The sequence below is a fragment of the Nansenia antarctica genome (assembly GCF_963989245.1).
Source record: "Nansenia antarctica genome assembly, chromosome: 4".
Lineage (NCBI taxonomy): Eukaryota > Metazoa > Chordata > Actinopteri > Argentiniformes > Microstomatidae > Nansenia > Nansenia antarctica.
Genome location: NC_137689.1, coordinates 14,539,025 through 14,681,170, shown reverse-complemented (window position 1 = coordinate 14,681,170; position 142,146 = coordinate 14,539,025). Strand labels below are relative to the sequence as shown.

Here is a 142,146-nt window from a genome sequence, read left to right as displayed (position 1 = left end):
GGGGGCGCTGTTTCACAAATAACTTAGCTTTCGTGTTTGCTAGCAAAACAGCTGATAGTTGATGTTGACTGCTCAAGGAGAATACATATTTGAAAGTACAGAATGCCTGAGAGCCTTATATTGCATTATATTACATTATATTTTGAATGGCCATCTGGTGCCTGAATATTGTTTTTTCCTTTACATATATAATGAAATTTCCACCATAAATTGATGGCGAAAGGGCACAAATTGGTGCATATCAATTCACCAGAATGCAAGAAATTAAGTGTTTGATGCTCGTTTAAGGACCCCCAGACAGCCCTGCTTCATGGGTCCCCCGATGTCAAACACCACTGGTACCACCTCCGCCTCATTTTGAGCCAGGAAAAACCCTGAGTAGTGACGGGAAGCCTTATGGGACGTGGTGCCAAGAAGGAGAATATAAGTGATAGTGGCTTAATAAGTAATCAGCTTGTTCTTTTAAAGACATGTATATATTTTATTCTGTATTGTTATAGTGATAGTGGCTTAATAAGTGATGCAATCAGTTTGGCCTTTTAAAGACATCTAATTTTTATTTATTTATTATTAAGTATAAAACAGTATTATGAATGAATGAATGAATGGTCTTTATTGTCATTACAGTTTTTCCCAATTGCTAAAACACAAAAGCCAATTCTCTAAACCAAATGACCAGTTCTCTAAACACATTTAATAAAACTAGCTCCCATTTGCCAAAACCATAAACACATTTCACATGAAGACACAATTCACAAAACACAATCCTCCTTTTCTCATAAATCTAAACACATTTTGTCTTGCTAAAACACAAGTTGCAAAAAACTCTGCTCATCGTGCAGCCCCCCAAGTGAGACCACCGTAAGTAACATAGGCCTATACCCAGGGTATCCGCGGTGTCTTGAAAAGTATTAAAAGTTGATAAATCAATGTTGGGAAAATCAAGACCCTTAATAAGTATTAAAAAGTCTTATCACGATTTTATCAGGTCTTGAATTTTGTTGGTATTTTTCTGAATTAGACTCAGTCCAAAGAGTTTGAGTCCTAAAAACTTTTAGTAAAAGTTCGTGAATTTATTAGTTTTATAGAAAACAAAGATGAACCGGAGATTCTGTTGTATGATAGTGGTCTAGTCTATTGCAAACTAAAACTGTTAAGTTAAAAGTGTCACTGATGTAAACGGTTACAGCTTGAACTGGCGGTGAGGTCTGGAAAAATATTGCCAAGGTCTTTAAAAAGTCTTAGAAAGGTATTGAAATTAACCTCAAGATTCCTGCATATACCCTGTATATATACCCTGCATTTTCCCTGAATAAGAATACCAGATAGAAAAGTCTGAGGCCTCGAGCTCATCACCCAGATGATGCACCGATTCGCGGCGTTTGCGTCCGAAGCATAGAGGGAAACCATAATTAATTATCCACGACCGTTGCTTAGCAACAAACGGCCAGTAAAAGAAAGTTGACCAAAACAAAGGTATGAAACGATAATGATGGGTCTTATCTACACAACATTTCGGATGGAGGTATTATTATTAGGCAGTGTAAACTTTCCACCTAGGACATAGCCTATAAGGCCTAACTAACATTAGGTGTCACCAAAGTTTTACATGAAAAATGTAACTGTTTTATTGATAACCAGGATAGCCTTTGATGGATCACATCAAGCTTTTAAAATCACTCATCTCTTTCAAAAGATGAAATCCCCTCTTGCTTTGCAGCCTAACATGGGTAAGAAGCAGAATGGAAAGGGGAAGAAGGAGGAAACGCAGGAGCCACCAGAGGAGTTTGTTGTAGAGAAGGTGATGGACCAACGCATCGTCAATGGGAAGTTTGAATTCTTTCTCAAATGGAAAGGATTTACAGAGTGAGTACAACCTGGATGTGCTTCCCTGGTATGGGGCTATGTTTGTAGAATTAAATGTGAATTATTGGCTTGGTGATCTTTTTTTAAATGTTATATTTCAGTACGGATAACACATGGGAGCCTGAGGAAAACCTTGACTGTCCGGAGCTGATTTCAGCGTTCCTTGAATCTCAGAAGAAGACTCAGCTGTGGTTATCAAGTGTACGACCTGGTACCCCTTTTGATTCAGATGGTGAGGAAAGTCATCAGCCTCCCGCCTCATCCACTGCCAGCTTGCCTGTAAAGATGCCCTCAAAGAAACGCTGCAAAGAGAAACACACAGAGCTTGACATCGAGCTCCAGAAGCTTGCTGCCTTAAAGGAGATGTCGTCAAAAGTCCTGGCTATCGGTGCCAAGCAGCGCGATGATCCAGAGGCTTCATTTGGAAATCAGGTTGCAATTGAACTTAGGCAAATAAATGACCCATCAATCAAAACAAGGGTCAAAAGAAACATCATGAACCTGCTGTATGATGCCCAGGACTCTGAAATTAACATTAGATCACCAACTTCATATAATCCAGCAGCAGCAGCAATGTATGCATCTCACCCACACACCTTGGCACCAACGCAACCCCTACCACACCACCTTCAGTACATGCCACCTCAGGTTCCTCAGCCATCTTTTACTCAGAAGCTATGCGACTCTGACAATTGACATGTAATTCAAGGCGTTTACAAAATCTGCACTACTGTTTACTATATTTGTTGTTTACAATTACTTTACACTATTTGTTAGCGTTGTTTTTTTTCATGCAGTTGCACTGCTTTTGAAGATACTTGTTGAAATGTTGACCTTGTTTTATGCCAGTTTTATGGCTGTGCCATTTTGTATTCAGGTTCACCGTGTTATTGATGAGTGAAACTGCTTTTGAAGATACACAAGAATGTTGACCTTGATTTATGCCAGTTTTGTTACTGTGCCATTTTTTATTCAGGTATGTTTTGAGTTTTGAAAGAAAGATCTGTACAATAAAATGTCAATGAGAAAAAAGCCTTTGCACTTTATTGAAAAAAGTACGGTAAGTATAAATTGTCATCTCACATTCTTTGATTGTTCAGATTCCACATTGTGAGACATTAGGCTATTTATTTACACATGGTTGCCTTCCAATAGGCCTAAAACTAAACAGTGTCCTTGGCTTAAATGTGTTCCTCCTGCCATGGAACCTCACCCGCAGGTGAAGCAAAATAATCCTTAAGCAGGTTGCGTTGTTCTTTTGCACTGATTGTGGGGTTGCGTCCCCTTCCAGGCTCCACTGGCTGCAGATTTCCTGATCCATGTCTCCTCCAGCCTCCCTCGATGACCCTGTGGTCCGCATCCACCCAGTCTGCAAAGGCTGGTGGCATGTATGCCTCAGACCTGCACTCTCGGAGATAGTTGTGTATGCAGAGGGAGGCCATGGTTATCTTTGTAACCTTCTCCGGTTCAAGGCAGATGGTGGACCTAAACACCCTCAACCTGTTAGCCAGGATGCCAAAGGCATTTTCGACCACTCTCCGCGCCCTTGAGAGGCGGTAATTGAAAATGCGTTGGTCGTGGTCCATCTGTCGAAATGGATAGGGCTTCATCAGGTCCGTCCGTAGAGGGTATGCCTCATCCCCCACAAACATGTAGGGAACTACAGCACTGGAGTTGGGCAGTGGCTCAGGAGGCGGAACATTTAGGAGGCTCTGGTCCATTGCTTTTCTGAGGTCAGAGTGGGCAAACAGTCCAGCATCAGAGACCCTGCCCTGGGCGCCCACGTTGGCATAGATGAACTTATAGTTTGCATCCACGGCAGCCATCATGAGGACAGAGAACCTTGATTTGTAGTTGTAATATATACTACCACTGCTCTTTGGGGGTTGTATGTAGATGTGCTTGCCGTCGAGGGCACCAAGGCAGTGCGGAAACTGCCATTTATCTTCAAAATCTTTGGCAATTGCTCGCCATTCAGCTTCCGATGCTGGTGTCTGAGGATAAAAGGGAGGAGAATATTAGATTGAACTGAAAAACAGGTTTGTATTGTAGGATTTAGAACACCGGGTTATGTCTGTAGTGCTCTGTGGTGACCAAAGCCTACCGTCAGGAAATCTTCCTTCAAGACCAGATGCAGGGCTTCGCAGGTCTCCACAACAATGCTGGACACAGTGCTGCTCCCAATTCGGTATTGGAGTGATTTGAAGGTTTCATCTTCATGAGAAAATAAAAGTTCAGCCAACATATAATGCACACATTTGAAATGTAGGCTATAATATGCTACAGTATTATAACATGATAATGTGAAATTGTTATGATATAGGCCTACCCACCGGTTGCCAAAAATCGAAGGGTCAAAGACAGACGCTCTCTTGCAGTAATTGCCCTTCTCATCTTGGTGTCCTGCTTTGTGATGAGGCAAACAACCTTCCCCAGCAGGTAATCAAACTCATCTTCTGTCATCCGTAGCAGCTCCCTGAACCCAGTCCTAGTCCCAGGAGGGAGGGGGTGAGGAGCACAATATAGCCTATTAGAGCTAAAAATGTCAGCTGGCAAATATGCACAAAGTAATGTTTGCTCTAATAACACGTCATATTCTCAAATAGTAGTAGCTAGTCAGCTAGTGCTACACAACCTAGCAAGCTATTTAAACAGGCCAGTCTTGCTAAACATACCGTTTCTCAATGGGACTTACCTCCAACTCTCTCTGCAGAACTGACAACCCATGCTGTCCACGTCTCGCCAACCACTCTCTCGTCCAAATTCTACGTTTGGCCCTTTTCCTTTTCGGTTTTTCTGAGCAAATGAATGCACATGCAACAAGTGCAGCTAATTGTTGTTGCGTGTCAAGCTCTATCTTGTTTTGACAGCTGTCAACGTCTCGTCATCATGTGCTGATATCGCGACACTACAGCTTGGCGAATCGTCCTGACCAAGTGAAGAATCTTGTAGTCTGTGAGCCCCCGTCGTTGCCACATCCTGTAGTCTGCGCTGTGCTGCGACGTCTGCGCGCCGCTGAGACGCGGACACCAGCACGACGGTCGTTTAGTGTGAGAGGCTCAGCGATGTTACAACTTGAAAAGTCGTCTAGTGTGTAGCCGCCCTTAGCTGTCGCCGACCAGTTTCTTGCGGTTGGAGACAAAATCCTCCCGTCGTTGACGCTCGTTTAATGTGACAGGCTCAGAGACGCAATCGGAGGACCGCCGATCCCGTCGCAGGGCCGTCGCAGGGCTCCAGATCTTTTCAAACATGTTTCATTTTATCGGCGCACAATCTGCTAGTCTGAGATGGGCAACGACCAGTGTGGACAGCACAGCCAATGAGAGGTCGAGGAAATGCAGCGCGGAGGAGGCGTGAAAGTAGAAATGGCTATTTATATAATAGTAAATAGCCTATTATAAATAGCCATATATGTATATATATGTATATATTACATATCAGTGGAGGCTGGTGACTTCCAGAATTGAGGAGGCCAATTTTTTTTCAGCTTTTTTTTACCTATTAGATGTATAAATCGCGCCAGAATCTCGCCGACTTCCGAGGTCATTTTAAGCAAAGGTATTTAGACAAATTAGCTATTATTTTCAGGGATAATAGCCATGGGTGTTCTAGACGTGTCCTGCAATGGACAAGTTGATAGGACACTCGTAGCCACTATGGCGAGTGTTTCTTTGACTGAAGTGACTGGCGAATTCTCAAAATGGCTTCATGTGATTGGACGAACAAAATGACAATCTTTCAGCCCTGGACTCAATGCATGGTGAGGCCAGGCCTCCCTTGCCCACCCATTTTCAGTGATTTGGCCAATCACATATGCCGTGAAAAAAATTGCATTACATTGACTTCTATGAGAAACCACTTTCCTGGGGGAGGCCTGGCCTCCCTCAATACAAACGGATAGGGATTCTGGCCTGTAGGTGCTTTACAATTGCAATATTGGGTTTTAGCCATGGAAAAATTCAGATTTATGAACAAAACGGAAATAATATTAATATTAAAAAATAATAGTATTCTACAGTATAAAAGGCTTTCATCTGCACAATGAAAGTATTACTATGAACATACAGAAAAATATGTGGTCCTGATATTTCAGAGGCACTTCTGGCAGCTAATGCACCACTTCTCTCAGAAAATTGTTGCAATTACAAATGCTTTGGTATTAACATGCTTATTTATTTTGTTTGCATTGGAACAACACAAAAAGGAGAGAGAAAAAGCCAAGTAGGAAATAATTGTATTTCAAGCATGAAATGCTCCTTTAATTTGTATTTAAACTCACCTGTGACAAGTTACAAGTGCTGACAATATAGAAATCACACTTGCAAGCATTTAAAATGGAGAAAAGTTGACTCAACATTGTGTTGTATATCTGTGTATACCACACTGAGCATGGAGAAAAGAAAGAAGAGAAAAGAATTGTCTGAGGATCTGAGAACCGAAATTGTCAATCAAAATGGACAATCTCAAGGCTACCAGGATCTCAAGTCCATCTCCAGAGATTAACATTTTCCTGTCTCCACTGTGCGCAACGTCATCAAGAAGTTTACAGCCCATGGCACTGTAAGCTAACCTCCGTGTATGTGGGTGGAAGAGAAAAAATGCTGAAAGATTGCAACAAAGGATTATTCGAATGGTGGATATAAAACCTAAATCATACAGGTACAAAAGTGTCAGCTCTCACTATCCGTCTCCATCTGAATGAAATGGGACGCTATGGTAGGAGAATCAGGAGTACCCCACTGCTGACACAGAGACATAAAAAATCAAGACTGGAGTTTGCTAAAACTTAACTGGGGAAGGCAAAAACATTCTGGGAGAACGTCCTGTGGACAGATCAGACCAAAATAGAGCTTTTTGGTAAAGCTCATCATTGTAGTGTTTACAGAAAATTAAATGAGGCCTTCAAAGAAAAGAACACAGCCCCTACAGTTAAACATGATCTGTTAAACACAGATTCACAGATGTTTTGGGGTTGCTTTGCTGCTTCTGGCACCGGATGCCTTGACTGTGTGCATTGCATCCAGTTTGGGGCGCAATGTAGGGCCTAGTGTCAGAAAGCTGGGTCTCTGTCAGAGGTCATGGGACTTCCAGCAGGACAATGACCCAAAGCATACTTCAAAAAGCACCCAGAAATGGTTTAAGACAAAGCGCTGGAGAGTTCTGAAGTGGCCAGCAATGAGTCCAGATCTAAATCCCATATAAAGCGTGGAGTGATCTTACAACAGCAGTTGAGAGAAGGAACCCTTCAAATGAGAGAGACAGACATGGAGCAGTTGGCAAAAGAAGAGTGGTCCAAAATTCCAGTAGAGAGGTGTTCATGGTTCAACTTATGATTGATTTCAGTTATTTTTTCCAAAGGGTGTGCTACCAAATATTAATTTAATAATTTTGTCTAGTCCATTTTTGGAGTTCTGCGTGGAATTAACTTTTTTGGAATGAGGGCGTCTTTTCTCAGCTGTTTTGTGTTGTTCTAATGCAAACAATAGAAATAAACATGTGAATACCAAAGCATTTGTAATTGCAACAATGTTCTGTAAGAACTGGTGCATTATCTGACAGAAGTGCAAGGATGCCAATATGTTTGGCCATGACTGTATATATTTAATAAAATATTGCAATGTAATGGATTCGGTGAGTAATCCCCACTCCTACCTAGTTAACTATAACAACTAGGTATTAGTGGAGATTACTCACCGACTCCATTGCATTGCAGTATTTTGGCTTGACTAGCGAGTGTCACGACAATGTTGACATTTATTTACATTTTTCTGAATAAAAGTCTGAACATTTGTATTGGTTGTCGACTTGTTCCCCCTTTCACCAGCTGCCGTCACAATATATCATTAAAACATGTTTAAAACATAATTAAAACACACACACTTTCAGGTTGACTATTATCTTACAGAATTGTCCCTCAACCACACTCATTTCATCTATACCTACAGTATAAAAGGCTTTCATCTGCACAATGAAAGTATTACTATGATAATATGTGGTCCAGATATTTTGGAGGCTGAATCTTTAAATTACAACTGGTTCAATAGTAATTTGCTTTTTGAGGCATGAATCAGAAGAGGGAATGTAATGAAGTGACCACGATTTTGAGGAGCTGAAACAAATGACCTGCCTCTCTGTAGGGTAGCCTACTTTCAAATGTTCCTGTACATATGAAATAAATGGTTCATACTGTATGTTTGTTTGTACATTTGTGTCAACCACATGCAATTCAAAGGACCATATATCAAATACATCACACACAGAGAAGAAATAATATAATGCTCATTGGTGACGACAGTAGTTGGTTTCACAGGCCAAAAATAATCCTACCATTAAATTAAATCAAAAATACTGATCACCTAGTTTCATGGGCATGCTTTCCATTATTCTTGGATAATGCTTTATCTTCATTTGAGTCACATACGACATGGTTAGTCCATAATTCCAGGTTAATTTATAAAAATGTTTGTTCTTGACCTGATTGAATCCAAATTAGACCGATGTATGAATTTAATCTGAGTCTGTAAAACTAGTCCTGTGTGTGCACTTTGTATAGTAACATGTCAATCTTTGCATTCTCTTACACAAATTGCTTTAGAAAGACAGAAGGGGAGACGCATTGGAGCCACCATTTCACCTATTCTCTGACAATGTTGAAGAATATTTAAATGTTCTTCAATCTTTAATAGAAAGCGTATAGTCATACAAGATACAGAAACGTTTTCCATAATCATCGGAGTGAAATCAAGTTAAATGTAATGCTTCTCTGAACCCCTCTGCTTCTCTACCACATGGGAACATAAAATGGCTCTCTGTTACTGTACATGGGCACATGATGGCCATTTGGTGAGCTCGGTCTTCTCCACAACAGACATGTCAAAATTAAACAAATCCATGGAGGCATCACAATTACAGTAACACAAAGTAATAGAAATATGTAATATCAACAAAAGAATTCAAAGGCGCAGGAGTTCCTTAAAGTTCCTAAATTCCTTAAAAGTTCCTAAAATCAATTCACCCACCTGGTATTAGTTATGCCAAGAGGATCATCAAGGTCTCCAGAAATGGCTTTGTAATTCAGGGGGGATGGAAATGAGATTGGGTGGGTTGAATATGGATCCATGATGATATACAGAAGGCAAACGAAAACAGGTAATCACTCTGATTTCTCACGAACTGAAGCCGGAAATGGGGGTTTGCTTGTATTTAGTCAGCCGACATTCAAATAGGAAGGTAAAAACAGCAGGAAAGGAGCATCAGTGCTATCCAATTGTATTACATGAACAATTCCGAAAATAGAAACCTTTTTCTTCTTTTTTTCTCTCAATTCAAAGCACACCCTAATACAGCCCTCAATATCTGGGGTTAATGAATTACAGGATATAAGCCCCTGAATGATTATGATAGGGAAGACAAATGACAGGAAACAAATCTTAATAGTTAACCGGACAAAATAGAAAAGCTTAATACAATTATGAAGGAAAATATGAATACGTACATCATTCATTACACCATCTCCAAGACAACAAGAAGGATCGGTGCTTATTTATGAACAGTCCAACACCACCCACAGAAAATGGATACCAGTCCTTTCGTTTCCAAGAGGAAAAAAACACACTGGTTTCAATTTCATAAATCTCATATCCACATGAAGAGTCAAATCCAGAAACAGTTGTAAAATGCAGAAACAGAATTTCAAAATTCACCCTGACCCGGTTGTTTTCTGTTAAGATGAATTCATTACGCATCTGAGTCACGGAAGAGCACATTTTTTTTCTCTCTCGCCCACACACTCAGTCCCTTCTACTAAAAAGTGCAGAGTCAACTTCCGCCCTGCTCCTCTACCACAGCTTGGCAGGTCTTCAATACTCTTCAAAGTGTGTGTCTATTCTTCACTTATTCCCTCTCCCTAGATTCATCATTGTATTAGCAAATGATTCTAATCTAGCTCTTTCGGTTAAAAAAAACAAAAAACATTCACTTCCCTCCCACATATTTTGTGACATGCGTTATTACACATCACCATACGCCTCTTCAAACTGTCAGCCATGACTACTTGAGTCAAAGCAGTAGAATGACTTAACTGTCCCTTACCCAGTAAAGAGTACACAGTACCCATTGGTAAAGAACCAATTAAGGCAATTCATTTCATTTTTATTCAATCTCTTACCATCTGAGAGTATAACAGTCAACACATTGAAATGTAGGTCTCCAAACTTGGGTTTAAGGCAAAGCTGGAGTTTCACAGAGTATGAAAACAGATCTTTTCAGACCAAACAATCCTTCAAGACGTGTCTTTAACCTACACAATCATGTTTTGGCCATTTGTACATGCATAGAAATAAAATACACGTTTAGTTATTCGTGTTCAGTTATCAAGTGCAATTTAATAAAATGTGTTGTAAAACCACTCTTTTCACTTTAAGAGCTCAGGAAAATATGGCTTCTACAAATATGCGTATGTGGATGGAAGAGTGTCCTTACACAGAATCTAACTCCTCCATGGGCCCTGAGAAGGGGTTTACATTTATCAGTTAAAATGAGCTAAATAACACTTTTCTTTCTTACTTTCTTTAAGAAATAATTTGAAAATCAGGCTTTCATTGTCAAGAAAAGGGAGAGTACAGAACAATTAAGGTTGGGTTCATTTGGTAGGACATAAACAATGAGAACAGCTTCATTGTTTGGAATGCAGATATTATATTCCTGAATCAATTGCTCTCTCATGTGAACACATGATTGAGTCATACCCTGTATGGAAAGGAAAGAAAGCTTATCTATTGAAATACTGAAAGAAAAGAAAACATGCTTGTGCATATTGACAGCACAGTCAATACACACATTCTGGGATGCAGTCCTATGCCAGAGGAACTCTAATTGCTGGTGATCATTTTACTTGCTGTGGTGATAGAATCTCTGTCCTGATTGGCTATGGGAGAGGTAGGCATGCCGGGGAGCAGGTTGTGGAGAGCTTTGAAACGTTGCCTGGGAAAAATAAACAATCAAGCATAAAAATATAATTTTTGAGTATATTCAGATCCAACTAAATACTATAACAATACAATAACCATAAAATTTCAACAACAAAGTAAGTTACACCAAAGTTAGGGTGCTTGGTTAAATTATCTGATCTGGGTGATTAGGAAAATGGATTTGGAGCGTCAGAATTTAAGGTAGACTTCGCGATATGATGTCACCACGGGAAGCAAGACGTTTCACTCGCTATCAATTCAGTCTGTGTAAAAACAAAAAGGCTGCAGAGTGAATTGTTTTGCTTTACGCCAACTATCTCATCCAGTAGTCACCCCACTATTTTGTGGCTATGTCATATTTATATATAAATCTATTTGACAAGATACACCTGAATACATCTGTCCACCCTCAAAGCTTATGTAAGGGTGTGTGGCTAGGGTTGGTTTGCCATACTCACTGGGTGGGCCTGCTGTGGAGGTGTCCCATGGGTGAAGCTTCCTGGAGAGGCTGGTCGGGGGGGATGGGCATAAGGCAGCCCAGACTGTCCACAAAACAACAGGCAAGATGAATTTCATTACAATAAGACATAAGACATTGACCAAGTATTCCTGTGTTTGTGTGTGTCATGGTAAAAAATATAATACATTGGTAAAGACAGAAGTGCAAAGAGGTACGGATAAGGAGATTTGGACTAACCTTGGCAGGGGGGATCTGCACTGCGATGGAGGGGGTGGGCAACAGGCCTGCAGCAGTGACATGAAGAGCTTGAGGGTGCATGGGCCTTAGATTGCTCTGAAGACCAAATAAAACAAGATCAAGAGTGTGTCATCTGGTATAACAGGTGAGGTCCACCCACAAACTGAAATGCACTGTTACTGGTCAAAAGCTTTACACAAAATGTACATACAAACTCCACCAATACTAATATCTACAGAAAATATTTCACCTGTAGCATGCTCATTTGTTAGTTTGTACTTACTGAGTCAGTAAACCCAGATTGTTGATTGGCATGTTCCAACTGCTTCTGTAGAGGAATCCCAGCACTAGGGATGAATCCTGTGGACATGACAACAGTGAAGAGAGAAATGTGGAGTGAAATGAGGGAGTGGGGGGTACTCCATTCATTAATTCATTCATACTGCATGTGCTTCAATGAGTGTGTGCCTTGTTTACTAAAGACACTGCTCAGACAGATTCTCCGGAAGACAGGGTAAAACATTTTAGATTGTCATACTCAGACCGGTCCCTGTTCAAAATAAACTAATAAAAACACAATCAATGAGTTAAACTGAGGAGTATGTGATGGTGCTACTTTTCCTTTATCCCAGTGAAATTCCAAGTATGAAGAATGATGTAGATTTTGAGTATGCAGTGCGTTCACACTCTATAGGGGGTCGGCAATAGGCGGCCCGTGGGCCATTGCTGGCCCGTCACCAATAATATTTGGCCCAGCAGATTATTTTGAGAATCCTTTTTTTTTTTTTTTTTTTTTTTTTACAATATCGGACCGACAGTCCCACACCACGCCTATAATGTCCGAATAGAGAATCGACCTCCACCTGAATAATGCGTATTGTACTTTTATTCATGTTGAGAGTGAATGACACAGGGACAGACAATCAGGCAGCGGGGTGCACCGAAGCGCACTGACGCTGAACCCCTCAGAGTGAATCATAAGTAGGTGGACAAGGCGTGGTGCTGAAATAGCGTGTGTGGTTTGAAAAAAATAACATCAGCTCATGAAATCATTCAAACGTAATGTTTACGTATGTGACTGCAACACACATATGAACAGTAACAAAGCAAATTCTGTTTAATTTTCTGAAAAACATTGACAACAAAATCGGCGCAAAAGTGGTGGTAGGCCTATGCTCCTGAAACGACAGAGCAAACGCGCTATTAGGGATAATAAGTACAATGAGCCATAAGCCATTCATTCAAAATATACAAAATACAATTAGGTTATTAAATACAATAACGACAGGCTTGGTACTCACGTAATGTGAAAAGTGGCATCTCTCATCGGTCAGTATTTGCTTGATATCTGGTGATATTGACGTCACTTTAATCCGCGGTTGTTTTGAAAACTAATAATATTCTTGATTTGATTATTGATAATAGTGATAACTTGAGTGTTTTCAAAGGGACATTTAGGCAGGTTTGTAATAACGGACACTGTATTTCAAATTAATTAGAGAGAGTCTCAACTATCGCAACTCTATAGTTTATGCACCGCCGCAACCTTCTTTCTACGATGCAACGATCTCCTGTAAGGGGTTCAGAGCTGTCTGGAGTTCCTCCTGGATTGACACAAACTTTACTGAGGAGATTTCTGGACTAATTTGACAGTCCCACTATGCTTTCATACTCAGTGATTACTAATTAATAAGACCATTATGATAACGACATGGATCCATGTTGAGATGTCCGCGAGACATGCAGAGATTGTTTGTTATTTGAAGGGTATACCGCCATCCGCAGGCAGTTTATTTTTATTTTTTATGCATCAATCGATTCCTCTCGTGCGTCTTTATCACATTCATTGACGAAAAGGACGACTCGCATGTATAGAAAGGGAACATTGTGAGCACGGAAAATGTGAGTCTCACAACGGCTTTGCATTGATGAAACGTAGGATGAACGTATAGTTCGCTGTCCATTCCTCTTTAAATGCCCTGTTTTCACCGTCAACTTTCCTCTTTAGACCTTTGGAGAGTGACATGATGTTTCTCTTGCTAGCAGGTTAAATGTTTAGCTAACTTCACCTGACACGCAAACAACCAATCCAATAATAATGTGACCTTGTCTGGGAGGAGGGGGGAATAATTATCTGAATAAAACTATGTTAAATAATTATTAGAATAAGTTAGGCTGCGATACATCGTCAGTCCACACATTTATTATTCAAAACTATGGAAAAGGGTGAAACTACGTTTCAACGTTGTTGAGAATCACAACACAAACTCGCTAGTCAAGCCAAAATACTGCAACGTAATGGATTGGACTACTACCTAGTTAACTAGAACACTACTTTACATTGTTAGCAGGCTCACAAAACAAGCTGTGTTAGTTGACTAGCAATGTGTACAAGTATTAGAATGTGTCACATTTTTTAAACAATCAATTACTTAAATTAGCCTTTGATTATGTTCTGGCCCGCCATCTAGTGGCTCAAAAATGTTTTGGCCCAAGGCCAAACCTAATTGCCGACCCCTGCTCTATAGTATGTGAAATTTGAGTATGCGAGAAATCGATACTAGATTATCCCGAACCTCTGAGTACGCGATGAGACCACTCTATTCGACTACTCAATCCCCAAAATGCATTGCATGTATCTTCAGTCAAACTGCTTCATACAAACTCGTTATACAGCTGTCGTTTACATGATCCTTTTTGCACAGATTTGAGTGTGCAGATGCTGCTTTTTGGCACTCTTGATACTCTTCAGTTGCAGCATCCCAGCTAAGTCTGATCACGGATGAGCGGTGATATTTACACTATTTGGGGAATTTACATGGTGAAATGCATTGTTAGACATGACTACGTCATCATGATTACAAAGATGACACTTGAAATGCATAAAATCCAAGTTTATTTGTGTCTTACACACACGTAGCCCAGTCCCAAATGGTCCCAGTATGGTCCCTTGGTCCCTTACTGTAGCAAGCCCATGATATGTTATTGCTCATATATATTTATTTGAATCATGTTCTTTTACCAACTGCTAAGACAACAATATAGTAAGCTAGTTACTTTAGCTAGCTAAAGATATTGGCCCCCAAATCATTTTACAACTTGTTTAGCTAATATCTTCCGAAGTTTCTGTCGAACCCAGAGTGAAGCTATCTAAGCAACGTAATGTAGCTAGCGAACAGAAGTGGGAAAAAAACGGGGACCTGGACACACATATGACACACACACATACCTGGCTGAGATGTAAAGTGACTGTGGACAGCATAGCCCTGCTGCTGGTGAGGCAAGTACTGCATAGCTTGAAATGCTGATGCACCTAGACAAAGAGGAGAAATCACAACAAGAGTTTTCTGAATATATCATGAACACCGCATCATACAAAGGTGCCAATTCTCATATTATTCCCAACCATGTACCTCTAAAAAAGAACAGAGACCACAGGTCTTTGAAATACAGTTTACATTCAAAAATACAAACCATTACTTCTGAGCTGAGAGCTGCTGGCATAGCTGACAGGAACAGGCTGGCCTGGGGCAAAGGGGGAGGCATGCTGTGGCTGGGTGATGCCGTAAGGTCCATGTGCTGCCTGACTAGCTGAGTACTGGCCATGCTCAGAGCTCCCAGTGCTTATTCCTGGCTGGGTCTGGAAGTGTCGCCCCTGTCAAGCACCAGGACAGTTTTTCATTTAGGCTCAGTGCACCTGACCAAATAAAATATGAGGTGCTCAAGGCCAAATATTCAGCAGCACCGATGTAATAATATCTGATTACTCACCGGAATGACAGGGGACTGGAAGAGCTGCTTACTGCGTTCCCCTAACAGAGCAGCAGGTCGCCCGTGACTGACTTGGCTAGCTGTTGAGAGGCAAATAATACGGAAGAAATGAAGACGAGAGATGGATGCCTACTAGTGATTTTTTTTTGATTATGTACATACACTTACAAACTAAAGTGTGTAAAATAAGTAAAACAGCAAGCTACAATACTTGATTTTTCAGCAATTTCTGATTATGAGTAAAGTTGATATATCATATGTAAATGATTTAATGTAGCGAACGGGACTGGGAGAGTAACTCACTCCATGCGGGTCTCGAACCGCGATTTCCCGCAAAACAACCGGCCATGCTAACCACAACCCCAAGAGAGTTAACTCCATTGGCGGAGCTGCTAACGGGCCTTATACAGGTTTGTTACACTTACATCAAAAACATATGTCAGTACTACTCACATTGCATGCTTAGTAAATGTTGTCCTGAGTGGATTGCCATGCTGGGCTGGTAGGTGGCAGAAGTCAGGGTTGTCATATCACTACAAGAAAACAACATTAAAATATTGTAAAATCATGCTTATCCACAACCTTGGCTCAGTTTCATTGGTTTTTGGGGATGTGGAGATGAAGTTACTTGTTTATTTGCTATTTATAGGTATGATGACACACATTAGAATCCGCTGTTAGAGCTCCACACACCACACAAACATTACATCTAGAAATTATATACACAAAAAAGATGACGAATAAAATGTGCTGAGTACTTAGTAGTATAAAATCAAAACATACTTTATATAAAATGTGCTGCTATGCTATATGTAAGAGGCAAAGTCCAATAAGGAAGGTTGAGAACAGACGGTCTTTACCTCTGTTCTTTCCTACGTCTCTTCTCCTCCTCGTGGAGCACTTTCTTCAGCTGGAGGAAGAGCTGATGTTTCTCCTCTTGCAGCCCCTGCAGCTTCTCGCCCATCTTCATGATCTGAGAGAGTTCAAGAGAAACAAAGCAAGAGAGAGAGGAAAAACAATGAGAAGATATAGCTAATGATATTGCAACAAAGACAGAAGGACATGTCACGGCAGGATTTCAAAATGAAGGTAGTTTATGCAGTCCTGAAACTTAACCTGTTCGTTTGTCTCCTCCAAAGACATTCTCTCCTCCATCTCTTTCTTCCTCTTCCTGTCCTCCTCTTCTTTCAACTTCTGCTCCATCATCTTGTCTACCTCTTCTTCCTCTGTGAGACAAGGGGCGAGGGGTCGGTTGGTGCTCATCATTGCCTATACAGCCTTTGAAAGCTTGGGGAAAATTTAGTGGTTTTTGATAGGGATGCTCACCTTGTCTCTTGCGTTCTCTCTCTCTCATGATGTGCTTGTGCAAGGCGCGTGCCATGGCATTGGACAACTTAGGCCTCTCCAATAGAGCTGGCATGATGGTGGGAATCGGGGGGGCCAGCTAAAAAACAGACATGGTCACATAACACGGGCATAACAAATATTGTTGTGTATAGTACTTAAACATTTTTACTTTTGCATCTAGCAGCCCAATCAGTCATTCGTTAACATTGTATTGACAGGTTGTTTTACTTAAGACGTGGTACCCAGAGTGTAAGCCTGTCCTGTCTACGTGCCACCACATCTCTTGTATGCTAGCTAGCTGTCATACAATGTTGCAGATGACTAGATGAAGTGGCTGAGGGTTATACGATCAAAAGCAAAAAATACAAATTAATATAAATAGTTAGCGCTGTTACATTGCTAATAATGTTTGTTTTATATACAAGCCAAGACGTGATCTGGCCAAGTCGCCAGTGCAGAAAGCTCTTAGGTGACAGCTCCTCTAAGCTACTAAGTGACTCTATCTAGTAGCACGGTAGCTAGCTAGTTTTAATCACACCATCAAACCATGACACTTCCCCGAGACTTACCATATCAAAAGTCTAAGAACGTAAAACTACAATTAAGTTACGTCTCAATAAAATAGCTAGCTAACTTAAGTATTACCTGCCGTAACGCTATAGAACAGCTAGCTAGCTAGCTAATTATTTTTTTAGCATAACATGTGTGGATTCCTATCCCCCGTGGATAAGTCACCGTGTGGGATTTGTTAGCTTTGAAATCACCGACGGCAATGCTGTCAAATCCCCGCAGCATTTGGTTAACTAACTACTAGATTAACTCTTTCTGATGAGCTAAGAGATTTGATCCACTGTCTCTCTGGCGCTAATGTATCAAGCTAGCTAACTAACTAACTATCGCACTTCCCAGTTGAGCTGAGCGTGTTACGGTTCGTTGTTCGGTATGTAGCTATCAACAATATGACAGCTAGCTAGCTGAACTACACGTACTTGCGTATCTAGCAGGCTTGCAATGAAAATGCGTGGAGTCCTCTCAATCCTCTCAAAACGCACTTTTTAAATCCGAGTCTGGCTTGTTTGTCGTTCCTAATGACCAAAGTCGGGCGGCCAGACGCTGGGACGGCTCAGTCAGTCTGGGTCTGGTAGATGGTTGAGGCAGGAGGGGTGTGACTGTGGCTGAGCTGAACCACTCAGTTGGAGAGGCCAGACATTGTATATATTGTAGAGGCTTTGGTTATGCTATATAGATCCCTTTTAAATGAGCCCAAACTGAAAGAAAGAATAAAACACCATTCACAAATCAAGGTTTGATTGTTTATATTCAGTTTCTAGTAGTCACAAGTGAAGTGGCGGGTTTCAGATGTATAGCTGCATAGTAAAAAAAAAAAAAACATATATACATAAACAAACCAAAGATTCAGCAAACAAAACATGTTGCAATGAAGAACTTGATTTAAAACAGGATTACAGTGAATAGAAAGACTTAATTCTTCATGCACACGTTTACGAATGGTACTAAGCAAGGCTGTCATTGTCATTAACAACGATCCGAAGCAAGATCCAAGTAATTGCCAGCTAGAGAGTGAGTGGATTATGATTTGGAGGCAAATAGATTAAGTAGAGCATAGAAATTCTGCCTTGAGAAAGTTTAAGGGGCAAGAGTGTTTGAAAGTGCATTTGAGAATGGTCAGGCTGGATGTTTGAATTGATTTTGTTTCGTTTTTGGATGATGAGAAGTCAAGCAGTGCCTAAAGGTAGTTAGACTTCTCTTCGGCTGCGTCCATAGACACTTTCGTCACTGTAGGCAATGTAAAGGAAAAAGTCCTCTTCGTGATGTTCCTGTCAAAGAGAGATGAAATATTGTATTCAATGTATGCAGCTACTGTATAAATGAACCAAGAGCAAATCTAGGATACATTTGCTTGGTACCTGGTAGAGCAGTCCCATGGTAGCTGATGTTGGAGGGATTACATTGTTGACAAAGAAAAAGAGGGCATCCTCAGCACGCAGGTGAATCCTTTTCCGAATTAGGAAGTAAAATTGTCCAACTAAAGAAATGAGAAAACATGGTAGATAACTAAAATCATAAAATAAGTCAATATTCCACACAATATCATGGATTCTTGCTGAATCCATTTCATGTATGAATAATGGAATAGTTAGCCTACCCGAAAACTAACGTGGGGAACAAATCCACCACAATTCATTTGTAAAACAGCCCCAGCATACCAGTTTAAAACAAATCCATACTTAGGCCAAAACTTGGGAATAGGCTAGGTGCACGATCTCACTACTTCCTGAAAGGCACCTTGCATGAACATATCCTGTCTCACTCTATTGGTTTAATTGATTAGTCAGCTGTGCACTGTGTGTTCCAACGGTTTACCGCACAGCTGATTAATCAATTAAACCAATAGAGTGAGACAGGATATGTTCATACCAGTTGCCTTTCAGGAAGTAGTGAGATCGTGCACCTAGCCTATTGTATTCATGAGCCATATAAGTCACCTGTGAGGTCAGATGGCACAAGATACTTCTTCTTGTCTAGATCACCTATCCTGGCCTTGGGTGCTTTCTCCACTATTACCTGCATGGAGAAATGACACAACAAATCGAAAATGCTAATTATGTATTTAAGGCTAAATTCTCTGAGTACAATAAGAATAAATAACAAGCATTGTCTCATTAAAATATTGCAATACTGTACTGGTATAGTTATGTGCTTCTCCATGACATGTATTAGGTAATGAGAACTAGGGCATTTCGTGACGTTAGAATTATAAGGTTCTATCTCCATTTTTGTCAGAATTTAGTTTTTTTGTTGACATTGTTGACATTTTTGTTGACATTTTTGAGTTAGTAATTAATAAAATACAAAGGTTCCATCTCACAAAACATAATGGAATGTAAAAACGTTGACGCTCAATATCTCTGAACTACCCTAAACGGAGATAGAACCTTATCATTCTAAGCTCACGATTTGTAGAACTGTCTATTTAACAATAATTGCTCAGGAGATGCATAAACAATGCAAGTTCTAGCACTGTCAATATCTCCAGATTCATTGTGGGGGTTTCAGCGTATTTGACCCTCGGAAAAGCGCTATATAAATGTAATGAATTATTATTATTATTATTATTATTATTATTATTATTATTATTAAAGCTCGCATTTCGTTCATGTAAAAGGTAACTGATCAAAAAAGGCTAACACCTCTAGCTCTAATGCTAGCAAGCTAGTTACTCACTGGTACTCTGTCTGGGTACTTCTTCCTTATTTTCTCCCCCTCCGACCTTCTCTTCTCAAATGGGTGCTCCTCTTTATACACGAACTTCATTGTTCAGGTTTAGGAGAGCCACAGAACTACTTATATTTTGATTCTTCCTGTTGTTGTTGTTGGTCGAGCTGTGTCACGTTAGCTAACTACCTGAGGGGTATTTCATCAACGTCGCTAAAGGACAACCCAGGCTTATTTTGATCAATCTCGCGAGATTTACAAAAAACACAGCCTTATTTTGGTAACTCTCGCGAGACTTAACAAAATAAGTCTGGATTTTCCTTTAGCAACGTTGATGGAATACCCCCCTAGCTGTCTGGTTGGTGACGTCACGTGTGTTTTGACGCAGAGCCGGGACATCCCTGGCCAGGAACACGGAAGGTCACGTGGCCGCGTAGTCACCTCATCATTTAACTTTCTCCAACTTTGAGATTCTGGTCCATGATGACATGATTGCATCACGCAATTCCTGCAGATTATTCAAACGCACTTTCAAGCTGTGAATCTCCCGTTCTACCACACCCCAAAGGTGTTCTATTGGATTCTGATCCGGTGACTGGGAAGGCCACTGAACACTGAACTCATTGACAGACGGCTTTTTGTGACAAGGTGCATTATTATCATGCTGGAAGTAGGCCTTAGAAGATGGGTACATTGTCGCCATGGTCAGCAACAATGCTTTAAAAGACTGTGGCATTAAAGCAATGATTGATTGGTATTAATACGGGCCTTAAGTGTGCCAAGAAAACATTCCCCACACCATTACACCACCTGAATGAATAAGAAGGTGCACAGGTGTTCCTAATGAAGTGTTCAGTGAGTGTGTATATAGTGTTTGCTCACAATTACATGATTTTCAAACAATGGATAAAACAAGGTTATATTTTAGATTCTGAATCAGTAAGACAGTTGACCTAAGCTCAGGAGGCATTTAAGTTATATTCAACAATCATTAACTTAAAAGTAAAACAAATCAATGTAACAATCACAGACTGCCTCTTAAATATCGACTTGCAAGGAACAGCAGCTACTTTATTTTGACTGAAGTTGCTCTTGTCAGTGGTCATAGAATGTAATCGAAACACTAAAAACATTGAAAAGTCACATTGAAAAGTCCTTAACCAACCCAATTAAATGAATGACAGATTGGAATGTCAAATACATGCTAGCCAAGACTTGAATGATACTGCTATAATTAGTAAAATTCAACATCGATAGCAGTTTGGCTCTCAAAATAGACAGGCATAAATTACACAAGAACATGGGACAGCATAAGGAGTCTGATAAACTGAAAATCAATCAGAAGTAAGATGCCAAGCATTTTATTGGAAACACTGATAGACCTCATGTCTGACTGACACTGAAACCCACCCAGAGCCTAATTAGTACATTGTTCAATGGGCCGGGATGTTTGGGTACATTGAAGTAAATAGGAGAAAGTGAACATGGTTGAAAGACCCATCCACACAGACAGTAAGAAATGTAATAATAATAATAATAATAATTACAAAAACATGGATGGAAAGCATGATGATAGACTGTCCACAAATGAACAAAATTTGCCATGGTGGATAGTCTTGTCTATTTACAAGTTTATAGCAGTGGTTTAGGGGGGTATTCCATCAACGTTGCTAAAGGAAAATCCAGGCTTATTTTTGACAAGTCTCACGAGATTTATCAGAATAAGCCTGGATTTTCCTTTAGCAACGTTGATGGAATACACCCCTGGTTGCCCTAAACTATGACAACAAATAGGCTCAGTATCAGAGTATGTTAATTCTGTAAAAACCTTGATTCCCAATCAACTAAAGAATCACTGTCATTTTACTTTTTTCAGTTACACCTCTGAATAGAATTCAGAAAAATAAGATCTTTCAGCAAATGGGTGCAACCTTCATCAATTCTTATATTGACTCATTAAAAACTAAATTTCATTACAATAATTGAAATCGATTGCAAGACTGAACCCATCCAGACCACATATATTTCAATTGTAGTTTTTTTTTTTATTGGTTGTAACAATGTGATTCTGAACAGAAAATAAAGTCATTTGATTTGACATGTTACCTGAGCAGGTACACTAGATGACTCAAGGAATGGGACAGAGATGGAAAGACATTTACAGAAGCAATACCGACTGGGGAGAGAGAGTTCAGTTCAAGGGGTTTAAACCCTTATTCATAGGGTATCCACTTTAAACCACAAGAGATGAGGGCAGTTGGAGGGAAGGACTGGCTTCGTGATCTATATCTTCAGTATTTCCATTTCAATAGTTTAAAAAGATTTCATATGTTTCTCAAAAGAAATTTGACTAATGCAAGCATACTCTCCCACACATTTAAACAAACACACTCGACATGCACTCCAAGAATCCAAGGACTGTAAGGCAGTTTCCATTTTGGAAATGAAAAAGAAAGCTGGCCTCTCCACTTGTTTTCAGTTTTCCTTATAGCTCCCCCCCTCCATATGTGTGACCCAGTCTTTGTCCTCCCCTTCTCAAAAGGGGTCACATGGAGATGAAGGATCAACAGTATGGGCAGAGAAGAGGGGGGTGTGCAACAACCAGCAGAGAAGGCAGAAAAAAATATATGAAAAAACTGAACTGGAACTGATGCTAGCTCCAATGGACGAATCACCATAGTCGATGCTGATGGAGGTTTCGACTGAGGACGGACCGGACATCTGATGTGAACCTGAGATAGAAATGGACAGAGAAACTAGGTTATCATTAGAATGTACTGATGAATGGGTTATGATGAGCCGCACTAGACTTGGCAGTTCTTCAGATGTTGAATTTTAGATACATACCTCAGAGCATCTAGCATGGGTAGCAGGTTAAGCAGAGCTGTGTCGCTTGGGTCGCTGAACCACGATTTAATGGGTATTGCATTGTCTGTGGGGCAGAAATGCAACATAAAAGTCTAATCTTATACTCACAAAAGGCATGTACTCAGAACAAGGTAGACAGATACAGTACTCACCTGGGTGGCTGCGGTATGCTCCAGGCGAGTTGTCCAAGATGACTACACTAGATAGATCACTGTGCACTACAGATAGGTCTTTAATATAGCTACCCAGATCCAATGTACAATGCTAGACAGAAAAGAAATATGTTTGAGTATTAAATGTTAGACAAGAGTTCCAGGCAGAAAACATGGCAGAAAACATTTCGTACATACAATGGGAAGAAAAGGTATGTGAACCCATTGGAATTACCTGGTTTTCTGCTTTAATTGGTCATGAAATGTGATCTGATCTTCATAGAGACAAACACAATGTGCTTAAGCTAACAACACATAAACAATTAGAATCTTTCATTTCATCAATGGTTCCAGCTCCCCCCCGGTCCCAGTCATCCATGGTGTTCCTCAGGGCTCTGTGCCCCGTCCACTCCTCTTCACTATCTATATGCTCCCACTCGGTCAGATCAAACTCAACAGCAAGAAAACAGAGCTCATGGTTGTGGCACCCCCGGCACTGCTCGAGAAGGTTGGAGATCTCGTCCTTCATGGCTGTTCCATCTTCCCATCCCCTGAAGTCCGCAACCTGGGTGTCATTCTGGATTCCACTCTCTCTTTCCAGTCACATATCAAATCCATCACTAAATCCACCATCTTCCACCTCAAGAACATCTCCAGACTCCGGCCATCCCTGTCAGACTCCGTCACAGAGACCCTCATCCATGCCTTCATCTCCTCCCGCCTGGACTATTGTAACGGAGTCCTGTCCGGGTTACCAGACACTGCCCTGGACAGGCTCCAGTATATGCATAACTCTGCTGCCAGGGTTCTCACCCGCACCAAGCCCTAGCAGCACATCACCCCCATCCTCGCCCGTCTGCACTGGCTCCCGGTCCGCATCACGTTTAAACTCCTCCTGCTAACGTACAAATCCCTCCACAGCCTAGACCCCAGTACCTCTCTGATCTCCTCCACCACTACACCCCATCCAGAACTCTGAGGTCCTCTAACACGGGCCTCCTCATCCAACCCAGCACCAAACTCAGCCTTCAGTGTGGCAGCCCCCACCCTCTGGAACTCTCTACCCAAGGATATCGGCGACTCTCCAACCCTGGACATATTCAAAGCTGCCCTTAAAACCCACCTATTCACCATTGCATTCAACCTGTAGTCTGCATGTCAGCTTATTGGTTAATTCTTCCGGTCTTACCCTTCTAGCTGTTTTACTGTTTCTTGTTTTGTGTGTTTGTCTCTCTGGCTCTGTTCTGTTTGTCCCATTCCCTTGTAAAGCGACCGTGGGTTTGTGAAATAATAAGTTATTATTATTATTATTTATTTATTTATTTAACACACCCATTAAACATTCACAGTGCTGGTGGAAAAAGTAAGTGAACACTTGGATTTAATAACTGGTCAAACTTCCTTTGGCAGCAATAACCTCAAACAAGCGTTTCCGGTACCTGCGGATCACACCTGCACCACATTCAGGAGGAATTTTGGAACATTCTGGTCAAATCCCGCATCTCCGACAAAATCCTCCTCCTCACCTACAAGTCCCTCCATGCCTGTGCCCGCCAGTACTTATCCCACCTCCTCCGCCCACATGCCCATCCCCGGAACCTGCGGTCTTCAGTCTCTGGCCTGCTTGCCACCCCCCGCACCAACCTGCCAACCTTCAGGTTATCTATTGGGTTAAGGTCTGGGTCTTTTAAGCCATTCTGTAGTAAATATACTTCAATGTTTAGGGTCATTGTTCTGCTGCATCACCCAACTTCTACTGAATCTCTGCTGGCAGACAGCCACTCTGGCGTTATCCTGTCAAAGTGTCTCGAACCCACACATCCAATCTCTTTTCATTGATTGGCCTCCAGGTTTGCTAACTCCTGCCTCCAATTAGCTTTTGTAGAAGTCATTAGCCTAGAGCAGGGGTGCCCACACTTTTTTGAACCAAGATCTACTTTTCAAGTAGCCAGTCTGCCAAGATCTACCAGTCTAGTTTAAACATCGCAAACGTACACGCACGTACTACAAACACACACACACACAGTTCCCAGCCTGCATAGTAAACTCACAATACACTTTCTCTCTCTCAGTCACACAGCCACACAGGAGAAGACCATCACAAACCCTCCCTCTTTGCTATTCTCACTCACACACACACATTTGCCAGTCTGCATAGGGAGCCATATCTCTCTCACTCACTCACTCACTCACTCACCTCACTCACCTCACTCACACACACACTCACTTTCTCTCACTCACACACTGACAGCCAGTCTGCAGTACCATAGCCAACTACTGATCCAACAAACAGAAAAGTAAACCAGATACAAAACAGGTAGTTCCCTAGTTTGAAAGGAGGAAATAAATGCATTTCTCTACCTTAGTGGGAGACCTGGCACTGGGAGGAGGCAGCTAGTTTCTAGTAGTCAGGGCTGTAGGAGCTGGTTGCAAGGTGTAATCAGCCACTGTGGATCTGTCATCGAAAAGGCAATCTGCAGCCTCGAGAAACGCTTTTTTCACAATTTCGCCGTCTTTGAATGACTTCTTGTGTTTAACAAGAACGTACGTTTTCAGCCGTACGTTTTCGCTCTTTTGCCACATTTCCCTTCTTCGAAATAGCCATCGTAGATTTGCAGATCAGACAGACGCACTTCCAATATCACATTGTGTAAAAAAGTCCTCCTCCCATTCTGGATGGAAGTTGTACGTTATTGGTTTCTTACTTGGTCCAGCTTCCCCACTCATTTGTATACCCTTTCTTTAGTATTATATAGTAAATAGTAGAAATTGGAAGGCTAACTAGTTAATTAGTCTCGCCGGTATTTTGTATTTTGTAGTTGGCGCTGTTGACTGCGCATGCGTGGTGAACCGTGTGTTAGGTGAAAAGATCAGATCTCAGACTGGCTCACCTGTACGTCAATCAAGTGGCAAAAGCCATAGTGAGGATGGATGATAGGAGAACTTTTTTTGGGGGGGGGGGTTTGTTCAATGCCATGCGATCTACCCATACTACCTTTGCGATCGACGTATTGGGCACCCCTGGCCTAGAGGTTCACATAACTTTTCCGACCTACACTGTGAATGTTTGAATGATGTATTCAATATAGACAAGAACTATACAATAATTTGTGTGTTATTAGTTAAAACAGATTGTGTTTGTTCATTATTGTAAATTAGATGAAGCTCAGACCATTATTTTAAAACAATGCAGGTATGCAGGTAATTCCAAAGGTTTCACTTTTTCTTGCCACTGTACATATCTATCAAATATCATGTATTCAGCGTTAGGGCAGGGGGCATTCTACAAAAGAATAGGTTTACCTGTCTATAGTATCTTCGTTTCAGGATGCCCCTGTTGTTGTCTAGCTTGTCAGCTACTGCTGAGCCATATATTTCCATACTGGCAGTGAAGACCACCAGCTCATACCACTGACTCACCTGAAAAAGAAAAATGGGACATTTCACAAATACACATACAGGAGAGATCAATACAGCTACACCCCTGAAAAGCTACCTATTACAAAATTCTGTCATAAACCTGATCCAAAAAATATCAACCACTGAATTAATACTGTACTAAACTTGGCATCACAAATACAGTACATTTATCCGGAACACTGCAGAGAAAACATGTAACTAAAGTAAATACTAACACAAAACAAATTCCAATCAAGCTTTTATGTTAATCTCCTGTGTATATGGACATTATTCAAATATTGACCAAGCATAGAAAAGGTCCATCACTCACCACTTCTAGGAAGAAATCTACATGTGGTCTTTTATGTACAAAAAACCTGACTGGGTGTTTGTCGATTACCACCTTATTGAGAGAGAATGAAAAAGCGAGTATAAGGGTTGGTAAACATCTCTGGGGTGAAAGAGTGAATGGTTTGTGACATTTTGACAGTGCTGTCAGTAAGGAGCAACTAATCCGTATATAAAGGCTTGTTTACCTTTAAGATGAAGTCTGGTGGAGTGCCTGGTCGCACTGTGGGTCTTAAAACACCGTCATGGTGGGAGTGGATCAGAGTCTCATCAAGGTCAAGCACAAGAATCTTTCTCTTAACTGCATCTGAAGAACAAGAGCCATAGTCCAGTCAATACCTAGCTAAGCAGAGAGGAAAACCATTCCAGATGTTCTATTTTTGCCTCAGCCAAGACCCCTTGACAATCTAAATGCGAACAGGGTACTTACTGAGTCTGTTTTTGGACACAGGCGAAAGAGGTAATGTGTCATAACGCACTGTTTGGTACTGGATTATCTACAAGTAAAGAAATGAGCAATTGTCACAATTGAGAAACTGGAAAAAAGTCAACTGTTATGCCAAAATTAGCAAATAGTTAATATAACAATACACAAAAAAATACAATGAAGCACAGTTTGTACAATAATTCCATGACATTATTGGTCCTATTACCTGAGTAAAATGAAGGCCTTTATTTAGTCATTCATTGCTAGACAGTTTTACTTTCCTGTATATGTGTTCGATGCACTTCACTGGTATTCCAGATATACAGTGGGGGAAAAAAAGTATTTGAGTATTGTAACTTTGCCCATTGACAAAGAAATTAATAATTTTAATGGTCTATAATTGTAATGGTCTATAATTGTAATGGTAGGTTTATTTTAGACAGAATATCGACCAAAAAAATCCAGAAAAATACATTATATAAAAGTTATGAATTGATTTGCATTTGATAGAGGGAAATAAGTACTTGATCCCCTAGCAAAACAAGACTAGTACTTGGTACTTGGTGGAGAAACCCTTGTTGGCAAGCACAGAGGCCAGACGTTTCTTGTAGTTGGTCACTAGGTTTGCGCACATCTAGGTTTTGGTCCACTCCTCTCTGAAGATCCTCTCCAAATCCTTAGTTTCAAGGCTGTGGCAACTTGAAGCTTCAGCTCCCTCCACAGATTTTCTATAGGATTACGGTACGGAGACAGGCTAGGCCACTCCATGACCTTAATGTGCTTCTTCTTCAACCACTCGTTTGTTGCATTGGCCGTATGTTTTGGGTCATTGTCGTGCGGGAAGACTGACCCATCCACGACCCATTTTCAGTGTCCTGGCTGAGAAAAGGAGGTTCTCTGACAAGACTTCACGGTACATGGCCCCGTCCAGCATCCACTCGATGTGGTGAAGTCGTCCTGTACCCTTAGCAGAGAAACAGCCTCAAAGCATAATGTTTCCACCTCCGTGCTTGACAGTGGGAATGGTGTTCTTGGGGTCATAGTCAGCCAAAGAGCTAGATTTTGGTCTTATCTGACCACATCACATTCTCCCAAGCCTTCTCTGTATCATTCAGGTGTTCATTGGCAAACTTCAGATAGGCCTGTACATGTGCCTTCTTGAGCAGGGGGACCTTGCGGGCGCTGCAAGATCTCAATCCATTATGGCGGTGTGTGTTACCAATGGTTTTCTTGGTGACTGTGGTCCCAGCTGCTTTGAGATCATTGACAAGCTCCTCCCGTGTAGTTCTGGGATGATCCCTCACCTTTCTCATGATCATCAATACCCCACGAGGCGAGATCCTGCGTGGAATGTGCCCGTAATTAAGAGGTTGGAATCTGATTGATTCTGCGGACAGGTGTTTTTTTATAGCAAAATCCCTCCTGAGATGTGCGCAAACCTGGTGACCAACTACCAGAAACGTCTGACCTCTGTGCTTGCCAACAAGGGTTTCTCCACCAAGTACTAAGTCATGCTTTGCTAGGGGATCAAATACTTATTTCCCTCGATCAAATGCAAATCAATTGATACCTTTTATATCATGTCTTTTTCTGGATTTTTTAAAAAATATTCTGTCTCTCACTGTTAAAATAAACCTATCATTTAAATTATAGACCGTTCATTTCTTTGTCAGTGGGCAAACTTACAAAATCAGCATCAAATACTTATTTCACCCACTGTATTTGGCATGAAATGTCAATGGCACAGTCACTCTTTTTGTTTTATTTGTTTACCCTCCAACATAGATTAGACGCCTGCATAGTGAACCTCCTATACTCACTTCAATTTGCACTTTTGGAGCTATATTTAACACACACACACACACACACACACACACACACACACACACACACACACACACACACACACACACACACACACACACAGCTGTCAAGGACTGTCAATGAAGAAAATGGTCATAGGCAACGGGTAGGGGAGCCTTGTGTAGCCATTACGCACACACAGCCTATATAGTTTGGAATGTGAACTGATGACACCTGCTCTGCTCACACTGCTTTAATAACAGAATGTCCAGCTTGTCTGTCTAAATAGTCCATAGCCAGTATGCAAACTATTCCTTTCTCTGTTTCTAACTGGTGTGGGTTGATTTTCAAGTAAAAGGTTATTATAGAATCAACTTAACAATGGACCAGCTTGGTAGTAGTTTGACAAATGGTCAAATATCCAATCAAGTGATTACGTAAAACATACAAATCTAAATAGGTTGTCTGTGACAACAATCATTCAAAAATGTATATATTACACTCAAGAGTCAAAAGACTGTCCATAAAACATGTATACTCCAATCAACAGACTGATAGGTAATAATATTATTAAATCATTCTTAAAAAAAAAAAAAAAAATCTATTCACATTGTTTTCCGTCTCTGTTTTGTTGTGCAAAGAAAAAAAATCTAAGAAAAAAATCTTGATTCTTTCAACACAACTTTGTTGGTCAATTCAATAGTAGTCTTCTTCTAAAAAAACATTTTTTGTTGCTTTCGTTCCAATATGAACAAATGTGTATCGAGATCCCAGCTCTGCTTATACCAGAAACAGCTAAAGTCCAGAGTCCAATCCTGACTAAATTGAGCTATAAACAGTGTCCATAACAGTGAGAACATTATTCTTTCTAAATCTCTGCCACTTTTTCTTTTCCTAGTGTCAGCATTGCAAAAGTAATCTTTCTGTCAAAACTGAGTATACGTGCAGTATTCAGTGTGTCATCATAATATCATGCTATTTTACTGTCTTTGCTTTACTATTTAGCCTACTAAGGGTTTACTGTTTGTGTGTTGGTCAGTTAAATGCATCATCATAAACCAAAGCTCAAGCTGTATAATAAGTGTTTCCTTATTGTCCTTTAGATACAACAAGGTATCGACTGTCCTCATAGTTACCAAGATTTCAGATGATATCATAACCCAGAAAAATCAGTTGACTGAAACGAGGACAATCCATTGATCCAATGTGTGTGTGTGTGTGTGTGTGTGTGTGTGTGTGTGTGTGTGTGTGTGTGTGTGTGTGTGTGTGTGTGTGTGTGTGTGTGTGTGTGTGTGTGTGTGTGTGTGTTTTAGGGTCAGTGAGTGTGTAGGGAGAGGGTGAAAGAGAGAACACAAAAGCAGCTATAAGGAATCATAGGATTCTTTGCCCTAGGATTAGGACCAAAGACCTAAGCTTGATAGTAAATATGACCCAAAGACCCAAGCTCGATACTAAATGCGAGAATACTCCAGGAGAGACATTATAGCTACTCACCGTGCGTAAGTGTTTCCTGAGTATGTAAAGAATAAATCCCCATATTCTAGATGTGACTCCCAGGAAAGTTCGAATACCAAGTAAGCATTGGCGGGTCTTCAGCATGTTGACAGTCAGACACAGTAGCAGCTAATAGAGGCACAGATAGTAGCGGTGTAGCCCAAGCCCACTTTGAGTTGTGTGTCCAGAGAGTCCGATCGAGTCGGAACCCCACAGCCTCTCTTCCCTCCCGAACCCGAACCTGGAAGCACCTGGAAGTCCAGTCAAGACATCAGACTTAAAGGTTAAGGTCCAGTCAAGACATCAGAGTAAGAAACACCGGTGACCGAGCATTGACTGTGTGCTGCTCACTTCTACAAACCACTTTCCTCCCACTCCACTGACCAGGGATCACAATCACGACAGGTTACACACACAACAACTGAAGTGAGATATTAATGTTATAGATAAATATAACGTGTTAAAAGTTAGCTAGCTGGCTAGCCGGTTGAGATTTACTCGCTTGCTTGATTTCAACAGTAGTCGCCTATTCCAGGCTAAAGCCTTGCATGCATTTGATTAGTGTCAATGAAGGAAAACGTCTCAAATAAGTTGGAAAAATAACTTCTAACCTTACTTTCTCTCGTTGATACTGGGAAAACGGTTGGCTACATGTGTGAAAAGTACCTACTATATGCCGTCAACACAGCCTTCAGGCACATCCGGAACTGAACAGTGCGCCGCCATAAGTGTCTAGGTGTCACTTCCGCGGAGAGGGAAACCTGCGCTGCTTTCAAATAGTTCCCTGGAGTTCCAAGTGCGGTACCCATGTTATGTACCCATATGAATGAATGAATGAATGAATGAATGAATGAATGAATGAATGGTCTTTATTGTCATTTATATAGTACAGGTACCATACAACGACATTTGGGAGGGGGGGCTCCCCTGGTGCTAGGAAAAAAACTGAAAACAAGAAGGGAAAAGAGCTGGTTTACATAAATAAAGGCTATGTACACTATCCACTATGAATGAATGAATGAATGAATGAATGAATGAATGGTCTTTATTGTCATTGCTATAGTACAGGTACCAAACAACGAAATTTAGGAGGGGTGGCTCCCCTGGTGTTAGGAAAGAAAAAAACTAAAAAAAAACACAAGAAGGGAAGGAGCTGGTTTACATAAATAAAGGCTATGTACACTATCCACTATACTATACTGTACAGATAGACGACTAGGGTTGTCATATTGCACATAGTGTTATTGCACATTCATTTAAAGTGTCGCAGTTTGCAGGCTTGAAATGTACATATTTGTGCCTCAGCACTACACCTGATTTTTTCAGTCCAGCAGCTGCCATCAATCCGTCCAGACTGTCCAGGGCCCAGAACCTAGGTCTTTGCTGTGTTCAGGGCCTGGATGGCCCTGGGGTCATATACTATATACTATACTATACTATACAAATAAAACACATATTATGCCAAACGTATTGGCAGCAGGCATGGAAGAAAGTAGGTTGTGTTCAGAAACCTTTAGCATAACACACACGTGTCATTCTGTTGCTCTGAAAAGATTGACCTAGTCTATAACTTTTTGTTTTCTCTCCTTTTATGTTGTATGTGTATGTGTGTGCTCACTGCTCAGTTATATTATTACCTCTCCATCAATGTATGTGCCATATATACTTTTGTATGGTAATTCTGATGAGCTATTTGCATGTATTTATGTACATATAATAATAATAATAATTATTATTATTATTATTATTATTATTATTATTTTAAAGATTTGTTTTATCTTTTTTTTGTTTTTACTCAATAAACATATTTTTGAAAAGAAAACTAGTCTATAACCTATCCCTTCAGATGTACAAGTGTCATATAAGGCTAATGTGTTGTTGTGGCAGGCAAGGACGCTGGTTCTGCGCAGGAGCGGCAAACTTCAAACATGGGTGTGCAACTTGGCTTTGCCCACTAAGATAAAGCCCAGGCAAGATTTGGGCTCCAAATCACCTATGTTACACTTAACTGCTCTGCGACCACCTCTGCAGAGACCTGCCTTGTGTTGGGCATCATTCTAACAAATGGGATTCAGACCCAGGTTTCCCACTCTCCACAACATCACATCGAATCTGAAAACAGACCGTTTCCATTTCTTATCTCAGCCTGATAGTTAAAATAAAAGCCATAAAACTGCACACCCAATCAAGCTGCTTAAACACACCCATCCTGTCAAACGCATGCGTGAATATTATTGGAGTCCACACTTTGCCGTTAAACTTCAACAGAGAATAACCATTGTGAAGACTCAACAAATTACAAGGACTTTGGAAGTAAGTTGATCCTCAAATGAACAAGTGTGTTTGCTGTTATTATTACAAAAACTGTTGTACAGTTGTTTTAAGTTCCACTATTAATCAATATTGTATGCAATTTGCAGAGGTCAGTATATTGCCAGAGCCATGGCACCTAAAAAGTGGTTGTGAAGTTGTTTTTTGCTGGGTTCTTTTTTTCCTCTATCAAACTACATATTAGTAGCTTGTCTTTTGATGTAGAATGTGTTTTTGTCGAAGGGTGGATCTGGAAATGAACTATGAACAGTGTTATTTATGAATAGTTTAATGATTAACCATGTAGCTCATTTCTGTGGTTGTAAACTGGTTGTAAAACCATGTTCGACCTCACAAATCCATCATGGATAACTGTTTTGCTTCCAATAGCTGCAGGTTATTGTAAGTAGAGAATGTGTACCGTACAAATTAATGTTTTACTTGAATAACAATACTCCATTATAATCCTGTTATAATAGGAATAGACCTTGATCACCGTCACCAAGATTATGGCAATGGGATATAACGCAGCAGGGGTTCCCCCTGGCCTGCAATATCTGACACAGGTAAAGCACTAAGCCAAAACGTCAAGTCTATGGTTAAGTTCTGTAATTATTAAGCAATTCATTTGTTGTAATTTTGAGCAGAGGGTTAGTGAATGGAAGACATAAAAGATAACTATTATATGACAATTATTATATGACAATTATAGTCAGATGGTTTCTTACCTTGAAAGCAGTCTATGGACCAGGAGAAACTGATTTGTTTAAATAACCATTACATACTTCAGCTAACATTAGCCACTGCTAACAAAAGAAAATATAGGAGTGATGCAATTATTTATTTTTTAAGTAAAAAATGTGTGGTCAAATTACCTCAAAGTAACCAAGTCAGAGAGGGTTTATTTGTATGTTAGCGGCGGCTAAAGTTTGCTGAAGTTCGGAGGTAAGGATCCATCTGACTATAAATTGTAAAATATTGAACTAGCCTTTTAAGAAATGTATTTGAGTCGAACTTGAGTTGAATTTGTTGATGTACCCCAACATCTAATTTTACAATAAACTATTGCAGATTGATCAAATCTTGGTACATCAGAAGATTGAGCTGCTGGAAGGTTAGCACACATAATATCACAGCTTGCCAATTCATTTTGAAATTTAAGTGAAAGAAAACATTAACGCACAGTGCAAACTTCCCTTATCCTACTGCTGGCTCATTCACTCTCCCATGTCAATTTTTTTCCTTGGATTCTACCCAGCCATCACTTCCTTTGAGACTAATAACAAATACGTAATTAAAAATAGTTTGGGGCAGACTATCTACACCGCCAAGGAGGAAACCGACTGCTGCACCCGCAACTGCTGTGGCCCCAACCGCCCTTTTCAAATGGAAATCAAAGACCATAGTGGTCAGGAGGTCATCCACCTAGTGAGGCCCTTTCGCTGTTCCTCCTGCTTTTTTCCATGCTTCCTGCAAGAGGTACAACAATGTATATGACATTTACATTTACATTTTTGGCATTTAGCAGACGCCTTTATCCATATTGACTTACAACAAAAATGTACATTTGTCTAAGTAAGTGAATCATCAGTCATCGTAAGAAAAAGTAATCTATGCTACGACCAGGGGCCATTGGAAGTTACAATGCTAGAAGAACGAAGATTTTATATTTCTATATAATATTATATTTATTGGCATTTTCTTATTTTAGAACAATCAACAAAAGCACACCAATCAGCAAAACACACATATTATACAACATTTGAATTGCAAATCACAAACATAAAATACTACAAAATAACTAAAATAAAATAAAATAAAAAGAAGAACGAAGAATTATTATTATTATTTTAGTCTGGGATGCTGGGAGCTCTACCTGAGAGCTGTAAGCCCGAATGTGCCCCTCTGACTACAATTATGTCCTGTTGGGTGCGGGAGTGCTTTAGTTTTTTCAAATATAACTAGGAAGCTAGCAAAAGAGACTGCTGGGCTTATGAGAAATTCAATTGTGATAAAAAGCCTAATAAAAATCGGAATGTTGAGCCAGTGTATGTTTGAAACAGATGCAGATTATGCCTTCAATAGCTATCAATGACCAATTTCCCTGTGAATGTTTGTCCCAGATAGAGGTTCAATCCCCCCCTGGCACAACAGTGGGGTATGTGGTTCAGAACTGGCATCCATTTCTTCCAAAGTTCTCCATCCAAGATGCTTCCAAGAAGACCCTTCTGAGAATAGACGGCCCTTGCTGGGCCTGTAGCTGCTGTGGAGATGTTGAATTTCAGGTGAGGGATTGGCTCATCTGTTTCTCTGTCTAACTTGTTATATCACTGTCACTGACTGTTGGGAAGAGAAGAGACTATGTCTACCTCTGACACTGTTAAACTGTGTCTATTTCTGGAACAGGTGAAGAGTAAAGACGGTGACCAGGACGTTGGGCGAATCAGCAAGCAATGGAGTGGGCTGCTGAAGGAGGCTTTCACAGACACAGATAATTTTGGTATCCAATTTCCCATGGACCTGGATGTCAAGATGAAGGCTGTAATGTTGGGGGCTTGCTTCCTAATTGTGAGTGACAAATATAGGGATAAGGCATGTATAGTGCCCTGCGTGAGTAATGTTACAGTGAAGCATTTTTTTCTTCTTTTGACTCTGGTTAGAGATTCTCAGCTTTTGTTTGATGGTATCTGTGTAAATATTAGTTTCACCACTTCTTATGCATAGTGCCCCTATTTCAGGGTACCTGTCTCATATCGTCTCTGGTGATGCTCTACCAGGCCTATACTGCAGTACCGCATCTTTAGTTGTTTGTTTTGGGGTCTTTTTGCCTGAAATCTTATCATCAGGAAATGAAATGTACCTTTCCACTTTTCAGCCCTGAAATCTCCCTAGTTGCTATGGCAGCATGTTTTGGGTCATTGTTTTACTGTCTGATGTTGCAGCATACCGTACAATGAATTTTGAGACATTTGCATGCACTCGAGCAGACAAGATGTTTCTGTACATCTCAGAATACATTCTGCTTCTGCTGTTACAATTATCAATTGAGACAAGTTAATAGTGGCAGCTATACATGCCAAAACCTAACACCTCCATGTTTCACACAGATCCTTTTTTCTCCCAACTTTCCTCTTGTAATTACTCTGGTCCATGATAATATTCATCGTATCTGTCCACAAAGCACTTTGCCAGACCTCTACAGGATTTGTAGGTACTTTTTAGAAAACTGTTATCTGACCATCCTTTTTCACTCTCACTTTTTCACTAGTGGTTTGCATCTTGCAGTGAAGCATCTGTAGTTTGGCTGGTGGCTTATTCACAGATGGTAGTCTCTGACACCTTCATGCCTACCTCCTGGAAAGTGTTCTTGATCGGTACGACAGTGGTTTTCTGTGTTTTCTTAGTTATGGTGAGCAATCGTAATCCAAATCCAAAGCCTAGAATCAATACTACTAAATATTTTATGCCTGCACAATTGATGATGGAATCCACCTGACTTGCCAGAAACCCCTGTCAAGTCAATTGTCGCATTACTTTTGGGTACCATAAAATAGGGGGACTACATATAAAATGTGTCCAAATTCCTGAATGCTGAAACCAATATGTACTGTACAACAAGCCGAGAATCTCTTTAACGTCATAGTAATTGTTTGATTTAAAATCTAAACATTTGGAGTGTAGAGTCAAAAGAAGAAAAAATACTTCACTGTCCCGTTACTTAAGCAGGGCACTGTACATATGACTTTGTTAGTGCGTTTAAGCACTACCGTGTAACTTGCAACCTGCTCAATTAATCAACATTAATTGGCACTCCTGAACTACATTATATATCCTGTCTGTCGTCATGAATCAAACAAGAATGCACTTATATTATGTATATAATGTGATGATGATTACCATGTAATCATCTAACTGTTCTCCCTCTTCATTCTTTCTGTCCATACAGGATTTCATGTTCTTTGAAAGTGCTGGTAAATCTGGTCAGCGAAGTAATGTATTTGGTTGAGAGAGAGAGAAAGAGAGAAATAAAACCCACCTGCTTCATTTCTTGAATGAGTATAATGTGTTGTGGGAGTGAGAACAGATTATTATTTTGGACAGTTACTGCTGTCAAAATTTACACCCATACAACTAATTACGTTCTATGTAACAGTCCACATTAAGGTCTACAGTATAATTGTTCCCTTTAATTACAGAACTTTAATTTTTTAATTATTTATATTGTCGTGGATTTATTACCACACTTGTCACCGACTTTCTATAATTACCAGTGAATCAATATTTTGTTATGATAATAAAAGCCTGTACTCATCTGACCACTCTGGCTTCTGAGGATTTTAATTCCACCACAATATCACCTATTAGCGTAAATGTCTGTATGGTTCATAATACAATATTAATTAATTTATTTTCTCATTAAATCATGTCCTTAGTTTTATGAATAAAACTAAATAAACTTCTGTTCAAGGGTGTTGGGAGGTGTGCCTCTGTCTGACCAGTCAGATAATTTCTTGACTATTTCTGTCTATTTAGAGGACCCTTTTTTGGCTTGACAGTGCTTCTTTTAGAACTAGTGGTCAAAATTAAACAAACGCAAAAGGTGTGTGTGTGTGTGTGTGTGTGTGTGTGTGTGTGTGTGTGTGTGTGTGTGTGTGTGTGTGTGTGTGTGTGTGTGTGTGTGCATGTGTGTGTGTGTGTGTGTGAGAGAGAGAAAGATACAGTATCCTTTAAAATAGAAAAATACACCTATGATATTCCTATAAATATATATATATATATATATATATATATATATTTAGATCACTATCGAACCTCATTTAATGGAGAGTATTCTATTGGCTATTGGATGGGCTTTGGGTTAGGGTTAACCTCTAGGCCTCAAACAGACAGCTATCAACAACAGTCTGTTCTTATCAACTTGAAACATGTGTTGGCTTGAGGGGAGTGCACATTGTCAGTGTTAGCAAGGTACAACAAGTGTAACTCGTGACAAAAGACCTATACAAATTGCGGATTGAATTAATCCTTGTGTTATGTTCACTTTGTTGACGCTTTGGTACTGTTTGCCAGGTCAAGTTGACCCAGGACATTATTGGGATTTTAAAGCAATACAGAGATAAACATGTATGTAAAATACTTAATATATACTGTCTGTGTCTATGTGGGGTGGAGGTGGGACTAAGCTTTAGATTTTTTCTTTTGGCAATGTCTATAACATGGTGAAGCGGGTTTGTGTTCAGTCTATTAAATGCGCTGCAAATCTGATTGAATGAAAGAGAAAAATAATATGTGTCCATGCAACTAGCCTACGTGTGGCACAGGTGTGAGAGCAAGATGTGAGATGATAGCGTGACAGAAGTAAAGTCACTTTTTGGTTTCATATTTACCATGACCTTTACTCTCAAATTGACCCAAACATCGGATCAAGGAATATTGTTTAGGGAGGAGTGTGGCATCAATGAAAACGTATGACATATTCTTCACAGTTTCTATGATTTCAACGGAATGAGAACATTCTTCATTCAGACTATTCTTTCTCAACTAGGTTGCCTCTACATTTGCCCAGAGACCTGGGGCCTCATTTATAAAAAAGTACTTGAACGTCATCTTTGACTTTCACGTAAGCAAATTTTTCTAAACGGACGTAAGCATTATTCATAAAACGGGCTGAGATGGTTTAAAGTTGCGTACGTGCTTCCTTCTATAAATACTAAATATACTTGGAATTGAACGCAGGTGAATGAGGTTTGTATTAACGCCCTGTGATAGAGGCTCAATTATAGCGGCTGAATTAAGACAAGTGCTATAATATAGGATAGGCGTTTGTCTGGAAGCGGGAGAGGGCAGAGAAGGGTGGCTTCTCGGTAAGTTACGTTTGTAACGTTTGATCATGACAACTAACCAGGCAAATGCTTATACTCAGTAGGCTACTCAAGTTGTAAAAGAAAATCAGGGGGGATGGTGGATTTTATCATATGAGGACAATTTCAGCATCCCCTCAGCGTCAGTGACTTCAGTGTCAGTAAAAATGTCATTGCATGTGTGCGTGCCCCCTCGCACCTTGAAATAGCAGTAATACCACGTTCATTGATAAATGACATAACGTATGGAAAGAGGGGAGGGCAGTTTTAGAAGGGGGACGTTTTTGACTGTTTTCATCCCGCCTCAACTCGAGTGCTGCTTATACTGTAATAATATAATGGTCTTATTCTTATCAGGTGACATTGAAAACATGATTGCGAACTCCCTTTGCGAACTCCCTGACACCGGAGAAACTCCAGTATAATTTAGCGCGTGGCCGGGCAAGGTCTGTTGTGGAACGCACTACTAGGCATGTTGAAGGGGAGATAGACAGCTCCGGAGGGATATAAAGGAAGACTGAAATACAATCATAAACACAAGTTCCCTTTAAATCTTGAATTAAACTCATTTTCTCGGCAGATAACAACATCGTTACGAGCCACTTAAACTTCGCATGAATTACAGTAGGCAACGTTTTTCCAGTGCGGCTCACATGCCTGTAATAACTCAGCATAACCAGTAATGTGCGTAAGCAAATGAATACTCGACGTAGAGCTACGATCGTTTCCACGGTCAATTTGACTCACATTGAAATTGTATTTCGTGGTTTTCTACGTATGACACGGGTAAGATCAAAATTTGATCTAAGCACGTTCTATAAATGAGGCCCCTGGCTGCTCCCCTCAGATCCAAGAGCCCAGTGTCTGACCTCGCATTCACTACCTGATGTGACGTTGGCTGCCCCCCCCCCCCCCCCCCCCAAGCTGTCTGACTGCTAATACAGGACCTTGACATTAATCAAGAAGAAGATACTGTAAAATACCTATAACACCTACTTGGGCCTATAGTCCTATATATACTTAGGCATATAGGTAGTAGCAGTCCACAGCAGCACAGTTGGGGCCTCATTCATAAAAAAGTACTTGAACGTCATCTTTGACTTTGACGTAAGCACATTTTTCTAAACCGTCGTAAGCATTATTTATAAAACGAGCTGAGATGATTTCTACTTGTGTACGTGCTTCCTTCTATAAATACCAAACATACTTGGAATTGAACGCAGGTGAATGAGGCTTGTATTAACGCCCTGTGATAGCGGCTCAATTATAGCGGCTGAATGAAGCCAAGTGCTATAATATAATATAATACAGACAATATTATGTACTGTCTGTATTATATTATATTATAGCACTTGGCTTCATTCAGCCGCTATTTGAGCCGCTATCACAGGGCGTTAATACTATATTATAGGGTAGGCGTGCGTCTGGAAGCGGGAGAGGGTAGTAATACCACGTTCATTGATAAAATGACATAAGGGATGGAAAGGGGGGGTGGCCGTTTTAGAAGGGGGATGATTTGGACAGTTTTTATTTCAGGGGGGGTGCCATTCCCCCTCATCCCGACTCAACTCGAAATCCAGTATCATTTAGCGCGTGGCCGGGCAAGGTCCGTTGTGGAGCGCACTATAGTTTTATATAATATATCATATCCTGGGCCTCATTCATAGAACGTGCTTAGATCAAATTTTGATCTTACCCGTGTCGTACGTAGAAAACCACGTCAACGTAGTGATTTATACAATTTCAACGTGAGTCAATTTGATCGTGGAAACGATCGTAGCTCGACGTCGAGTATTCAACTTGCTTACGTACATTACCTACTGGTTATGCGGAGTTATTACAGTGAGCCGCACTGGAAAAACGTTGCCTACTGTAATTCATGCGAAGATTAAGTGGCTCGTAATAAAATTAACGATGTTGTTACCAGACGAGAAAATTTGTTAAAGATTTAAAGGGAACTAATGTTTATGATTGTATTTCAGTCTTTCTTTATATCCCTCCGGAGCTGTCTTTCTCTCTTCAACATGCCTATGCCTTGCCCGGCCACGCGCTAAATGATACTGGATTTCGAGTTGAGTCGGGATGAGGGGGAATGGCACCCCCCCTGAAATAAAAACAGTCCAAATCATCCCCCGTCTAAAACTGCCATCCCCCATTTCCATCCCTTATGTCATTTTATCAATGAACGTGGTATTACTGCCCTCTCCCGCTTCCAGACGCACGCCTACCCTATAATATAGTATTAACGCCCTGTGATAGCGGCTCAAATAGCGGCTGAATGAAGCCAAGTGCTATAATATAATATAATACAGACAGTATATAATATTTTCAGTATTGTCTGTCTGTATTATATTATATTACAGCACTTGGCTTCATTCAGCCGCTATAATTGAGCCTCTATCACAGGGCGTTAATACAAACCTCATTCACCTGCGTTCAATTCCAAGTATGTTTGGTATTTATAGAAGGAAGCACGTACGCAACTTTAAACCATCTCAGCCCGTTTTATAAATAATGCTTACGTCCGTTTAGAAAAATTTGCTTACGTGAAAGTCAAAGATGACGTTCAAGTACTTTTTTATAAATGAGGCCCCCTATATTATATTAAATTATTATAGTGCTTATATATAGGCATGTTGAAGGGGAGATAGACAGCTCCGGGGCCTCATTTATAGAACGTGCTTAGATCAAATAGTTTAGATTTGTATCTTACCCGTGTCGTACGTAGAAAACCACGTCAACGTAGTGATTTATACAATTTCAACGTGAGTCAATTTGATCGTGGAAACGATCGTAGCTCGACGTCGAGTATTCAACTTGCTTACGCACATTACCTACTGGTTATGCGGAGTTATTACAGGCATGTGAGCTGCACTGCCTACTGTAATTCATGCAAGTGGCTCGTAATAAAATTAACGATGTTGTTATCAGCCGAGAAAATGAGTTTAATTCAAGATTTAAAAGGAACTGATGTTTATGATTGTATTTCAGTCTTCCTTTATATCCCTCCGTAGCTGCCTATCTCCCCTTCAACATGCCTAGTGCGTTCCACAACGGACCTTGCCCGGCCACGCGCTAAATTATACTGGATTTTCTCCGGTGTCTGGGAGTGAGCAGAGCAGCCATATAAGAATAAGACCACCTGATAAGAATAAGACCATTATATTATTACCAGTGGCGGGCGGTGCATTTCACACCTAGGCCTTCAGTGATGTCCGACACATTCCTACCTGAATTATTCTACCTCTTAATACCATCGTTATGACGCCATGGCTCTAGAAACTAGACAGAAACACAGTATAACCGGGCGTTGCATCACCTTAACATAGTCAGACAAGTACAACAGAGTTATATTAATATTTCCGAAGCATTTTTAATCAATAAATCCGCATTTACAATGAAGAGTGTTAAACTAACATCTTTAAGATCGCTACATTACCCACGTCTGTCGTCTCGTCCACCATAATAGCGACAAAGGGTGCCTTTTTAATCTCCATTTTGATCTCTTCTCCCATCACTTCAGCAATAGCAAAAATCAGGTCATTTTGTATTTTGCCTGACGTCCCAGTAAACACTTTGTTTGTGGACAGGTGGTAATGTAAATCTGGGTTGTTTTCAGCCAGAAAAGAAAGAAGCTCAACGTAGTTTCCTCTGTTTGTGGACTCGGTGCTTTCATCGTGTCCCCTAAATGAAAGTTATTGTTTACCCAAAAACAGGACACAATCGATCAGTATTATCGATCAGTCAACGAAAGCTTTCGTTGTGGAGCTCCGTTTCCCTGCGCACTTTCAAAAGTTTCACATCTACCGGCATAGTTACGCATCTCAATAGTGCGTATCAATAGTGCGTATCAATAGTGCGTATCCAATCAAAAGACGTGCTGGGTGCTGACATCATTGAGCCTTACAGCAGGCGCCGTTGTTGCTTTTGCTCGCATCTACGTAGGTTTACTAGGTACGCCACAGGTTTTCTCGTTCCAACGTTAAGTTACAGGTCGAATTCGCGGCACCGTTTATTGTGCAGGCAGGCAGATTTTGGAGCCCCCTAGCAACACATTTTGATTGGATAAAAGCTCTAACATAAAGGCCAGTCCTCCAAATCTCAATCGGAGACGGGAAGCAGCGCAACCAAGAGGAAAGCTATGAAATGAAGAGAATAGACTATGGGGAATCATTAATACATATTTGTGGAAAAAATATATTAAAATAAAATGTATATTCTGATGATGTTTAGGCCAGCAGAGAAGGCCTTGCTGGCCCTGACGGCACACCACTGATTATTACAGTATAAGCAGCACTCGAGTTGAAAACAGTCAAAATAACCCCCCTCTTTCCATACTTAATGTCATTTTATCAATGAACGTGGTATTACTGCTATTTCAAGGTGCGAGGGGACACGCACACATCCAATGACATTTTTACCAAGTTACTGACACTGAAGTCACTGACGCTGAGGGGATGCTAAAATTGTCCTCTTATGATAAAATCCACCACCTCCCCTGATTTTCTTTTACAACTTGAGTAGAGTATAAGCATGTGCCTGTGTGCCTGGTTAGTTGTCATGATCAAACGTTACAAATGCAACTTACCGAGAAGCCACCCTTCTCTGCCCTCTCCCACTTCCAGCCGCTATAATTCAGCCTCTATCACAGGGCGTTAATACAAACCTCATTCACCTGCGTTCATTTTTACCTGCGTTGGTATTTATAGAAGGAAGCACGTACGCAACTTTAAACCATCTCAGCCCGTTTTATAAATAATGCTTAAGTCCGTTTAGAAAACTGTGCTTACGTGAAAGTCAAAGATGACGTTCAAGTACTTTTTTATGAATGAGGCCCCAGGAAAGCGCAATACTGTTCTGATTCTCCTGGACCCGGGCCAGCTTGAGTTGAGGCTGCTGGGGAAGGAGGGTGCCCATTGCGGCTGGGGGCAGTGGCTTCAGAGCACAAGACAAGACAGGTAACTGGGGGACGTTAGACGGCAGGGAGAAAGGTTTAGAAGGCGATGTGGTGGTAGTCGACGCTGTCGTCGTCGTCGTCGTTGTTGAGGAGAGGTTTTTGGACGGCGAGCCCCCCTGTGAGATGATGATGAACAGATGAAACTAGTCTCTCTGAGACCTTTTTCACCTGAAGTCACCTTAAGCACTACTACTGTTTGCACACACCCCTGGTCACTGTGAACATTCAATTACACTTTCCACAACTGCTGTTTGCACTTACTACCTTCGCACATACCATATCTTTGCAGATTTGTACATACCTCTTTTTTTGATATAGCCTCTAATTTATATCTGTGGACAATTAAGTTGAATCTAATCTAAGTTGTTGTTATTATCTGGGCCTTTCTTTTGTCAATGTCGTTGATAGAGGTTAATACTATTTGTTTTTTTTATCATGTCTCACCTGCAGAGGGCGATGATGAACAGTGTGCAAAGGTCCGCCAGCAGTGTTCATGAGATCTCACTGCAGAAGATAATCATGGAAGTATAAAATAGACAATGTTTTCTTTAGATCCAAAGCACTAAAAAACATTGTTGGCAGAAAATGCAGCTTACCAGTCTCTTTTCCAACTGCAGTCAAGGTGCCAGTTTGCACCGGTGCAGACGTGGTTCGCTGACCAGTCAATGGGGTAGAGGCTGCAGACAGAGTCACCGGAGCATTCTGTACACCAGTCACTGCACACAACAACACAGAGGATACTATCCAGTCTCAGAGGACACCATCCAGTTTCTGTACAGTTACATGTATTTGAATAGTATACACATTAAATACCACAAACTTTCTATCTCCAAAAAGAAGAGGAATGGATAGGGATATCAGTCTCACCTACGACATCGTCATCCTCTTCCTCCTCAGTCAAGTCTATGACTCTTGATTGTTTTACAGGCCCCTGGATCCACCAAACAAAAAACAACAAGTTTAGAACACCACAGCAGAAATCGTCCAGCTCCGACTGACAAATCAGTTAGGATTTCAGAACACTAGATAGAACCTAGAACACTCTCCATTAGACTCATGATGACAATGAGGATACTCTGTACAAGTACAAGAGTGATTGGAATAAACATGGGGCAACCGCCTTACTGTAGAACTACACATATAGGACAGTGACCTCACCGTGGGAATGAATTAACTGGATGAGGTTAGGCAAAATACAACTGGACTTGAAAAGCCAGCTAAATGACAGCACCACACCTATTGATTTGAAAGCTGCTTATAGAGGCCAAAGAGTGGATTATGTCCTAATAAATGGATAGTACAGTATAGTGGAAGTGGAGACATTGTACATGCAGTAAATGGCATTGATTCCACAACGTGTTGGAACCATTCCTTTGAGATTCTGGTCCATGATGACATGATTGCATCACACAATTCAGATTTTTCAGGTGCACTTTCAAGCTGTGAATCTCCTGCTCTACCACATCCCAAAGGTGTTCTATTGGATTCAGATCCTTTTACTGGAGAGGCCACTGAAGAACACTTCAGTTTATTGTCCATGAAACCAGTTTGAGATGGCTTTTGCTGACATGACATGGTGCATTATCATGCTGGAAGTAGCCATTAAAAGATAGGTAAATCATGGCCATGAAGGGATGCACATAGTTAGCAACAATACTCAAATAGGCGGTGGCATTCAAGTGTGCCAAGAAAACATTCCCCACACCATTACACCACCTGAATGAATGAGAAGGTGTACTTTTTTTCCTAATAAAGAGTATGTATATATATATACACACACATCTATTTATTTATTATGTTTTCTTTTTTCGAGTTCCTCCACCTCGTCTTCATCATGCCGACCCCCCCCCCCCCCCCCACGCTGTACTCCACTGGCTCGCTAAACGGCATGAGGATGCACACCAGCTTCTCCATACAGAGGTATGCAGTATCTTCTACCATGAAGTACCCATCAGGAGAGTACTTTGCGTAAATTGAGGACTGTTTCAGGATGAAACTCTTGTGTACGGATCCATGGTCGCCAACAAAGGTGTGTATGAACTTGCCATGGCTTTCAAAGATGGCCGCCTGCAGCTGGACAGAGGTGAACCCAGCAGTGGTGCTTTTGCATGCCCAGAAGCACACTCAGGGCCTCTCTGGAAATCCAAAAGTCTTTCATCAGGTCTTGACTTAAGTCATAATAGGTTTGCAGCAGTGGGATCAATGTGATGGCATTTCAACGTTGTTGAAAATCAATGACACACTCGCTAGTCAACTAACACAGCTTGTTTTGTGAGCCTGCTAACAATGTAAAGTAGTACATTTTTCTGCTTGCAATATTTTGGCTTGACTTTCATGATTTTCAACAACGTTGACATTTATTAAACATTTTCAGATTTAAAGTCTGAACATTTGGATTGGTTGCCCACTTCCCCCTTTCACCAGCTGCCGTCACAATGCTTTAATAAATGTAATGAATGTAGACAACTCCCATCTGAGAAAGCAACAGTGTCTTCTGTTTTTTTGTTGCTTCCTTTGGGTTTGCAAGTGATTCGGCACCAGAGAACAAGAAGGGAAAACCAGCAGACACTGTGTCTTGTGATGAGGGCCGCAGCCATCTACCCCTCACCTCTCATACTCCATCTACTGTAACAGCCAATGGAAAGTCTTCAGTATTCTACTTCAGAGTGAAATGTGAGGCACGGATGGACTGATGGAGTGATGTCTTTACCCGTGTGGACACTTTAGAGGCTGGAGACTTTGCAGCTTGTTTTGAAGCTTGACTTCCTACGTGGTGCAAGGAGAGAGGAAGGGGGGCAGCTGGCCTTTCACTTGTTTTTGAGGAGGCAGCTGGTCTCACAGAGGGTGGAGTAGTGTAAGTGCCTACATAGGAGAGGATGAAAGAATGCACATGTCCTCAGTTTCATCAATCATGTTAATTGTCATTCTAGACAATAAGGTGAAATACCTCAGGTAACTTTCTCACCTGTAAATGGTGGAGGGGGAGAGAAAACACTGATTCTAACATTTCAGGGACTTCTTCTGAACGAGGGGATAATACTTGACTACTACATGAAGCTGCTGTCTGGCCGTTGTTTCATCTCTGGTTGACAAGACAGGACTGAGGGTGACTTTCCTTATGCGTATGCTGCACACGTGTGTGTGTGTGTGTGTGTGTGTGTGTGTAATGTCTTTCCTCGGGTGATGGCTGTTTGACAAGTAATATATTTAATATATTCCATCCTCTCTCACCTGTTTTTGAGGGCCCTGTAGGTGCTGATACAGGGAGAGCTGTACGTTTCACAAAGGGCTGATTGACCTCAGTGCCTTGGGAGAGGATGAAAGAACTCGTCCGATTCAATAATTTACGAGACAGGCTAGTCTCTATTAAGTTGAAGTGAAATATGTGACGGCAACTGGACCAATCAAAATTGTTCAGACTTTTATTCAGAATTTAAAAAATAAATTTCAACGTTGTTGAAAATCAATAACACACTCGCTAGTCAAGCCAACGTATTGCAATGCAATGGATTCGGTGAGTAATCCCCACTACTCCCTAGTTAACTATAACACTACTTTACATTGTTAACACACTGAAAAAATCAGGTGTAGTGCTGAGGCACAAACATGTACATTTCAAGCCTGCAAACTGTGACACTTTAAATAACGTGAAAAAATACTATTGTGCAATATGACAACCCTAGTTTACTATCTGTGCAGTATAGTACAGTGGATTGTGTACATAGCCTTTATTTATGTAAACCAGCTCCTTACCTTCTTGTGATTTTTTTTCTTTTTCTAAAAGTTTCTTTTTTTTCCCTTTCCTAACACCAGGGGAGCCACCCCTCCTAAATTGAATGAATGAATGAATGAATGAATGAATGAATGGACTTTATTGTCATTGCTACAGTACAGGTACCAAACAACGAAATTTAGGAGGGGTGGCTCCCCTGGTGTTAGGAAAGGGAAAAAAAAAAAAAAATTGAAAAAGAATAAAATCACAAGAAGGTAAGGAGCTGGTTTACATAAATAAAGGCTATGTACACAATCCACTGTACTATACTGCACAGATAGTCAACTAGGGTTGTCATATTGCACAAAAGTATTTTTTCACGTTATTTAAAGTGTCACAGTTTGCAGGCTTGAAATGTACATGTTTGTGCCTCAGCACTAGCTGCCATACAATCCGTCCAGACTGTCCTGGGCCCAGAACTTAGGCCTTTGCTGTGTTCAGGGCCTTGACGGCCCTGTGGTAGAAGCAGTTCTTCAGTCTGTTTGTCTTAGCGGCCGGGGTCCTGTACCTCCTTTTCGAGGGCAGCCTGATAAAGTGTACGTGCCCAGGGTGGGTCGGGTCCCTGGAGATCTTGGAGGCCTTCCTGAGACAGCGTGTGTTGTACAGCTCTTCCAGAGAGGGGAGGGGGGCGCCGGTGATCTTCTGTGCTGTTCTCACGACTCTCTGTAGCGCGTTTCTCTCCGCTGTTGTGCAGCTGTAGAACCAGTTGCAGATGCCGTAGGTGAGGATGCTCTCCACTGCGCCGCGGTAGAAGGCCACCAGTATCTCCTGCTTGTTGTGTTCTTTCCTGAGGCATCTCAGGGTGTATAGCCGCTGTTGTGCCCTCTTGATGGTGCCTTTTGTGTTGTCCTTCCAGGCCAGGTCATCCCGCATGTGATGTCCCAGGAATCGGAGGGTTGAGACTCTCTCCACGCTCTCTCCGTCGATGAGCAGGGGCTGGATCTCTGACTTTTTCCTCCTGAAGTCTACGATGAATTCCTGGGTCTTTGACTTGTTTAGCAGCAGGTTGTTAACCTTGCACAGCTTGCTCAGTTGCTCTACCTCATCCCTGTACGCCGCCTCGTCCCCCCCCGAGATACATCCCACCACGGTGGTGTCGTCTGCAAACTTTACGATGTAGTTGCTGGGGTGGACGGGGGTGAAGTCGTGGGTGTAGAGGTTGTAGAGGATGGGGCTTAGCACGCAGCCCTGGGGGGACCCAGTGCTGAGGCTGAGGGCTGTGGAGGTGTGAGGGCCCACCCGCACCCTCTGGGGGCGGTCGGTCAGGAAGTCCTTGATCCACGCACATATAGAGTGTGATAGACCCAGGTCTAGTAGTTTGGTCACTAGCCTGTCTGGAAGGATGGTGTTGAAGGCGGAGCTGAAGTCCACGAAGAGCAGTCTCGCGTAGCTGTTTCCCCTCTCCAGGTGGGATAGAGTGGCGTGGAGAGTCGTCGCTATGGCGTCCTCTGTGGACCTGTGGGCTCTGTAGGCGAACTGGTATGGATCCAGGTTGGGCGGGAGGCGTGTGAGTATGTGGGCCCGGACTAGTTTCTCGAAGCACTTCATGATGATTGGTGTGAGTGCCACCGGGCGGTAGTCGTTTAGGCAGCTCACCGTGCTTTTCTTCGGGACTGGGATGATAGTTGAGGTTTTCAGGCAGGGTGGGACGGTGGCCTGGGACAGGGACTGGTTAAAGATGTTGGTGAAAACCCCGGCCAGCTGGTCGGCGCAGTCTCTCAGCACCCGTCTCAGGACGCCATCTGGCCCCGAGCAGGGTTCGAGTTATAAGCTGAACTCTGTGGGGGTCTCCAAAATAACAGTGCGAAATGTTCTCATGCACGCGCGAATCATGCCCACACAGCGATGGGACTTACAAGTTTTAATTAGCTATAGGCAGTAGCGGATTAAGGTGGTCAGTGGCCCTAGGCTACTCCTTTGTGTGAGGACCCCCCGCCCCCATACACAAGCCTCCCCCCTCCCCAAAATATACAACTCACGAGCACCCTGCACACACACACCACTCATAATGCTTTACCATAAAACACTTAAACACTTTAATAACACAATAACACAACAGTGTTAATAATGCAAAGAATAAAAAAAAGTTCAGTGCATTCAGTTGTCTCTATTGCTCTCCTCTCCCGTTGTCTCTCTGTTACTGTCCTGTTGTCTGTCTCTCTGTTGCTGTCCTGTTGTCCGTCTCTCTGTTGCTCCCCTCAGCTCTAAATGACAGAAATGAATTAGCTAATTAGTTGGCATGTAAACATATAGTTAGGGTTGGGTACAGTTTGGGTTTTATTCGATACCGGTGACAAATCGATACTTTAAAAACGGTACCGGTACCGAAACATCATCCTCATCCTCAAATCCCAACATATCCTGACGCTACAGCTGCAGGCTACTCATTTCACCACATCAACAGCCCCACATGAAACAACAGCTATAAAAGCGATAGTCACACATGTATCTCGGCCAATAATTGTGTTATTTTTGCTATTACAGAAGGAGCGAAAAATACATTAGGTTAGTACACTAGGTTAGTCAAAAGTAAAAGCCACCTTACCTTTACGGAGACAAGATAGACCAAAGTGGTCTGTTTTCAGTAGGCTGCGGTCGCGGTCCTGGAACCCATGATGCTGACGTCCGATGTCCTTTCTTTATCCAAGATTGGATGAACGGGAGAGGGTCAAATTTGTCTTTGATAAAAACCAGAAATTTTCTAGGCTTGATGACCCGGTCGGCAGCAGTGGCCTTTTTTTGGGCGGCATGGTAGCTACTACTGTATGTATATACTCCTGTATAGCTAATGAATGAATGTTTGCTTCTCAATAATAGGCTAGGTGCACGATCTCACTACTTCCTGAAAGGCAACTGGTGTCTCACTCTATTGGTTTAATTGATTAATCAGCTGTGCACTGTGTGTTCCAACGGTTTACCGCACAGCTGATTAATCAACCTTTTGCTGTTGCACAATATTCTACTGCGCCCCATGGTGTCTTGGTGGTGTCTTGGCAGTCAAAGGCATACTGTCATTCACAGGAGATTAATGGTGCGCGTAGTTCTTTTGGAAAACGTGTTTATTTTACAATATTTATAATATAAATTAAATAATATTCATTACATTGACATTTTGATCAAATAATAGTTGTGGTAATGTATTATTAGCGACCCCCACAGATTTTTGATTTTACTGCCTTCATGGGAGCTCAGAGAGCCTCAGACCATCTCTATGGGAGCTCAGCTCCCATTGGCTCCCACATAACTCGAACCCTGGCCCCGAGGCTTTCCTGGGGTCCACCGCCTTCAGTACGCGTCTCACCTCATGCTCTGTTCGTTGTTTGGTACCTGTACTGTAGCAATGACAATAAAGTCCATTCATTCATTCATTCATTCATTCATAACAGGCTCACAAAACAAGCTGTGTTAGTTGACTAGCGAGTGACATTAATTTTCAACAACTGCTGCTGACTTGTTCCCGTTTTCACCAGCTGCTGTCACATATTTCAGGTGTTTGTCTCACCTGTTTTTGAGGGCCCTGCTGGTGCTGTGACAGGAGCAGCTGGTTTCACAAAGGGCTGATTGACCTGAGCGCCTATATGGGAGAGGGTGAAAGATTACACATATTCTCACTTCTCAGTTCCAATGTCATGTTCATTGACATTCTCTACACTAAGGTGAAAATATCACGAGCCTTTCTCACCTGTTTTTGTGGGGGAAGCTAGTCTCACAGTAATTCCCCTTTAGCTTCAGTCTCACAGTAATTCCCCTTTAGCTTCAACACGTGCCTGATCAATTGAGAAGTACCACTACAACTAACAGACTGACCTATGGCTGGGATTGTCGTTTCCCTTTGGGGTAGTCCTAGTGACATTCGTGGAAGCAGGAGTCAAAGTTGTTGCTTTAGCAGGCGGCAGCCGCGGCACATGCACCTTGAATAAAGAGGAGACCATCAGGGGAATATTCTGTCAACATTGCTTAACGAAGTCTCATGAGACTTGTCAAAATAGGCCTGGATTTCCCTTTAGCGACGTTGATGGAATACCACCCAGGTTTTTGAGTTACAACAGTACAATTATCCTTTGGAATTATTGGAATCATTGAAGGATTATTTGTCTTCATTGTCACACACCTTTGGGGGTTTCCTGACATTCTCCATGGCCTGGTTGACAGCTGCAAACTTGTTGGAGATGCAGGCAAACTTTTTCTGAGATGATACAAATGTAACATAGATAATTGTAATCTACATAATATTCCAATTATCCTAGTCAAGTCAAGTAATTTTTATTTGTTAAGCACATATAAAACAACTTGCGCTGACCAATTGCTGTACATCGATTTAAAATCACAATAAAGGCAATAAAAACACAATATATAAAATCACAATAACATAAGCATAAAGACATACATAGAAGGTACACAAAGAACAACAAATCAAAAACCACATTAAGGAAACATAAAGAATATAAGTATGTTTTAAGCCTAGATTTAAAGAAGTCGATTGAGGGGACAGATCTGATTGAGAGGGGGATGCTATTCTACAGTCTAGGGTCTGGCATGGTTACCCCTGAGCTTGAGCCTTGATTTCAGGACAGTTTAGGAAGCCCTAAGCTAGATGAACTGAGGCACCTGGAGGTGGAGTAAGGGGTTAAAAGGGCAAACAGGAGGACCTTAAAGTCAATCCTGAACCGCACTGGAAGCCAATGGAGAGAGGCCAGAATTGGGGTAATATGGTCTCTCTTCCGGGGACCTGTCAGGAGCCTGGCAGCAGCGTTCTGGACAAGTTGCAGGCTGGACAGGGATGCCCGACTAATCCCTGTCTAAAGGGAGTTGCAGTAGTCTAGTCGTGAGGTTATGAAGGCGTGGGTGACCCTCTCAAGGTCTTTGAATCAGAGAAAGGGTTGATTTTTGCAATTGTCCGTAGCTGAAAGAAACGGGCTTCCACTACTGTATTAACCTGCTTGTCAAACTTAAAGGCGGGGTTGAATGTCACACTAAGGTTTTTGACATGGGGTTTGACAAAAGGGGCCAGACTGCCTAGGCTGTTGGTGATTAGATTGGTGGAGTCGGGGGAACCGAATAGGACCACTTCAGACTTCTGCCATCCAACATTGATGTCCTCAAGTCCTCAAGGAAGTGTGTGCGTGCGTGCGTGCGTGCGTGCGTGCGTGCGTGCGTGCGTGTGTGTGTGTGTGTGTGTGTGTGTGTGTGTGTGTGTGTGTGTGTGTGTGTGTGATCTGCAACACAACTAACCTGCAGGCTGTTGACTACACTCTCGTGTTTGGAATAGTCCATTTTGTCCACCCTGTCACGGAGCTCCTGAAGGCTCTTGTCAAAGATTGTGAGCTGCAGCAGCCGCAACTGTTCCGCTACCAGATGCTGCACCACCTACACAGTAGGAAAGAACAGGAATAGAATAAAATTATTTATTATCCGTTCTGATGTTTTCTCTCCATCATATGATCATATCACAGCAAATGGAGAAGAAGGAAAGGTAGAGAGGACTTTAATGAGTCAGTGACAACAAGAGGGCTCTTGAAAATGCCGAAATCTAACCATATTATTCCAAGTCTCACAACACAGGAAATTTGCTGTACTTTTGACAATGATTTGGGATGCTTTGAGAATGAGATGCTGTTTATGTTTTCATTTTTGGGAGAATGAGGTAACGGAGGACGCCCCTTTTATAGCACCCCAGGGCGGGCGCGGACATCGGAAAATTCAGTCATTTGCTACTTTAGGTAGCGGGGTAAATCAATAGGAGCTCCTATGGGGCTCCGCTCCACTCATAGAACTGGAGTATATCTCCATAACTATCGTACTTTTTTTTATAAATGAGGCCCCTGATATGTATTGTCTGCATTTAACGCTGAGAGATGGGCGGAGCCCCATTCTCATTTCAATGACGTCAATTACACGCGGCGGAAGACACATGGGTTCGTTATAAACAAGCGCTGGTCCCTTTCCATTGAACGAGCTATCCAATATAATCGAAATATAAATCGAGGTATAGCAATGTAGTAAGTAATGCCAGATAACCTAATACTCAAACAGGATTGGTCGTTTATGCCGTCTGTTTCAGAGAACTGAAAATACACTCAATATAGGCCAATAGAAGTTATGTGTATCAGCGTACAGCTAAGCGGTAAGTGATTGCTCTCCAAATAGCCACTATCCAGCGCTACGCCACTCGGTGTTTATTCATCGATTTTATTCTCGAGCTCGTCCCGTATAGGTTACATGTTTATTTTCCGATCGTCCGGCATAAATTACACATTGATTACACAATTACTGTAGGTTACCCGATGATATAGCGCCCGCTGCTTGTAGTTCAGTTGCCAAACATCTTGTACCTCCAATTCCTAAGGATGAAAGCAATTAGTTTAGGTATTGGGATTGATGATGCGCGAAGCACCACTAATTGCCTCAGACCCCACATACTGTACGTACAGTTCCGTGTGTGTGTGTGTGTGTGTGTGTGTGTGTGTGTGTGTGTGTGTGTGTCAGTCCCAGAGCCACACACACACTGTACATACACACATTATGTACTACCTTCCTGAGCAGACAACACAACTGTACATTGGTCTACAGTAAAAGCACTGTATATTATCCTTTGAAAAATACACAGTCATATGAAACATAGAAGGTATCTGTATCGAATATGACTAAGAGACTTCGTTTTTATGCCCCAGCCTGCCAGAGAACCTTATAGGGCAGACACTGAGGACATTAAAAAGATCTTAAAATGCACCTTTTTAGCCTTGCTTTTACTTTGTTTTGTTTTTTCTATTAGATTTTAGATTTTATTCAAGGCTTTTATTTTTGTTATTGATGTATTAGTCTCATTCCTCATTGTTCTCTGTGTTTACTGTTTTAAACTCCCATGACTGTTATAGGTGTTATCCTCTTATGTTTTGTCCAGGGGCGGAGCCAGATAATTTTCAGGGAGACCCACAGGGGCCGAAACAGTTAAATTGAGGGGGCCAGCCAAAAGCGGCCCAAAGAAATTGTTTGGGTCAAAAATTAGACTACTAAGTGGAAACAATTACTTTTCTTAAATAGTACAGTTAGGCTACACAGTGTATGTATGTCTTCATCGTGTTTTTGTTGGCTACATTAACTCTTTTACCTTGTAGCAAGGTGCATATGACATTTCATTTTGCATTGTCAACATTCAAATTTTGATTCTGATATTCTCATCAACATATCTTAGCTCACCAACAGTAGCCGTCAGATTAAGCATGTGCAATGTATTGTGCAAGAATAACACTATTTACAGCGCTAACGTTACATAACATGCAATACCTTGCATGTTTTCAACACTGTCTTCTTCAACAACATCTGCAGTAGCTGCATATACTAACTTGAATTTGCGCCGTCAAAGCACACAGTGATTGACATCACTAAGAGTCAATCTGATCGCTTCTCGAAACTTTCACAACGTCTTTACTGATTGACAGCACTCAACACCCAAGGGGCGTTGGGGAGCACCACCGTGCCACCACGGTAGCTCCGCCCCTGATTTTGTCTTTATTAATATTCCTGTAAAACGCATTGTGTCATCCATGTATGATATGTGCTCTATAACTACTGTTTGATTTATGATTTGTAATCCATGACATAGACTTGCTTATTATTGTTCTCCACCCTCCATCTCATTTATCTAAACTGTCTCCATATTGTGTACTCGCAGGTGGTGGGATTCCTGTGGAATATGAGACTGTGGAGGCAGCTGGCAGTCAGGTGACCAACCTTGTCTCCAACACAGCCCAGCATGTCCATATGCATCTGAAATTAGGCCAGCATGAGGAGACCACTAACCTGTGGGGTATGGAACCCATGTAGCTGGAGAAGAAAGAGGAAGCAGATTAGGGTTTCAGTTGGGTAGAAGAAGGGGAGTATGATTGGACCTCACTACATCTATTGCAGTAACATCAGCATATTGGACACGAAATGAGAGACTCTGTTTTGCCCACTCAGATACCGCTCAATGGGTTCAGAGTGCAGAGACTGCTGCGCTGGCATAAACTCAAAAAGAATGTAAACCTTCGTCCTTGCTTAGCCCTGCATTGGAGGACCTGGTGCCAGCGTGCCAAAAGGGCTGGACTTTGGCTGGGAGCACAAGCAAGTTAGAAAGTGGTGCAGAAAAAGATACCTTCACAGCAGGCAGAATGAAAACCATATATAGAGCAAATAGGTCCTGCTGCAGGTATGTATGTTGTTGGGCCAGATTTAATCGTACAATCAATTTTCTATTTCATTTTCAGAACATATATTTTTTAAATATATTGCAGTTATAGCCCCGCGGTGGCGTAGCGGTCTAAGCACTAGCCACTAGTGCAAGCTGCCCACCCGGGACTGGGATCGAATCCCGGTCTCGCCAGACCCGGATATGGCCGAGGCACACAGGGAGCGGCATATTGAGCGGCCGCTCCAGAGGGCGGTATAGGACTATTTCCGGACAAGGATCCGTCGCGCAACAGCGCCCCCGGGGTGCCGGAATAACGGTGCTGGGCTCGAGGAGCCAGTCAGCTAGTCTGCCTGGCGATCTCCTCTGGGGCTGCCGGCCACGGGGTCGTGCGGCGGATCCTACGCAATAGGCAGGGGATAATTGGATGCTAGGTTGGGTTCAATTGGATACCAAATTGGGTGAAAAAGGGATAAAATCTGAAAAAAATAAAAGTTATATGTTGCCACTTCCCCTTAGTATTGAGAGAAGGTTTGGGCATCATACTGTAGCATCAATGATGACCAAAATGATGGGCATCATACAGTATATAGTCCACGATAAAGGTATGATGTGTTCATTTCAAGCCTCAGACTAAAGCTGTGTTACCCCCTTTCAGGCATGTTGAATTAGTTATTGCAGCAGTATGGCAGTATGATTCCAATCCATGTGGACTCGTCTGCAATTTTCAGAAGCTGATATTTAGTGCAACAATTCAAAAACTCACATGAAGCATAAACAAAAGACATGGATGGAAGTGTTACTGTTTAATCATAACTGTGGTAAAACATTAAGGTTTTTAGCTTAAGCGCATACATTAATTAAATGTGGAAGTCCTCCTCTACCTAGACTGCCTATCCCAAACTAATCTACCTCACTGGGATTAGGTCCCTCAGCAAGCGGGTTACTCACCTGACCACTATGGATGTGTCCCAGAGATGTCTCATACCTGCCTACTCGTGACAACACATGCTGATTGCAGGACCAAACTCTCCTTACTCAAGCAACAACCAAACCAAGCAACCAAATCAACAGAGTGTGCTGTATGTTACATTAATAATAACTTACATTAATGCCCACTCTCCATCCAGTTTCTGAGGGGTTGGTCAATCAGGAGAGGCTGAATTTGCCTTGTATTTGCAGCGGAGCTGTGCAAATGTTGACTATAAAAAATGATTGGAATCATACAGAAATGTAATGAGAGAGAGAGAGAGAGAGAGAGAGAGAGAGAGAGAGAGAGAGAGAGAGAGAGAGAGAGGCTTCCCCTTACCTCATCAGTTATGCACTGTTCCCCATCTGCAAGCATTTTTTACTTAACACTGGAAAGCCCCATTGTGCTTTGTACCATTGTACAAACACATTCACCTTATGTATTCGGTGTCCCCCATTCATGACCTGTCCTCTTTCTCTTAGGTCAATTTTTTCAACAGCTTTTTTTTTATGACAAGTTGAGGACAAAGTGAAATGAATGACTGATGGGGTGAAACGGTGGACAATTTTTTTTTTAAAGGTTTTTGGAATCACAGGTTCAGTTGAATGAATGGGCCTGTTAATGTACTCACCTTTTGGTTGTTTTATATTTTGAATGTAAACATGTTTTTTTATTAGTAGACATCTTCCATAAAAGTCTGCTGTTGATACCTATTCACCTGGAGGTGCGTTGGTCGTTAGTGTGTGTGGATGTAACACAGCGGTCTATAGCGTACTTTGACCCCCAGCGCACTCTCAACCGCCGCTGCCCAAAAGTGAGTCAAACAGTTGGGGCTGAGGCCAATAAAGAACACTCCATCTGTCATTTTTTAATTTTAGCAATAATATTACTGTACCATGAGTTCACATACATCTCTCTCTTGACTTCCAGCACATAGCAAAATACTTACAGGCAGATCAATCAAGAAAGAACAGAATGATTATTTGATGGTGGATGGGTTACTTCAAAATGGTAGGTGTGTTAGTGGTGAACAGTGTTAATAGATGCAGTCTGGGCCTACAGAAAGGCTATACCCCCTTATAAAATGTGTTTTGTTGTCCCAGAGCCTGGAATCGGACTACATTAAATTACAATTTATTATTTATTTTCTATTATTATTATAATAGTCTATTATTTGGTAATAATAGACTATTATTAAAATAATAATTTTCTATTATTATTTTAATGGTCTATTATTTTCCACTGGACACTTGCGAGATAATTTCCAAGCATTTTCTATAATTTATTAAAAATGAAAAACAGAGAACACAGCCTGTTTGACTAAAATCTACACCACCCTTGCTGTAGCTTGCCTAAAATTAGCTGAAATGCAAATATTTCTTCAAGTTATTCAGTAACATGAATTTGAGTCCATGAGTCCCTAATTTTATGTATTTTTATTCCCTCTAGGCCTAGGGCAACAAAAAAGTGGGTGTAGACGTTCTATAGGTATGTGTTTGTTTGTGAGTTGATGCCATGTGTATATGTGTGTGTATATGTTTTCTAGAATGTGGCCAGGCAGAACAATGACAGTGACTGGTGCATTTGTCCTTCAGGTGGGTCTACCACAGTCTTACTCGACTGGCTCCTCTGCGGCTTGTATTCATAGGGATTATGGGGGCAAAATACTAAATAAAAGTGTGTGTGCTGGGTGTAGAACTTATGATGAAGTTATAGTGTGTTTTTCTGACAGTATTATTGGCCCTTACGAAAGATTTGTAAGCCATGCAACAAGAATAAAAAAATATATATCCTTAAACTTGGTCCAACTATCAATACAACCATTTCTTATTATTCATTCGGACAAGCTTTTGCTCACTCTGTTTCCCCATTTTTCATCACAGTTCTGCAAGTGTCTAGCCTTGGAACAGCCTTTCAGCTTTGGGCAGCTTGATATACAAATGCTGAGGAGACTTATGTACAAATAATTGTGTCACTGCAAGCTCTCACTGATATTTAATGATACAAGCATCAGAGAATAAAAGAACATCTTCCTTTCCCCCTATTCAGAAAGCACAAATGTATAAGATTGATGTTGTTGCTCTTCTTCATCCTCACATCCACTCACTCCCTTTATATCCATGATCAATTCCCCTATCTGGTTCATTAATGCCAACTGTGCCCTAACTGGGAGATCCCATGAGAACAAAAACTAGAGAATGCTTGTTGCAATGCATGTTATGGTGTGATTAATCTAAGAGAAATGTTATTGATGTCAATGAGAAGGGGCACTTCCATAGTGATGTGGTCACAAGTAATAGATGGTGGAAATGAGCAGTACTTAACTAAACACAATGTTTTATATATATTTGGCAACACTATAATAAAAGAATATAATTGGAGAAAAAAACAGTCTGGAAATCAGCAAATCTTGAAGGAAGTTTACAGATAGGGAATTATGTCTGCTCCATATACCGCTTTTCGAAGAGGATTGTGACCCTCCCATACAGTTCTATTGGAATGATGCACTAAACATATCACATAGCCCTCTGTATGGGCTAGCAGAGATGGTCAGTATTAGATTTAAGTCAGGTTGTCTATAGTTAGGCACAGATCTAGAATCCACTTGCTTAAAAAATGCAAAACTGACCCAAGAGAGGCAAACAATACTGTTCAACAGTCAATGAAACATTCATTGTTGTGTTGCAGATAGAAATGTTATGCATAGAGCTGATATGACTCCCTGTTCTACATAACACATTAATATTTGTTACACACAATACATTTCTATCTAAACGTTCTGTTAATCATCTAATCAGGCCCCTGGTACTGGGTACTTCAGAAGTTTAAAACCTCAGTTGTTGCTGACAGTGCTTTGTGTGTTGCATTTTATGAGTGAGTATAAAACTAATAAAGACTAATGGATGAGATTCCAACTGGAACTGGTAGTTCTAGTTATGATCAGGTCAGATTCTCACTAGAACCCGTATTGACATTTGTGGTTCAAGATATGATTCAAATTAGAATTGGTATGGCCCTTTACTGACTAATAATTTGTATTATAATTTGTATTATAAATTATTATAAAAAGTATTATTAATTGACTAGTATTCTTTATTTACCACTTGACCACTACGATCTGATCCTAGTTTGCGTCATCACATTCGTAATGTTTTCTCCAATGGTGGTATTATAGGGGCGGGACCTTCCTCCCTGGTCAAATAAGGGCGGAGACCGCAGGATAGTGACGTTTTTGATAGCCAATCAAGTGTCCCAATAGGTGGGGTCGACATTGAATGATAGTCGGTTTCTGCAATCAAAACTGTACTTTTGAAACCACGTTGAGGTATATAAAAGATTTTCGCGGCGTATTCGCCCTTTGTGATAATGTCGGCAGATTATGAAGAGAGGTAAATTACACAGTTTATTTATTCACTGCTTATTTGTTCACTGTTTGATGTTGACTAGTAAATTGTACTAACAACCACTTACCAGTCCTACAATTCTGTTATTTTTCAAAAAAATGCTAAAAATCCAGATGAACGTTTCCTAGCTTATGGACTAGCTAACCGTTTCATTTTGCTGTCGATGTCGTTTGGGAAGTTAAAGCGTTAGCTAGCAACCAGTGCATAGCTAAGCTACAGCTAACTAGCCACTTAAAAAAAAAAAAACTGTCAGTGGTGCGTATATCGAAAGTACATGGCCAGCTTTATAACAAGGCAAGCTACTAGTTGGTGCAATTGATGATTGATATAACATGTGTGGGTTGACTTCGGGGCAGATTTATCGAGCTAGCTGCCGCTGTGTGTCCACTGCCAAGCGGTAGCCTGCTTCGTTCGAGGCGGGTACGCCGGCTACGTTAGGGCCGGTGGTAGCCAGCTAGCCAGTTCCTAGCCATGTAACGGTGATACCTTAGCTGCTGATTTTCGTTGATGCATCGAGATAGCTAGCGCACTTTATGTCAGCTAGCTAGCCAGAACGCTAACGTTTTAACCATTCCCGTTGTCTGCTTCCCGGTCACAAGTCAACACTAGACTACCCCTGGCTTTGTCCGGTTGTCCCCAACTACTAGCTCACTCGGTGCGCCATGACGAGCACATGGTTTTCCCCGTTAAAGGGGTAGTTAGGCCTGTTATGTGTTTAGTTGAGATACATTTTGGGGGGTTGCCAATATTACGCTAGTAAATGGGCGAAAACTACATTTCCGCTAGCTCATGTTATTGTTTAGCGGTGATTTCATCAGTAAGCTACCTCGGTTAGGTGGTCCCGGATATGCAGGATCGTAGCGTTTTAATTTCATTGTTAAAGTTTCCACTTGGGCCTACCCTGCGATCCACCATCTTTATTAGCTTGCTAGCCTTGTTAGAGATCACGCCTCACGATGTAAGCCAGCTGGCAATTTTGATACCAAAAAAATGTGCTGCAATCGATACAAAACAATAACTTGCTGGCCATGTTCACTATTGGGAAGGCCGAGATGTTGCTAGTCGATTTTGAAAACGGAGTGGACCATGGCTAGCATCTATTAGCTAGCCACGGAGTTGGGCGTGTGTCTGCCCACCCTCCCATTTTACATTCTCATTGCCTCGTCTTTGGCGTATTGATGGTGGCCTGGAAATACGACCATGTTATGGGATGTTAATGAACATGGTTGTCAGGATGCGGTTACTCAGACAAGTTATGACGATCAATAAACGGACATTACAGCTTTGGAAGTGTTGATCTCCTGTTAAAGCTTTTACAATACATTTGTTGTCAAGAAATGTGGATTCCTATGTTATGAAACATATGCCATGCATTAATTGTGTGTAAACTTTGTTCCTCCAGAACCAGAGACAATGGCCCAGAGGGCATGGAGCCTGATGGAATCATTGAGGTGGGTTATTTTATTATTTTGTGAGGAGATGCAATTGGATTAAGGATTTGGGATGGTGGGTTATTTAATTGCTCTGCACAATTGCAGAGTGGAATGTATTGCATTTTGTGTTGTGGTACATGTGTGGACCCCCCCCCTTGACTCTACTGAATATTGATATTCCACAGAGCAACTGGAATGAGATCGTGGATAGCTTCGATGAGATGAGCCTGCGTGAGGATCTCCTCAGAGGAATCTATGCCTATGGTTTTGAGAAACCCTCCGCCATTCAGCAGAGGGCCATCCTCCCTTGTATCAAGGGTAGGTAACTGTTTATGTTAACCATTTGTGTTTATGTTTTCTGAACGGTGCATGTCCATTTACAATTGAATTAGAGGGCTTTATATGCTGGCAGTCATACAGTCTTTAAGGTACAATTAATTAAAGGGTTTCCTTTCAATGCCCAAGTGTGTCTTTTGTTCCCCACCAGGTTACGATGTCATTGCCCAGGCCCAGTCCGGCACGGGAAAGACTGCCACGTTTGCCATCTCCATCCTGCAGCAGATTGATATTGAGCTGAAAGGCACTCAGGCCTTGGTCCTCGCCCCCACCCGAGAGCTGGCTCAACAGGTTAGTTGCACTAAAGTTGATCTAAATGCATCCCTTCTCACTGGGCAAGGTAGTGTGAGTGACTGAGTTGTATGCCTGATGGTAATTGTCAAACCTTTTGCACTACAGGAACAAATGCAAATTGAATATGATTTCAATGCTTTTGTGTAGGAATGGCAATTCATCAGCAGCATTGTTTTTGTACATGATTTAGACATCACTGTTGTTTACAAAGTCTGACAACAACAAAAATATGGCTAATGGGTCCTTTTTTGTGTTGGTTATGATGTGGTAAGACTTGTCCTAATGTCATTATGGAGTAAATGATTCTTCCAAACCAAAAGGTTAATGACTGTATGTACTTTACCGTTCCGATTGTATTCAACATGGTAGCCGTCTGAACAGGACAGGACAATATGGTGTGTGATTTGTAATCTGCACATTCTGTCATGTTAATGTCAAATGTATGCCACAACTATAATTTGACACACCTTGTTTCTCAGATCCAGAAGGTGATCCTGGCCCTTGGTGACTACATGGGTGCCTCATGCCATGCTTGCATTGGTGGCACTAATGTACGCAGCGAAGTGCAGAAGCTGCAGGCAGAGGCGCCACATATAGTGGTCGGCACACCAGGCCGTGTGTTTGACATGCTGAACCGGAAGTTCCTTGGTGAGTGATGCGCTAATAAACCTTTGTTGGTGTTATGATGGAACTGTGATACATACTGCATTGTTTCTTCACAATTTCCTTATTTTGCTCAAGTTGAAAAACATGCTCATCCTCAGCCTCCAGGTACATCAAGATGTTTGTCCTGGATGAAGCAGATGAGATGTTGAGCCGAGGGTTCAAGGACCAGATCTATGAAATTTTCCAAAAGCTCAGCACCAGCACACAGGTGAGGCCGCCTGAAATCAAAGTCTATCTGGACTCTGCGGCCATTTGAACAAATGTTACATTATCACATAATTTTCCAACTACCTATGGCCCCCTATAACGGAGCACGTAAATAGACTCTCGTAAATGTCTAATGGCACAATTTTCATGAGTCCATCTTTATTTTTCAATTTTTCACTCTTGAATTGTGCATTTTTCCATCCTGTTACAGGTGGTGCTCTTGTCAGCCACAATGCCTCAGGATGTGCTGGAGGTCACCAAGAAGTTCATGCGTGAACCCATCCGCATCCTGGTCAAGAAGGAAGAGCTGACCCTCGAGGGTATCCGGCAGTTTTACATCAATGTGGAGAAAGAGGTATTGCTGGGATTTGGCATGCTGATTGAGTAAATTAATCAACCCAATTCTATTTTATGATATTTCCTGCTTTTTGTGTGATCTCGATTTAATGACACAGCTGGACATCATGGTAATGTCCTTTTGGGCCCCCTTAAGCTTTGATGCAATTTGACTGGGATCCTGTCCCTCTCCACCTATAAAGTAGTAGATAGAACCGGCCCCCCACCCCCTCCACTATTGATGATTCAGATTCTTATACTAATCTTTGTTTGTTATTGACCTTTTTTGTCAGGAGTGGAAGCTGGACACCCTGTGTGATTTGTATGAGACTCTGACCATCACTCAGGCTGTGATCTTCATCAACACCCGCCGAAAGGTGGACTGGCTGACTGAGAAGATGCATGCCAGGGACTTCACCGTCTCTGCCTTGGTAAGACATCATATCAAGCTCTTTTCTTTGATTCTGTAAACTAGTGTCATTGGAATGCTTCACTGGTTAGTTCTCCCCAGTTAATTGGGAAGGCTCTGTCTTAAGTCAGTGTTTCCCACTAGGGTTGGGTGGTATCGAATTACATTGTAGGCTTTGAGGGAGCCACCAATTTCAAATTATGAATTTGTGACAGTGGCTGGTGAAATGCGGACCAAAGCCCTAGCTCTGGCCTTTCCGTGCACATGCTCGAACACTTTCTGTGTTACTTACGTGGTATTTTTGGTTTGTAATGACACTATGGCGGGACAAATGTACAGGAAACACTGCCCCAACACTCCCCTGAGTGCAAAGCATAGAGCGTGTTACGGCAGACAAGTGCTGTGAGTCGCCTATCCTTCTGAGGAGAAGCGGTCACGTGACATACGATTAAGATCGCTTCTAAATAGTTAGTATTTTTTGACTGGTTATTTATGTGACAAATTACATTGTTTACAAAAAGTTCAGTCATCGCTTTCATAGCATCTTCAACTAGGGATGCACCGATATTTTTCAGTACAAGTACTTATATTTAGGTACGTACTGATATTGAATGCTTAATACAATCACAGTTCAAAGAATGACTTTGAAAACATATATTATATTAATATATAACAGACAAGCTAGTCTGAAATTGGCAGAATGAACGTCAGTCTATTGCCTTCAAATCACTCAAGTAAATTGATTATCTAAAAGTTAAATAGTACAAAGTTTTAGGTTTCATGTCCAAACAAGACTGTGTGACCTTGCATTTGTTTAGAGTATTGTGATTATTATTCGAGTATTGTGATTATTGTAGTAATAATAATAATTGTCTACTAACAGGCCTATATAAAGGAGCTGTTTGTAAATTATAGCTCCTCCATAACACCGCTGCTAGGGTCCTAACAAAGAAATTTGAACACAAATCCAGAGATCTCTACACTGGCTACTAATTCAAAGTACTCCTAATTGCATACAAATCACAAAATTGTCCCAAAATACATATCTTTATGTAATATATTACATATATTTGTAATTATTTAAATAGATTATGAAGGGTTAATCAGTGATTTCGATTAAGATTGGCCACAATAGGCATGAATATTTACCAAAAATTATTTGGGTAAGAACCCTGCCCCTCTCCCTCCCTAATGGAAGCAATCTTATTTGCTAACTTTTGGATAGTATCTTATATTCAAATTGAGATCTTCCTCCAGCTCCTAAACTCTCAAGGATTGAATCCTGGCTGACAGTTTCGTTGACTGGTGGTCCACCACCTACAGACTGCCGTTTCTGCCTCAAATTGTCCAACTCAATAGAAACTCTCACCCTCTTAGCTTCAAATAATGCCTTTGTCAGTGTTGTGCCGTTTTCTGTCTCCCCCTTCGTATTACTTGTAAATGATTACATATTTAAGTGTTCTTGTAGTTCATTATCTTGGATGTTATAGCGTACATTGTTGGTTGCCTATCACTAGTGCCATTCTGAAGTTTGCATTGCAATGTGTTCGTTGTGGCCTGTTAACCAGCCGACGGCGGGCCCTAGCACCATGAGCTAATTGTCTTGCCCTGTCCATGCTTTCTATGTTCCTATGTTAAAGTAGGTAGTCATGCTTTATATCCTCTCAAAGCTAGCGGTTCGAGCCCTGGCTGGCCACATGTCGAAGTGTCCTTGGGCAAGACACTGAACCCCAAAATTGCTCCCAGTGAGCGGGCCAGCGCCTTGCATGGCAGCTTGCCGCCATTGGTGTGTGAATGGGTGAATGAGTGGCTGTTGTAAAGCGCTTTGGAGCAGCAAAAAAGGCGCTATAAGTGCAGTCCATTTACCATTTACACTGCTAAAAAATATTTTGGTGAAAATGAAAACCCTTTTACTTCAGTGTGTTCAAACTTGTATTTCTCAATGCCAGTGCCACTTAGTCATTCTTACTGTTGGGGAACACATTTCAGAGTTAGCTTCAAAAGGAGACCCTAACCCCATGCATTTACCCCAAATGGTTCAAGAACAGCTTTCAATTTACTTTGGGTATACATTGAATAGGCGTTTTAGGCTAATTGAATGGTAAGGGGTTAAAACTTCAAACCTAAAATATACGATCGCATCGAACTGAATTAAAATAAGCGGCATTGAGAAGAACCGAAAACGCATTCACACGAATGGCACTAGTGATAGGCGACCCACAATGTACACTATAACATCGACGATAATGGAACTACGAGTGCACTTTAATAGCCTCCATAGGCAGCGAGAATGAGGGGCAGATCATAAGGAGGAATTCATTATTTGCATATATTAATACATATTGATTTTTTTGTTTGTTTTGACTTGTCCATCGGACAACTGCAGGAAGGAAGTCCACTTGTCCGGACATAAAATATACTTGTCCCGGACAAGCCTTAATGTCGAGCCATTTCTATGCTAGTAAGAGTAGCTTGCTAGTAAGCAAACGTGTTTAGAAAGTGTTTTTATTTTTTCATACAAAATAGTGTAGATTTATTTCAGATATTGTGTTAGAAGATATCCTCATTTCCAGTGAAGTAGCTGCCACCTTGTGACATTTTTGTTCACCCCGCCTGTTTGTCACTTTGATTGGTTTCTTGGTCCAAAGAACTACGATATCTTACTACATTTGGCCAATGAGACAGAGGTGAGAAGGAATAGGAAAACGGCACAACACCGTAATGGGGTATCAGGGTAGTTTTATGAGTACTTGAGCATGGTATTGTATACCACATAGACAGTGGTGCTGGACAAACACTCAAAGTGTTTATTATATGTGACAGCAGCTTGTGAAACCGGGAACAAGTTGGCAACCAATCAAATTGTTCTCACTTTTATTCTGAAAAATGTAAATACATTTCACCATTGTTGGTGACACGCTTGCTAGTCAAGCCAAAATATTGCAATGCAATGGATTCAGTGAGTAATCCCCACTACTACCTAGTTAACTATAACACTATAACATTGTTAGCAGGCTCACAAAACAATCTGTTAATTGACTAGCAAGTGTGTCATTGATTTTCAACAACGTTGAAATTGATTTACATTAATAAAAGTTAGAACATTTGATCGGCTGCCGACTCAAATGTTATGTAATATTTCCTCAATTCAGTCATAAGTCATAGAGACAACTTGGCTGGTAGACCAAAAAGAAAATGTTATTCCCTGATCCTTGAGTTTCACATCCAGTGTAGTTGATTAATCCTATGCTCCTTACCCTAGTGCCTCTTGTGTGTAGAAACAATTAGCTAGCTAGCAGATGTTGGCCTTTTTAATTAGACTACGCTTGGACAGTGAAAAAATGTATTGACTCACCGGTCGTGTTGGATCCACAATGACTTTAATTTTTTTCTCTCCAGCATGGTGACATGGACCAGAAGGAGAGGGATCTGATCATGAGGGAGTTCCGCTCAGGCTCTAGCCGGGTCCTCATCACTACAGATCTGCTGGTGAGTTGGGGCACAGCCCTCAGACCCCTAGGCAGAGCACACAATGCCCTGAATCATCCTATCGAATTAGTTTCACCTGTTAATTTTCTAGTCTTTGCTAGTGTGCCATGGCTAACTTCAGACAATGGCAGCTACAACTATTCAGGCGTCACAGGGGTGGTCCTTGTTGTATTTCTATTTATTTCTTGCAGAGACCAGTCTAATTAACCCTTCTCTTCCCCATCAGCTATAATGAGCTGCCCATCAATTTTGCATATGGGATTTCTAGAGTGCTTGACTGTAAAAAGCCTTCCATATCCAACTCATTGTTCTCAAATTACATTGCAGGCCAGAGGAATTGATGTCCAGCAGGTGTCTCTGGTGATCAATTATGACCTGCCGACCAACCGTGAGAACTACATTCACAGGTCAGACTCTGGTTTGAATGTAGCTTTATAATACAGCCTTTATTTCACTGTTTATTTTTGCCCTTTGGAGAATTGATGGTAAAAAAAAACATTCATGTTACAGGATTGGGAGAGGGGGTCGTTTTGGCAGAAAGGGAGTTGCCATCAACATGGTGACAGAGGATGACAAGCGCACACTCCGGGACATTGAGACCTTCTACAACACCACGGTGGAGGAGATGCCCATGAATGTGGCTGACCTCATCTAAAGAGAGCTCTGCTGGTGGCCCCTTTCAACAGAGAACCGCCATCACACTCTTCTCCCCCCCACCCAATCTCCATTTACGTCTCCTGCACCCACCTATCCAATCTTCTCCATGTATCCCAATTTTGCGCTCTTAAATTGGGTAGGGGAACCCACAGTTTCCCTCCTCTTCCATGCCCTCTGCTGTCCCTCAGCCCCGGTTATCTTTTCTCTAGGGCTAAAAGAAAGAGGTATGCACAATCCTATCCTTTTCGCCTTGCATAATAAAAAATCAAGAAGTGTCTATTTACTTGACAATGAACTCTGTTTCCTAAGATCAGTGTGTTTCTTAGCAGGTTCAAGTTCTTATGTTGTATAGGACCTCTGGGCCCCATCTCTATAGGAAATGGGAACTCAACTGTCTTTTGCCATTGCATTGAAGTTGCTGATGATGTATTAACAGATGCAGGAGTGTTTTTAAGAGACCCTAAAGGATGACATAATTTTTTTTAACCTCCATAAGCCCCTTTAGCCATACAGCAATGTAAATGCTGTTATAAAAAAATGTGCCAGACAAATTGTTGCTGAATATGAATTGCTGAGTATGACTACCTATATTTAACTCTAGTGTATTATTAAAATTAAACTACAGTAGGGATTAAAGCCCTGGTTTGAAACTGTTTATTTGCATTTTTGGGGAGAATCTGATGTGTACAGTGGGGGGTATTGGGAGTTTTGCTTTGGGTGCAAAGATATTTCATGGACTCAACATCCCATACGTATATCATATTCTGGTATAAACATTCTATTTATTTTCCACCCTTTTTATTCATAGTTTGGTTTCATTTTACAAATTGGGGGAGGGGGGATGACTTAAATAAAGTTCCCAAATAAATCATGCATTTGTTTTGCCAGTTATTTTTCATAAGCCCTATTCCCAGAGATAGTGGTAAAATGCTGTTTACACAGACTTTGATTTACCTGGGTAATCCTGTTTACACCGTGCAAAGCATCTAAAGTGTGAGGAGGGGCCATAGGAACAGAATTCAGTGCAAATGACTACCTGCAATTCAGTTCTGCCCTCTTTACACAGACCCATTTCTGGGAATATACTGGTAACATGAATAGGTCTGGAGTAGGACATTATTTGGCAGCATATAATGTCCCAGTAAACTACCTGGAAATGCATCGCTGGAAACGGTTTTATTGTAGTCATTAATGCCTGTGTCATCGGTGCTGAATTAATATGGCCATGCCAGGGAATTCAGGGACTGCATAGTGGCATTCTCATGCCAGAACTAGTTCGGGCCAAATAGTGTCTGCCCTATGATGTAAATAAACATAAAAGCTAAATTTGATTAGCTAGCTATGATTGGAGACAAAGTAGTATCAGTTATGGAATTATATTTATCACTACTTTGGCTGATGTGAGGTGGGTTAATTTGCCAACTCTGTAACATTAGCAGAGAGAAGTACGTGTGAAATTAGCATGCTAGCAGGTGTTTTAATATAAAATGGCCATGTCAACATAAAACCTATAGCTGACTAGTGAGCCTGCATCAACCTTAATGCTATTCAAGTGTAAGAAGATGAGATAAGTGAATAGCAACAGCAACATCATAGGGCGGACACTATTTGGCCCGGACTAATTCTGGCATGACAGCACCAATGAAGGGGTGCATGCTGATGGCATCTTCTAAACTCCTACATATTGGATTCTGTTAGTTGGCTTTGAATAAAATCGTGTGATGGCTTTGTCTTGGCAAACTCATATTTCTTTCTCACTTTTCTCACTTTCCATGCATGTCTATCATTCATTTCTAGGTTTATCAAAGCCTGTGGCCCGGTAATTCAGATGTGTTCGACAGACTGACATGTGTTTGCATGCTGGAGTGCAGTTTAGTTTGAACACGACGAGGTTGTTATTCCCTGTCTCTGCCACAAGATGGATTCCAAATACTGCCGGATTGAAGAAGATGCGAGCGTCTTGGTCAGAAATAAAAACGTGATGTAAAGTTTTCCCACACATTTAAACCAATGGTGAGTGAAGGTAATTCACAACTTTATTACTCATTGTTATCCATGGTATGTTCATCATTTCTCATAATAATGACTTCAGAAACATAACCGAAAACATATAAACATCTATAAACATCATTCAACATTCACTCACCACTCGCCATTGACTCAAAACACTGCAAATGCACCCAAATAGTGATAGTGACAGGCTTGAGGCTTTAGGCTGCCAATGGATATGGGACCAAATAATATTTGGACTCCTTGAATGTACTGCAAGTTAAGACTTCTTCAAATGTACAGCAAGTTATTAGTGCCAGTTACTTCTTCAAATGTGCGGCCTAAATAAAATGATTTTATTTCGCAATGGTATGACAAAATAGGTATGACAATATCCTCAAATGAAAACTGACATTCTGTACTTTAGCTTTCTGTCCTGGACATTAAGTCTAATCAACCTAAACCAATTAATGCAATTCTGTTCAGTGAAGGTGGCCCTTTTTCAAAATGTTCCACCACCACTTGCCATCCAACCCCCAACCCCCAACCCCCCACTGGCATCCCAATTGTGGCTAGGGCAATTGTGAGTGCAGGAGGCTTGTAAAGGCCCTGCTTGGGTTCCTCTTCCCTGTGACGGATAGCAGTGCTCATTTACATGATAAGAGAAAGAGAAGAGGAATGAATAGAAGGACTTTCAATCTGCTTGTCTCTCTCTTTCCACCACCAACCCCCCATCTCTTCTTTTGTGCAACACTTCTCTGTTTCTTTACCTCCCTCTTTCTTCTCCTCAACCTCTTCACTTCATTTTCCTTTGCCTCATTGCCTCAAATCTGTCATCCCAAATCTCCATTTCTTATGTATATGAAACTTGCTCTTTCAAACCCTCTCTGTGTCTTTTATTTACCTACTTTAATTTTGATTTGATTGTCACCACAACACCAGGAGACATAAATGTGTTGTTCCCTTCTTCCACATGCTATAAGAATGATCCTGACAACAGAAGGCAAGACATAAGTACAACAAAGTCAAATAAATGGGATTGGGTGTTTTATTGTGGACACTGGAGAAAGACCAAAATTAGTGAGGTCAAGGTTGGACCGCAATTGTTGATCAACCTCTCAACCACTCTCCTTGATGATAAGCAGGTTCATTGTCCACAATTGTGCTCTTTTTGATAATTGTATTGCCAATCATATATCACCAAATATTCAGAATAGGCCTAACCTCAAATAATTTCTTGAAATTGTTAGGCTATCTTGTGGTACGAGTCTGTACAGAAAAGGTATGCATGACTCATAAGCTATGAGTGCTGATTTTAACACACCTTTCTCACAATGGAAATGTAAAGTGTTAACTATAGAAACTACTAGTCTCAATTGACTGAGTTGCAAGGAGTTGTTCAGTCCTGGCCTTGCAGTAGCCATGCCGGGCACACTGGATACAATTGAATGAAGGGTCTATAATTTCACTCTGACTCAAAACATACACTTTTTGACTGTGGAGTGGTATGTGTTAAAATGTTCAATAGGTTTGTGGCAATTCAAAGGCAATAGGCATACACAGTCAAAAGATCTTTAAGACAGAGGATCTGGATGAGGACATTACAAATTCCAAGACTTCATAACCATATAACGAGTAACAGTTATATCACAACGATTATAACTTAACAAGACTGTTTTGAACATTTAAAGTTTGTGCTTACTCCTTCCCTCCTTCCCTCCCTCCCACGGTGATTCGTCCTCTCTTCATATTCACTCAAGTGCATTGCAAATTCACCGCACCCCTTCTTTGGTGATGTAAATGAGCAAGGTGGAGGGAGGGTGGTAAGGAACTCTTTTGTGAAGTTTTTCAGTCACTGAGTATCTGTGCACAGTGCAACAGTTGGAGTTTTGAATCAGTGGAACTTTGTGATATTTCTACAGCTAGATTTAGCTGGGCTATCAGGATGATTTTCAATTTTGTGTCAATCTTTGATGATCACATTTTATTTTCTATTTTAACATTTTGTTAGGGATGCTTGATTGACATTTTCAGGGTGAAGGATTAATTGGAAGACCACAGCTAAGTCGGCAGGTTTGACTTCAAAAACTGTTTTCACACTTCTTATTTTTCAGTTATATGGTAAATATGTACAACACAATGGAGCATCAACTCAAATCCTCTGTTCCTCTGCATCAGCCTGGAGCAGGGATGTCATCTGCAAATGGAGGAGTGCACGGGGGCAGTCACCCAGGTTCTAAATCAACTGCATGCCAACCCAGTACTGATCCCATGGACAAAGTCAAACGACCAATGAATGCTTTCATGGTCTGGTCTCGTGGTCAGCGACGGAAAATGTCTCAGGAGAATCCAAAAATGCACAATTCAGAGATAAGCAAACATCTTGGTGTCGAGTGGAAGCAGCTGACCGATGCTGAAAAAAGGCCCTTCATAGACGAGTCCAAGAAGCTGCGGGCCTTGCACATGAAGGATTATCCAGACTACAAGTACAAACCCCGTCGTAAGGCCAAGCCAGTGCTAAAGAAGGACAATCTTGCAGCAAATTATCCAATGTCAGCAGGTCTATTGACCTTGAATGCAGTTCAAGGACCAGGAGGAAACCCTAGAATGGAAAGCTATGGCTGGGGCCCCACGGGGGGTTACACGGGTATGCAGAGTGAGGCCCTCAGCTACAGTCAACAGCTTCACCGATACGACCTGCAAGCAATGCAATATCCTTCAAGTATAGCCACAGCTCAGGCGTACAACACATACAGGTGGGTCATTATATTTTCTCTTGAGTAGCCCAGGCTGCTGAATCAAGTGAAGATTTGATACATTTCAAAATACAAATGTATTTTTAATTAATGTAGAGGTGGGTTAAAACTTCCACATCTATATGTGAGATGTGGATCAGGCCACTGAACAAAAACATGGACCGTTTGTTTTACTCGGTGCTAGTGTAGTGCAACTATAGACCCCATGTGAGTTTTGACACTAATAAACATACATTTATGTTCCCCATTCTCACCAAACACCCTCTCAGTGAACAAAACTCCTATCACCAGCGCACCTTATCTGCCTGTATTATTTTCTCTCCTTTCCATGTCTGTCAGTTACACATTTCTTGTGTCATGTTTTGCCACAATCATTAACTATAATGACAAGTGACTTTCCTCTCTTCCTCCTCCAGTCCTTTATCCTACAGCAGCAGTCCACAGCAGCCAAGCCCAGTGATGTCAATGATGAAGCCTGAGACCATGTCCCACTCCCCCACTGGCATCCACACCCTCCAACGTGGGGCCCAGGGGGATCTGCGGGACATGATCAACATGTATATCCCAGAGGACTCCGCAGACTCCAATGTCCAAAGAGGGTACTCTAACATTCAACAACAATACCTCGGAACTCACCTCACCCACATTTAAGAAATCTGACACTGTCACCAATCCAAACTGGAAGCATGGAAGCAAGAATATATATAAGAATATTGGCTCACAATTATTTTTATTTGATCTGCTGGGAATTACTGGGGGCTGTCTGATGATGTCAGGAAGTGGAGGGACTAAAGAGAGGAGCCAGGTTTTGACTGTTTTAACTTTGAAGAAATGTAATCTGTGATGCTCTGCTTAGTTCTTCTGGGATCCTCTCTGGTACAGCACAAATCAAGGCAACATAAAAAAAAATCTGTAATGTTATGAACACTCATTGTGAATCACTGGTTAGTTTGGTTTCAGTTTATATTTAAGAGTTTGAGGACAACTTTGATTCTATAGTTAGGATTCATGGCATTGTCCTATTCTGCAGAAATGTACTACAGGTACAAACTTCTTCTACTGCAGAAACTCTCTGAAATGTCTGAACATTAATTATTTTGTCGTTATCGGCCCACTTAGACAAGAGGCCTACTTTTTTCTGAGCAAAAACAAGATTTGTCTGTAGACATAGGCTTATCTGTTAATCTGATGTTTCACAACTGTTTTGGAAAAAAAAATGAACCAATGTTCCTTGATTTAGGTATGATAGTAAAACATAGCGTATTGAATAGTTTTTTATGCCCTTATACGTGCTGTTTTAGGTAACTTGACAACATTGATGTAAAACAAGTAATAAAGAATGTTACTATTTTCCATTTTCTACTGTCATGTTTTGTACACATTGAATTTACAATCATACATTAGCACATATGCGCATCACAATAGAAAGTGAGTAGAACTAGGGAGAGAGAAACTATTGTGTTGTTAAAACATTGTGAATATCTCAGTTTCCTCTCCCTTTTCCTGCTCTTTTTCACTATGTTTAGCCCTAGGCTCTGTAATACAGTGCCCTCCATAAGTATTGGAAAGAGGAAGCATTATTATATATATAGCATATTTTAGCTCTAAATTCCAACAGTTTGGATTTAAAATCAAACAATTACTATGGGGTCAAAGTAGATATTCTCAGCTTTAATTCAATGGGGTTATTCTTCAGATTGGGTTCACCATTTTTAAACATACTCCCCCTATTTCAGGGCTCCAAAAGTATTGGAAAAATATTGTTTGGTCAACAATCCTTTGCATGCAATAACTGCCTGAAGTCTCCAACCCACTGATCCCACCAGACGGTGGGTATATCCTCTGGCTCTGACAGGCCTGTACTGCAGCCATCTTCAGTTGTTGTTTGTTTTAAGGTATTTTTACCTAAAATCTTATCATCAGGAAATGAAATGCACGTTCACTTAGATTTAAATCTGAAGATTGACTTGGCCAGTCAATAACGTTCTACCCTGACAGACTCCCTAGTTGATATGGCCATATGGGGTCATTGTCTTACTCCATGATGAAGTACCATCCAATTAATTTGGAGGCATTTGCTTGTACTCGAGCAGAAAATATGTTTCTGTACTTTACAAAATATATTCTGCAGCAACATCATCAATTAAGACAAGTTAGCCAATTCTAGTGGCAGCTATACATGCCAAGAATAGCAGCCAACCAGCCTGCCACACTGTTTCATAGATAAGTATGTAGTTAATCTTAGGCAGATGCTCTTTTCTGCAAACGTTCCTCTTGCAATCACTTTGGTACATGATAATGTTCATCTTATCTATCCACAAGACGGCTTTCCAGACCTTGAATGAAGTTGAGAATCTTTACTTTAACCTCAATTAAAACAATTGTTTAATTTAAAATCCAAACTGTTGGACTATAGAGCAACAGAAGACTAAATGCTTCCTCTTTCCAATACTTATGGAGGTCAGTGACTATCCAGATCGTAATTACCTATTTCAGAGATCCATTGTAATGTTTTTGAGCATGCAGTGGCACTCAACGTTCCTTACGCCTGGATTTGTCATTTTCTCTCTGGGATGGATATCCCATCGATTCCCATGGGGCAGAACATGTCAGCATTTCAGTCAGTGCCTCATACTCCTCCACCCACAGTCCAGTCGCTTTCACTGCTCTTCTGCTATTCTCATGGAAATTGGCTACTTGGCCCAGAGAAAGTCAGATGCAAGAGACTTTGGAAGCATGTGTGCATACCGTGGCCCCTTTAATACATGGTCCATTTAATGGAAATGTTTGGAAAATTTGTTATGAATGCATCCAGCTCTAAGGGACCATGGTTTGTTGTCACAGTGGTATAACAAGAGTGTTAGCTAAAAAATGATGATTAGGTAAAATAGTATGAGGCAGTGAGTACACCTCTCCTTTTGTTTGGAATGGGTCATATTTACTGGTTGACAGCATAGTGTTTCTCTTATCAATTGACAGTCTGCCACAGGTTAACACCAAGGACACTCACCTTACTAAACTAAGTATTAGTTTAAAGCATAATTTAAAGCAGCATTTCAATCAATTCGAAAAAAACAAACAACAAAGCTTCCTTTAAGCATCCTTGGGTTTTTTGAAAGGCGCTATAGAAATTAAAATTATTATTATTATTATTATTAAATGGTTAGGACTTTTTATTGGTGCTACACACAATAAATAATAGAGTTAATGAATACCTTGCAACACCGCCACTTCCACGTGCATTGAGTGGATAACAGTCTTGTCCTGAGAAATGTTATGGTGGCAGCAGGTGAGTGAATGATATGAGTGGGCGGCTTGCCGTAGAATGGCTGCCACGCTTCGCTGCCGTGGCACAAGAGGGGGCTGGATGTGCAGCATATTTAAGCACAGCTGTGAACAGTCTTGAAAAATCAGCGCAGTGTTCTGTCACGGGTGAAAAGTTGGCTGCCGTTTGTGTGTGATTGTGTGTATGGCCAGGGGACGTGTGATCATAGAGATAGGGGACTATGTTGTGACTGGTTCCCTTTAGAACTTTGAATATTATATGAAAAGGCAAGGCATCCCCCATAGAATATGGGCTAGTGTGCAGGTGAATATGGTGTGGTTGTTGGGCAACACATTTCAGTAAACACATACTACTCAGGAAATAAAGTCAACTTGCAGGGAAGACCTCCCAAGATCACCAGTCCACCCCCACACTCCTCCATCCTTACAAACACATAACGTCATTGTGGTTTCAACTGCACGATGCCTCCGATTCTTGGTGCCTCAATCTTTCATGCTGAAAATGGCTGCATGTAAACTGTGAACTGCAAGGGGGCAATGATGCTGCAAGATTATTGATTGTACAGCTTTAAACACAAAATATACATTTAATATTTAATATTATATATTAGATGCCTTTTTTAAATAACCCAATTGCCACATATTCATGTCAATAATGCAATAATTACAAGTCAAACTAAAAACACATCACATCAAACTTTTTGTTTTATTTTTTAATTGTATTTAATTACATTGGTTTTTCAAGTTAATTGAGAAGATAATGGGTGTGCCACAGTAAATGTAAGAGGGAGGGAAAACATTTAACAGGGGATGAACTAATTCACAGTGGATTCCCTCTAGGCATTAACATTGTTCTCTGTCTCTCTCTAGAGGAATACATGAGAATCACATTTTAAGATTTACTTTAACCTATAATATAGAATAGATAACCTATAATCTTATGGACCAATTGTTGCAATGACAGCATCATTCTATACCAGTCCCATGCACACATATTTTGATGTAACAACTAACAATGGAATGAGGAAAACAAAATATGTTCACTTTTTCAATGTTTACTTTCAAAGAGGGTCATTGAGTTAAGTTGTTCCTGTGGTTGACCACTACTTGTTCTTCTCTTTCACACTGGCTCTTCTGTTCCTGTAGAATATGACCTGGACCAGTAGGAGGCAGCTGAGACAGGCAGCCATTACACGAGTCAGAGTAGTGAGAGAGCTTCCAGTCTCCTAAAAATGTGGATAGGGGAGGGGAGGAATGCAGAACCAAGGGTTAAGGGAGTAACATTCAGGAGAGATTTAGTCAAGTACCGAAAAGAAGGGAGCGAGATCTGAGTAGGGTATGATGGTACGGATTGGTGAAAAGGGCCTCATGTCGTCAATTCTCAAGTCAAGAAAGTGTTTTCCTTTTTTTTTTGCATATTACGAAAGTAAAGTGTTGAAGAGCCCACTCGATATAACAAACAAGTTATGTGTGTAGTTGTGTGTTTTTAGCATGTTGACATTCTATCAGCATGCTGTGATGTGCTAAAATTGCAGTTAGATGTTCATAGCGATGTTCCTTTTTAGCCGCTAGCTATTAGTAGCTGTTTTGCATGTGTTTTGATTCAGAGCGATATTCTCCGGTATTTGGTTTGAGGTACACCAACATTCAAATAAGCATATCTTCTTCAACTAACAGATTTCAATGTACGGTATGACATCGTTTGAAAGCATCTGCACTTTCATAATCTGGAAAAAATGAAAAATGACCTACTTTTTAATCAGATCCTGTCACATATACATCAGAATCAGAATTATTTTTATTGCCAAGTATATTCGCACATTCAGGAAATTGACTTGGTGTGGTTGGTGCATAGGACATAAAGATACAAACAACAATATAATAAAATACAACAAAGTAGTAAACAACAATATATAAGCAAAAATAGTTTAAAAAGACAATGACAGAAATGGGCAGTAGAACAATAATACATACGTATCCTCTCACAGCCACACTGCTTTCATAGGTGTGTGTGAGTGTGTGTAAGAGAGAGAGAGTGAATACCCTCTGGTCACATACCTGTAAAGAGGAGAAGATGAGTGCCAGGGAGCCAGCCAACGTCAGGAACATAGATAGACCTGATAGCTGGCCTGTGTGGCCATTCCAGTAATTGGTCCCTGCCTGGAAAACCTGGAGACAAATCCAAGCAATCAGCATCCTATCTACACAAAGTCATTGTATGCAACAGTAATTATGTCCCAACATATGCAGTTATTTTTCTTGTTGTTTTGTCACTAATGAAAAATATCTAATGGGTTGCTTACACACAAATCAAATTGTTGTACCAGTTTCCACTGCTGAATATTTAGTTTAATGACAGGCCAGCTCCGGTTATACATTGTGCCACTGCTAACTGCTCAGTGCTCACTCTACCTCCACAACCCTTCATGTACACCATACCCTGCTTGTGACTATAGCCAATATGCTGGATGCTTGAATCACAGAGATGATTGACTGAGGTTGACGTGTCAGGAGAAACATCAGACCCCCGTAGGTCAAGAGAAACAACACCCCTGCAAGAAACAAGGATAGTGAGACACACAACCATGGTAGAGAAGAACAGTAATCAATATTCCTGTAATATGTTCAATTAAATAATAACTCCCATGTCAGTCAGAACATTGCTTAACTGCCTAATTTGCACCTTTAATGGGATGGTGAATTAACAAACTGTAGCTAATCCATTGCTTGTAGAGAAAACACGTCATATCATCCCCAGAGGTATGAGAGCATTGGTATAGATTTGAACATGCACATTACAAGGACATAAAGGGAGAGGTCGACCTTTGATGGTTTCACCACGGTAGTGTAGGATGAGCCAGCCAATAGACACAGTCTGGATCAACATGAAAAGTGTCTCGCCCCAGGCACTGTCCAACAGTTTGGATGCACACATGCATAAACACACAAACAAACACATACAAACATGATACAGTATGCAGGACAAACTGAAATGCATTTTTTTCGACCCCATGACATAAGCTGCACCTAAAGAAAAGTTTGCCTTTGATACATTTAAAAAAGGTGAAATGTTTCTGCATAATTTGATGTCATTATTCTTGAAAAGCCTCCTCCTTTAAGTATTCATAAACGTTGTCCCATAAGCTGGTTTGTGCTCCTGTACCTGAGTGGGAAGTTGTGAACGACACAATACACAACAGGACCTGAGTTGGCATAGAGCTGCAGCAGGACGGAGTACAAGTTCAGTCCCTCTGCACTCCTCGCTCTCATCACCTTCCACAGCTGAGGCAACTGAGCTGCATGGAAGGGGAGAAGAGAGGAGGATGAGAGTGTGAAAAACAGACATACGTTTATATTTGGACATTGCTGCTATCATGTTATACTTTGGGTGTATTTGGCACTGGGGTTGGGATGGGAAAGGAGGGGTAGGTGAAATAGGTTCTAAAACACATTCATGCTACTGTACTCTTATCATTACTCTACCAAAAACTCAATAATAGAAAGAAAGAAAGAATGAATGAATGAAAGAAAGAAAACAGAACAGTTACCTGAGTATTATGATGAGAAGGAAGAGTTGAAGTAAGGAAGTCAGAGAAAGGAACAAGTAGGCTACAAGTCAGAGGAGAGCTCTCTCACCCATCACTGTCCCAAGGAGGATCCACACACCGACCGTTTTGCTCAGTACAATCTTCAGGCATGGTACTAGTCACAGAGAGTTAATCGTCAGACAATATTATCATTCATAACAATGGGGGAAATAGACTGTTTAACAAACCCGAGTGGATAGATGATAAAGACAGTGAAGGCCTTCAAATCCTAACACTGGGAGAAGCCCAACACCAGGCTAAACACGGTGAAACTGCTCAAATATTAGACTGTCGTGGTGTGCAGAATACCAATATGACGAAGTTTGCACAGCTGGATAGATTTGGATGTAAATTGTAGCAAGCGAAACATTGCGATTAAGATAAGATTGTATGACAATGTAGACATTGTATGATAGATAAGATTTTGGTATGTTAATACATTTTGGAGAAAGAGTGTACTTTGCCAACAATCGGGCCTTACCATATAGAATGTTTAAGTCCACAAAAAACGTGTTATAACATTTTTCTGGCATTAAGTATGTAAGTAGAAACTCTTTCATGGGGGACGACGACGACGCATCCATCTCCGACGTGGTTATCGTTCACCCGCGCCACAGTGAATCATGTGTGATATGGAATATGGAGGAATGTCACCACACAGACTTTATGGAAGTAGCTGCAACAGTTCCTCAACTCGTTATGCTGCCGTGACCGTGTCTGTTTTTAACAAAACGGGGACGTGCCTTTTGCACGAAAGCTAATCGATGGGCTGGGCTGGGCATACTACACACGCCGTCCACACTACACCTACATCCTGAATACAGTTCGTGACGTTAGAATTATAAGGTTCTATCTCAATTTTTGTCAAAATTGAGTTTTTTACATAATCCGATCCATTAGGTGTTTATTAATGCCTGTGTGGTGTTATTTTTTTTGTTGTAAATGTTGACATTTTTGAGTTAGTAATTCATAAAATACAAAGGTTCCTCCTCAGAAAACATAATGGAATGTGAAGACTTTGACGCTCAATATCTCTGAACTGCCCTAAACGGAGATAGAACCTTATCATTCTAAACTCACGAGTTGTCAATTCTGTTTTTAGTCAAATTCACACAGTCCTGTTACGAACAAGAGCGACAACTGAACTCATATAGCCTACGTCCTAAACATTTGGGAGTAACTAACTACTACTCCAGTTACTATGCAAACGAGCAAAGACATGCATGTGTGTAAACCAATCAACTAAATGGTAGTAGCTGCTAAATATGCGCAGAATTCTGTGTTCGCTCAAAACACACACCGTCGTCTGTCCCCCTCCCAAATGCCAAAGGCGGCTACAATTTAAAAGTAGCCCACAACCTGCCACACGCGACCACATTTTCACCCGCGACGTGGTTTTCTAAGTAGCCCAATTTGCTTGTAAAACTGCGGACATACACACCCACACACCAACATTAAAACAGGCAATCTGGAGCAAGTCCTCTTTATTGTACATGTAGGCAACGTTCGCTCCCCTCTGATATGCGTGTCAGGGACGTGCCGTCCATATAAGCAGAGTAAGCAGTGCTTACCCAACGAAAAAATAAAAAAGGACCGTGAAAATATTAAAATAAAAGTGCATGTAACCGTTTGTTTGTTTTCATTAAAAGAGTCGTATTTTCGGTTCCAGGGCAGCAGGAGTAATTCATTTTGACGTTGCATTTTTAGCGCCACCTGCAGGAGTAAGCACCTCCTACTCTGCATTGCGTTACATTATAAGCACTTCTCTCTCTGCTTTCCCTCGCGTACATTCGAATGCGTGAAAATGTCTTTTTAATTTTTTTCCGATGCCTCAGCCCGCTGTTTAATGTGGCCAGGGTAAGCATGCTTATAGCCAATCAGTAGGTCTTTAATTCCGATAAGAGCTACTGATTGGCTCTTATCACTTTCAAGTTCACTTAACATTTCACCTTACTTTCTCTCGCCCGGCAGAATAGCTTATGCCAGCTAGCTCAAACGATCTAAATAATAATAATCAATAAGGATAACTTGCTTGATTTTGTGAATATGAACAATATGAACAATGATATAGTCGAAACTGGCAACTGTTTTTTTTGTTTTGTTTTGTTTTGTTTTGTGTCTGTGTTGTGCATGTGTGCGTTTGCGATGTTGAAACTGGACTTGTAGATTTCAGCAGGCTGGCTACTTGAAAAGATATTGAAAAAAAAAAAAGATTGAACCCTGATATAGTCGAAACTGGCAACTGTTTTTTTTGTTTTTGGTAATCTCATCACAAAGTGACACTACAGTTTATTAGCGGATTCTAGGGCATCAAAATTGCATTTCCTTGAAACTGCGTTCACTGATAGCGTGTATGTGTAATTATGTGTATTTCTATATCTTATGCTTACCCAATCTAAAAGCTCACGGCACGTGCCTGGTGTATGTACAGATTAGAATAAGAATGACATAGTATACTACACAGAGAGAGAGAGAGCGCATAAGTATGTTAACATGAAAAGTATAGCCATACACAATTATTCACATTCAAATTCAACTGAACAGTTTCCCTGATTGTTCATGTTTTTTGTATTGTGATGGTCACCTTGGAATCAAGTAGAGTTGTTCGTTAATTTCTCTACCCTGTCATGTTTTTCTAGCAGTGAGTGCTTTAACTATGCAAGACAAGCCCCATTAGGGTTAGGGATTTCCTTTGCTTGTTTAGTGTAGGCTACCATAGATATTTATGCTGGCTAGTATCAGATCCAGATACACACACATGAACACGATAGAGGTAGCTTAAATTCACCATTCAATTGTGTTAGCATCCCAGCCAACCCACCCATAGTCTGTTCGAACTGATGCCACTTCTGGAGCCTCAAGGCCAATACTCAGAGGCTAACCAACAGCTACTTCCTCCAGGCGATCCCGGCCAGGCCTAAACATGCCTACTGTAGACAATTGACTATTATCCCAAAGCACACCCCATGTATAAAGACTGATAGGTTTGGTCTCAACATTGGTACGAACACAACATCGCAATGATGTAATATATGACTTCAAGATAACTACTCAAATATTGGTAGGGAAATGTCCATACCATCCATATGCAAACCTACTCCCTTGGACAAACCTTAAGCACACAGAGAGTCACTTTACTACCTCTTAAACCCACTGCCACCAAGTGCAATATGACATTCTAACTTGTACTATTTTATTTTATTTTACTATTTGTACTGTCAATTGTATCCTGTCATATTGTCTCCCACAACTTGTCACTTGTCCAATTGTCTCACTTATATCTTGTACTATTGTCACTAGGGGTGGGCATCGACGATCGATAATTGATCGTCGATGCCCACCCCTAATTGTCACTTATCTTGACTTATCTTTCCTATTGCCTTATTGTCTTGTGCTGCAACGTCAGGAACCGAGGCCTAAGCATTTTACTCTCTTACACTTGTGTAATGTGATGTAACAAGAAAACTTGAAACTTGAAACAATTGGCAGGCTGTACAATACTGTGGAGAGCGTGCATTAAGAAGAGAGTCAGTAGACAGAGATCAGGTCGAGGGAGCTGAACCAGCTGGACCCCGCGATGTCGAGGGCGTCGTTGATCCGGGGGAGCGGGTATGAGTCTTTTTTGGTGACGTCGTTCAGGCACCGATAGTCTACGCAGTCTACTGCCCGCAGCCTTAATCCGTAGCGACTTCTTCCCTCACATGTCCGCCCTCTCTCCCCACACCGTCGTCAGTTGTGTGCTGGTTGGCAACCACGCCGCCGAGGGAGGGCCGGTGGTGCCTGGGAGGACACCCGGCCGCACCAGGAAAATGGTGGCCCCTGTGTCGACTAGGGCCCGGCAGTGTTGCCCGTCGAGCTGGCAGCTCAAGTACAGTCCTTTGGCGTGACCTAGGCTCACCGGCCCTGGGGAGGGGTTGGAGACAGGAATGGTGGTTCCCTCATTAGACCATTCCGTTGTCGTTTCCCGCCGTCTGAGGGGCTCTGGCACACACCGGTAACAGTGGTCAGTGGGCCAGGGTGCACGTCGTCCGGATGATGGAGGCCATCTCGGAGTCCGCGCCTGGCAGACCTCCTCTGCCTTATCCTCATCATAATCAGTCCATCTGATGTGTGGTCAGAGCGTGGGGGCCCTCCACTGGGTAGGCTGCATGGAGAGCAACCCTTTGGCCTGCTCAGCTTCGCCGAGAGCCTCGCTGAGGGATTGCTGCTGAGGGATTGGCGCTGAGGGATTGGCTCTGGCATGAGCCCTCGCAGGAAGGCGTGTAGGGCCAGCTCCTCTTGGGCGGTGGCGTGGAACTGTGGGTAGCCATGTCTGGCATCCAGCCGCATGTCTGCGGCGAAGGTGCCCAGGTTCTCTCCTTCTTGGCAGTGGCAGCTGCCCGAATCGCCTTTCCAACACTGTGGTCAGGGCTTGGAGATCTTGCTGCTCTGCTGGAGCTAGGTTGACGAGCACCTGTAGCGCCTTTCCCTCCAACGCCATGACCAGGTGGGTGGCAGCTTCTTTGTTGCTCCAGCCACTGTGCCATGCTGCTAGTTGGATTTGGGAGAGGTATGGCTCCAGCTGTGTCGTCCTGTTGTACTTGGGTAGCTTGGCTGGTGTTCTAGTTGCAGCTGCGGGGCGTGCCTGATTGGGTGTGGGAACCAATGGTGGCGGTTTGTCGACAGTCTTTTGTGCTGGCTCCGTATTTCGCCATGTTGAGTCTTCTAATCGGCATGGTTGTTTAATAGCTAGCTCCATTTCCACAATGGCTTGCTTTATCGCTTGGATTTCTCTCTCCATCTTCTTGGTCTTCGTGGCTTCAATCCCACTCCTAACACCAATGTGACGATCGTGCATTAAGAAGAGAGTCAGCAGACAGAGATCTAAGGTCTCGGAGGTGAGGCTGACCTTGTCTCTTTGGCGATTTTGACTGTAAAAATTATTGGAATCATACAGAAATTACATTTATAACACAGAATGGACCATTTTTTGGGCCATCCAGTGGACCATTTTTTTTTTTTTTTTTTTTTTTTTTACTTTTCATAACAGCTATTTTCATTGGAGTATGATAGGTGAGGCTCTGCCTCCCCTGCCTCCCCTGATCGCACATCCCAGCAAGAGACTGTGGTATGACTACCAGTTGATGGTGACATTTCAAAGACTAGAATTGGATTCATCATTTAGTGTGGGGACTCTCTTCCTGCCCATTTGCCACTGTCCAGAACAGAAAGACTCTCCGATAATCAGAGAGCCTTTTTCCGATAGTGTTTCCTTTGTTTTCGAAGCAAGAAATATGCGTCTCAAGCAGATGGTTAAAAAGGAATTTAAAAAGTTATATCAAATCAAACTTTAGTTACATAGCACATCACAGGTGCAACACAATGGGCTTTACAGGAAAATACACAAAAAAAGGGAGAGAATAAAAAGCTAAAAACAAGGAGGATAACAAAAGTATTACCAATGTTCAGACTAGTAACTCACCTGAGAGGCTATCATTAAAACATATCAGAAAATAGGCCCAAGTCTAATGTACACTGTGTACTGTACAAGTTTATTGTCAGCCAACTGTGTAAATGAAACCAATTTGGTCACCACAAGTACAAATGTTAAAAACTTAAATGAAAAGTGACTATAGCCTACTGAATTTAAAAAGGCTTACTTAAAAATGATGTCTTTCATTAATGTTTCACTATTAGTGATTTTCATTTCCCCCTGGCATTGTAGTCTGATTAATGTTTCACTATTATTGATTTTCATTTCCCCCTGTCAGTGTAGTCATTTATTAATGTTTTACAGTGTATTGTATCTCCTATATTTACAGGTTAAAGTCCAAAGGTTCTCTACACACAGTCGACACTTTCGACACTTTCGACACTTGTTTGGAGTAGGAAATAACATCCAGCACAAAAACAGAAATCCCATTGAAAGGTAAACAATCATTGGGTTATTTTCCCCTGGTATTCCTCTTATGATATATGTTTAAGTGAGTGTTTAAGTGAGGATAAACACTGGGTTCACTTCCAATCCTCTGGGTTCACTTCCACTTTCTGTGGGGGGGCTGTGGCGCAGGAGGTAGAGCCGCCGTCTAATGATCGCAAGGTTGGCAGATCGGTGGTTCGAGCCCCGGTTGGCCACATATCGAAGTGTCCTTGGGCAAGACACTGAACCCCAAATTGCTCCCAGTGAGCGGGGCCAGCGCCTTGCCGCCATTGGTGTGTGAATGTGTGTGTGAATGGGTGAATGAGAGGCCGTTGTAAAGCGCTTTGGATAAAGGCACTATATAAGTGCAGTCCATCTATATGAATGGTAGCCATGGCAACATCAGGTGAAAGGTATCAACAAACACAAAAATCACACATTAAAGTCTGTCGCCTAGGTGAAAAACAGGTGCCCAAATAATGACTTTCCTGTGACTCATCATATTGCGCCCTCCCACTCAAAAACACTCCTCCCACCTAGTATATAACAGCTCCTCAGCTTACACATAGGTATAGAGAAAAAAGTTGTATGAATGATTTGCTCTTGGATCGCTATCTAATTTTGTCATACTTTGCGGAAGTCAAAGCTCTCACCAGGTGTACCCATTGGCTCCATAGATCTTAGACGAGTGTAATAGTGTGACAGCATGTGTACAGGCAAATGTTCCCGCTGTATTGGGGTGGTGCTGTACCCTTTGGCTGCCATCTCCATCATCTGTAACATCATACTGTTCTTCCCAGACTGGGACACCAAGTATGCCGAGGATGGGCGCATTACAGAGGAGGTGAAGTACATGGGTGGAGTCATTGGAGGAGGGATCATGGTGAGGTTTCTCTTAATTTATTGAATATGTGACATCTTAACTTAGGGGCAAACCTTTATACAAGATACATTTCACATGTATTTCAAAAAGCTTTCTTCAGTTGTTGTTTCTATTGGGAGTTGTGCACGCAGGTGAAAATTCACATTCATTTCAATAGAAGTGACACAAATGTATTTAACACAAGTGTATTTAATGATACTAAAGCCTTCTGTTTACATAAGTGCTTGTTAACTAGGTCTCAAAGTCTAATCAAAGTCTAATCATTTGATCATCTAATAAAAGCTTGGCACTCCCTTGATCAATGTTCAAGTTCAGATATGCTGTGCTTTCATCAAACATTTTTCCTGATATACAATTTATTTAGGTTGATAAGACAAATTAAACATGTCTGAGTTTTGCTGTTGAATGTCATTGGAAGTGGGTGGTCGTTGTTTTTAACTTCTCTACAAAGATGTTCCAGTACAATAATGTTTCATTTTTGGTATATTTAGAATACTTATAGTTAATACTTTTGGGGGTTATCCTACGTGCTGTTTTTTGTGTGTGTTGATATTGCTTAGTTAAATATGAGACATTTTATGGTACATTTGCAAATATACTTTGCATGCCAGTGGTTGTAGCTTTACACCCACTGAACCCCCCCCCCCTCTCTCATCAACAGGTGTTGATCCCTGCATTTCACATCCATGTAACTGGGACGCAGGGCTGCTGTGCCAATCGCTGTGGGGTGAGTCCTCCTTCCAGAAAGGAAAAGAGGAACACTGAAGAGATTACATGGGGCTATGATAGGAAGATATGCAAACATTAATCAGTGTTTCTGTTGTACCGCCTGAATAACTTAATCACAGTTACATTACAGTAACTGTTGAGTACTGCAACACAATACCATGCACTTTATAAAAACAAAAAGACCATAACAAACAGCAGGTGCATCGAAATCTGAAAAGAGGGAATCTAATCTAAAATGGGGGGATGGAGAAGTTGACATACAAGGCGACAACGAATCTGTTGAAAATGTGTTAATTACTTTAATTGTACCTACAGTTTATTGTATGCACTAAGAGGAGTCTAGATTTTCACAATATAAAACAAATTCATGCCTGCCTTTGTGACCTCACACAAGTGTCTCAGGCAAGGTCACACATCATGTGAACATAATTATACTGTATATTAGCCTGTAACACCATCATAAACGTATTTCTTCAGATGTTCCTATCTATTCTGTTTGCTGCAATCGGGGTTGCTGGTGCCCTCTACAGTTTTGTTGTGGCAATGCTTGGTCTGATCAACGGGCCCTACTGCCAAGGGCTAATACTTTGGACAACACCCTTCAAGGACAGGTAAGAGATACGTGTAGCTACTGAACAATCATCTCTAGGTTGTGCCCTCTTCAAACACACACAGCACCACACCACTGTATCAAAGAGGTTCTATAACTGTGCCCCCCCCATTCTCTGTGCATTAGTGAGGAGAGTTACCTTTCACACCGTGATTGGTGGAACCTTTGCAGAGCACCCAAAAATGTGGTGGAGTTCAATGTTGGTCTGTTCGCCACCCTTCTGGTGGCTAGCAGTCTGCAGCTGGTGCTGTGTGCCATTCAGATGATCAACGGCCTGTTTGGGTGCCTGTGTGGAACCTGTAACAGAAAAGAGGTACATGGTACATTACTACATTACTCGTCAATACTTGTGTGTATGCAATTGTATGCAATTATACAGTCAATATAGGTACAGTTATGTAGAGGAGTTGCATGTTCTTTACGAGAAGCATCTTATAATCATTGACTGTGAGGACAACATCCTTGTAACACTGGTCTTTGTTGATGTTATCCCCTGCAGCTTCTGTAAGTTCTGGTGCAACAGATGCTCCTTGTCCACACTCCATCCAACATCAGTGATGACCTAATTGACTGACTGGCGCTCCCCAGAGGATCAAGCAATATTTGTGTTGAAGAAAGTAATATGTTTTGTTTGCATGACATGCCTCTGTCTATTGTGTACATTTCGGTAGTTGTGTTGTTGCTAATTGTTCACCTTTAATTTGAGCTCAAATTGAAAGTCTATCTTTCGTGTATACATAAAATGTATGTGAAAAAACATGGACTTAATTTCTTTCCTAATTTTCCCTCATATTTAAATATACACTGAAACGTACTTGTTGTTGTCTACCTCAAATATGCATATATACAATATCAATCAAGATATTCTTAACAAATTTAGCAAAATAAGCTTGAGCATGTGGAGGTCTGCTCCTATTTATCCAATGAGGTCATCTTTGACTATTTAGGTGACCACTTTTGGCTCGAGCAAATCATCCATAATGTAACTTTATAGTTGACCCACTGATCGATAACATTCCGACAACAACGGTTTGCCTACATTGCAAAAAAATATTTAGGCGAAAATTAAAATAAAACCTTTTACTTCAGTGTGTTCAAACTTGTATTTCTCAATGCCAGTGCCACTTCTTACTGTTGGGGAAGAAGAGACCAACCCTATGCATTTACTCCAAATGGTTCAAGAACAGCTTTCAATTTACTTTAGTTATGCATTGGATAGGAATATAGGCTAATTATACAGGAATGGTAAGCAAAAGTATAAAAACTACTGCTGTGGTCATCATTATCCTCTTGCAATAGGATGCGAAAAACGGTGCTAGTACCTCAAAAGTAATTGGAATAAAAAAATAAGTAAAAAAAAACTATTGACCATACCAAAAGAGTTGAAAATAAATGTTCAGTTCTGGCTTTATGAATGAATGAATGAATGAATGAATGAATGGTCTTTATTGTCATTTGATATAGTACAGGTACCAAACAACGACATTTGGGAGGGGGGGGCTCCCCTGGTGCTAGGAAAGAAAAAAAAACTAAAAAACAAGAAGGGAAAGGAGCTGGTTTACATAAATAAAGACTATGTACACTAGTATCCACTATACTATACTATACAAATAAAACACTGTGCTGTACTCTATGCTATGCTATACCTATTCTAACATTTCCTATTCTCTGAACCTTATGTACCCGAGGGTTGTCATATTGCACATAGTGTTATTGCACATTCATTTAAAGTGTCGCAGTTTGCAGGCTTGAAATGTACACATTTGTGCCTCAGCACTACACCTGATTTCAATCCAGCAGCTGCCATCAATCCGTCCAGACTGTCCAGGGCCCAGAACCTAGGTCTTTGCTGTGTTCAGATTCAAACTTTACTGATATGTCAGATTCAAATACACAGAATACAAAACGTTGTAACCAGGAGACTGAGACTTATCAAATCAGTAAGAAGGAGCGATTGTCCGGCCAACAAAAATGTGGTTCTCAGTACAATGGCTCAACTGGGGCAGTCCCAGCTGACCACATTTATAGGTTTACAACATCAGTGGGCGGTTTGTCCTGGGGTTGGCCATAGTAGGTTCAACAGTTAGTCATAGTAGACATACGTAACTGTCCCAGAGTGAGAAGGAACAGTGCAGTGCTTCTTCTCCTCCGAAGTCTTCTGCTTAAAACCTTTGTTTATCACATGACACTTATCACATAAGTATCCTGCTCTGCATTCTTGTCATTCACACAGTTTTCAGTATTCACACAGTTTTCAGTAAACATTGTCACGTTGTTATTGTATTAAAGACATTTTTTCCAACACTCATCATATTGCGCCCACACAAAAACACTCCTCCCACCTAGTATATATAACAGCTCCTCAGCTTACACATACTGTAGGTATAGAGAAAAAAGCGGTATAAATTATTTGCTCTGGGATCGCTATCTAATTTTGTCATACTTTGCGGATGTCAAAGCTCTCACCAGGTGTACCCATTGGCTCCATAGATCTTAGACGAGTGTAATAGTGTGACAGCATGTGTACAGGCAAATGTTCCCGCTGCATTGGGGTGGTGCTGTACCCTTTGGCTGCCATCTCCATCATCTGTAACATCATACTGTTCTTCCCAGACTGGGACACCAAGTATGCCGAGGATGGGCGCATTACGGAGGAGGTGAAGTACATGGGTGGAGTCATTGGAGGGGGGATCATGGTGAGGTTTCTCTTAATTTATTAAATATGTGACATCTTAACTTAGGGGCAAACCTTTATACAAGATACATTTCACATGTATTTCAAAAAGCTTTCTTCAGTTGTTGTTTCTGTTGGGAGTTGTGCACGCAGGTGAAAATTCACATTCATTTCAATAGAAGTGACACAAATGTATTTAACACAAGTGTATTTAATGATACTAATGCCTTCTATTGAAAAGTGCTTGTTAACTAGGTCTCAAAGTCTAATCAAAGTCTAACCATTTGACCATCTAATCAAAGCTTGGCACTCCCTTGATCAATGAGATACCCTTTGGCAAAAACAACTCTGCACAACCCTTATCAAGTTCAGATATGCTGTGCTTTCATCAAACATTTTTCCTGATATACAATTTATTTAGGTTGATAAGACAAAAATGTCTGAGTTCTGCTGTTGAATGTCATTGGAAGTGGGTGGTCGTTGTTTTTAACTTTTCTACAAAGATGTTCCAGTACAATAATGTTTCATTTTTGGAATATTTAGAATACTTATAGTTAATACTTTTGGGGGTTTATATCAGTTATCCTACTTAATGTTAAAACCTCATGGCAGGAATATGAGCATTAGGACCTGGAACAGTTCACGTCGTCGGTTCTGAACCACATAGTGAACTGCACCAACTCAGTCACCGTGGACAAACGGGTCCGGGTCTACCCCAACACGAAGCCATGGATGACTGGGAAGGTCTAAAAACTGATCAATGAGAGGGACAACGCCTTCGCAGGGAAGGGCACACTGCTGTACAGCACCACCAGGGCTAACCTAAAGCGCGGCATCCGGGAGGCCAAGGCAGACCACAGAGAGAAGATTGAGGAATGTTTCCTGAGCAACGACTCCAGGTGGGTGTGGCAGGGGGTTCAGCACATGACAAACTTCAGAGCCAACAGGCTCACAGCCGCAGAGGACGACCCCCTGCTGGCGGAAAAGCTGAACTCCTTCTACGCCCGGTTCGACGAGGGGCGAACGGAGGTAACCACAACACAAACACCACTCTCTCCAGCTCTCAGCAGCCTCACCCTCACAGAGCATGAAGTGAGACGCGTGCTGAAGGCGGTGGACCCCAGGAAAGCCTCAGGGCCGGATGGCGTCCTGGGACGGGTGCTGAGGGACTGCGCCGACCAGCTGGCCGGGGTTTTCACCAACATCTTCAACCAGTCCCTATCCCAGGCCACCATCCCACCCTGCCTGAAAACCTCAACTATCATCCCAGTCCCGAAGAAAAGCACGGTGAGCTGCCTAAACGACTACCGCCCGGTGGCACTCACACCAATCATCATGAAGTGCTTCGAGAAACTAGTCCGGGCCCACATAGTCACACGCCTCCCGCCCAACCTGGATCCATACCAGTTCGCCTACAGAGCCCACAGGTCCACAGAGGACGCCATCGCGACGACTCTCCACTCCACTCTATCCCACCTGGAGAGGGGAAACAGCTACGCGAGACTGCTCTTTGTGGACTTCAGCTCTGCCTTCAACACCATCCTTCCAGACAGGCTAGTGACCAAACTACTAGACCTGGGACTATCACACTCTATATGTGCATGGATCAAGGACTTCCTGTCCGACCGCCCCCAGAGGGTGCGGGTGGGCTCCCACACCTCCACAGCCCTCAGACTCAGCACTGGGTCCCCCCAGGGCTGCGTGCTAAGCCCCATCCTCTACAACCTCTACACCTACGACTTCACCCCCGTCCACCCCAGCAACTCCATCGTAAAGTTTGCAGACGACACCACCGTGGTGGGCTGCATCTCGGGGGGGGACGAGGCGGCGTACAGGGATGAGGTAGAGCAGCTGAGCAAGCTGTGCAAGGTTAACAACCTGCTGCTGAACCAGTCAAAGACCCAGGAAGTCATCGTGGACTTCAGGAGGAAAAAATCTGAGGTCCAGCCCCTGCTCATCGACGGAGAGAGCGTGGAGAGAGTCTCAACCCTCCGATTCCTGGGGGTGCACATACAGGATGACCTGTCCTGGAAGAACAACACAGCAGCCATCATCAAGAAGGCACAACAGCGGCTCTTCTTCCTGAGAGTCCTCAGGAAGGACCACAACAAGCAGGAGATACTGGTGGCCTTCTACCGCTGCGCAGTGGAGAGCATCCTCACCTACTGCATCTGCAACTGGTTCTCCAGCTGCACAGCCGCAGAGAGAAATGCGCTACAGAGAGTCGTGAGAACAGCCCAGAAGATCACCGGCGCCCCCCTCCCCTCTCTGGAAGAGCTGTACAACACACGCTGCCTCAGGAAGGCCTCCAAGATCTCCAGAGACCCATCCCACCCTGGGTACGAACACTTTGCCCGGCTGCCCTCGAACAGGCGGTACAGGACCATGGCCGCAAGGACAAACAGACTGAAGCTCAGCTTCTACCCCAGGGCCATCCAGGCCCTGAACACAGCAAAGACCTAGGTTCTGGGCCCTGGACAGTCTGGACGGATTGATGGCAGCTGCTGGATTGAAAAAAATCAGGTGTAGTGCTGAGGCACAAATGTGTACATTTCAAGCCTGCAAACTGCGACACTTTAAATGAATGTTCAATAACACTATGTGCAATATGACAACCCTAGGGTACATAAGGTTGCAGAGAAATAGGAAATGTTAGAATAGGTATAGCATAGCATAGAGTACAGCACAGTGTTGTATATGTACAGTATAGTATAGTGGATAGTGTACATAGCCTTTATTTATGTAAACCAGCTCCTTTCCCTTCTTGTTTTTTTCGTTTTTTTTTCTTTCCTAGCACCAGGGGAGCCACCCCTCCCAAATTTCGTTGTTTGGTACCTGTACTATAGCAATGACAATAAAGACCATTCATTCATAATGGAAAGTGCTGTTTTTTGTGTGTGTTGATATTGCTTAGTTAAATACGAGACATTTTATGGTACATTTGCAAATATACGTTGCATGCCAGTGGTTGTAGCTTTACACCCACTGAACCCCCCCCCCCTCTCTCATCAACAGGTGTTGATCCCTGCATTTCACATCCATGTAACTGGGAAGCAGGGCTGCTGTGCCAATCGCTGTGGGGTGAGTCCTCCTTCCAGAAAGGAAAAGAGGAACACTGAAGAGATTACATGGGGCTATGATAGGAAGATATGCAAACATTAATCAGTGTTTCTGTTGTACCGCCTGAATAACTTAATCACAGTTACATTACAGTAACTGTTGAGTACTGCAACACAATACCATGCACTTTATAAAAACAAAAAGACCATAACAAACAGCAGGTGCATCGAAATCTGAAAAGAGGGAATCTAATCTAAAATGGGGGGATGGAGAAGTTGACATACAAGGCGACAACGAATCTGTTGAAAATGTGTTAATTACTTTAATTGTAGGCCTGCCTTTGTCTGCCACAAGTGTCTCAGGCAAGGTCACACATCATGTGAACATAATTATACTGAGCCACTCGCCGCATTAGCCTGTAACACCATCATAAACGTATTTCTTCAGATGTTCCTATCTATTCTGTTTGCTGCAATCGGGGTTGCTGGTGCCCTCTACAGTTTTGTTGTGGCAAGGCTTGGTCTGATCAACGGGCCCTACTGCCAAGGGCTAATACTTTGGACAACACCCTTCAAGGACCGGTAAGAGATACGTGTAGCTACTGAACAATCATCTCTAGGGCGTGCCCTCATCAAACACACACAGCACCACACCACTGTATCAAAGAGGTTCTATAACTGTGCCCCCCCCCCCCCCCATTCTCTGTGTATTAGTGAGGACAGTTACCTTTCACACCGTGATTGGTGGAACCTTTGCAGAGCACCCAAAAATGTGGTGGAGTTCAATGTTGGTCTGTTCGCCACCCTTCTGGTGGCTAGCAGTCTGCAGCTGGTGCTGTGTGCCATTCAGATGATCAACGGCCTGTTTGGGTGCCTGTGTGGAACCTGTAACAGAAAAGAGGTACATGGTACATTACTACATTACTCGTCAATACTTGTGTGTATGCAATTGTATGCAATTATACAGTCAATATAGTTACAGTTATGTAGAGGAGTTGCATGTTCTTTACGAGAAGCATCTTATAATCATTGACTGTGAGGACAACATCCTTGTAACACTGGTCTTTGTTGATTTTATCCCCTGCAGTTTCTGTAAGTTCTGGTGCAACAGATGCTCCTTGTCCACACTCCATCCAACATCAGTGATGACCTAATTGACTGACTGGCGCTCCCCAGAGGATCAAGCAATATTTGTGTTGAAGAAAGTAATATGTTTTGTTTGCATGACATGCCTCTGTCTATTGTGTACATTTCGGTAGTTGTGTTGTTGCTAATTGTTCACCTTTAATTTGAGCTCAAATTGAAAGTCTATCTTTCGTGTATACATAAAATGTATGTGAAAAAACATGGACTTAATTTCTTTCCTAATTTTCCCTCATATTTAAATATACACTGAAACGTACTTGTTGTTGTCTACCTCAAATATGCATATATACAATATCAATCAAGATATTCTTAACAAATTTAGCAAAATAAGCTTGAGCATGTGGAGGTCTGCTCCTATTTATCCAATGAGGTCATTTTTGACTATTTAGGTGACCCCTTTTGGCTCGAGCAAATCTTCCATAATGTAACTTTATAGTTGACCCACTGATCGATAACATTCCGACAACAACGGTTTGCCTACATTGCAAAAAAATATTTAGGCGAAAATTAAAATAAAACCTTTTACTTCAGTGTGTTCAAACTTGTATTTCTCAATGCCAGTGCCACTTCTTACTGTTGGGGAAGAAGAGACCAACCCTATGCATTTACTCCAAATGGTTCAAGAACAGCTTTCAATTTACTTTGGTTATGCATTGGATAGGAATATAGGCTAATTATACAGGAATGGTAAGCAAAAGTATAAAAACTACTGCTGTGGTCATCATTATCCTCTTGCAATAGGATGCGAAAAACGGTGCTAGTACCTCAAAAGTAATTGGAATAAAAAAATAAGTAAAAAAAAACTATTGACCATACCAAAAGAGTTGAAAATAAATGTTCAGTTCTGGCTTTATGAATGAATGAATGAATGAATGAATGAATGAATGAATGAATGAATGAATGAATGAATGAATGGTCTTTATTGTCATTTGATATACGGTAGTACAGGTACCAAACAACGAAATTTGGGAGGGGGGGGGCTCCCCTGGTGCTAGGAAAGAAAAAAAAACTAAAAAACAAGAAGGGAAAACAGCTGGTTTACATAAATAAAGGCTATGTACACTATCCACTATACTATACTATACAAACAAAACACTGTGCTGTACTCTATGCTATGCTATACCTATTCTAACATTTCCTATTCTCTGAACCTTATGTACCCTAGGGTTGTCATATTGCACATAGTGTTATTGCACATTCATTTAAAGTGTCGCAGTTTGCAGGCTTGAAATGTACACATTTGTGCCTCAGCACTACACCTGATTTCAATCCAGCAGCTGCCATCAATCCGTCCAGACTGTCCAGGGCCCAGAACCTAGGTCTTTGCTGTGTTCAGATTCAAACTTTACTGATATGTCAGATTCAAATACACAGAATACAAAACTTTGTAACCAGGAGACTGAGACTTATCAAATCAGTAAGAAGGAGCGATTGTCCGGCCAACAAAAATGTGGTTCTCAGTACAATGGCTCAACTGGGGCAGTCCCAGCTGACCACATTTATAGGTTTACAACATCAGTGGGTGGTTTGTCCTGGGGTTGGCCATAGTAGGTTCAACAGTTAGTCATAGTAGACATAACTGTCCCAGAGTGAGAAGGAACAGTGCAGTGCTTCTTCTCCTCCGAAGTCTTCTGCTTAAAACCTTTGTTTATCACATGACAGTATCCTGCTCTGCATTCTTGTCATTCACACAGTTTTCAGTATTCACACAGTTTTCAGTAAACATTGTCACGTTGTTATTGTATTAAAGACATTTTTTCCAACACTCATCATATTGCGCCCTTCCACACAAAAACACTCCTCCCACCTAGTATATATAACAGCTCCTCAGCTTACACATAGGTATAGAGAAAAAAGTTGTGTAAATGATTTGCTCTTGGATCGCTATCTAATTTTGTCATACTTTGCGGAAGTCAAAGCTCTCACCAGGTGTACCCATTGGCTCCATAGATCTTAGACGAGTGTAATAGTGTGACAGCATGTGTACAGGCAAATGTTCCCGCTGCATTGGGGTGGTGCTGTACCCTTTGGCTGCCATCTCCATCATCTGTAACATCATACTGTTCTTCCCAGACTGGGACACCAAGTATGCCGAGGATGGGCGCATTACGGAGGAGGTGAAGTACATGGGTGGAGTCATTGGAGGAGGGATCATGGTGAGGTTTCTCTTAATTTATTGAATATGTGACATCTTAACTTAGGGGCAAACCTTTATACAAGATACATTTCACATGTATTTCAAAAAGCTTTCTTCAGTTGTTGTTTCTGTTGGGAGTTGTGCACGCAGGTGAAAATTCACATTCATTTCAATAGAAGTGACACAAATGTATTTAACACAAGTGTATTTAATGATACTAATGCCTTCTGTTGAAAAGTGCTTGTTAACTAGGTCTCAAAGTCTAATCAAAGTCTAACCATTTGACCATCTAATCAAAGCTTGGCACTCCCTTGATCAATGAGATACCCTTTGGCAAAAACAACTCTGCACAACCCTTATCAAGTTCAGATATGCTGTGCTTTCATCAAACATTTTTCCTGATATACAATTTATTTAGGTTGATAAGACAAACATGTCTGAGTTCTGCTGTTGAATGTCATTGGAAGTGGGTGGTCGTTGTTTTTAACTTCTCTACAATGATGTTCCAGTACAATAATGTTTCATTTTTGGAATATTTAGAATACTTATAGTTAATACTTTTGGGGGTTTATATCAGTTATCCTACTTAATGGAAAGTGCTGTTTTTTGTGTGTGTTGTTATTGCTTGGTTAAATATGAGACATTTTATGGTACATTTGCAAATATACGTTGCATGCCAGTGGTTGTAGCTTTACACCCACTGACCCCCCCCCCTCTCTCATCAACAGGTGTTGATCCCTGCATTTCACATCCATGTAACTGGGAAGCAGGGCTGCTGTGCCAATCGCTGTGGGGTGAGTCCTCCTTCCAGAAAGGAAAAGAGGAACACTGAAGAGATTACACGGGGCTATGATAGGAAGATATGCAAACATTAATCAGTGTTTCTGTTGTACCGCCTGAATAACTTAATCACAGTTACATTACAGTAACTGTTGAGTACTGCAACACAATACCATGCACTTTATAAAAACAAAAAGACCATAACAAACAGCAGGTGCATCGAAATCTGAAAAGAGGGAATCTAATCTAAAATGGGGGGATGGAGAAGTTGACATACAAGGCGACAACGAATCTGTTGAAAATGTGTTAATTACTTTAATTGTACCTACAGTTTATTGTATGCACTAAGAGGAGTCTAGATTTTCACAATATAAAACAAATTCTTGCCTGCCTCTGTGACCTCACACAAGTGTCTCAGGCAAGGTCACACATCATGTGAACATAATTATACTGAGCCACTCGCCGCATTAGCCTGTAACACCATCATAAACGTATTTCTTCAGATGTTCCTATCTATTCTGTTTGCTGCAATCGGGGTTGCTGGTGCCCTCTACAGTTTTGTTGTGGCAAGGCTTGGTCTGATCAACGGGCCCTACTGCCAAGGTCTAATACTTTGGACAACACCCTTCAAGGACCGGTAAGAGATACGTGTAGCTACTGAAAACACACACAGCACCACACCACTGTATCAAAGAGGTTCTATAACTGTGCCCCCCCCCCCCCCCCCCATTCTCTGTGTATTAGTGAGGAGAGTTACCTTTCACACCGTGATTGGTGGAACCTTTGCAGAGCACCCAAAAATGTGGTGGAGTTCAATGTTGGTCTGTTCACCACCCTTCTGGCGGCTAGCAGTCTGCAGCTGGTGCTGTGTGCCATTCAGATGATCAACGGCCTGTTTGGGTGCCTGTGTGGAACCTGTAACAGAAAAGAGGTACATGGTACATTACTTGTCAATACTTGTGTGTATCAGTGGAGGCTGGTGACTTCCAGAATTGAGGAGGCCACATTTTTTTCTGCTTGCTCGCTTCACTCGCGATGGAATGTTCACTGTTCTTCTTATCTGTCTTTGTTAAAAATTATTAATTTGTGTTTGGCGGTACTGAAGGGATTGGGACACTCTCAGGATGGTGGATGAAGCAGCTTTTATTGCCTGCACAATGGGTCATCAAATAAACAAAACAATTGGCATGAATCTCTGGTCCGCCTGCAGCAGCTATTGTCCCTTCTGCTCAGGCTCACAACATTCACCACAACATACTACATACAATCAATGACATGTCAAAAGCACTCAAACACTATGTCAATCAGACACACAACATACAATTCAGAACAATACTTCATCCATTTCTAATATTTATCCTGCAGAACAGCACTCATACACGCGTGTGGCGGAAAAAGGTACTACATGTGGAATGCAACATGACGTTACTGACTAGCCATGCCTTAGATCGCGAATGCTAGCAACACCACGAGTGGACTCTTACAAAATGCACCAAAACATAGAACTCAAACAACATATGTAATAAGTTACCTGCACAATGGGTCATCAAATAAACAAAACAATTGGCATGAATCTCTGGTCCGCCTGCAGCAGCTATTGTCCCTTCTGCTCAGGCTCACAACATTCACCACAACATACTACATACAATTATTAATTATTAATATTAAAAATAAAACTGTTCAATAAATCCTAAATGTTGTCTACCTATACTGAAATAATATGAATATTAAAAAATGTAAAATATGTTTTTTGTTAAATAAATACAATTATTGCTTTTTTAAATCTCTCTCTCTTCTCTCAAATTATTGGGGAGGCCAGGCCTCCTCCACCTCTATGGAGGAGCCTCCACTGGTGTGTATGCAATTGTATGCAATTATACAGTCAATATAGGTACAGTTATGTAGAGGAGTTGCATGTTCTTTACGAGAAGCATCGTATAATCATTGACTGTGAGGACAACATCCTTGTAACACTGGTCTTTGTTGATTTTATCCCCTGCAGTTTCTGTAAGTTCTGGTGCAACAGATGCTCCTTGTCCACACTCCATCCAACATCAGTGATGACCTAATTGACTGACTGGCGCTCCCCAGAGGATCAAGCAATATTTGTGTTGAAGAAAGGAATATGTTTTGTTTGCATGACATGCCTCTGTCTATTGTGTACATTTCGGTAGTTGTGTTGTTGCTAATTGTTCACCTTTAATTTGAGCTCAAATTGAAAGTCTATCTTTCGTGTATACATAAAATGTATGTGAAAAAACATGGACTTAATTTCTTTCCTAATTTTCCCTCATATTTAAATATACACTGAAACGTACTTGTTGTTGTCTACCTCAAATATGCATACAGTATATACAATATCAATCAATTTATGTCTCACCACATATTCTATTCTTAAGATATTCTTAACAAATTTAGCAAAATAAGCTTGAGCATGTGGAGGTCTGCTCCTATTTATCCAATGAGGTCATTTTTGACTATTTAGGTGACCCCTTTTGGCTCGAGCAAATCGTCCATAATGTAACTTTAAAGTTGACCACCGATCGATAACATTCCGACAACAACGGTTTGCCTACATTGTAAAAAAATATTTTGGCGAAAATTAAAATAAAACCTTTTTCTTCAGTGTGTTCAAACTTGTATTTCTCAATGCCAGTGCCACTTCTTACTGTTGGGGAAGAAGAGACCAACCCTATGCATTTACTCCAAATGGTTCAAGAACAGCTTTCAATTTACTTTAGTTATGCATTGGATAGGAATATAGGCTAATTATACAGGAATGGTAAGCAAAAGTATAAAAACTACTGCTGTGGTCATCATTATCCTCTTGCAATAGGATGCGAAAAACGGTGCTAGTACCTCAAAAGTAATTGGAATAAAAAAAATAAAAAAAATAAAAAAAATGACCATACCAAAAGAGTTGAAAATAAATGTTCAGTTCTGGCTTTACTGGCATAGGGATACCACACAGCCAGGTCAATCAAGGTGTGGATGGAGGACCATCTTATCCCTGTCATGGCCAGCCCAATCTCCATGCCTGAACGCCATTGAAAACCTCCCGAATGTGATCAAGAGGAAGATGGATGTTCTGAATGTACAAGCCATTAAAAAAGCAAAGCCGAGCTGCTTGAATATTTGCGCCAGGAGTGGCATTAAGTCACCCAAATGTGAAAGACTGGTGGAGAGCATGCCAAGACGCATGAAAGCTGTAATTGAAAATCTGAGTTATTCTACCAAATATTGATTTCTGAACTTTTCCTAAGTTAAAACATTAGTATTAAGTAAATGCTCTAAAAATAACAATATTTTTATTTGGAATTTGGAAGAAATGTTTGTACTCAAACACATACCTATAAATAGTAAAAACCATACACTGGAGTTGTGTATATCCATATTCAAACAAATCTGTACATTTCTGTAGTTTCTAAGTCATGAACTTTGAAATAAACTAACCCTTTATTTCCCTGTAGTGTCTAGTGTTTGATTATTTGTGCAAGAGATGTATTGACAGAAGCAAAAGAAATGTGCACCTACTGGGTGCACATAGACATATTATTCACAATACTAGCAGTGTATCTCTAAACCTCACCTTTGTATGAAGTCCATGAAACAGCAGTGATCATTATGGAGACCATACTACAGTCTCTGGTCAGGGAAAATGTTGAATGCAATCACATGCTGCAGTATTACAAACTAGATGCCCTTCTGTACATTTTAAATGTCTGTTCAACCTCAGTAAAAACACATAATAAGTGCATGTCTTTGTCCTCCAGTCACACTTTTAATGCAAGTCATATACTTAAATTGCAATACAAAAACTATTTTAACCAACATGAACATCCTTGTAAGATACATTCATGTATTCTTTGTTTACTTAGTCCTGATCATTTTGTATCTATATTAAATAAGGTATTCTTATGATTTGTTACACACATTGTACATGGACAATGCTCAAAATACACAACTCAACATCATAGGAATGTGTTTTTAAGAATTCTAAATGGCAAACTGTCTAGAAATACAATGATACCTGTCTACTAAAACATATTGTGCAAATGGTAGTTTTGATTATGAAGAGGCAATTCTAATGGTCTTGCACATTACTGTATGGGATCACATAACATAAAAGGCAAAAGGTAGTGGTTAAAAGGCAAACAACAATATGTAATATTACAAAAAGGTGGAGACATCATAACAGTTATATTTCAGGCAACTGTTGTCAAACTGAAATGTACTTAAATAGAGTGAATAAAAAGCTAGTGTATGTTGCCTTTGTATTAAAGAATATGGCCAGTTGAGTAACTGTTCCCCATACATACATTATACATCATACATACAACACCTCTCTGACTGTATTCTCCTTGGGATGGCTAGAAGCTACAGCACTGACGAGTGCTTTTCACATGGGAGTACCCACACTAGGAACTAGTGCTCAAGACCACTCAATTCGAGTCTTTAGTAAAGGAGTGCATTTACCATTTGAAAAGTTGCCTGTGTATATAGCTGTTGAGGTAGACATGAGACCACAATAGGACAGGAGTGTTTTCTACAGTTAATTAAGGTGTTCTTCTGAACTTCTTCTTTAAAATGGTACACTGTCAGTAAAGGTTCATCAATACTGCATCCTCCTTGATCCTGCTTCATGACAGGCTTACCTGGCACATGGTTTTGTAAGTAGACCCAGTATATATCCAGACAAATATTCAAATTTGAATAAAAGTCTCTAAAACATAACAAATAAATAACTTCAAATGTTTGCCACAGTGTGTCTGAGGAGTTTGACCAAGAGAGGTGGATTGTGGTAGGAGTGGTTACAATGTAAGATAAACAAAAACAATGACAAGGCAATAAAGGACAGGGAGGAGATGAGGAGCAGGGTACGAGGAGCAGGTCAGCTGTCAAACTGCTTCATCATGATTTTACGGCTGGCCTCATAACCCAGGAAGAGAGCTCCGTTGGCAGGGAAAGTACGGATCATGGTGGGGGTAAGACCAGAGTAGAGTGCCCTCACACCTGAATATGGGCAGAGGAAGAGACAAGGAACATTATGCACTGTTGTCCTTCCACATTGGACATCCAGAATTCTTTGGTGATACTTTGATAGAACAGTTGTTCATCATAGGAAGAGAAAAAAAGTTTAAATACACTCTGCCTAACAAGGATTCAATGACAGCTCCGATTCAATGTGAACAACTTCTGCATCTCTTCACTCGACAGGAAGTTTTAATTATTTTGTATGTCATATATATATATATGAATGTTTTTCAATTAAATTCAAATGCAAAACATGACTCCGCTGCAAGCCATATGACTGCAAAATATCGAACACACATAGACTACCTTCAGTCCGCATGATGGTCATAAAGGTTTTGAAGAAGCCAGCCTGTCGGCCCGTCATTGACATGACCTGGATCCGAGACTTCACACAGTCCATGGGGTAGACCACAATCCAAAGGCACGCACCTCCAAAACCCCCACTAAACACGACAGGGGCCACACCTGTATCACATACACAACCATAAATCTCATGACCTAAGGGGGAGAGACCTAAGAAGGCATTTAACATAGAAGTTTATTTTGTTTTAAAATGTGATGAAATGTGTCATGTTTAACTTTGTACAATTTAGAGGTTAGGTTTGCTTCTTTTCACTTAGATATTAATTGTAAAATGTTTGCACCCCATCGTAAATGGTTTACGGCTGATTGTTTTACATTAAACTAAACCATGGTTAGTGTAGGTACTTGTATTAAATAGAACATGGCACAACAGCTAATATAGCACATTTCATTACCTCCATGGCAATATGATATATAACATTAGGTTTAGCATAGAGAGACTTTAAATAGTTTAAAAATGACTGCCTGTTACACATTACTTTAATCTCCCATAAAAATGACCTCAACAGACTATGGTGTGTCAGGAGCCAAAGTTCAACATCAACGAGAGCTTAAAGGGCTAGTTTAGGTTTTTGTGTGCTGCAATCAAACATGTTTCTCCACAATTACATTACTTTTTTTTTTTTTTTAATTTGTTTTTCAGATTTTATCCCCTTTTTTCACCCAATTTGGTAGCCAATTTAACCCAACTTAGCATCCAATTATCCCCTGCCTATTGCATAGGATCCGCCGCACGACCCCGTGGCCGGCAGTCCCAGAGGAGGGCGCCAGGCAGACTAGGCTGACTGGCTCCTCGAGCCCAGTACCGTTATTCCGGCACCCAGGGGGCGGTGTTGCGCGACGGATCCTAGTCCAGAAATACTCCTATACCCCCCTCGGAAGCGGCCGGCCAATATGCCGCTTCCCGTGTGCCTCGGCCATATCTGGATCTGGCGAGCCGGGATACGAACCCCGGCCCCGGTGGGCAGCATGCACTAGCGGCCAGTGCGTAGACCGCTACACCACCGCGGGGCTACAATTACATTACTAATATCCCCTAATCTAAAACCCACTGAGCAGGCTAGCTGTAAGGCTCACAAAGTGGAAGTGTGACCTGAGACATAACAGTAAACAGTAGTAACACTACAGTACCTATGTCAACAGTAAACAGTAGTAACACTACAGTACCTATGTCATCCTTGCTGCACTTCATGTAGTCCGCAAAGTAGGAACGGCAGAGCTCATAGGCTCCAAAGAAGCAAAAATAACCAGGCACCTCTCTGGCAATGGTGGTGGTGAGGCCCTGGAAGAACCCCTTTGGCCCGTCATTCTTCATCACAGTCCTCACCACTGACCACACTGTGCTAAAGAGAGAGAATAATACATTGTAACAGTTTTACTGGAGCGGTAACCTCTTGGTAACCACTTGAAAGAATTCAATACAATTGGTAACTACTTGATAACTCACGGTGCCAAGTTGTGCTAGTTATAATACATTCCCAGGCATGGATTATTATTGTGTAATAATTGAAAAGGAGAGAACGCACACCGCAAAAAACGTGGGTGAGGTGCTGGCGACGGAGCAGAATACCATAGGATAGAGAAGAAGCCGCACACTCTTGTTCCAGATGCAAAACAAACAGGTGTACATTTTAATGACACAACAGTTTCGACCAAAGGCCTTTGTCAAGTGTTACAAACAAGATGGTGCATGTCGGCCATTAAATAAACAGGTGTAGGCTAGATTGATTGAATGAGCCACACCTGTGAGGACCCCTGAGATTATACAATACATCATACATAAACAACAAAATCGGTTTTATATATAAGTTTTCAAAAGGCTCAAAATACTGTAGCCTACATGTAAGGGATAGATATAAATAACAAGTGGGTGTTAGCAGAGCTAACATGAATAGTCCTCTTAAATAGTTGGGTCGGATCACCAGGAAGTTTCTTGTAGAACGTCTCATCAGCCAGTTGCCTTAAACATTTCTTGACAACAAATACTGAACAGTTACAATCATTTTTTGTTTATTTAAACAATTGCTCACAATACCTTACATTCACTATGGACTTTGATTTCAATCGCATTCGTTTTCTTGATCTGTGGGTTATACGTGAGAATAACACTTTATTTTCCGATCTGTTCACTAAGCCCACTGCACGTAATAGTCTCCTTAGAGCTCCTGTCATCCTCTTCCACTCAAAAACAGCCTTCCTTACAGTAAATTTTGTAGAGTTAAGAGAATTTGCAGTAGGGAGTCAGACTTTGAGAGAAACATGAGTGCCATGAAGAAAAAGTTCAGCGCAAGAGGTTATAAACAGACCCAAATTAATATAGCTGCTACACGAATTTATGATAGGTCACACTTTTTTCAGAGGAAACCTAAGTCTAAAAATCCATCCATTATCTTCTCTACCCAATATTCTAAACGCTCTGAACAGATAAGAGGCATCATCAATAATCACTGGCATATACTTAAATCTGATACCAGTCTGCACAATACATTTAAGGACCCCCCTCACTGTATTTAAGCGGGGTAGTAACTTGAGAGATAGACTCGTTAATTCCGATCTACCTCCTACTCGTGTTGAACCTAGTCAATTGCTTCTTACACCTATCCCAGATGGTAATCGACGCTGTGGAGCCTGCTCCCAGTGTAACTACACTCACCGTTGCAGCTCTTTTAAGCACCCGCATACTGGGAAGACCATCCCTATCAAAGGGGTGATTACCTGCAACACCAAATCAGTTATTTACTTGATCACCTGTCCCTGCGGGAAGTCCTATGTAGGGAAAACTAGCAGACAATTAAAAACCTGTATTACCGTAGTACCATTAGGTGTAAGAATCTCAATTATCCTGTAGCAACGCACTTTTCAGAATATAACCACCCTATAGCCTCTCTTAGATATATAGGTATTGAAAAGGTCTCCCTCCCCAGACGTGGTGGAGACCTTGACAACCTGTTATCTAGAAGGGAAAACTTCTATATCCACTATCTGAATACTTTGTCTCCTCGCGGTCTGAATGTTGAGTTTGAACTTAAATGTTTTTTGTAACTGTATTGATCGATAGAGACTTTTACGTCATTTGTCACAGCAGCTTATGACGCCCCTCCTAAGGGCTGATGTTCTAGCTGTACTGTGTTTATTCTATGTCTGTAGAGTTGGTCAGATTATATGTCCCACCCAGGTTTTTTCTTCCTTTTTCCCCCCATGTCTCTAATAATTGTATGACCCTTCTTCTTGTCTTTTTTCTTTTAGGACTCAGCGCTCTGCTAACACCCACTTGTTATTTATATCTATCCCTTACATGTAGGCTATACAGTATTTTGAGCCTTTTGATAACTATATAAAACCGATTTTGTTGTTTACAGTATGTATGATGTATTGTATAATCTCACGTGGGTGGGTCCTCACAGGTGTGGCTCATTCAATCAATCTAGCCTACACCTGTTTATTTAATGGCCGACATGCACCATCTTGTTGGTAACACTTGACAAAGGCCTTTGGCCGAAACTGTTGTGTCATTAAAATGTACACTTGTTTTGCATCTGGACCAAGAGTGTGCGGCTTCTTCTCTATCCTATGTTATTATTGTGTAATAACAGTACCATTACCCCATGTTTTTCATTAGTAAATACTGGTCATTTCTGTACCACAAAATATAGTGCTACTCCTTTAATACGATAAAATAAGGACAAAACAGGAAGAGGTGTTCCTCAAAGACACTCACTTTTGCCCACTTGCAATCTTGCCTGACGCCTGCATCTCGTGCATAGCTTGGAGGCGGCACTTCACAAGCTCAGTGGGGCACAGTACCAGTGAGGAGAAAATGGATGCCACCGACCCAGCACATGCTTTCTGCATGTCACTAACCGAGAAAGAATGAAATACACAGGATCCTGCATGAAATGGTAGAATCACTTCTAAAAGATATGGTGAACATTGGACAATAATAAGATGAATGACTACGGAATGGGACAGATGCATGGGATGGCATAAACATGGACCCTTTGGACAGCCATTCCTACAGCACCATACCTGAGTGTGGCTCCAGCGTTCTGTCCTGACATCATGCGGACAACCTCCTGGCAGAAGCCATAGCTCATGAAGAGCACTGAGTTCTCAGCGATGTTGGCCACCAGGGCTGGAGTGGTGCCCTGGTATAGGCCACGTAGCCCCACTTGCCTGTAGGTGGATGTAAAGCAGTGCACAAATCCTCGATACATGGAGGGGAATGTCTGCATTTTCACCTTGGCCGTGTCCAGAGGTTGCCCACTGAAAACACATGCTGTGCCTCCTGGATGCAGTATGGGAACAAGGAGACAGGGTTAGGGTTAGGGAATCTGTTACGGCAGCCTTAACAAACCTGAATCTCATAATTTACCAGCTCTTTGATGACCCATGCAAAATTACACAAAACCTATGCTTTATCCTAGGAGATAAGGATCAGTCTGGGATTTGCAGAGGGCCGTGGGCCATGGAGCAGTGCACACAGTCATTGGAAACAATGGGAACAGGCTGAAAAAAGACAGCAGTCAGCAGTAAACGGCTGGGTCAGATGAGGACTCAGAACAATGGACAACGCTAATGTGGCTACTGAAATGGCTTAGTAGGTCAGTTCAAGGTCTCAAGAACAAGTCAATCTCTTGAATCAAAGCTTAGATGTTGTTGATAAAAGTGTTAAAAGAACCCACACATGTTGATGATAAATATAGAACTATACCTTTCTTGACTATACTAGCCATGGATCAAGTGTAGGTTATAATCCTGGCCAGTATTTATTTCATAAGTGTTTTCTACATCCAAAGCACTTCTAAATGAACTTCTAAATCATCCCCAAATCAATGTACCTATGGCTCCAGCAGAGAGGTCAATGAAGGCCTGGACCACTGGGTGGGGGGCCATGGTGACAAGGAACTCAAACCGTCTGTAGAAATCTGGGTTCCTGCTTTATAAGGTACAGCTCCTGCACAAAGAGGATGCACAAACAACATGAGATACTATTATATGTTTCTCTCTTGCTGTAACACGCAATAAATCAAACAATGACACATCTACTATCACTGTACTTGCGCCAAACTGCTTAATATGTCATTCATCCTATCTCAAAAGCAACGAATTGACGTTCAAGTGGGTGTATCTAGTATGTAATTGTATTGCCATACTGAAACGGATTAGATATGAATTCGATAATCAATAAATCACGCACTGATCTTTAGGAGAAACCAGCCAAGTTATGTTGCAGTAACTCGCGTACATTGGACAACAATTTTCTTAACTTTGCATGGCATGTCCCAATGTCACTGATTCAACCTAGGTAGCAACTGGTTCATTTAAATATATCATTCAATATAGTAAGAAGAAGAAAAACATCCGAGAATGGAAGGAGAAAATAGCGCTCACTCACTAATGTTGTATGATAATATATTGCATTTAAAGTCTCGAGTTTCTATTCCACTGAGTTCAAGGAGCAAGAAGGCGACAACGTCACGCGGCTCCAAGGAAGGACATGTCGCAAAAGTGGGAAATGCTTAACCAAATGGCAAAAATTATGAATGGGAGAGATACACACGGACTTACGGTTTTACAAAAAGGTCTCATCGGGGTGTTAATTTCCACTCTTTTCGTGGACTTTGTCATATTTCGAGGATGCGGTGTAGAAACAGAGTTCCGTCCTCATGCATGCTTCAAGTCCCTACTAACCCATGTGGTTCAACTAACCAGTTACCTAACTAACACTTATGACGCACCGGCGGAATATCCCACCGATGAAAGTCAATCACATCAGACGGTTGATTAACAAACTAAGAATTGTGGAAAATAATAATGCATAATACAGCTGACATTAAAGATGGCAAGCTAAAAAGACACACAAGCTAACATCAGTCAGTGCTAGTAGAAGTTCATTACAACAACAGTAGCAAAAATAGAGGTAATTGAATAAATCAAGTTAAAATACTTAAACAGCTCCGCATCGTTCATTCAGGACTGTCCCAGTCTCACTTACTTGCGATGCTACGTAGAACAGGTAAGGGACACGGCGTTCGTGACCATTTCATTCATTTGTGGCACATAGCATCACATTGTACATTGGGTCTGGAGGGATGGGGATGGCTGCGTTTCCATCCTCCTGGCAAAGCGACACACTACTGTCATAGCTCGCGTTCTGTTTCTGCTCCCTAGCGATAATGAGGTTTACATGGACATTATTTTGCAATGACAACACAACAGAAATAATACAAAACAATAGCAGAATGACAACCAAACAAGAAATTAACTATTAAATAAAGAAAACATGTTCAAGGCTAAAAATCGCACACCCCGGAACCTTTAATATGTGTTTTGTTTCATGGTGGTCTATTTGATCGTTGCACCCAAGAGGAAACGTGTCTAGACGACATTGTAGACATTTGTGAAGAACAAGGATGTACAGAAGGTTACTGCTCTCACTGTATCTGTCTCGAAGTCGTGCAATCCGTGCTCATCATGAGGCGTGTGTGTTGTCAACGAAATGTGACAAAGTGTCACTGCCCTTCTCACGGTAGGTTCACAGAAGGTTGTGTTAGATGGCAGCATTAGCCAGCTCAGCTGCAGTGTAGCCATAATAACTCCATGTCTGTGCAGCTAGCTGTGGCTACTAGTGGCTACACATCTATGCAAACTGAATGAATTAATTAATTAATTAATATAGTACAGGTACCATACAACGACATTTAGGAGGGGGGGGGGGGCTCCCCTGGTGCTAGGAAAAAAAATACTAAAAACAAGAAGGGAAAAGAGCTGGTTTACATAAATAAAGGCTATATACACTATAAACTGCATCAACATCATCTATGCATCAACATCATCTAATGTTTTAGCTAGTAGTAGTGAGCAGATAGCTATTGATATTAGTAATGTAGATATGTCATGTCTTTATTGAAGAGGGCTGTGGGTGGCAAGTTGTCAGAAGAGAGAGTGTATGTGTTGCTGCTTGTTACATTATTTGTAACTAACCTTGAAAATAATCAGTTAATTAGAAAATATGCATAGTCTGAGAAACGTATGCATTAATTATTGTAACAGTAACACAAGCTAACGTTCATGAATTAACTCATAATGCAATATGCAGTGGTACTTATTATACCTATATAACACTGTTCATGTCTCTTATGTAGAGCTACGAATGGAGGAGGCTTCAAGACACTTGGCACAAGTGCCATCTCTCATTGTGAAAATAAAGAGGGTCAACTCCCTCCGAAGGAAGGGATCAAGGAAGACGCAAAGAAGGATGGTGACCTCAAGGAAGCAGTAAACGCGGGTGAAAAGAAGAGGATTGAACTACATGATGTCAAGGTGACGACAATACAGGGCGAGCAGAGGGTAGAGGCTAATATGGAAGGAGACAATGATGCACAGCAGAGAGGTGAAGTAAACATGGAGGTAGTGAAGGAGGAAAAAATGGAAGAAATCAAGATGAAAACAGTAGAAGTCGTGCAGACCTTAGAGGTAAAGATGGAGAGAGACCTGGTAGGGGAGGAGAAGGTAGAGGTCAATAAGGTAGAACAAAGGGAAGGTGTGCATGAAGAGGGCGAGCAGGTGAAGAGCGGGAAGGAGAGTTTGCTGGCTCTCCTGGGAGCTATGAAGGTGGAGGTGACCAACAAGAGGAAGTTTAAAGCCTTAAAGGTACAGCGAAGCTCTGAGCCTGCAGCCAGGCCCACACCAGAAGCCATGGAGAGCACCATCAGTATGTTTCAGAATGCCACTGCTGACACTCCAACCCCAAGGTGAGGAAATAACATAGTTATTTATAATATCCTCTCATTACTGGAAATAAGCTGCTTCTTTGGATACACCCTCATTCACTATCCGCTTGTTAAGTCGTGACGTGTTTCCGGGTCCAACGTTGGCTGAGGCGCTGTCTTCGAAATGCCGAAATAATAATAATAATAAATTATATTTATATAGCGCTTTTCCGAGGCTCAAATACCCTGACAATATGGAGAAAACGGGAAAGTGCTGTGTCCCTTCTTGTATGAATAGATCCGAGTCTAAAAAACGATTAAACTGTCATTCTACCGCTGTAGTTCACAGGTACTCTGGTGGGGGGAATTTCTGGTTTGGACTCGGAAATGGCTAAACGTCACTTTTGACGTCAGACTTAACAAGCGGATAGTATAGTATAGGCCTATGGGAATCTTTACAATGGTGAATTAGACTTACCAGTAGCCTCACTCCCACCTACTTTACTGAATTCATCCTTTCTATGACTTTGTGTGTTTGTATTTAGTGAGACGTTGAACCCCGAGCTGGTTGCTGCTGCCTCGGCTGCTGCCTCCACTCTACCAAACCAAAGCCAGGCGGAGTCTGAGCTCCTGAGACAGTTGAGGCAACATGAGGCCGTCGCAGAGGCCCAGAAGAAAGGGGAAGTGAACAACATTGGGTATGTTTGTTGGAGTCCTGTTCCCTGACTCTAGAGAAGGCTGTAATGGTGTCTAACACATTGTTATGACCACTGTGAAACAAGACATTGACATATGATGATGCCCTAATTTGTTTGTTTTCAGAGATATTATTGCTGACATGAAGGTGGGGAAGAGGCCTAATGGCAGGCAAAATGCACGGCCAGCTAATCAGATCCGCTTTGATGAAGACGGTCGAGGATACACTCATGAAAGAGGTATCACAGGAGAGCTGGATGGAGTTCGAAGGAGGTAGGAATACCCAGGGCTTAGTACAACACTGGTGAAGTTGAAATATCTTATCTTGTCATTCATCTCTCAACATTTCTCAATTTCAGCTATTTATTTTTCACTACCTTTCGTCTAGGAAGTCATCTTTGGATATTCTTTGCTTAAATGGCATTGTTGTTCTTAACTTTTTGAGTAAACCTGAACTTTGGCCCATGACCTTTTGTTTATCAGGAGGAGTCTGTTTTCAGGGAAAAGGCTTAGCATCTTTTCCCCAAGCACTGAACAGGATGAGGCAGACACAGATATTGGTAAGGAATGAGAGGACGTTGACTGTGCAAGTGCTATTCAATGTCTTGTATTCCAAGAGGCACTCTTTTAAAATCAGATTAGATAAGGGTTGAAACCTAAGAGGTTTAATATATTTCAGTTGATAAAGAGTTGATTTGTAAAATCCTAGTTGCTGTGTTATAGTAATAGATGGCGCAATATGTAATATGATTTATTGAGTATTCTTCTTCAATTGCTATGTTTTCAGCTGCTCCAACTCTATGGGATATTGAATTAGCAAATCAAGTAGCTGTGTCAACCAACCAAATGCCTCGCAATGGCTTTGAGGAGATGATCCAGTGGACCAAAGAGGGCAAGTTGTGGCAGTATCCAGTCAACAATGAGGCTGGTGAGTTCTTGATTTGCAGGACAGATGGAGATGTACGCAAGACAGATGGAGAGATACAGAGAAAGACAGTGTTAGGGCATTGCTCAATAAGGTATTTAGTCTGTTCTCTCTCATTGTTAGGTCTTGAGGAGGAGGCCAGCGTTCCATTCCATGAGCATGTCTTCCTAGAAAAGCACTTGGAGGAAGGCTTCCCCCACCAGGGGCCTGTGCGCCACTTCATGGAGCTGGTGGTGGCCGGCCTGGCCAACAACCCCCATCTTACAGTCGTACAGAAGAAGGAGCACATAGCTTGGTTCAGGGACTACTTCCTGCAGAAGGAGGATGTCCTTCAGGATGCAGAGGTTTACCTCAAGTGACCTGTGAATCTTAAAATGAGTCTTTATTTAAAGTCATCTGTGGCATCTGTCACAAATTATCACATGAGATGTATGGGTTGCTCAGTCTAAAATCATGATAAGAAAATGATACGCCCTGCTTCTTTAAAAGCCTGGACTTCAGTGTTATTAACCATAATGTATAGTTGGTTCTATATCTTCAGAGACTCATTGTACATACCATGTCTGTTTCTCCACCTTGAGAATTACACTGTTTCTATAGTGTTGGAAGCAAGAGGAGAAGTAGGACAAACCGGACAAAAGAATGTGTGCTTCAGGTGGTGTCTGCCTGTGCTGCATATGTTGGTATTTCAGTTAAGTTGAAATCACGAACTGAAGTGATATAGCTTCAAAATAGCCATGCTGTTAACAAAATAAACACTGTGTTTTCAACGTCTTATGCAAGGATTGCTTTGTTTAAGGTTGGTGGACTTAAATGGACTAGTTTTTTCTACTTTTCTTTACAGAACATGTTATTAACCCATTCAAAATTATTTTTGGCCATGTCTGCAATGCATCTTCACTGTATGCCTAAAAGGTGTCGGTTTCATGTTTTGGTCTTACCTCATTGTAAGAAAAACAGGATAGAGAGAATGTTTATAGAATGGTTTGATAGAGAATACTTCAGCCTAAGTGGGGTTGTGTGAATGTTCCTATAAACAGTTGGAGAGCTTTTGTTTCCTATCCTGGGATCATGATGGATGGGGTTTTTCCACAGGTCAGTGGTAAAATCAGTGTTACTTTATCAGGACATCTAAGACCCCTTATGCCAAATTGCTTTAAGGATATAAATTGACTCCCACATGTGACATTATTTTCACCCCAAACACGTTTTTACAGGAAAAGGAGTTGAAGGGGTGAAAAAACAATGAAAGTCAATTCCTTCTGATTACATTCTCGTGTTCTAAAAACACACTTAGCAGTCCATTGTGTGTAAGGTTTGGGAAAAAGAAAGCACTTGGCAAATGATTCAATGAAAGGCAGTTGCTTCCTATGGGCATCACCGTACCACCAAAGTCACACTTAAACTCGTCAATTGTGCCATGGAGTTGATAACTTAATATGGTAGGAGTTTCTTTTTTTGTGTGTGAATTTTGAATCAAAAAAATCAAACACTTTATTAGGTAGTATTTATTGTACACCTGTACACCTTCTCATTCATGCAATTATCTAATCAGCCAGTCGTGTGGCAGCAGCGCAATGGATAAAATCCTGCAGATAGGGACTAGCAGCTTCAGGTAAAGGTCACAAAAAAATGGTCAAAGGAGAATGGCCAGACTGGTTCGAGCTGACAGAAAGGCTACGGTAACTCAGATAACCACTTTGTACAATTGTGGTGAGCAGAAAAGCATCTCACAATGCACAACACTTCGAACCTTGAGGTGGATTGGCTACAACAGCAGAAGGCCACGTCGGGTTCACTTCGGTCAGCCTATGAACAGAAAGCTGAGGCTCCAGTGGGCACAGGCTCACCAAAACTGGACAGTTGATGACTGGAAAAACGTAGCCTGGTCTGATGAATCTCAATTTCTGCTGGGGCACAAAGATAGGGGGGTCAGACAGCTGTTGGTGCAAACAGCATGAATCCATGGACCCAACCTGTCTTTTTATGCTGTCCATGTCTCGTTGCTGCTGTTTTGTCCTATGTTATTATGTTTGATCATGTTGCATGTCTTTTTTCTCTCGATTTTAATTGTACTTTTTTAAAATGTAACGTGTCCAGAAAGGCACCAATGAAATAAAACAAATTATTATTGTCAACAGTCAACAGCTGGTGGAGGTGGTGTAATGGTGTGGGGAATGTTTTCTTGGCACACTTTGGGTATGTTAATACCAATCAATCATTTCTTGAATGCCACAGCCTATTTGAGTATTATTGCTGACCATGTGCATATACCTTCATGGCCACAAATTCCCCATCTTCTAATGGCTACTTCCAGCATGATAATGCACCATGTCACAAAACAAAAGTTGTCTTAAACTGGTTTCATGAACATGACAATGACTTCAGTGGCCTTCCCAGTCACCAGATCTGAATCCAATAGAACACCTTTGGGATGGGAACAGGAGATTCAGAGCTTGAAGGTGCACATCATGTCATTTTGTACCACCACCAAAGGCATGTTTCCAACATCTTGTGGAATCAATGTCACAAAGAATTGAGACTGTTTTGAGCCCCTACCCAGTATTAGTATATATCTTGACCTATGTGCCTATGGCCCATGTCTGAATTGTGTCAATGGTTGAATCTATTGAGTAATCCACAAGGTGGCAGGATTATTCCTGGAGTGTTGGCCTTTTCCACTAGGACTAGATTGGGAACCTTTCTTTACCTCCTGAGAAAAGTGGTCGAGGAATATAAATAACAACATAGGCCTACTTCGAGGCCCTTGTTGACGAGAGTAGAGGTGCCACTTACAGGCATAGTTTAAACAGGATTGCTATAAGAAAAGAAATATTGTCCACTCCAGGTAGCTGGACAGAACCAGACTGTACCAACACAGTAAGTGATAGGTCCTTCCTTGTAGATTCTTGAGAGACCCATGATAATTCATTGTATTGCATAATGAGGAAAAACTATCTCCATCGCCTAGTTTGTTTTTTTTTTTTTTTTTTTTTTACAGTGTGGCAAATTTACTCGCAAGCGATGAAGTTTCCTCATCAACCTTACAGCATGCCTAGTACAGTTTGTCCTTCGTGTTCTCAGAGACATATTGATAAATAACTTCACCCTGAGACAACTAGAGGAAACTGAATAGACAGAAAAACATGTTGTTGTACCCCTTGAAATCTTTTCCGTGTAAACTGCCGTGTTTTCGGGGTGAACTAACATAAATATGCATTATGTAAAAGCCAGTCTTGTTTACCTTGTTTAATATAAGGTTATCATTGGTGGCTGGAGGTTGTCACTCAAAGTCTCAGTGGGTGTTACCGGTTGACTCGTAGTCTTGTAACGTAATATAACAGTGATTGACAGTCGACAAGGCAGAGTCAGGCGTGAGAGACGTGATATGGACTTAAACACGGTTCAACTTTGACTGACCGCGCAAATTCAGTTAAACGCAAAATTATAGGGAGTTGTGGTGGTAGCCTTATTGCAAACATCGTTATCATCCCAGTTCCTATCAAGGCTGAGACTGGGAGTTCATGAAGTAACGACGATTTATATACTTTTTACACTTGGTGCCTGGTAGATTTCTATCTGTTGTCTATATGTGACAAACTGAGTTAATTTGCTTTTGACATGGCAGATCCACCGCCGCAACAGTTGGTTGAGATAGACCCGGATTTCGAGCCGCTCTCCCGGCCCAGATCGTGCACCTGGCCTCTACCTCGGCCGGAGTTCAGCGAACCGGCGAGCTCGAACACGTCTTCACCGGCGCCCGCCTCAGTAAAGCAAGAGCCCGGTGGAAATGGTAACGAATTCATCAATAACCTCAGTTTGTTAGAGGAGACGGAGGACTTTTCGGATCAGAAACAGCTCGTACTGTGCAATGATTTCCAGTGTCAGGAGAACTGCATACACCGACACACACAGCAACAATACCCCAGTCCCCAGCCGCCGCAGCAGCAACAGGTGCCCACCCCGGTCTCATCGTCCCCCGCCGGGTCCAGTTCGGTGGCCGCCGCCGCTCAGAGGAAAAGTAGTTCGTCGCGCCGGAACGCCTGGGGGAATATGTCCTATGCCGACCTGATCACCAAGGCGATCGAAAGCTCACCCGAAAAGCGGCTGACGTTGTCTCAGATCTACGACTGGATGGTGAAGAGTGTGCCTTATTTTAAGGATAAAGGAGATAGCAATAGCTCCGCAGGTTGGAAGGTAAGTTACCGTTTCTTGAGAATGGAATAATAATGCATTTCATGATTGACCATCATCTCAGCCTAATCTCAGCCTTACCGCGCGCAATAGCTTAGGTACGAGGCATCGCGCCGTGAATTATCACAGTCGTATTTAATCAATTGATAATGCAGGGCTCTCAAGTCTCACGCATTGGGCGTGAGACACACGCATTTCAACCCGTTCACACGCTCACACGCCTATTATTAATGTATGAGGTTCAGAATGCGAAGAATTGCCCACTTCACGCTGTTTCAAATGGCATGGCATTCACACACTATGTGGACATCTGGAGTTCACGGAGTTCACAATTATGCTTCTGATGGACTGATAGCATACTATCATGTCTATTTTGAGCTGTGTGGTCCCACATAATAATTTCCGTAGCTGGTTATTAAGTGTACATTTATGCAGTCTAATAAGGCTAAGTGCTTTCTTGGATACGTGCGTAAAAGGGCGCAACTGTACGCGGTTTGCTGCGTAAAATCCATTCCATTTAGCCTACCATTGCGTTTAGTTTCACTAAAGGAGACGTCTCATTTATAATGTAAGGTACGGTGATGGATTGACTGGATCTTTCAGTTATGAACATGATGAAAGACGGGAAGTATCTTCTTAATCTTTACTCTCTGGTATGGGCAATGCCCATCAACAACACTTCAGGAGAGAGAGAGAGAGATGAGTAGGCTACTGGTGGTGTGAATGAGTGATGTTTGTGTTGATCAGAGCAGAGGTCTCCCCATCATCACCACCACCAGTTTCCAGCAATATCAGGACCACCCCTGATGTCTTCAGGACCAGATCCAAGCAGAACACAGTGTGCTATAGGCTATACTTGGAGGCCTTTTTGATCACAACCTCTAGTGGGCCTATTTTTACTGTACTTCACTGCTGCACTGCACGATTGATTCATTAAATAGCATTTGCGTAGGCAGCACCTTCAACTTGAATGTGTTTTATATAGCCTATTTCTCATTGTGATTGCAAGGATGAGGTTCCAAATGAGCTGCCATCATGTTTAAGCTGTGAGTGTGAAAGTCATGTGACCCCCCCCCTGTCCCGCAAGCATGCCTGTCCCATACAATGCTGTATGGAGTTTGTCTTGTGATTTAAAGATAGCCTACATTAAAGTCTTGTGGGGTCTTGGGGTGTCTGGTGACTAACACTGGGTGTTACAGATCAGAATATGGGTCAGTTCTTTCACTGGCTCTGATTTCCCATGTGGGGGATAAAGGCGATTCTTATTCGCTTCACTCTGCTGATCTTCAGAGTATAGTGCATTTATCTCCATCATAGGTGCACCATTATTGTAAAGACAAGAATGTGATCCTTTTCACTGGCAAGGTTATGTAGGTATGTCTGGTTTAACACTCTGTTGAAGTTTTTGAGGAGATGTCAAATTTCAGCTGCCCCTCCCATCTTTCAGATAAAAATAGCCTCAGGATTACCTGTAATTAGCTAGAAGAGACAGGTACTCGAGAGGTGTGTTTCAAACGTAACAGTCATGGTCTGCGCGTGCCGTGACAAAACAACGTCTGCCCTCATTCTGCCTTTGAGACATCATTGTCAACATTCCAAGCGGTCATGGGATGTTTTTGTGGAATCACATTTCCAAGTCGTGTGTGTGTGTGTGTGTGTGTGGGTGGGTACTGGGTAGGTGTGTGGGTGGGTGGGTGTGGGTGTGGGTGTATGGGTATGGGCATGGGCATGGGCATGGGTGTGTGATAAAGATATAGACAGGAAAGAGAGACAGATGAACATCTTGACACACATAGGCATAGGCCTACATTCATCCCAAATCTTTTTATACAGACCAAAGGACTGTATCGTCATCTCATCTCTCTCTCTCTCTCTGATGGTAGTTGGACCATTGATGAGCAGTGAAATATTACTAGCTTTGATCCACTCGCATACTACGCACATGCTATATAGTCTATATTATATAATACAATTTAATTGGTGTGGTCCAAGTGGGAACTGTACTGTAAGATGTGTATGAAACACACCTCTTAAGTACCTGTCTCAGGTAATTACAGGTAATCCTGAGGCTGTTTGTATCCAAAGATGGTAGAGCAGTGCATTAAACCAGACACGCCTGCATACCCTTGCCTGCGAGTAGGCTCCCAGTCTTTACAATAATAGTCCACTTATGATGGAGGTAAATGCTCTATACTCAAGAAAGAATAAAGAGAAGATCAGCACAGCAAAGCGAATAAGCATCGCCTCTATAACCCTCATGGGAAATGTTTGTGGGACGGGGGGGTCACATGACTTTCACAGCTTAACATGATGGCAGCCCCTTTGGAACCTCATCCTCATAATCACAAAGAGCATGGAACATCAGACATCAGGCATCAGCAAGGTATCATAAAGATCTACAGAATAAAATACATGATAGTTGAAGGTGCTGAGAATGCAAATGCTCTTTAATAGGGGTGTAACGGTTCACAACATTTTCGGTTCACTATGTACCTCGGTTTTTAAGTCACGGTTCCGTTTTTGGTATAGCAGGGTAAAAATGATCACAAAACATAAAATTGTTTGTTTTGTTTTCAATTAGGCCTATTATTAAACAGTGTTTACTGAACAAACAGTGGGTCTTTCTTTCTTAAATGAAATAAAGTATGTCAATACTTCTGCAACCAGTTGCAACCTAGTAATACAAAAGTACAATTTACTGAAAAGTAAATAAAAAATAATATTCTCTCAATTAAATAAATAAATAATAAAATAAACATCCATTAAGGTGCAGCATTTATGCACTGTACTTGTATTCACGTAAGCAGCTTTCAACTTCACATTAGGACTTGCCAGCTTCTACTGACATTCATTGTATTTTCATATTTCTGTTTATAAGGGCTGGTATGACTTCCTGGCTGAAATGCGGACGAGAGGGAGCTGCGTAACGACACTCCATTACGTTCAACATGTGTTTAAAACCTGTGTTCTTGACAAAGGAGTATGGTCCACTGCTATAAACACACCTATAGCATTTGTTATTGCTTTGGTCCAGTCTGAATTGTTAGCGAGTGGTTGCTTAAATGCCATGGGTAGCTAGGTTTGCATTCCACTATGTTTTCTTGCATGTGCAAGTTTGACGTATTGCCAGCCGCATACCTGATCGCAGTTGAACAATGCCGGCATATAGCTTTGGTCTGATCCACCTGTCTTTGTCCATTGTCATTGTAGGTAACTGAGAAACCGTAATGTTCCCAAACAGTAGATTTAAGGGATGCTGGAGGAACCTCAAGCTCTAGTTTAACTGTGTTCGCCACAACGACTTTCTCTCTAGGTCCTCCTTGGACCATTAGTGCTTCCAGTAATCACGATCCTCCATATACCTGGCTAGCTCGCCGGTACTTTCTGCTCCTGCATCTTTCTTGAGTATGTCCACATATGTTAGTGTACGCCCTCATGATGGATGCCCATGTGTTGACTCCCACAGCACCACAGTGACCTGCCAGCCTCATTCTCCTGACCGCTATTTTCTCACTCACACTTGGTGACCCCCCCCCCATACAGATGCTTGTTGGTAACATGGTACTCGCTCTAACGACTGGTAAAAAACTACTGACTATCTCTCTGTGTGCGCATGCGTACTTGCTGAGGGTGCGTTTGTAAATATGCTCTGGAAATCTGATCAGCGCTCATGGAACGCCTCTATTCCAATCAAATTACTTGCTCTATGACGTTGAACCCAGTGTGCGCTCCGGGGCTCTCAGAGCAAATTTACCAACATGGTCCTTTAGCATGCCTTTGCGATGGGCTCAGCCAAGCTTTGTCTCTACTCTTGAATGTAAGTCACTCTGCCCATGGGAAAGAGGGGGAAAGAGCCACCAATGGCAGTATGACCCAGGGGTCAGTTTAAGGACCCCATATTAAGCATGTTCACGAGCAAGGTCACAAGCTTTAAATCTCCTTATCAAAAGTATGTTACTGCATTGTGTTGGTTTATTGACCTTGGTGGTTTTTTAAACTCTTCCCTCCCCTCTTGACTTGCCTGATTTTGGATTACCTTTCCACATGCATTTGTATAAGCGACTTAAATTATAACAACTTTATGATCCTCCTTTATTGCAGGGGATGGGGATATATTTTCAAAAGTAAAGGTTGAGCTAATACCTGTTCTTCACCTGACAGTGGCTGCTATAGTGCCACTGGAGTGTAAGGAATGTGACTGGCAAACCCGCCCAGTGACCTTATAGGCACTGTGCCAGTCGTGTGTGTGTGTGTGTGGGGGGGGGGGGGGGGGTGTGGGTGTGGGTGTGTGTGTGTGTGTGTGTGTGTGTGTGTGGGGTGTGGGTGTGGGTGTGGGTGTGTGTGGGGGGGCGGGTGTGTGTGTGTGTGTGTGTGTGTGTGTGTGTGTGAGCACGCAAGAGTATTCTATTCAGAGCTCTGTCCCCACCCATTTGAATCAGTCCTGACGGTGTTTAGTTTCTGTTCAGGACATGTTGCCAGAACAAGAGGTAGGGAGGGTGTGGAAAAGCTTGTGAGTGAGACAGTGAGGGAGTATTCTGTCTCTTATCAAGGATGAAGTATTTCAAGTGGCAACACGCCAATGTTGGACTGTAGAATTGCTGAAATATGGCTTTTCTTATTCTGAATAATGAACTCACTAAACACATTTTTTTTTGTAATAAAATGGCCAAATATCTCAAGAACATGTAGACCGTGTATGCATGATGTGATGTTTGTGTGATTTATGTACAGCATGACAAGCCTGAAAGTTTTGCTCCTTTTTTTTATTTATTTTTTACACACCTTCGTTATACATGTTCTACTCAGTTAGTTGTTCATATTCCTAAACAGCACCATGTAGGCATGGTCCCTGGTGGTGGCTGTGCAAATGTTTAACAGTCCGCCTTGATATGGGTGGCTGAACCTTGGTACCCCAGTAACCTTTGAAGTCCAGGAGTGATTTCCCCTACCTGGTGATAGCACATACCCCACCACTGTCCCAATTCTAAAGTACCAGAGACCCCTACAGGGTTATCTGAGAGTAAACATACCGTCAGTGCACATGGTATTTTGGGTATCTCTAGACCTGGACAAGGGAAGCACAACGAACACAACATGTCAGTTGGTAATGGACAGGTTTGACATACAGGCTTTTTGGCACTCAAACGTGCTGCTTAACTCTTATTGAGTAACACACTTTCTTGTTGTCAATGCTAGAGGGAGTTTGGTGTGTTAGACTTCCAGGCATTCAAAAAGCTTAATTTCTCTGCTTGGTGATTTTGGTAAAAATGTTAGCAGAGGGTGCCCTCTCTCTCTAGAAAGAGATGTGAAAGTGTAAAATCAATGGAGGTGGTCTGGCATTAGTCCAGCTCAGTAAAGATATCAAAGACAGGAAGCTTTCCCCTTTACTATAGCCCTGTGAGCTGAGAGCTGGCTCCGACCAGGACTGAGTGACGGCTCTAAGAGTGTGGTGTGGTGGAGAGAGAACAATGAGAGCACGTTAAAAGCGCTGGAAAATAGCCGAACTGAGATTTCAGAATAACAAGAGGAGCGTTGCTTTGGGATCGACAGGAATTTTCCTTGTAGCTCACCAAAGACATTCCATAACAACTTGTTTGTGCTTGTTAAATAAAGTCCCCGCATACAGTATTTTGGGCTCAAAAGAAATTCCTCCGAGCAGAATATCTAAAAAAGAAAAGAAAAAATTCCAAACATTTACTCTTGGTAATATTCCTTATCAGTCAAAACAGACTCAAGGTCTATTCGATGTTTCTATTTTGGCAACAATGAGTTGCAGTGAGTGTGCATGAATATGGATGTGTGAGTTCAGATAAGGTGACGCTTATTATAAGAGTTACGCAACAACAAAACATTTACTGGAATCGGAATGCCCTGGGCCAAAGTCTGCAGCCAGTAGTTAGTCAGTGGAGCTGTATAGGGGAAAGCCGGGGAGAACTGGTGGGGTGGTCACGTGAGCTGCACTACTTAGGCTTGAGGCCAGACAGACACGCAGATAGAATTACAAACAGAAGGGAAGAGGGAGACACAAGTGCTGCGTACAGACAGACAGACAGAGACAAATACATGGGTGCACTGATAGAACTAGCATATTCTGAAATGCACTTTTACATGTTTTTCCCTACCCTTGAATTTATGCACCATACCCGCTCAACATAATTTTCATTATTTCATCATTTCCTTTTCCTAATTTTCTATCTGAAGTTGTCTGAAATTCTTCGACATACCTCTTTTCCTATGGGGGGCTAGGTGGGCTAGCCATGGAAACTATTTTTAGGCAGAAACTGTAACTCAGTGAAATGTCCTCGACAATAACAGGAGGCGACACAAACACCTCAATCAATGTAGGGGATTGTGGGTAGGAGGGGATGGGGGGGGGGGGGTGCAGGGAAAAACGTCAAACATCCTCCATTCCAAAGTTGTGTGCTCATATCCCTGTGTCCATGTCCTCTAGAATTTCCGCTGCGGACGCCACTGTTTGGCCTCTAAAAGCAGACCAGGGCCAATAGCTCTGAGAAGGGGATTGTTATTCCTCGTCCTATCAGATCCCATACTCTTATGCACAGCTCTGTGTTGACAACATGTTTGTGTAAGAGAAGTGTGGAGTGGTTTAGAATCATGCAGCTCAGCTTTGTTTATGGCAACAGAGATCTAAGAAGAAGAGTCTGACAGCAAGATGACAGGTTCAATGGCAGACTCCCCTGTTTGTGGGGATCTGACATACGACACATACAACCACCGCTTGCCTGGTTGTCTGTGAATTCATCTGTCTGTCCCACCGCGTCGTGTAAACTGCTATGCAACGAGAACTCAATACAAGCCACCCTATCTTGTGACTCAGTTTATCCCTGGAACATTTGTGGGACATGGGGTGGAATAGTGGAGTGTTGTGACGGAGTTGTGTGACGTTACCGTCACCATGAACTAACCATGAACCCCCCCCCCCCCGCCACAACCTCCCTTCATCTGAGTACAAGTTTCGGTTGTATTGATTGGTTGATATGGTCATACTGTAATGCATTATTTAAACCGGTCATATGCTGCTATTAACAAAATACCTTTGAAGAACCTCCTAGTTGTATCTCATTTTCCTTTCATGCAAAGAAACACAACAACATGAGTTTTCATGTCATGTTCTGTCGGCCCCCGGTGGAACCTTTGGCTATTGGTTATTTTTACACTTTCCTGTAAAAACAGCAGCCCCGTCCCCTACAATGAACGATGATGCATTTCCTGCTGAGTGGCTGGAAAATAGCGCCGTGTGTTAACATCCCCGCCCTGAAAAACGAGAGAGAGAGAGAGAGGTACTCTAGCATCAGACACTGTCAGGGTCAGACGCATAGGGCAGGACAGTTTCTTGTGCGTGCATGAGCTCAGTGAGACAGTTGTCTGCTGCGAGGGTGAAAGGATGTTTTATTACATCTGGCAGTGAGCAGTACCACAGTCGCAGAATCCACAGACCTTTTGTCATTAGTGTCATTACGGCAAAAACAGCCAACGTAAGATGCACCTACCTTATCAGCACCATGTCCTTAGCAGTGTCTCTGATACAAACCTTTTTAGCATTTTAAGTTTTATGTAGCAAAACAGGACCCAGGACCTTTTCCAACGTTTTTCATATAGGCCTAATATCTGATTCTGCATTCACATGAAGTGTGACACAACATAAAGTGGAAAGAATGATTCCCCAACTCCACACCCTATGATGGTGTGGTGATAGTATAACAGGGAGGGAGAGTGTTGTGATAACATCACTCCACCCAATAGGACTGGAGGTGGGCGGAGGGGAGGGATGCTGCTGCTGCATGTTCTGTCCCCATGCCACAGTTATTTATTGCCCATCAGTGTTCTGCAACCCCCTACGTCTGCCAGCTGGGCGTTCCAGCCGTTGGCCTTGCCAGAGAAAGCCCTGGCCCGCCGGGGGCCTCTCGCTCCCCTGGGGTGGCTGTGGGGCCATGGGGCCTGGCTGCCAGAGGTAGGAGACAGAGGCAGTATGCATGGCGCCTTACTGGAACTCTCTGTTTTTCTCAATGAGCTGTGACCTGAGCCGTTGCCACACGTGTGGCGCTAACTGGCACTATTGGATCTTTGCACTTTTCTGTTAAGAGGTTTCTTTTCTCCCCATATGTGTTTATTGTTTTTTGTTTTGGGGGGGGTTAGAGATGGTGAGATCCCTGAAGGCCTTGCTTTAGAATGTTATCTCAAATGCTGTAGTGCTGTGATGTCATTTCATTTCTTTATTTAAATGTGCTTTCTTATGCTGCAAAAAGTGCTTCTGGGAAACCCAGCTACCTCACCTTATTGAATAAGGCCCATAGATTAGTAATTCCTAGAAGCTAGATAACCGTGTGTACACTAGTTTTTTTATGGTGCTTTTGTGTCTAGGTCTATATTTAGCATTGACTGTGATGCAACTTCCCTCTGTCGAATCACCTGCCATCTGCAAGGTAAAAACACATTCTCTCTTGGTTTTCATTGGACCTGATGTGAAGATTCTTACTGGCTGTTTGTCTGGGTTATGATTTTAACTTTCAGTCGAACATGGAGTTGCAAGCAGAGGCCTTTGGTCACCATCCTCAGGAGAAGATGGTTAGGCTCACTGAAACCTTAAAGGAACCCCCGATGAGGCTTGGGGAAGGGGCTTTTACAGAGGGGGAGCCAGGCGTCTGGCTGGGGCAGTCAGCTGACCGGCTGGGCTGCGGCTCAGAGCTGTGGGCTGAGAGCTGAGTACAGTGTGTGTCTATGTGTGTGTGAGACTGTGGAATGTGTGGCACGCGGGGCCAGTGCATTGTGCTCCAGCTAGCGCAGAATAATCACTCCCCCCTAGCACACACACACACACACACACATACACACACATACACACACACACACGGGGCCTCTAGGCCACCACAATAACAATGCATACTGTATATCCCTTAGCAATTAAGGGGACAGGATTCATCTGGGGCCCACAATTTAGTCCATTAATCTGTCTCTGTAGCAGGATTCTCAGGGAGGGGAGACACACTGTCGGAACATTACAGTCGACAAAATGACGATGATCTTTAGTTTTGTTGTTTCATTTTCTTATTACATGTTCAACTTTGCTTTTAACAAAGGAAAAGTTCACAGTGTAAAAACTAATTGAACTAACTAAAGGCAAGTGAAAATGCATGCACATGCAGACAATGTATACCCTTTGTCAATCCACTTAACCTCTTCTTTGTTTTCATTACGGATTTTTAAAAAACGGGGATACTGAATTGACATCGTCTCAATCTTCTTGTAGTTGATGTGTTTTAATGAATGTCCGATTAGAGATGTGATATAAAGTGAATATGCTGATGCTATAAGAGATGTTATATCTTCAGCCGAAAAGGTTAGACACACACACCTCCTCAGTTGGTTTAGTGAGAGAGTCTGTGGAAGGATGGACACACATTATTCCAGAAAATGAAATATGGCTGACATGTTCAAAGGGTCGTAGGAGGCCCCATCTTCCTGACTCCGACAATTCCCTCTGAGTTCAAATTCCCCCCAGTCCTCTTGTGCCCTGGCCCCTCCAGTGTGTCCAGGCTGCTCTTTAGGGGGCCCTGTCTCCTGTGTTTGGCAGACAGAACAGCCATATCAGCACCAGCCAGCACTTCCTGAACGGATATGATGGAGAAGGGAGTGCAGTGCACAAACTGACCTACCCACTAACAAACCCAATGGGATGCTTAGCACCCCCCCCCCTCTCTCTCTCTCTCTGGCACAACAGTATTGGCCATTAGCACATGGAGTACAGTTGGCTATCACAACAACACATACACACACACACACACACACACACACAGTTTCTGGTCCTCTCATATCCCATAGAAATAGAGAGAGAGAGGGAGAGGAAGGAGACAAAGAAAATGTAGTGCGAAGAAAAAGAAACAGAAATCAAAAGTGATTGAGATTAGAGGCCAAATCCTGTTATTTGCCCTTTATACCCCGTAAGTAGTGGGAAGAATGTGAGTCATTCTCCAGATTAGACTCTGGAGGATTACAGATCCAATCTGTCTGGCCTTAGTTTCATTCTGAGGAATACTTTTTATCCTACAAGTAATAAGACACCATAAACTATTTCTGAACAGAACTTTCAGAAATTATTAGATTATTTTATCTGCCTTCACCTCAAATCAATGTAACTGCCATTCCATTTAAGTATGTAGCCTAGATATCACCAGTGTTTTTGTGACTCTCTTGGTGTATCATGGGAACTTGTATCTGGTTATTGATTCACATTCTCTACCTACCCTATTCATGGTGCTAATTTGCAACCGTTGCAAAAATAGGTCACTCATCATGTTGCTTAGTGTTCACCAAAGAGCTTGCATTATACTGGGACCATTAGAGATGAGGATGCTCTCCAGATTGTGCAAGAGTGCTGTTCATCTGCACCAGCGGTGGCCCCTTTACAGCCCTACAGTATAACACCAACCCTGTGCTCTCTGGTTTCTGTTCACTCAGTTTCAGCTTTGCTTGCTGCTGGGTTACTTAGGCCTACTTAATGAGAGGGAGAGAGAGAGAGAGACAGACACAGACACAGAGAGACACACACACACACACACACACACACACACACACACACACACACACACACACACACAGGAAGAGCACATCAGGAAGTGGTTAACCCATTCACCCTGTCATTGTGAACTTATCTCTGTATGCTCTGCGTCCTCTCCATTTATTCTCCTATCTACACAATCTACTGCAGTCCTCTTAACCAAATCTCAGCGATGTGAATTTCATTTCTGTCTCCACAGGGATATTAGTGCCTCAGACATTTCTAGCAAAAATTATGCAGACAGATACAAGCCCTCATGTTTATTTTGTTATGAAACTGTCCACCACTAGCCCTCACGTTAATTTTGTTATGAAACTGTCCACCACTTGGTTATTAGAAGATTAAACCATCTCCATAAAGCCTCTTTACAAATTGCTTTTCTCCAGTTTTGATTGACGTGATTTCGTACACTATTATTTCAGATGCTCTTCTGCCCTGCAATGAAGATGGTCTTGAAACCTGAGAGTTGTGCCTTGGTGTTAAAGGAGCTGACAGCATTGTTGGCACATTGTTTGACCTCTGTCCAACCTGCCACTCCATAGTCTTGAACATGGGCAACACTGAGGCTTCAACTGCCCTTCACTGTACCTAACTACCTGTCAGTCATAGCCACCTGTCAATCAACGCGACCCCACCACTGACTACTGCCTACTTTAGAGACGATGTGACATTAAAACCATTGATTTGAAGTAGTGGTTTGTCTTCATGAATGAATCTCCTGGGGATCCTCTGTCTGTTGTTGTGGTTCTGCATGTTCCAGCTTGGCCCATCGATTGGCTGTCAGGCTGCTCTAACCCAGGGTGCACCTGGCCCTCACTGGGCCTTATGTGTTTACTTGACTTGTAACTGTTACTCTAAGCGTCATGCTTCAATAGTCACTGCATAACAGCTGTGTTTGTTTTCGAGTTTAGTACGGCAATGTTGTTCAAGACCAATTTTCCAGTTAAGACTCATTTAACAAATGAACATACTCTGTCCTAGTAACACAAGTGTGTAAGCAGAGGATCTCTTCATCTCTTTCTCACACTGTATACTTCACAAACTCACTCAGCGGGTAAGGTAAGCGGGACTGTGGGTGATGTGGTAGCGCGTTTAGGTGCGTAGCACTGGTTAGTTGGCTGGCACACTGTAACTACAGCACCCACATATTCTTCTACAGAAAACATATCACAAAGGAAGCAGATGGGGCCACAGCATCAGATGTGTTGACAGTGAGTTACCAGTGACCCCCCCTCCATCCCCACTATATTTAAACCACACCGTTCACACCTCTGGCATCTCCCAGGGCACACTAAATAACTAGAATAGAATAGACCTTCACCAATAGTATGTGCCCTTGCATTGGGAGCTGACAGCAGCAGTGAGATTAAAAATCTCTGACTCAACCTTAATTTTGTACAGTGCACCCTGTAATTGTAAGAAGCACTATAGTTTGTCTGAGCTGGAGGAACTGAAGGCGTCGGGCCGGGCTTGGTTCTGAGAAAGTGTAAGTAGGTAATTCTGCTGAGAGCTTAATTGGTAGAGCAGGCCTACTCATAACCAGAGGGCGAAGGGTTTTGCAGGGTAACAGAGATCTAGGTTGATGGCTGTCACTGCCATCAGCAATCTGTTGTACCTGCTTTGGCACTAGTTTCATTTTAAACATGGGTTGCCTCGAATGACTCACAGGGTATTTTTTAAGGTTGACATTTCAGGATGATTGTGTGTCTGAAGGGGGACACCCCTGAGGCAGAATCTCTCCTGTCCCCTGCTGTGGTTTAAAGTTAAAAGAGGCCCAGGGGGACTAAAAAGGAATACTCATCACCCCCTACATGGCCACTCCATGGTATCCTTGAATCCCTCTGGATCCTTAGCACAGACATGTTCTCATTCACACCAGATTAGACCATGTGAAGTCTGTGTATCTCACACATACTAAAGGCACTTTGCAAAGACTGGAAAAAGGTTGTTTTTATTCTCTCAGATTTTTGACGATTAGCGTGTAAGAACGCCAACTCTCAAATCTCAGGTCCTCTGCTAATGACTCATTTCCTGTGTTTCATGTGTTTTTGCGTGTGGATGTGTGAAAGACAGACAGAGAGAGAGGGAGACAGACGGCTTGTTATAGAGTGGTAAAGAGACTCACCGAAAGATGGAGAGAGACAGAATGACTAACAGACAAAGAGAGGACAGAACATCCATTGATGGCCACCAGGCCAGTGTGTTGTGGAAGGACTGACACTTTCACATTCACACAAGCCTCCTCTATACTGTATGTGTTGTAGTAAGAATTACTGTTGTTTTTAGGATTGTGCAGTTGTTTACCACTCCTCAGTCCTGTGGCTCTCTCTCTCTCTCTCTCTCTCTCTCTCTCTCTCTCTCTCTCTCTCTCTCTCTCTTTCTCTCTCTCTCTCTCTCTCTCTCTCTCTCTCTCTGCCCTCTCTCTCTCTCTCTCTCTCTCTCTCTCTCTCTCTCTCTCTCTCTCTCTCTCTCTCTCTCTCTCTTTCTCTCTCTCTCTCTCTCGCTCCTGTCTGGGCCAGGCATAATGCCCAGCAGCAGGCCTGGACTCGTTCTGGCTCAGGGACGCTTTTCTTAATGGAGCCAGTGGAGAAGCAGGGAGGAGTCTGGCTCAAGTTGGGGGGTTCTGTTTCAGTGAGTCAGACGCCAGGCGGCCCGAGCCAGCACGTCACGTCTGAGACCTCCCCTCGGCCCCCCTCCCTCTTCTCCAGCCTGTTTGCATGTGTCTGTCAGCGCCCGCTGAGGAGCCTGCGCTCAGCACAGAGTGAACTCATCGACCCCAGCCCTCACCGGCAAAAACATTCTCATCTCCTTCTGCCTCCCTCCCCATCCATGCCTTGAACCCTACAACCTCTCTCTCATTCTCTCTCTCTCTCTCTCTCTCTCTCCCCTACGCTCACTACACACACGCCCCCTGCCCCTCCCCTCCACCTTAGCTTCACAAATCCTACTGTTGAGAGACACTATTATGTTGACCTTTTTTTGGCCTCATGTGGATCTCAGTTTGATCTCTGCCTCTTGTTGGGAACATTTAACCAAAAATCGTATACAAATAGTTCATTTTTTAAGTTTATCTTTATCAACTTTGTTACTTTATTGTGTGGAGACTAGAGTATAGTCAATGTTCCAGTTAAGTAGCCGGCTAAACTGCTGTTAGGGAACTGTTGTTGTTGTTGCCGTTGAGTGACTTGGGGATGTCTCTCAGTTTAATGAGGACAAGAGTGTAGTGGTGAGGTCTTAGGTCTCAAGTCCTCCTGGCTGTGTGAACGTGTCCCTGGGGGCAGTCTCAGGAGTCCTGACCCTCAGAGATCAAGTAGCGGGATATGGCCCTGCTGACCTCTCTGTGTGCCTTTTGTTCCACCGCTTTCCCCCTCTCCTCCCTCATCCCTTTGACAACTCTTCCTGCCTGGCAGGAAGTGACCACATGAAAGGGGGCAGTCACCTGCAGGGGGGGCTAGCTTCCTGTCTAGATGGAATGCTGCAGGTCAATACAGAGTGTCGTCTTGCTTAGTTAGTGGAATATACAGTAGTGGAATATACAGTCGGCCGATCTGGTTTGCAAGTTTGCAGGTTGCATGTGATCAGCTCAGGGAGAACCATTGAATTCAGTATTATGTGTCCATAAGACTGCTCAACTGCCCCCCCAACTACCCCCCCCCCCCCCCCCCCCCACACACACACACACACACAAACACCACCACCGTCTCTACGTTTGTGTCAAAATGCATCATCAAATCACTTTTCCAGGAAATATAAGCTTGTCGTTAGGATATCTATGAGGCTTTAAAGTTATCATATCGTCACCTTCTTAAAATAATGGCTTACGTCACTTTTGAGGAAAATTATGTTTTGTCTAAATATCTATATAATTCTAGATTTGGTTCAGTCTATTCAGTTTTTTGCAAAACTTGAAAATATGACATAAGCCATTATTTTAAGAAGGTGACGATATATAATTTGCAACCACTGGGGGAGCTCTTAAGCTTGGTGGGTCCCCTAAATAAAATAAATATTCAAGAAATGACCTAATTGGACAGACAGGGGCACACCCCCCCCACACCCTTGAGCAAAAGCTTATTTTTCAAAGGTTTGGTAGCCTTCAACTAAGGACTGTGTAGTCTCATAAATACATAAATGAACATTATATCATGAACCAACCATATAGTCAACATTCAAGACTAAATCTGGTGTCAAGAATAAGTGCCAGAAGTTCCATAATGTATCTTTAATTCACAAAATAATTATATAAAGAATTTCATTGCAGAAACTGGTGTTAAGCCCAAACCAAGGCCCATTTGGACAATCCCTCTATTGTTGTTCACTCAGAGAGGCAGAATCTCCATGTCTATCCATGTAGAATCCTGTGGTTGTTGACATCTGGGTTCACTGACTAGAGGGAGTTACAGTTCAGTCCACATGGTTGTTTTGGGAAATTCCCTGGTTGGTGTTTTCTGTCATCTGTTTTGTTTTGGTCTTTTTGTACCCTACGTCCATCACAACAGTAAGCTGATACTAGCGTGTTGGGAAGATCTTGTCTAGACAGAGTACATGTCTGGCCCTCCTGTTGACCCTGTTCTCTTCTGTTCTAGTGCAGTCTGTGTGTTTAGGTTGAAGTGAAGGGGCATTGAATGGGGCTCTTCTCTTAAGGTTCCGGACCAGAATAGAGATCACATTCTCTACTTTTGTCTTTTCTTGTCTTCTACCTGGCCTCTCCTCCTCTGCACTCATACACCTATCTTGCACTATTCTCTCCCACCCCTCCTATGGGTAAGCATTACTAAGAGAAGATTGTTGTTGTTGCTCTTTGTTTTCACCATTTCCATGGGGACAATCCTCCTCCGGGGACATGCTCATCTTGTGTTCCTGTCCTGTGCGTCCTATTACTGCATAGAAGAGTGAAGGGTCACAGGCCTAAACACTGTGAGGCCATTGTTAAAAGACTATAGCTTAAGGGAATATGTGTTATAGTAAGAGCTCGGGAGGCGGATCAATATGGTGGCTGTTGTGTGAGGTAACCATGGTAACTAAGCTATGAGAAGCCTCACCTGTGTCTTCAACGTGGGGCTCCACCTACACACACAGAGGGGCTGGGCCACAGACAGAAGGCCGTAACATCCAGTAACACTGCACACACACACACACATGCACACGCTCACACACACACACACACACACACACACACATGCACACGCTCGCACACACACATACACACAGTGGGAGTGAGGGGAAGTGAGTCACTGTTACTCAAACCCCCTCTGAGCCACCTAATCAGATCTTCGCTTGCCTCAGAAAACCCAAAGGCCTGGCCAAGTTTGGGTTGAGAGGAGGGGAAAGGGGGGGGGGGGGTGCTGCTCACCTGTCATTGTCACTTCAGTTAAAATTGACAATCAAAGTTGACAATCAGTTACATATCTACATAGCAGTGTTCTTGATTGGGAAAGGATTTGGGTGGGGAACTATTTCCGTACGTTACTGAGACATTTCTCTGGGCTTCTTTTGTAATGCTGCCTATAAAACCAAATACCGTACAACCTTTTTTGAATTTACTCCCTTTGTTGTTTCCCTTTCTTTCTGTCTGTCTGTGTGTCTCTCTCTCTCTCTCTCTCTCTCTCTCTCTCTCTCTCTCTCTCTCTCTCTCTGTCTCTCTCTCTCTCTCTCTCTCTCTCTCTCTCTCTCAAGGGTTGCACAGGTGAAACTGGGTGGTGCTCAACAGGAAATGATTAAGCTCTATTGTGAAGAGCGATTAGAACGATTGGTGGTAGAAAATGTAGAAAACTACTTATTCTTCTCTTCCTTTTAACCCACACTGTGAGCTCCTCCCCTGCCTCTCGTTCTGAGTGCATACCTCAACCTTTGAAGTCTGCAGATTGTAAAAACAAAGGTTATAGTAAGGGTGATACTCCTTTACTGATTCCACAGGTTCGAGACAGAGAGTTTGTGCTTCGACAGTCCCCTGTCACACTGTGAGTGATGACACTGGGCATTCATTAACCAGAGCTAATGTGGTTCGGCACAGATGCTATTTGGCATTCTTTATACTACATTGTCTGTGTGTTAGTGGAGGTGGCATGGTATTGTACATTGAGGCTAAGAACCCCTTGCCTTGAATTACACTACTCTGCATTTATCCATAACTTACTTAAACCAGTCATGTGTTTTATTGACAGAGAGCTTATAGTATGACCTCCTCTCAGTATGAAGTATAGTATGATATAATAATATAATATAGTATGAAGTCCTCTCAGCATCAGCAAGTGATGGTTTTTAAAGAAAAACTATAGGGACCCATATTGCTGCGTGTAGTCAGCCAAAAATATGTACATTCTGTGTTGAAATGATACCACATACTACCCCCTCTGCCCTCCCTCCCCTCTCCAGAGTGGCCTGTGTCTCTGCCAAGAGAGGTCTCGTCAGGGTGTGAGTGGAAAAAGCTGGGCAGACAAAATATCATTAGCAGAGGATGTGTGTGTATATACATGCAGCATACTGTCCGTCTCGCCTGTTTGTTGTGATTTCACTCTGCACCTCCTCCTCCTCCTCCTCATATAAAAATGACAAATGACTTTTTCCCCTTCAAACCCAATAGGCCATGTCTCCTCCATTTAGCTCCCTCTGAGCTGAGTCTGTGTCGCCCCCCGTGCCAGTGCGTGTGCGAGTGCATGTGCGAGCTCAGAATTCATGGGTTTACAGTACACAGCCCAGTCCAGAAACGCCTTGGAAAGTTGTTGTGTAGTGTTTGTGCCATAAGGATCTACAAGTAGCCCCATACCCCACAACACAAACACACACACACACACACACACACACACACACACACACACACACACACCCAGGGAGCTGAGGTTAGATGGGGATCTAAGTCACGTTTTTTCCCCCTAGCAATTTTGATTCCTTACAAGACACCAAAAGACCCTAAAACCCTGAGTGGTGTGATTTGTATGGACACTTCTGTATTTGAATCAAATCTCTCTCCACCTCTGTTCCAGAACTCTATCAGGCACAATCTGTCCCTGCACAGTCGTTTCATGCGTGTTCAGAATGAGGGTACAGGGAAGAGCTCCTGGTGGATGCTTAACCCAGAGGGGGGCAAAAGTGGCAAGTCTCCCCGCCGCAGAGCCGCCTCCATGGACAACAACAGCAAGTTCACCAAGAGCCGAGGACGAGCAGCCAAAAAAAAGGTATATATAAGGAAAGGATATCCCCTCCCCGTACCTCTACCCAACCACAGGGTTGGTTGATATGGATGGAGACTTCCATACAGTATACACATAGAAGTTACTATTTATTGTACCAAACTGTTTATATGGAAAGCCTCGAGCTTGTGTGTCAACAAGCTGTCCACCTGTGTGATCTCGCCTCTGTTCCTCTCCCCCAGGTGGCCCTCCAGGGTGGCGTTGAGGGCGGTGCAGACAGCCCAGGCTCCCAGTACTCCAAGTGGCTGGGCAGCCCCAACTCTCACAGCAACGACGACTTCGAGGCCTGGACCACCTTCAGGACGCGCACCAGCTCTGACGCCAGCACCCTGAGCGGCCGGCGCTCCCCCTTCCTCTCCGAGCAGGACGACCTGGGGGAGGCCGACGTCCACATGGTTTACCCCGGAGGGGCGGGTCCCAAGATGACCGCCACCTTGCCCAGCCTGTCGGAGGTGGCGGGCTCCCTGGGTCGCCACGGCTCAGAGAACGTGATGGAGAGTCTGCTGGACAACCTCAACCTGCTCTCCCCCAAGAACCCCCAGCTGGGGGTGGGCGGGCCTGCCTCGGACTCCTCCCAGTCCTCCCCCTCCGCCATGCTGCAGAACAGTCCCTACAGCTCTCCTAGCATGGGCCCCCAGCCCCAGCAGGACTACCACAAGTGCCTGTACGGCCAGGCTGGGATGAACACCCTGTCTCCTATCCCCATGCAGACTCTACCAGAGAGCAAGCCCGGCTTTGCCCCTTTCCTGAGCCATTACAACTGCCCCGCAGGCCTCCTCAAGGAGCTGCTGACCTCAGACGCAGACCCCGGTGGCGAGATCATGCCCTCCATGGAGACCGTGGTGTCTCAGTCCAGTAGAGGAGGGCGCCTCCTACCCACCTACAGCAGCCAGGGTCAGGTGGGGGGGCACAGGGGGGTCAAGATGATGAGTCCCTCTCAGCCCCACTCGCATCCGCATCCGCACCAGCACCAGCACCAGCACCCCCACCCCCACCCACACCCACACCCACACCCACACGCACACGCACACCCACACCCACACCCACAACCACACACACACGCACTCCCACACCCACGGCCCATCCATAGCCAAGGCCCTCCCACCTTAATGAATGGGGCCATGAACGGCTGCAGCCTGATTCCCCTGACCAGCCTGAGCCACGCAGGCGGCCCTGCTCGTCTGGCCAGCCTGAGGACACACATGCAGCTGTCTCACGGTCACTCTGCACATCCAGGTGGGGCTCCACCTAGCTACGGCAGTGCTAACGGCTACGGGCGGCCCGGGCCCGCCCACCCGCAGCCACACCACCAGGAGAGGCTTCCCAGCGACCTGGACGACATGTCGATCGAGCGCTTTGAGTGTGACATGGAATCCGTCCTCCATGACACCCTCATGGACGGAGACTCACTGGACTTCAACTTTGACCCCCTGGTTGTTCCTCAGGTGTTATCCCAGGGTGTGAAGACCACCCCACACAGCTGGGTCTCTGGCTAGGACACATGGCAGTCAAATACACTCAGACAGGTGAGGGTCTTAGACCAAGTTTAAAAAATCACAGAAAAAAACATATATTTTACGATTTAAAATGGTGTCCTAAAACATACACTCAGCGGCCACTTCATTAGGCACACCTTGCTAGTACCGGGTTGGACCCCCTCTTTTGCCTTCAGAACTGCCTTAATTCTTCGTGGCATCGATTCAACAAGGTGCTGGAAACATTCCTCAGATATTTTGGTCCATATTGACATTATAGCATCATGCAGTTGCTGAAGATTTGTGCCAAGAAAATATCCCCCACACCATTACACCACCACCACCATTTTCGCCCAGAGAACTGCCGCTCTGAACTTTCTCTGTTACCCCTAGAGATGGTTGTGCAGGAAAATCCCAGTAGATCAGCACTTTCTGAAATACTCAAAACAGCCTGTCTTTCCCATGCTGATGCTTGGTTTGAACTTCAGCAGATCGTCTTGACCATGTCTACATGCCTAAATGCATTACGTTGCTGCCACGTGATTGGCTGATTAGATATTTGCGTTAACGAGCAGTTGAAAAGGTGTACCTAATGAAGTGGCCTGTGAGTGTATGTACTCACTGTATGTAGTCATTTACAGTTTTATAATTTTGATTCTGTTTTCTTTGTAAAAACCTCATCCCTGCAGGAGACAGCATATCACCACTGGCCAACATTAAGAGAATTGAAAATAGCAGTCCAAAGAGACCCCTCTCCAGAGAGAGAGAGACTGCCTAGAGTTAAATATCTCTTTACTCTCCTCCGAGCTGGTAGTGGGTGAGCCTTTCCTGGTTCAGTATCCTCTCCTCTTCAGGTGAGGTTATTTTCTAGGTTGCCTCATTTGCTATTGGATCTTGTAAGATGACTATGTTAGAACGTCTGGGTCAGATTCACTGTGTGATCTACATGGGCATCCACATCATATTCAATAACAGTTCACATCTATAGATTGATAGATTTGTATGGTATTTGCATCTCACTGATTGGCACCAACTAAACATAATAATGCATTTATCTGGTAGTGAATTGGATGTAATTGTTGACAGCACATGCTGCTGACTGGTAAATAACATGCATTGTATGCTGGCCCTTGTAGACCAGTCTCAGTGAATCTGCCCCTCTGACTTGATATTGGAGCACAGACTGAGAAGGTTTTTCCATGCTGTGTATATACTGTAGCCAGCAGTGGCTCTCTATAACTGGTCTTGTTAGGAGGGAAAGTCTAGTCCGACCCAGGCATATAAATACAGCAGTCTGCACAATATCATTCACAACGAGACTTGGAAGACGCTGAAGACTCATTTTACTCTTAAAGCAATGCTTTATTGTGACATTTTTGCTGTTTATTACGTTATTTTATTTGGATCAGAATATCTTCTATAAGTGTGTATTTTCAGCGTTTTATGTTCAGTGGTTCTACAGAGACAACATTACAAAATCAAAGCAGGCTTTAGCTCTGTTAACTAGAGTTTAAACAAGAACTGGAATATACAGTTTATTATACATTCAAGTGGGTTCATTCCCAAACTTCAGGGTGCTTTTCAACAAAGTTGTCAAAAAGCGTTTTGCATATGTATAAATATATATTTATGTAAATACAATAATTCATACATATATGCTGTATACTGTATACTATGCTGTGTGTATATTTGTGATACTGATTATTCATATTTTTATCGTCAAGCCAGAAACTGTCTTTGTGCATTTCAAATGCTTTCGTGAACCTTTCAAACTGCCAATAGGCTACAATATGTTCTTAGAAAGTACACACATTCTACCCATGAATCAGTCCAGTAAGGATAGCAAGCATCACTATGGATCGATGACTACACATTGTGTAGACTATTACCAGTAGTATCAGTATCAGACTATTTTGTGATTATAGAGCAGGGCGAAATTAGAGAAGTGAGCATGGATGCAAAGCTTAATACCCTCTCATGCTGTTCCCCCAAGTTTCATCTATCTACTCTTTTCTCATAGTCTGTCTGATACTGCTATCAGTCTCCCCCTTTGCCCATTCATTTTCCGCTCCACCCATCTCGTACCTCCTTCACACCCCCTCCCACTCTCCCGCTCTTTTTAATCTCATCTCTCTTTGTATTTGTCCCCCCCCCCACTTCCCCCACCCCTCTCTCTATTTCTGTCTCTCTCTCTGTGGGTGTGATAGAGCTTTATGCATTAGGAGGTCAGGGGAGGCAGGAGTAATTTGAGAGGCTCATAATGGACTCTAAAGTTTAATACACTGTTCTGAACAGAATACAGGATTTGTGCTATTTTCCTCCCAGCCGCCATCTCCCCCACTCCCTGTCACGCATCAAAATGTGTTACCTCAGATTTTGGAGTAAGTGGGCTGATTCACTGCACCTTTTATAGTTTTGCATATTTATAAGTATGTAAGTTAGTAAGTTGAGCATGTTAAGACATCCGTATGTTTAATCATTTGTTGCTGGAATGAAGAGTGATCGGTAAGAGTCTGTGTTGTACCCATGTAACCTGTAAGAGTCTCAATGGATAGCCCCTTTACCAGCCTCTCCACAACTTGTCTGTTAACTTGTGTCTGATGCAATTTCAAATCCGTGAACGCACACTCACACACACTCATACCTCAAATTCTTTTACCTCTATTTTTTTTAAGGGATATTCTTTCTGTCTTTTTTTTTTTTTTTTGCAGTGGAGATTGTGTTAAATATGACCCTCATCTCTTTTCTTGGTATTGAGTGTTTGAATTGATATTGCTCGCAACTTTCACCAGCTATGTATGAACTGAGAGAGAGATAGAGTAATATATTTTGTTTTTTCAACTTCTATATTTTGTAAATGTTTGCTTATCAAATATCATAGCCATTAACTACTTTCATCACTGTAAATAATTTTAAAATATGACGGCATAATATTTTAAATGAGAAATTAGTTATTTGTATGTACAGTATACAGTACTTAGTAATGTTCACATGAGAGGCATTGTCAGTGCAAATCATTTTTGCCTATGCATTCTCCAGCTCATCCCTATGAAAATGATATTGTATATTTTAGTATTTTGTCACTCTTACTAATTTAGATACTCAAAAAATATGAAGTATTCAGTTTGGTAAACTGATATTGTTCGGTGTTTAGCTGCTGTATGTGAAGAAAATAACAACAAAAACTGAAAAGTTGAAATATTGGGGCAATTGCTGTATCACCTAGCATAGCTGCACATTCCAAATGTTCTAAAAAAACAGTTAACTGACAGGATTACAACGCAGCTGTAGGTTTGCTTAAATGGATGGTTCGCTATTTTGACACTTACATTAGTTAAATACATCTCCCATGTTGATGATCGACCCAGATGTTTTTTTAAGTGCTAACCTTTGTTATTAAGTTATGTCCAGCAGCTGCTCAACTTGGAGATAGAATGGAGCTTCTTGCTCTATTAAGCACCAAAACATCCATTTATAAATTCCAAAGCTACTTGTGTGGCTACTGTTAGGGCTTTCACACCGACACGGAACCGTTCCGGTTCTCATTCGCGAACCAAGTGTAGAACCGGCCAGTGCGTTCAGACCAAAATAAATTGGTTCGGAGCCTGAAAAGTTGGTTCGCAGCGGGAACCAGAAAATAGTGGTTCTCAAGCGCGAACCAAAAAGTAGAAATGTGACGTCGTCAGTGGGTGTGTCATATTCTAGGCTGCAAAGACCAGCAAGAAGGAAGGAGACAAAATGTAATCTAATGAAAATCTAATCATTAGTGATTTAAAAAAAAAAAGAATCTTTTTTTCTCATTCTCTCTATCTTCCTCACATGCTCAGCAAAGACACACACAAACTTCATAAGCCATTTATATTCCAGTAACAGAGCAGCTGGTTAGTAAGAGAACGTGTTTCGAAAATGTCTTGTTTTTCTTCTATAGAAAATAGTGGAAGATATTATCCTCATTTCCAGTGGAGTAGCTGCCATCTTGTTGTGACATTTGTGTTTATCCCGCCCCTTCGTCACCCAGCGTTACATTGGTTTGAACGCGGGCTAGTCCACCAGACAGCACCATGGTTCGGAGGTTCCAGAACGCAAACGTGAACCGGAACGGTTCCTTAGCAGTGTGAGAGCCCTAAATATGTCTTGTGATGGCTGTAAGTGGGTATATGATCAAATCATTCTTGCAAAGTAATGTTTAAATCAAAGAATATCTTTCCTGAGAACAGTGTTTCTGAGAGCCCAAAAACCCCAGTAAGCATTCCTCTCTCCTTAAACAGCCTCCTTACATGGTTTAAGCAAGGGTGCAACTCAGTCACAATTTGCATGACCCCTAGTGGAAGTGAAGTTTCTGGAGAACGTTGCAACTGAGTTCAAGGTCAAACATAAACGTAGTCTAAACTATAGGTGCTGACTCGAGGACACAGCAATCACAATTACACAGCTGTCATGGCTATGACAGAAGTCTAGTGCAAATGACAGGTGTGAAAAGGACTTATGCTAAGCTAGCTGACACAGCAATAGCCCATAGAGATTTAATTGTCAACAACATACTGTATTTACAAAGAACATCACACAAAAAAAGATGGGACCAATTTTCTAGACTGGCGAAAGGAATACTGTATGTTGCACTTCAAAAATGTAGTTGCTCAAATGTTTCATGTTTTATTAGAATGGAATTTTACTGAAAACAAGTTTATCCTCAAAACATGAGAAGTGTTGGGGCCTGTTACATCTCTTAATTTATGTACAGATATTGAAATACATTTTGTTATGTGTGTGATTTGCCATATAAGTACTATATGATTTAATGAGGTTGAATTTGTTAATGAATAACGCATGATCTATATTCAGAATATACTGTATGTATATTATAAATAGCTCTTATTGTTTGAAGTAGAGAGAGCACCTTTTGGTGACTTCTGATTAAGAGCCATGACTATTACTGATTGACATGATTTCTATTACATTTTGACACAGGCAAATCTTTAACGTCGATGGTTATTGTTAAATTCATGTTAATGAGTGTTGACTTTCTTGTTGATGTTTGTGTTGAGTGTTCATTCTGACATGTTAATGTTATTGGTTTATGTCCATTCTAATATGTATTTGTTGCCTGCTGTTCTTTGCCTTGATGTTTAACATCCAACCACCCTCTCCTAAGTGGTCATTGCTTACGCAAACGTAGTGACAAACCACACCAGCTAGACCACAGTGCTTTCTTGGGACCTCTCCATGAGGAGCAAGTGCCTGACACTATTGTTCTTGCGCCATATTTACAAAAAATGCAAGTAAAATGTGTGAAAACTATCTTTAGCAGATGTTGGTTGAAGCCATATGTATAAATGATCTCTTGGAAAATATTTGTTTCAGGGTCTTCATTGTGATGTTTCTCTCTTTCTCTCTCTATCCACTCTACATCAAGGGTAGGCACCACTCATACTGAAATATTCATACTGTTTTCTGCAGAATTTGACATGATGTTATACACTGCGTGCACAATTAGTAGGCAAATTGTATTCTTCTGGATTCATTTTATTGTAGAACAAATACAATGCTCTCAGTCAATCAAAAATGTTATTGAACCTCAAACTTGAAAGGAGAAATGTATTTCTTCAAAGAGGTGTATTGTCTTCGCTCACTATAAATCTGACATTTGACTGCAAGTTCTCAAGTCAGGTGAGTAAAGGGGCCAGGTCATTATTCGGTCCTCTTTGAAGCCTTTGCTGGCTAGCCAAGCAGTGGAGTACTTGGATGCATGTGATGGAGCATTGCCCTGCATAAAGATCATGGCCTTCTTGAATGCTGCAGACTTCTTCCTGGACCACTGCTTGATGAAAGTCTCTTCCAGAAACTGGCAGGAGGTTTGGGGGTTGATTTTCAGTCCATCTTCCACCCGAAAAGGTCCAACTAGCTCATCCTTAATGATAGCAGCTCATACCAGTACCCCTCCTCCACCTTTCTGTCGCCTGACTTGACTGGTGGCCTGTGTCTTAATGATCCAGCCACGGGCCCATCCATCTGGTCCATCAAGAGTCACAACAACACTCCAGGTAGGTTGCAGTTCTGGAATATGGTGGCACTGGAGGATAATGGGTTCCCGGTAGCTTCACGTTTAATTCTTCTTAAGTCTTTTGCAGTTAATTTGTGACTTTTCTTCTCCATGCATTTTTTGCAACCCTGTTGACTATTCGCACCAAAATGTTTGATTGTCCGGTGGTCACGCCTCAATATGGTAGTTATTGAATTAAATAGCTATGGTAGCTATTTCAAGACGGTTGCATCTGTCTGAAAGGCATTTTACAATTTTTTACTTTTCAGTGTCAGTTAAATCTCTTTTTTGGCCCATTTTACCTGAGGTAATAAAGCTACCTAATAATTATGCACACCTTAATATAATATCACTTTAGCCACACCCTCCCTCTTTACACAAACATATCACCTGAAAATTATTCAATCCAATAAGGTTTTATCTGGTTTGGAGTTGGAAAATCTCACTTGCCTAATAATTGTGTAGTGTACAAGTGCTTGATCCATTCATAGTCTGAATGCTCTTATGATTAGTTATAAATGCAAGGGCCGGTTTCCCAGACCTAGATTAAGCCTAATCCTAGACTAAGTATAGAATTGTAATCAAACCTTGACAGAGGTAGGTTTAACTTAATATTAGTGCAATGGCAATGTTAGGAAATTACCCATGAACACCACAGACGGCAGCCGTTTTAGATGTGCTTGTCCAGGATTAAGAGGCTTCAATTGTCTTTTTCATTTGTGTTGAATACATGCAAACTGTATTTCAGGTATTCTTTTACT

The 142,146-nt window shown here is 42.0% G+C and overlaps 14 protein-coding genes across 17 annotated transcripts in view; 9 read left to right on the top strand and 5 right to left on the bottom strand.

Annotated features, from left to right (window-relative positions):
* LOC308155256 (uncharacterized protein) overlaps positions 1-2,802 on the top strand; it is an 11,844-nt gene extending 9,042 nt beyond the window's left edge. Inside the window, exons 6-7 of the mRNA XM_080528536.1 lie at positions 1,721-1,866; positions 1,968-2,802. Coding sequence (XP_080384662.1) covers positions 1,721-1,866; positions 1,968-2,562 — 741 coding nt within the window. The 3' untranslated portion in view covers positions 2,563-2,802. The remainder of the gene's footprint in view (positions 1-1,720; positions 1,867-1,967) is intronic.
* A 7,277-nt stretch (positions 2,803-10,079) lies between these two features.
* Positions 10,080-17,765, bottom strand: gps2 (G protein pathway suppressor 2). Of its 2 annotated transcripts, none has more exons than XM_080529003.1 (12): positions 17,640-17,765; positions 16,630-16,747; positions 16,420-16,529; positions 16,164-16,276; positions 15,757-15,836; positions 15,304-15,383; positions 15,007-15,187; positions 14,762-14,845; positions 11,816-11,892; positions 11,533-11,628; positions 11,294-11,377; positions 10,080-10,848 (listed from the first exon to the last, which is right to left on the bottom strand). In XM_080529003.1, exons 2-12 carry the CDS (start codon positions 16,721-16,723, stop codon positions 10,756-10,758), a joined length of 1,092 nt encoding a protein of 363 aa, XP_080385129.1. In that variant the 5' UTR covers positions 16,724-16,747; positions 17,640-17,765; the 3' UTR covers positions 10,080-10,755. The 2 variants fall into 2 exon arrangements, with proteins under 2 accessions (XP_080385129.1, XP_080385130.1); XM_080529004.1 differs by having other exon boundaries at positions 15,013-15,187.
* A 190-nt stretch (positions 17,766-17,955) lies between these two features.
* Positions 17,956-20,069, bottom strand: LOC308155179 (gamma-aminobutyric acid receptor-associated protein). The gene is made up of 4 exons (XM_080528435.1): positions 19,897-20,069; positions 19,158-19,236; positions 18,579-18,697; positions 17,956-18,488 (listed from the first exon to the last, which is right to left on the bottom strand). The coding sequence occupies exons 1-4, from the start codon at positions 19,984-19,986 to the stop codon at positions 18,408-18,410; spliced, it is 369 nt and encodes a 122-aa protein (XP_080384561.1). The 5' UTR covers positions 19,987-20,069; the 3' UTR covers positions 17,956-18,407.
* Positions 20,070-21,635: 1,566 nt separating this feature from the next.
* ctdnep1a (CTD nuclear envelope phosphatase 1a) lies at positions 21,636-31,102 on the bottom strand. 3 transcript variants are annotated; one of them, XM_080530410.1, is made up of 9 exons: positions 31,049-31,102; positions 30,379-30,629; positions 27,085-27,151; positions 26,843-26,961; positions 26,638-26,709; positions 26,211-26,327; positions 22,908-23,019; positions 22,735-22,819; positions 21,636-22,619 (listed from the first exon to the last, which is right to left on the bottom strand). In XM_080530410.1, the coding sequence occupies exons 2-9, from the start codon at positions 30,481-30,483 to the stop codon at positions 22,559-22,561; spliced, it is 738 nt and encodes a 245-aa protein (XP_080386536.1). In that variant the 5' UTR covers positions 30,484-30,629; positions 31,049-31,102; the 3' UTR covers positions 21,636-22,558. The 3 variants fall into 3 exon arrangements, with proteins under 3 accessions (XP_080386536.1, XP_080386535.1, XP_080386537.1); XM_080530409.1 differs by having other exon boundaries at positions 30,995-31,094; XM_080530411.1 differs by having other exon boundaries at positions 30,990-31,069.
* Positions 31,103-33,197: 2,095 nt separating this feature from the next.
* Positions 33,198-36,694, top strand: plscr3a (phospholipid scramblase 3a; the record flags this gene model as incomplete). Its single annotated transcript, XM_080529073.1, has 6 exons — positions 33,198-33,254; positions 33,760-33,802; positions 33,947-34,167; positions 34,812-34,973; positions 35,095-35,256; positions 36,635-36,694. The coding sequence occupies 6 exons, from the start codon at positions 33,198-33,200 to the stop codon at positions 36,692-36,694; spliced, it is 705 nt and encodes a 234-aa protein (XP_080385199.1).
* Positions 36,695-59,753: 23,059 nt separating this feature from the next.
* eif4a1b (eukaryotic translation initiation factor 4A1B) lies at positions 59,754-68,517 on the top strand. Its single transcript, XM_080528132.1, has 11 exons — positions 59,754-59,804; positions 61,222-61,270; positions 61,438-61,570; positions 61,740-61,879; positions 62,362-62,530; positions 62,647-62,756; positions 62,967-63,110; positions 63,385-63,522; positions 66,900-66,989; positions 67,317-67,396; positions 67,500-68,517. Exons 1-11 carry the CDS (start codon positions 59,782-59,784, stop codon positions 67,642-67,644), a joined length of 1,221 nt encoding a protein of 406 aa, XP_080384258.1. The 5' UTR covers positions 59,754-59,781; the 3' UTR covers positions 67,645-68,517.
* A 3,236-nt stretch (positions 68,518-71,753) lies between these two features.
* On the top strand, positions 71,754-73,042 carry LOC308154966 (transcription factor Sox-19a-like; the record flags this gene model as incomplete). The annotated part of the gene is made up of 2 exons (XM_080528189.1): positions 71,754-72,391; positions 72,808-73,042. 2 exons carry the CDS (start codon positions 71,754-71,756, stop codon positions 73,040-73,042), a joined length of 873 nt encoding a protein of 290 aa, XP_080384315.1.
* Positions 73,043-76,392: 3,350 nt separating this feature from the next.
* LOC308156988 (mannose-P-dolichol utilization defect 1 protein-like) lies at positions 76,393-79,993 on the bottom strand. The gene is made up of 7 exons (XM_080530456.1): positions 79,745-79,993; positions 79,313-79,378; positions 78,840-78,972; positions 78,500-78,585; positions 78,116-78,228; positions 77,735-77,845; positions 76,393-76,902 (listed from the first exon to the last, which is right to left on the bottom strand). Exons 1-7 carry the CDS (start codon positions 79,845-79,847, stop codon positions 76,780-76,782), a joined length of 735 nt encoding a protein of 244 aa, XP_080386582.1. The 5' UTR covers positions 79,848-79,993; the 3' UTR covers positions 76,393-76,779.
* A 5,758-nt stretch (positions 79,994-85,751) lies between these two features.
* LOC308154952 (transmembrane 4 L6 family member 5-like) lies at positions 85,752-88,375 on the top strand. Its single transcript, XM_080528175.1, has 5 exons — positions 85,752-86,045; positions 86,707-86,772; positions 87,252-87,385; positions 87,511-87,697; positions 87,884-88,375. The coding sequence occupies exons 1-5, from the start codon at positions 85,869-85,871 to the stop codon at positions 87,890-87,892; spliced, it is 573 nt and encodes a 190-aa protein (XP_080384301.1). The 5' UTR covers positions 85,752-85,868; the 3' UTR covers positions 87,893-88,375.
* A 1,425-nt stretch (positions 88,376-89,800) lies between these two features.
* Positions 89,801-94,148, top strand: LOC308156617 (transmembrane 4 L6 family member 5-like). Its single transcript, XM_080529996.1, has 4 exons — positions 89,801-90,080; positions 93,074-93,139; positions 93,566-93,699; positions 93,832-94,148. The coding sequence occupies exons 1-4, from the start codon at positions 89,904-89,906 to the stop codon at positions 94,091-94,093; spliced, it is 639 nt and encodes a 212-aa protein (XP_080386122.1). The 5' UTR covers positions 89,801-89,903; the 3' UTR covers positions 94,094-94,148.
* A 1,980-nt stretch (positions 94,149-96,128) lies between these two features.
* Positions 96,129-99,270, top strand: LOC308156837 (transmembrane 4 L6 family member 5-like). The gene is made up of 5 exons (XM_080530285.1): positions 96,129-96,419; positions 97,129-97,194; positions 97,684-97,817; positions 97,925-98,111; positions 99,183-99,270. The coding sequence occupies exons 1-5, from the start codon at positions 96,243-96,245 to the stop codon at positions 99,189-99,191; spliced, it is 573 nt and encodes a 190-aa protein (XP_080386411.1). The 5' UTR covers positions 96,129-96,242; the 3' UTR covers positions 99,192-99,270.
* A 2,801-nt stretch (positions 99,271-102,071) lies between these two features.
* slc25a15b (solute carrier family 25 member 15b) lies at positions 102,072-107,470 on the bottom strand (the record flags this gene model as incomplete). The annotated part of the gene is made up of 6 exons (XM_080528899.1): positions 102,072-102,193; positions 102,521-102,679; positions 103,745-103,920; positions 106,296-106,433; positions 106,604-106,862; positions 107,416-107,470. 6 exons carry the CDS (start codon positions 107,468-107,470, stop codon positions 102,072-102,074), a joined length of 909 nt encoding a protein of 302 aa, XP_080385025.1.
* A 1,489-nt stretch (positions 107,471-108,959) lies between these two features.
* Positions 108,960-113,209, top strand: mrps31 (mitochondrial ribosomal protein S31). Its single transcript, XM_080528728.1, has 7 exons — positions 108,960-109,106; positions 109,723-110,331; positions 110,835-110,987; positions 111,112-111,258; positions 111,469-111,545; positions 111,773-111,913; positions 112,034-113,209. Exons 1-7 carry the CDS (start codon positions 108,991-108,993, stop codon positions 112,267-112,269), a joined length of 1,479 nt encoding a protein of 492 aa, XP_080384854.1. The 5' UTR covers positions 108,960-108,990; the 3' UTR covers positions 112,270-113,209.
* Positions 113,210-115,531: 2,322 nt separating this feature from the next.
* Positions 115,532-137,023, top strand: LOC308155698 (forkhead box protein O1-A-like; the record flags this gene model as incomplete). The annotated part of the gene is made up of 5 exons (XM_080529072.1): positions 115,532-116,107; positions 133,664-133,855; positions 134,053-134,871; positions 134,917-135,396; positions 136,035-137,023. 4 exons carry the CDS (start codon positions 115,532-115,534, stop codon positions 135,364-135,366), a joined length of 2,037 nt encoding a protein of 678 aa, XP_080385198.1. The 3' UTR covers positions 135,367-135,396; positions 136,035-137,023.
* Between the last annotated feature and the right edge of the window lie 5,123 nt (positions 137,024-142,146).

Excerpts from the sequence above, each read along its gene's own strand:
- gps2 (XM_080529003.1), bottom strand. The coding sequence starts at position 16,723 with ATGCCAGCTCTATTGGAGAGGCCTAAGTTGTCCAATGCCATGGCACGC. Across the intron at positions 15,188-15,303 it reads TCCAGTCCCCTGTCATTCCG|GGGCGACACTTCCAGACCCA; the intron begins GTGAGTAATCAG and ends GGTGCTTGACAG. Across the intron at positions 11,629-11,815 it reads AATCTGGGTTTACTGACTCA|AGCAATCTAAGGCCCATGCA; the intron begins GTAAGTACAAAC and ends TTTGGTCTTCAG.
- LOC308155179 (XM_080528435.1), bottom strand. The coding sequence starts at position 19,986 with ATGAAGTTCGTGTATAAAGAGGAGCACCCATTTGAGAAGAGAAGGTCG. Across the intron at positions 19,237-19,896 it reads AGTACCCAGACAGAGTACCA|GTAATAGTGGAGAAAGCACC; the intron begins GTGAGTAACTAG and ends TTCTCCATGCAG. Across the intron at positions 18,698-19,157 it reads TGTGCCATCTGACCTCACAG|TTGGACAATTTTACTTCCTA; the intron begins GTGACTTATATG and ends TCATTTCTTTAG.
- ctdnep1a (XM_080530410.1), bottom strand. The coding sequence starts at position 30,483 with ATGCTGAAGACCCGCCAATGCTTACTTGGTATTCGAACTTTCCTGGGA. Across the intron at positions 23,020-26,210 it reads AACGAAGATACTATAGACAG|CATTGTACATTGGATCTGGG; the intron begins GTAAACCTATTC and ends TTTTCTGTCTAG. Across the intron at positions 22,820-22,907 it reads AGCATACCGCAGCCACCCAG|ACAATGCAATACCCATTAAA; the intron begins GTGAGTACTGTA and ends TCTGCCCCACAG.
- eif4a1b (XM_080528132.1), top strand. The coding sequence starts at position 59,782 with ATGTCGGCAGATTATGAAGAGAG. Across the intron at positions 62,531-62,646 it reads GCTGAACCGGAAGTTCCTTG|CCTCCAGGTACATCAAGATG; the intron begins GTGAGTGATGCG and ends GCTCATCCTCAG. Across the intron at positions 67,397-67,499 it reads CGTGAGAACTACATTCACAG|GATTGGGAGAGGGGGTCGTT; the intron begins GTCAGACTCTGG and ends TTCATGTTACAG.
- LOC308156988 (XM_080530456.1), bottom strand. The coding sequence starts at position 79,847 with ATGGATGCGTCGTCGTCGTCCCCCATGAAAGAGTTTCTACTTACATAC. Across the intron at positions 77,846-78,115 it reads TGGCTATAGTCACAAGCAGG|GTTTTCCAGGCAGGGACCAA; the intron begins GTATGGTGTACA and ends ATTTGTCTCCAG. Across the intron at positions 76,903-77,734 it reads TCATCTTCTCCTCTTTACAG|GAGACTGGAAGCTCTCTCAC; the intron begins GTATGTGACCAG and ends CCACATTTTTAG.
- LOC308154952 (XM_080528175.1), top strand. The coding sequence starts at position 85,869 with ATGTGTACAGGCAAATGTTCCCGCTGTATTGGGGTGGTGCTGTACCCT. Across the intron at positions 86,046-86,706 it reads TCATTGGAGGAGGGATCATG|GTGTTGATCCCTGCATTTCA; the intron begins GTGAGGTTTCTC and ends TCTCATCAACAG. Across the intron at positions 87,386-87,510 it reads ACAACACCCTTCAAGGACAG|TGAGGAGAGTTACCTTTCAC; the intron begins GTAAGAGATACG and ends TCTGTGCATTAG.
- LOC308156617 (XM_080529996.1), top strand. The coding sequence starts at position 89,904 with ATGTGTACAGGCAAATGTTCCCGCTGCATTGGGGTGGTGCTGTACCCT. Across the intron at positions 93,140-93,565 it reads GCTGTGCCAATCGCTGTGGG|ATGTTCCTATCTATTCTGTT; the intron begins GTGAGTCCTCCT and ends GTATTTCTTCAG. Across the intron at positions 93,700-93,831 it reads ACAACACCCTTCAAGGACCG|TGAGGACAGTTACCTTTCAC; the intron begins GTAAGAGATACG and ends TCTGTGTATTAG.
- LOC308156837 (XM_080530285.1), top strand. The coding sequence starts at position 96,243 with ATGTGTACAGGCAAATGTTCCCGCTGCATTGGGGTGGTGCTGTACCCT. Across the intron at positions 97,195-97,683 it reads GCTGTGCCAATCGCTGTGGG|ATGTTCCTATCTATTCTGTT; the intron begins GTGAGTCCTCCT and ends GTATTTCTTCAG. Across the intron at positions 97,818-97,924 it reads ACAACACCCTTCAAGGACCG|TGAGGAGAGTTACCTTTCAC; the intron begins GTAAGAGATACG and ends TCTGTGTATTAG.
- mrps31 (XM_080528728.1), top strand. The coding sequence starts at position 108,991 with ATGTACAGAAGGTTACTGCTCTCACTGTATCTGTCTCGAAGTCGTGCA. Across the intron at positions 109,107-109,722 it reads GTGTCACTGCCCTTCTCACG|AGCTACGAATGGAGGAGGCT; the intron begins GTAGGTTCACAG and ends TCTCTTATGTAG. Across the intron at positions 111,259-111,468 it reads CTGGATGGAGTTCGAAGGAG|GAGGAGTCTGTTTTCAGGGA; the intron begins GTAGGAATACCC and ends TTTGTTTATCAG.